At 45.8% G+C, this 142,885-nt stretch overlaps 3 protein-coding genes, 2 long non-coding RNA genes and 2 pseudogenes across 23 annotated transcripts; 3 read left to right on the top strand and 4 right to left on the bottom strand.

Annotated features, from left to right (window-relative positions):
• Positions 1-23,752: 23,752 nt before the first annotated feature.
• LOC118670649 lies at positions 23,753-33,075 on the bottom strand. 3 transcript variants are annotated; one of them, XR_004972417.1, is made up of 5 exons: positions 31,631-33,075; positions 29,643-29,679; positions 25,667-25,746; positions 24,605-24,863; positions 23,753-24,495 (listed from the first exon to the last, which is right to left on the bottom strand). It is a non-coding gene; the product is annotated as an uncharacterized LOC118670649 (long non-coding RNA). The 3 variants fall into 3 exon arrangements; XR_004972419.1 differs by lacking the exon at positions 31,631-33,075 and adding an exon at positions 30,425-30,803; XR_004972418.1 differs by lacking the exon at positions 31,631-33,075 and adding an exon at positions 30,429-30,803.
• Positions 33,076-37,408: 4,333 nt separating this feature from the next.
• PTDSS1 (phosphatidylserine synthase 1) lies at positions 37,409-86,245 on the bottom strand. 15 transcript variants are annotated; one of them, XM_036337787.1, is made up of 15 exons: positions 85,918-86,241; positions 77,578-77,669; positions 69,597-69,653; positions 68,196-68,273; positions 65,637-65,681; positions 62,333-62,457; positions 60,335-60,493; positions 57,778-57,929; positions 54,858-54,999; positions 53,947-54,059; positions 52,312-52,377; positions 46,043-46,142; positions 40,439-40,507; positions 39,678-39,747; positions 37,409-38,466 (listed from the first exon to the last, which is right to left on the bottom strand). In XM_036337787.1, the coding sequence occupies exons 1-15, from the start codon at positions 86,094-86,096 to the stop codon at positions 38,366-38,368; spliced, it is 1,548 nt and encodes a 515-aa protein (XP_036193680.1). In that variant the 5' UTR covers positions 86,097-86,241; the 3' UTR covers positions 37,409-38,365. The 15 variants fall into 15 exon arrangements, with proteins under 15 accessions (XP_036193680.1, XP_036193681.1, XP_036193682.1 ...); XM_036337788.1 differs by having other exon boundaries at positions 68,226-68,273; XM_036337789.1 differs by lacking the exon at positions 69,597-69,653.
• On the bottom strand, positions 78,807-82,688 carry LOC118670647 (annotated as a pseudogene).
• A 238-nt stretch (positions 86,246-86,483) lies between the features above and the next one.
• MTERF3 (mitochondrial transcription termination factor 3) lies at positions 86,484-104,303 on the top strand. Of its 2 annotated transcripts, XM_036337804.1 has the most exons (9): positions 86,485-86,627; positions 87,250-87,277; positions 88,356-88,698; positions 89,975-90,127; positions 94,388-94,577; positions 100,041-100,188; positions 100,744-100,815; positions 102,378-102,539; positions 104,035-104,303. In XM_036337804.1, the coding sequence occupies exons 3-9, from the start codon at positions 88,371-88,373 to the stop codon at positions 104,227-104,229; spliced, it is 1,248 nt and encodes a 415-aa protein (XP_036193697.1). In that variant the 5' UTR covers positions 86,485-86,627; positions 87,250-87,277; positions 88,356-88,370; the 3' UTR covers positions 104,230-104,303. The 2 variants fall into 2 exon arrangements, with proteins under 2 accessions (XP_036193698.1, XP_036193697.1); XM_036337805.1 differs by lacking the exon at positions 100,744-100,815 and having other exon boundaries at positions 86,484-86,627.
• LOC118670650 lies at positions 91,079-101,200 on the bottom strand. Its single transcript, XR_004972420.1, has 3 exons — positions 100,964-101,200; positions 95,616-95,839; positions 91,079-91,184 (listed from the first exon to the last, which is right to left on the bottom strand). It is a non-coding gene; the product is annotated as an uncharacterized LOC118670650 (long non-coding RNA).
• A 2,513-nt stretch (positions 104,304-106,816) lies between the features above and the next one.
• Positions 106,817-107,519, top strand: LOC118670648 (annotated as a pseudogene).
• Positions 107,520-108,094: 575 nt separating this feature from the next.
• LOC118670644 (cytochrome b-c1 complex subunit 7) lies at positions 108,095-112,697 on the top strand. 2 transcript variants are annotated; one of them, XM_036337785.1, is made up of 4 exons: positions 108,095-108,221; positions 110,976-111,047; positions 111,672-111,838; positions 112,497-112,697. In XM_036337785.1, the coding sequence occupies exons 1-4, from the start codon at positions 108,203-108,205 to the stop codon at positions 112,572-112,574; spliced, it is 336 nt and encodes a 111-aa protein (XP_036193678.1). In that variant the 5' UTR covers positions 108,095-108,202; the 3' UTR covers positions 112,575-112,697. The 2 variants fall into 2 exon arrangements, with proteins under 2 accessions (XP_036193678.1, XP_036193679.1); XM_036337786.1 differs by having other exon boundaries at positions 108,151-108,221; positions 110,933-111,047.
• Positions 112,698-142,885: the final 30,188 nt, after the last annotated feature.

The following is a 142,885-nucleotide window of genomic DNA, read 5'->3' as shown; positions in this document are numbered from 1 at the left end:
CTGGGATTGAAGATTATAAAATTACACTTGATGATAGATTCCCAGTTTGAGGGTTGGCTAGGAAGAGGACTAATATTTGTTGAGTGCCTGCTGTGTATTAGACACCAAGGTAAATTTCATTCATAAATCATATCACAGTGAGAATAAGTACTGTAAATTATGATGGCAAGAGCAAGGTTTTTGGAGTCCATTTGCGCTCTGATTCTTAATAGCTGTATGAACTTCAGCAAATTAAACTCTCTTAATCAAACTTTATTTATCTGAAAAGTGGGGAAGTGGCTCCTATCTTCCTGCCCTGTTTTTAGGATGAAAGTGGTCCTGTTGTAATTAACCCAGTTATTAATGAATGAACAGGAAGGGAAGAAAGGGAAGGCCAGATAATGTAGGCACGCCATTGGTGCCAGGAAGCCGAGTTTAACACTCTCCAGGTCTGTTCCCTGCAGATCCTGGCGGGAGGGACTGGACAAAGAAGAATAGACACATACCCAGTAAGGTCTGATGATGAAGGAAAGGTAATTGCCTGTCAGTCACACCTGGGAACAGGGCATTGACCAGAATGGGCGTGGCCACTGCAAGGGTGCGAAAGCTGAGATACAGAAACTCCTGAACAAGGGAGCTTCTCTCTTGCTGGCTTGGCCCTCTTCCTCTCTTGGGACTATTGTAGCAGGGGGCACGCTCAGCCATGTGGGCCCCACACACAATGGACTGATGGGTTAAAACTAGCCTGATGCTAGTCTCTGCCAGACTCACCTCCTCCAGGGAACACAGGCGCTGGACACTGGCTTTGCTTCGAGCTTCTAGCTGCACCTTTGCCAGGACTGGTTAAACAGAGACTTTGGAAACCAAGGGATAGAACTTCACGAAAATAAAAATAACTCATTCTCCCATGCAAGTCTTAGAAGAAAATTCTTTTTCTCAAGAGATGGTGAGAACCCCACTCCCACTAGCAACGGAGAAATTCCACCCGTGCAACTCTCTGATAACAAAAGGAGATCGTGTGTGCAGGAGCTGAGCATGGTGTCTGGCGCATAGAAAATCTCAACCAACAGTGACTGTGAGTGTAGCGTGGTGGTGGGCACAGAGGGAGGGCTGGAACCGGGAGCTGGCGCCCTCACCTGAGCACAGCAGGTGGAAGATGACCCCTTTCTAACACTTCAGCGAGCCGCTGCCCTGGGGGCCAGCTGAATCCTGCAGAGTCACACAGACCAGCCCTGGGACCAGCTGGGCTCTGCAGAAGGGGGCGTGGTTTAAGCTATCTTACCAGTATCCTCCCTTTGAAAGACACCCCCTAGGGAGGAGGGGCCCTCAGCAGCAAGGGGCTGTTGTGGGGGTTACTTCTGACAGAGCACTGAATTGGGGAGGGCCAACGGAAGTCTAATCTCCACATAAGGGACCAGGGAGAAGGGAAAACCTCAGAGGGTGCCCCAAAGGGCCAACAAATGCACTTCATATTTGAAGTGCTTACTAGTATAGTTGGACGCCTGCCATACCCTGGGAACAAATGGCAAGCCGGTGTCAAAGAGAGTAGCTGTGGTGATCAACAGTGAGGATTACTAGCTTACAACAAGCAGGCTGGTAAGAGGAGACCTGCTTTCCCTTTCTGCTCCCCCAACACCAACGCAGTGCATGCTGGGAGTGTTGGTAGAACCAGAGGAAGCCAGACCCACCCTCCAAAACCCTAGCATTAGACTCAACCCTGACTGCATATGAGAATCACTTGGGAACTTTAAAAATATGCTTCATATGCCCAGATGTTCTGATTGAACAGGCTGGCGTAGAACCCAGGCCTTAACATGTTCAATGGGCTGAGAAGCACTTCTCCAAAGCCGAAGTAGCCGCCTGTGCTGGGGAGAAGGAGCAGGGTTGCCAGGCTTCGCAAATAAAAATCAAAGTATTGGATGAGACCTACTTATAAGAAATGATTGGTCTCAAATTCTAATTATACTGGGCATTCTGTATTTCATCTGGCAATCTTCAGAGGGGAGAAAAAGTATTTGAAATGTACACCACTTTGAAATAAAGCAGAATCTTAAAGACCAAAAGTAACTGTTTAGTAATAAAAGGTGACTGAAACCTAAATAAATTGGGCCCATCTGCCCTTCAAAGGAGCTGCTACCGAGTGAGAAATGGGGGTGTGAGAGAGGCGGGAGCAGTCTCCTAAAAAATAAAGCCATTTCCTAGTACCATGTTACATGTTAATTATATCTCCACGTTTTAAAAAGCCATTGCATGCTGTGTGCCCAGCAAGTTGAGACCCCTCGTAAGCTGTTTAAATCATCTGACCGATAGCCTTGCCCCAGAGAAGAGCCAGCAGAAGCCTAAAGGATTGATGTGATTTGTGCCCACTCATCAATGCTGGCGACAGAGCCAGGATCTGGCCCAAGTTAATGAGACAAGAAGAAGGAGGAGGAGGAGGAGGAGGAGGAGGAGGAGGAGGAGGAGGAGGAGGAGGAGGAGGAGGAGAAGAAATACAAAGTCCTTTCTACTGTGCCAAAATGATGTTCAGAAGTTTTCTCTGATCCTAGTAACACTGGTAGATTGATTCCCTAAAACAGTTAAACTCTGGAACCAGCCCAGGGAAATGCACCCTCTTTAAGGGCAGAGGAGGGGAGCTGGGGCTGGAGCCCAGACCTGCAGGCTGGTCCCCTCCTGCCTTCCTGCCCTGCTGGGGGGGGGGGGGGGGACTGAGCCAGGGACACTGCTGTCCCCTTGTCCTCTCAGTTGCTGAGCAGCCAAATGGCAGCGGCTGCTTGAATGTTTATTTTGTGGCAATCTCTGTTGTTCCACCTCGATGTCTCCTGCTTATATTTCCGTCTTTTAATTAAATGCCATCTCACTGTGCCCGTACTTGCTGTGTTTGAGCCCCAGGGCTGTTTTAGGAAAAGGTACAATTTTGTAAATCAAATGGAGAAAAAAAAATAAACAAAACCGCCTGTTCTGCAAGATTGTGTGCTGCCAAGCACGGAGCTTCCCATCACTTCCACCCACTCCCCTTCTTCACCCCAGAGGGCGGGAGGCACCCCAGCCCCAGCCAGAGGAACTCAGATTGGGGGTTCCCAGCCACAGGGCCTTGATTTGGGTGGGAGGGGGATGAGAGCAGCTGTCGTGACAAGTGGGGGCAGTGTGTGGGCGAAGACAGGCTGCTGAAGGTGGCAGGTCCCCAAATTACCTTAGCTCACAGGTGAGAGGCGCAAATCTGACTCATGCCTACTATCAGCCTCCGCCTTGCCCATTCCCGCACCTGGTAGAGGACAACGCGTCTTTTCCCCTCAGCTTCCTCCTTTCCTCAGCCACCTAGAGAATCCCATGTTTGCCAGCCTGTCTCCTGGGGTTTTGAGAGTTGGGATAAAGAACATGGGTACAAAGACACAGAAATGGAAACATGGAAGGAAGAGAGAAGGGAAATAAACCCACTAGGCTCCTGGGTTGGGCTTTGAGGAACATTTTTTGGTGGAGTTGAGAGTAAGCTATAACAGCAGTTTTAGGTGGGGAGAGAGAGAGATTTGTTTTCCTAAATAATTTATCGAGACGAAATTTCCATAACATAAAATTAGCCACGTTTAAACGAATGCCATTCAGAGGCATTCGTTACAGTCACCATGTTGTATAACCACCACCTTCACCTCATTCCTAAACCGTCTCATCACTTCCAGAGCAATAAACACGAGAAAGGGTGGTTCAGGATGGGTTGATGTGGACTTTGAATTGGATCCATTCAATGTCGTACGGAGAAGTGATTCATTTTTGTATGCCTTTTTATAGATCTTGCCACCTTACCAAATGCTTCATTAATGTGAGTGGTTGTTTTTGTTTGTTTGTATTGTTGTTTTTAAGAAAAAAAACTACCATCGCTTCTCGGCCTTTTGGCTAAGATCAAGTGTAAGAAAAAAACTAGAGTTTGGGGGGTGTTAGAATACAATCATGCTATTAGTGGAAGAAAATATTTATGTCAGTTACTCAATTTTATGCTCTTATTGTGTTTCCTAAAACACCTCCAAGGCACTGTTAAATAGTAATGTTAATAGCGGGCATCAATCCGAAAGAGAAGAGCGAGAACCATGAGCAAAAAGAAAGATTCCAGTACTTGGGTTCCGTTTTCAAATGTTTGCACTAATCACTTTATTTTCTTAACGTGTTATAGTTGTTTAAATCTCTAAGTCTTTAAGAAAATACCAAATTAAAATGAAAATAGTGGGCATTCTTGCCTGGTTCTTGATTTTAATAAGAATGCTTTCCATCTTCTGCTGATTGGAATGATACTAGCTATTGGTTTTTGATAAAGAGACTTTATTATATCCAACAACTATTATTTTGTTCTTATTTTCCTTAAAGGTTAATAGGGGTAGCTGCTGAATTTTATGAAATGGCTTTTCAGGAACTATTAATAGGATGATATGATTTTTCACCTTTAATTTTTCAACAAAAGTATTATGTTAGATTTCTTGATGCTGTGTTTAATAATTCCAGAACAAACTCTTCTTAGCTACAGTTTCATATTTCTAGACTACATTTGTTACTATTTTATTTAGGATTTTTTTGCATCTATAACTGTAAGATAGGTCAATAGTGTCCTTTTTTATACTATCTTTATCAGAGTTAAATACTAAAATTATGCTTGCTTTATAAAATAAATTGAAAAACTTTCCATTTTTTTTTCCAGGGCCTAGAATAAATTAATTAGCATTGATATAATCTATTCTTTGAAGATTAGAAAACTGAGCTGTGGAACCATCTGTCTCATTTCCCTTTTTAGTGCTAGATCTTAATCTTTTCCTTCTCTTCCACTATAATTAGTTCTTCAGGACTTTACTTCTTAGATTAATTTTGGTAATTTCCTTTAGATACTCAAACGCATTGTTATAGAGTGAGCATATAATAAATTGTTATAATCATTTTCATCTCTCCTCTATCTGTGATGATGACTCTTTTTTTTTCATTCCCAATCTATTTTTTGTCCTCTCTTTTCTTTAATCAGACTGGAGAGGGGATTATTTGTTCTGTTGAATTTTTTAAGAACTAGCCTTGGGGTTTGTTTATAGTGTCTACGGTGTTCCTGTTCTCTGTTTAGTTCACTCAGCGTTCATGTTTACTGATGATCCTCCTTTCGGAGGCTTGTCTTCCTCTCTCCCTCTCCCTCTCCGAAGGAGCCATCATGGTTTTGCTTTTTGGCTCCATCCCTCTCCACTTCTAGGTTTAGCTGAAATGCACAAGGACTTCAAGAGTATAATTATTACCATTTCCTTGGAGCATTCCTTGCCTATTTCAAGAACCCTTATCTAGAACGTCTAGTCCACATTCTCAGGCAGCCTACCATATGGACTCGGTCTTCCACATGTGTATTACATGGCATCACAGCTCACTTCCATTTCCTGTCATCTTCTTCTCCCCTGAGCTTGAGTTCTCTCTTCTGATTCATTTGTTGTTTAATGAAAATCCTTTCTCTAGTAGTCTCCCCAGGTGGGTTATGGGAATAACACATACTCTGAATTCTTGCATTCCCCAACGGTCTTTCTTTCTCACGATAGGCTAGCGCAGGAATCTTAGGTTGCAGTCATTTTTTTTCCTCAAAAGTCCCTAAGTGTTATTCACCTAACTCCCAGTACTGCAAAGCTGACAGCCACTGTGCTTCTTTTAACTTGTTCTTTTTACCTGTGAACCTGAAAGATGTAATGCTTTACCTTTGGGATTCAGGAATTTACCAAGACATGCTTTGGTGTGAAATTTGGTGAACACGGCCTTTCTTCACCTGCAGGAAGTGTTCCTGCGTTGCTGTTGCGGGTTGCTGCTGCCCCGCCCGTCCACCCCTCCTTCGGGCATTGTGGTCTCCCTTGCAGTGGCCATCTCTTGGGGTTGGCTCTGTGGCTTTTTCTGTTTCTTCCACTTCATCCTCCAGGCCCTGAACTGAATCTCAGCACTGACTGTCCTACTCTTCACCTAATGCACATTGTTTTCATTTGAGAGTCATATTTGTTTGTTTAAATGCCAGGCTGCCTTTTTTCTTTTTAATCCTCACTAGAGGATATTTTTCCCATTGCTTTTTAGAGACAATGGGGTGGTGAGGGCCTTGGGGGCAGGGGGAGAATGGGAGCAGGCTGTAAGAGGTTATTGGGGGTGGGGGGAAGAGAAGGATAATTTCAACAACAAAGATTAAAAGAAAAAAATTACTTATATATATATATGTATATGTATACACACACACACACACACACACACACACACACACATACATACACACTAGAGGCCCAGTGCACGACATTCGTGCACTGGGAGGGGGGTCCCTCAGCCTGGCCTGCGCCCTTTCGCAGTCTGGGACCCCTTGAAGGATATCTGCCTGCCGACTTAGGCTCGCTCCCCTAAGCCGGCAGTCGGACATCCCCCGAGGGGTCCTTAGCGCTGCTGTGGAGGCAGGAGAGGCTCCCACCGCCACCACTGCACTTGCCAGCCGTGAGCCCTGCTTCTGGCTGAGCACACTCCCCCTGTGGGAGCGCACTGACTACCAGGGGCAGCTCCTGCATGGAGCGTCTGCCCTCTGGCGATATTGCACATCATAGCTACCTGTCGTTCTGCTGTTCAGTTGATTTGCATTTATTATATAGGATATAGTTATTATATAGGATATATTTGGAAAAAGAGGATGTGATACATTTACACAGTGGAATACCACACAACTATCAAAAGGAAGGAACTCTTGTCCTTTGAGACAGCATGGAGGGACCTGGAGAGCATTATGCTAAGCAAAATAATCCAGGCTGTCTTTTCAAGGCTTTTCTTAAATCTCCACAGCTTCTCTGTTATTTTTGTTGTATAGATTGTAGACTATCTTCCTCAGTAGTATAACTTTTTTAAGCATCTTTATTTGTTATATTCTGATTCCTTATTGTTTCTCTCTCTCTCAAGCTGTTGCCCTTCTCGGATGTATTCTTTTTCTTTGTCCACTTCTTGGGGCTCAGAAGTAGCTGCATAGAACCTCCCATGCAATCACTCCCATGTGGTCTCTGAGACCCCAGGGCTGGCAGGGGACCAAACGGTGGCGGTCAGACCCTGTGAGGACACACAGGAAGGAAGCCTTTAAGAGTCCCACCTTTCCATGGCCTCCCCACATCAAGACTGAAATGCCTCCACCTCCCTTTTCAGCTCTTGAGATGGGCTATGCCCGTGGATACAGACACTCTACCGGGGTGGGCAGTCCTCAGGCTATGCATTCAGAGCCTCCCTGAGTCCCCCAGACACTAGTCCCCAGACTCTCCGATGGCCCAGAGGAGAGAAAGCCCCTTAACTTCCCTGACACCCCTTTCCCGTGGCCAACATCTGCCTGGAGCAGGTAGGACAGACAGGCTGAACCCTGGGTTGGGAAGGAAAGGTGTTAGCACATCTTCTCCAATTCCTGCTCATTTCCACAACTCAAAACTCTTCCTTTTTAAAGGATGTTCACAAACCAGTTCCGTTATGAATCCCTGCCTGATCATCCGGTCCCAGTGGCTCTCACCTCTAGCTGAACATGGGAATCCGATGAGGAACTTTTTAAAGCACCAACGCCAGGGTCTCTCCCTAGACTCGATTTGACAGCCCGGGCTTTGGGATTTGGGGGGTTCTCCAGGTGACTGTACCACGTGGCCAGGTGGTCACTGACCTTACCTGCCGTGACCATCCCTCCCACCTGCTCTCAGCATTTAGTCCATCCGTATGACACCTTCTGTGGGCTTGGCCTCCTACCAGTTAGCTTTTTGAGCTCCATGCACTTATTCACTCAGTAATTTAGTCACATCAATGTTTCTCTCTCTCTCCCTCCCTCCCTCCCTCCCTCCCTTTCTCTCCCCTTCCCTATCACTCTATCTGAAAAGCAATGGAAAGAATATTCTCAGGTAAGGATATTTTTTAAAATGTTCTGCAAATGAAGAAAGACCAGAAACCATTCTGGAAGTTTTCACCGAATCCAAGACCCAATCTTGGTAAATTTCTGAATTCCAAAGGTAAAGCCATAAACCTTTGGGTTCGTGGGTAAAAAGGCTGAGAAGCAACGCAGAGTGGCACTCAGCTCCGCTGTACTTGAAACTGATTTTGGACTCTGGCTCCAGAACTGGGAGAAAATAATTTCTGTTCCTTTAAGACACCAGGCTGTGCTAATTTGTTACAGCAGCTATAGAAAATTAATACACTATTTATCTTAACTATTTGGTTGAATTATTGCAATAGCTGTGTTTATAATTTTTATTTTTGCTGTTTGCTTTTAAGGTCATTTTCCTAATTTTTTTATGTCTTTTCGGAAAAATGCATGCAAAGTTAATGGACCCAAGATTCATGTTACATGGAGCAAATTTCTATGCCTTCCTATTTGCATTTACTGAGCAGTAAAGAATTGTTCTGCCCAATATTCATCTTATAATGAGGTCTATAGAGCTTCAGTACAATTTACATTTTAGTACTGAATTTGTATTTTAATCTTTAATAAAGAATCTGAATTTAGAGTATTGTAGTTCTGAAAGTTAGGTAAGAAGTTATTTTGGTTTTTTTTCTCATAATAAGTTGTTTAAAAAAAACAATTGCTTGTGAAAGATATTGCTAATAAGGTTCGTGTTGAACACAACTGGCTTTTACCTTTTGTGAGGTGTAGATTTCCCACAGTAAAAGCAGAGGCTGGGACAGGATAAGACACCTGAAGGCTCCTTTCGCTTACCTGGGAAAGGGTCTCGGACAGTCGAGTGGAATGTTTTGAACTGTGTGCCCGGGGGAGGAGCATGAGCTCAGGGAGCCAGGACCGGCCACTCCTTCCACCTCGTTTGTCAACTGAAAAAAACACACACATTTGTTTGTGATGGTCAGAGGGATCCTGTAGAGAGACTTTGGCCTTTTCTCCTTGTAAAAATGCAAATACAGATTCTCCGTGTTCATAGCAGTGATGATCTTTCTGTGAAGTCTCCATGAAACACTGAATTCACAAATACAGAATGATGGCTCCTAGGGGAAATGCAGGGGTAGGTTCCTGCCAGCTTCAGATCACCACATTTCCATCGGCTGAGCAGTACGTGACCTTACCTCGTGTGTGTCTGTGCTTAAGCACATCTTATTGAGTACATGTTGTTGATTCCTCAACAATGAACTCACAGCCAACAGCACAAGAACTCGAGCCTGAATAAAGCTCATCTAAACACACACCTGTTCTTCCTAAGGCACATCACAGACCCCCACACACTGAGGAACCCCAGAGAGCAAGCACTTCGGCATGACACTTGAGCATCCTTTTATTTTTTAAAAACCTTTATCGTTGAAAGTTGTACAGAGGTCCCCCTGTTCCCCCCCTCCCCCCATTAACCTCTTCCAGCCCACTCCCATTCCCCCCCTAGGCCCTCACCACCACATGGTCTGTGTCTATGGGTCATGCATATAGGCATACAAGTTCATTGGTTGATCTCTACCCACCCACCCTCCCCTGCCTTCCCTCTGAGGTTCAACAGTCTGTTCCATGCTTCTATGTCTCTGGACCTATTTTGTTCATCAGTTTATTTGGTTCATTAGATTCCACAAATGAGTGAGATCACGTGATACTTGTCTTTCTCTGATTGGCTTATTTTTGCTTAGCATAATACTCTCCAGGTCCATCCATGCTGTTGCAAATGGTAAGATTCTTTTTTTTTATAGCCATGTAATATTCCATTGTGTAGATGTACCACAGTTGTTTTTTATCCACTCATCTGTTGAGCATCCCTTTAAACAGCAAAATTAGCAATAAAGCGCACAAAAAATGCAAAAAAAAACAAAAAACAAAAAACTAGTGGCGCCAAATATACTGCAAAAAAGACACGTTTACTATAGGAGAGCTGAAAGAAGAAGGCAGAGGCCGCGTGCTTTGTCCCAGCTGAGAGGGTGCTTCTGTGAGAGGACAGCCTCTCCCAACTGTGAGCTTCTGGAACCAGCGGGGACAGTCTCTGGTCAAGAGCTGCCTCATGCCCCCTCCTATTCTGTGATCCTGCATAAGATGCAGACACACTGGACGATTAAAGCCAGGGAGGCCTCGAACCTTCCCCTCTCGCACAGGTGGCGATGGCTGCAAACATGGGCTGACGAGGTGGAGGTGGTTGGTAGCCTGGCCCACCCACGTTTCTCTCTGCCCGGGGAGAGGGGGTGGAGCAGCCTGAAGGCTCCTGGCTGTTGGGCAGTTTTCCTGGGACTGGGCTGAGGCCAGATGAGTGGGGAGAGGATGGGGAATGGGGAATGTCATGATTTAAGTAAACAATGACATTGGATGTACTCTGCGCCAGTACTAGATACATAATTCATTGCACAGAACTCGTTTCACCCCCCTGCAGTAAGCGTGAGGCGGACCCTATCATTTCTAGGAACGCTCTTTTTGGGAAAGGAGGAAACTGAGGCTTAATAACTTGGCCAGAGTCATCAAGGCGATAGGTGGCATAGCCAGGACCCCAAATCTAGGCAGAGTGGTTCCAGAGGCTGTGCTCATATCCACCAGGCAATAGACGGGGGGTGTGAGTGTGTGTGTGTGTGTGTGAGAGAGAGAGAGAGAGAGAGAGAGAGAGAGAGAGAGAGAGAGAGAGAGATTTTTTGTGTTGTTTTTATCACTGATGCCACCAGTCTAACTAGAAACCATGCATTTGATTAAATTTTAGCCCCGGGAGTGCTTAGGTGGCTATGGATGAGGTGTACACAAAACCCACTGTAGTAGCCAAATACTCTTCACTATAACATCAATCCCAGACGCGAGTAATGAGCAATTCCCTTTTGCTGCATTTCCCAACATGCTGTCGTCACATCGGTAGATTTTGTGTGTGCTTTCCTTCTCCACTGGTAGCGTTATAGCATTTTCCTTTCCATGCGTTTAAGATTTAATAACTTCAAATGCAGTCAACGTGCCATTTCTGAGCGCCCAGGCTCCATTTCCTATGCCTCTGGCCTATTGAATAAGACTTCTTGGAGGAGATGCCACAACTGTGGGATGCCAACTCAGCTGAAATAAAACAAGCTGCCCAGAAAAAGGATTTTTGCATATGTCAGTCCTCTGGTCTTAGCAATTCTAGTTGCTAGCTGCTGCCTTTGAAATCGAGCTGGGCTGTGGTCAGTTACAGGCCTCGCCCCTTCATCTGCTTTGGGAAGTCCCATCAGACTGTGGGGTCACATCTACTTGGGCAACTCACGGGACACCCTGATATTTACCTGCAGTAAAGAGAACTCACAATGTGAAGATGGAAAGCGGGGAGGAAATAAACCTTATTGGGAGCCTGCTATCGCTGGCAATTGCGCTAAATGCTTTCCAAACCTACCCTCTTTCTACTCTCACAAGGGCCCCAGGAAGCAAGTCTCATGTCCGCGTGTTTATTTGGGAAGAGTTTGGCTACAAATTACAGGCAAACTAGCCAACAGAGGCTTAATAGGGACCTATTTGTCATGCAACGCATTGCAAGTCCGGAGGTGGGCAGCTCAGGGGTTTACTGGGGATCCTGTGAGGCCATCAGAGACCAGGTTTTCCACCGTCTGTTCAGCCCCCGTAGAGTATAGGCCTTGCTCCTCGTGGGTGTCACCCCATAGTTATGGGATGACTTGCTGTCCCTTCCAGCCTGAGGGAAGAAGACACATGGCAAAGAAAGTTCCTGCTAGCCCAGGCTGGCCTTTAAGAAGCTTCCTATCTGTGTACTCAGTGATTTCTCCTCAAATGGGACCGTGGGAAGATGAAGGCTTTTATCTGGGACATCTCAGCTCCAAACAAAATCAGAGTTTTATTGGTAAAGAACAATGGGCAATGGATATGGGATAAGGAACGACAGTCTGCCACTCAGTGCTACAAATGAAAAATCAAGACAAGAGACATGAAGTAACTAAGTCCACACAACCAAAGGCTGGCCGAGCTGAGCCTGGAAGCCGCGCCTACAGGGCTGAGCGCTTGCTCTCCTACCACGCTATGCGGCCCTGGGACACAGCCCCACCACGCCTCCTACTCACACTGCCAGGAGGCAGGCGTTTTCCTGCGCAAACTCATTTTACAGATGGGGAACTGGGGACACAGAGAGGGTGGGTGACAAGTAAGAGAGGATTTGAACCCAAGCTGGCACTATAAAGCAGTGGTGGCATTAGTCTGAAAATGTAATGTGTCTGGTGAGATGGAGAGAGAGAGAGAGAGAGAGAGAGAGAGAGAGAGAGAGAGAAGGAAGAAAAGAAGGAAGAGGAGGAGGAGGGAGGAGGAAGGAGGAGGAGGAGGAAGGAAAAGAAGAAGAGAGATATGAATGAGCTCAGCAGGGAGAGAGATCCTGAGACTTGGCTGGTACCAGGATAGGGTCTGCTATATAAAAATATACGTAGTCCGATATTAAAACCTCGTGACTGGCTTCAGAGTTCTTCAGATTGTGCATATCAAGTGATTCAGGAGAAACTCGTGTTGGCGTTGGTGTTTTCCATGGAATGACCCTTACAGGAACGGTTTGTATCAGAAATATTGGAAGCTGGCGGCGCCCACTGCTAATTGGCCCTCCAGGCTTTGGTTTAGTCAGGGCTTAGAAGGACCAGGCACTGAGATAAATGCTTCCCACTTGTCATCTCATTTCATCCGTACGCAGCTCTGGGGCAAGATTTCCCATTTTCCACACATCTCTGGTGAGATCTGGCCCCCAAACACACGCCTGTGGGAGGGGCAGGGCTGGGATGTAATCCAGGCCCATCACAGCCACCTGCACAGGCCCTGTCCTGGGCGGGGACAGCATGGAAGCCAGCCACGGCCCAGAGACTTGCCAGCGCTTACCCCCTCCCTGCCCTGGTGCCCCTGAACCCCTGAAGCCAAGCGAGGGATCCTGCATTCATCTTTTCTCACTTCCCTTTTGTTAAATCAGCCCAACATTTCAGCCTGGGGAGATATTTTTGGACCAGAAAACCAGCCGAATGCTGGGGATTAAACGACTTCAATGCTATTGCATTTCCCTACATCTGGCGGACAGAGCCTAACTGGATGTAAAATTAAAAGCCAATGAAAGTTTAACACCACGTTTTACTTGGGCAGTTGAGTTGCTTTCTTCCCGTGGCTCACAAGTGGAGCACGCGGGGCTGGTGTCTGAAAACCGAGCCGCCTGGAGAGACACCGATGGCTTCCAAACAACACGGAGAGGTGGAGGGATTGGGCATGAGCAGGGAGCCGGGCCTGTGCGGAAGGCTATTCGAAAGGCCGGCCTGAAGGGCCCCGGCTGCTCCAGAGGCTCCCCAGGAAGCCCTCAGGCACAGACAAGGTACCAACGGGAGAGTGCATCTTATTTTATTTCATTTTTTAAAAAATATATTTTATTGATTTTTTTACAGAGAGGAAGGGAGAGGGATAGAGAGTTAGAAACATCGATGAGAGAGAAACATCGATCAGCTGCCTCCTGTACACCCCCTACTGGGGATGTGCCCACAACCACAGTACATGCCCTTGACCGGAATCGAACCTGGGACCCTTCAGTCCGCAGGCCGATGCTCTATCCACTGAGCCAAACCGGTTAGGGCGAGAGCGCATTTAAAAGCATCTTCCCGCTGGGCGCGGGTGCTTGCGAGCCCCTGCGCTTTCCCACGAGTGTGTTCCGCCTCGGGGTAGACAGGCATTTCCTGTGGCCCTCGCAGGTTCTGTTATCCCTGCCCCCTGCCCAGGGAATTACTCAAGATGTAGCCCACAGCGTCGGCCACATCTTCCCTCAGCTCCTGTCACACCGCCATGTATGGAAACACATACCACAGAGCTAACTCCCCAGCTAGGACACCATCATGGGCTGTGTGCAGGGTACCGTGGTCTCTCTATGCCAAGAAATCCTAAGGGTGGGTTGGCAGCAGCAGGTATGAAGTGTGTGTGTGTGTGTGTGTGTGTGTGTGTGTGTGAGAGAGAGAGAGAGAGAGAGAGAGAGATTTTAAATAGCCTTTCTTGTTGCTAGAACAGAGTTGACAAATTTAAACCGAAGGCTTCATCGCCTTCAGCAGTTCTTGGATGGCAAAATGAATTTTAACTATTTAGAAAGGAATTTCCACTCAGTGCCTAGAAGTACAGTTGCAAGGCATGATGGGAGATATTTTTATTTTTTCCCCAAAATAAAGGATTTCAAATCCTCTCCACATTTGAACACGTTCTCAACGGAGGCAGCGAAAGCACAGGGGTAGGGAGGATGACTCAGCCACAGGGTTAGCCCTGCTGGGGAAAGCAGAACTCACAGAGCCGTCACAGAGCGGCCTCGCAGAGTCTCCCGCCTGTGAGGGCCAGGGGCCAAACAGGAAGCCCCCTGGCTACCAAGCCCTTTGGCTACCATGCATTAATGTAATGAATTATTCTCACACTTTTTTTTTTGCCACAAATGCAATGCCCTGTTCTTAAAGGGGAATTTTTTTAAAAAAGCAACGAATAAGAAAGTCATATGATTTTCATTATGAAAAGCCTTAGGCCTGGCCATGCCTACATGAAAGCAGACATGGGAGGCAGACGCGTATTCCTCCAGGGGAAATCATGGGAACGTGAGACCTCCATGCTCTTTCAGACAGGCGTGTGGTCTTCGTGACCAACGCGTCCTTCCCCACTTGACCGTGACCTTCCAACAGCGGCGCCGCTGCCACTCAGGTGAGCGTCTGAAATGGTGAGCGGCTCTTGGTAAAATTCTGAGCAAAGTGTAGCCCTCCCTTCATCCACGCAGCCGCTGCATCCGGGGAAGTACAGCCCCTTAGAACTCTGCAAAGACAGTGCTTTGCATTCACGTGTAAAATAAAAGTCTTCTCTAGGCTCAGATCATGATGAAGGGGTTTTTTAAATAGTGTGTCATGCTGTCCACTTGAAACTAATATCATCGTATATGTCAACTGTAATTGAAAATTTTTTTAATTAAAAACTAAAGCTCAGTTCTCCTTTATCATCGTCATTATTATCAAAGCTGTGATATCACAGTAACCGTGTATAAAAAGCTCACTCTGTTTCTAAAACCCTGCAAAACGGTTCACCTGCCGTCTACGTGCCGTTACAAAGTGCCAGGAGTCAGGCCGAATGGTGTGCAGTGTGGAATGGCAGCTTTTCCATTTGCTGGCAATCTGGCTCCAGTTCCTTAGGCGTTCGAAGCCTCCGTTTCCTCATCTATTCCAAAAAGGATGGTATCTCTTTTATAAAGTAGCCCTTCCTGGGGAACTCTTAGCACATGCTTGGTCCAGAGCAAGCATCCCATACATGTCCGCAATTTTATAGTCTCCTTTCATTCATTCTTCTGGCAACCCTGCTAGGAGGGTTTATAGCTGCATGAGCGGAGGTTCCGAGAGGCGAAGCAGCATCCCAGAACCCAACGCACAGCTAAAGAGTGCCCGAGGTAGGATTTAAACCAGGCTCCTTCTGCCACAGTCTGCGCCCCTGGCCATGACTTCGTCTTGTTTCACCACTGTGGCGGTCTCAGCGTGAGCGAGGGAGCCAACGCTGCCTTAAGCACAATGCAGAAAACTGAAAAACAGAAAACACAGACGGTCTTACCGTTTCTGGGAAGGAAATGCAGGTGGGAGGGAGTCACATGCAGGGTGCCAGGGCGCCAGGCCCGGCGCTGTGTGCTGGCTTCTATGGCTCCTGAAATGGGGCAGTGGAATTCTGAGTCTCTCTTCTCGAGAAAGCTGAGTTGGGCAAGAGCCTCCCTGGAAAATGTCACTATCGGCCCATGATCTCTTACTCAACATTTCTGATTCAGACAACCCCCCAACCAAAAGGCGGTCATCATTCCTTCCATGGCAGAACCTGACGTGACCTGAATTGACAGGTGCTCGTCACCATCTCTGTGGCCTCACCTGGGACAAACAGTCACATGTTCACGGCAGAAATATCCATGCGATGGCAGTGAGTCTGAAAAATTCTCAATTCTCCAACACAGCTGGCCCTCCAGGTATCCTGAATGAAGGCTGGGAGCCTTTTTATTTATTTTTTTTTAAATCTCTGGCCATTCTTACTGCTTACCAGAGCAAAGCTAACAACCCCTCCAGGTTCTGTGGCTTTCTTCACAGCATGACCTTCATCCAAGAGCCCTTCCGAGGACCCACAAGGCAGAATAAGAAGCCCCAGGCCATGCTGACCTGCCCAGCTCTACCTGGATACAGGCCCAGCCCCTCCCAGCACTGCGGCGGTCAACGCTGTAGCACAGAATTTCCCTGCCCAGAGTGCGGATTCTGTGACTGTGTGATGTCGGGGCTTGGGTAAAGGTGCAGAGAGAAACAGGAGCCCTGCCCCTCCCAGTCTCCAGTTTCTTTCTTGGCAAGTCTGGGACCAGGAATCGCTGGCTCACAGTATTTTCCTCCCACACAGTGTGAAAGCATATACTTTACGCCTAAATGCCCCCACATCACGCTCGGTCCTTCACAATTTATTTGAATGAGACAAAATGGGCCATAAGCTACAGGCCTTGTGCAGAGCTGCAAAGAAGAATAGCTCCGGATACATGACCCCTATCTCACCCTTTCCGGGAGTCCATTTTCTAACATTAAAAACCCCATTTAGCGCCTCTGATGTGGCGTGGAATAGGTGTCGCGTCATTTTACCTCCATTTGTTTAGCTCTCCTTTGGCAAATGTCAAGCCCAAGTCTGTGTATTTGGACTGCGGTGGATCGAGCGAGGCCAGCGGCTTCCCGACGGGCTTTCCGTCTGCTGACAGCACCTCGCCGACCTTCACTCCACCAGGAACCGTGACTCCTGGGAGCATCGACTCAATATGGCTTCTGGTTGCTTTCTTCTCTTCAAGATAAATATCAGAGGTCAGCCAACACAGACTCCTGCTCCAGAGCTCGCCCCGGGAGCAAACTCAGCTGAAGGTCTGGAGCATTTAAACTGAACACAGACTAAAAATACTTCCATGTTTGGTCACTTCAAACGCATGATCTTTCCAGGGCTGTGCCTCATTCATTCATTCCCTTCTCATCAATGACTTGCCTTTGGCCAAGAAATCATCATTGGTGATCCCTTTTCCAACACATGGGTGGGAGGCAGGGAGGAAGGAAAACAAAATTGGTTTCTTTTTTTTTTTCCAGTTACATTCCATTTTACAAACAAATTGAGCACCTGCTAACGGCCAGGTATTCTGCTTGGTACTAGGGATAAAGGGACTAGGAATGACAGTCAAGTGAAGGAGACAGACCAGTTGACTCTCAGTGATGAGAAGTGAGCAAGGACACAAAGCATCAGAGAGCCCTGATGTGCAAGTGGGAGAGTCAGGGAAGGCTTCCTGGAGGCGGTGACAGCACCTCACCGACCTTCACTCCACCAGGACTTACTCTAAGTCCTGAAGATTGAAAAGGAGTTCCCCAAGCAAATTGGTGAGAAGGAGATGAAGATGCGGGCAGAGAACAGCTTTTGCAAAGGTTCGGAGGCAAGTACATGGTGTGACTTATATTGCATGCAACTTATTTTTAAATATTTTAGCCTAGACAGTTCATTTTACATCCTAGGAGCAATTTGTTAACATCTGAAGCACTCTGATCAGGAATACACATTCCAGAGTGTTTTCTAAGCTTCTAATGAGAGCTTCAACAATCTTTTTTTTCAGCTTTATTACTATTATTGACTTATATATGTAAGTTTAAGGCGTACTGTGTGATCGCTTGATACATATATGTTGCAAAATGATTACCACAATAAAGTTAGGTAACACCTCGTCCCCTCACATCATTACTATTTTGTGTGTGCTGATAAAATTTAGTCTACTCTTTTAACAACTTTCAGGTTTTTGATGCAGTACTGTTGCAGTCACCATGCTGGACAGTGGACCCTCAGAACTTCATCTTATACTGGGGGTTTGTACCCTTTGAACAACAACTTCCCGTTTCCCTCACCCACCCACCTCCAGCCCCTGACAACCACTATTCTATGCTCTGTTTCTATGAGTTCTGCTTTCTTAGATTCCTCATATAACGGAGAGCATACAGTATTTGTCTTTCCCTAATTTATTACACTTAACATAATGCCCTTAAGGTACATCTATGTTGACACAAAGTTAGGCTTTCCTTTTTATGGTTAAACTAGAGGCCTGGTGCACAAAATTATTGCACTGGTGGGGGGGGATCCCTCAGCCTGGCCCACACCTTCTCACAGTCCAGGAGCCCTCTGGGGATGTCTAACTGATGGCTTAGGCCTGCTCCCCATGGGAAGTGGGCCTAAGCTGGCAGCTGGACATCCTTAGCGCTGCCACGGAGGCGGGAGAGGCTCTCACCACCGCTACTGCGCTCACCAGCCGTGAGCCCGGCTTCTGGCTGAGCAGCACTCCCCCTGTGGGAGCACACTGCCCACCAGGGAGCAGCTCTTACGTTGAGCATCTGCCCCCTGGTGGTCAGTGCACATCATAACGATCGGTCATTCATCGTTCAGTCAATTTGCATATTAGCCTTTTATTATATACATCACATTTTCCTTATCTATTCATCCACTGATGGTGGACAATTATGTTGTGTCCATGTCTTGACTACTGCAGTGAATGTGGAGGTACAACTATCTCTCTGAAATGGTGATTTCATTTTATTTGAATACCCAGAAGGGAGATTGCTGGATCATATGGTAGTTATAGTTTTAATTTTATGAGGAACTTACACACTGTTTTCCATATATTTGCTACACCCATCCACGGAGCATAAGGATATTTCCTTTTCCATACTTTCTTGCCAACATTTGTCTTTTGCCTTTTTTATAATAGCCATTCTCACAAGTCTGAGGTGCTAGTTCATCATGGTTTGATTTGCATTCCCCTGATGTTTAATGATGTTGGGCATCTTTTTGTGTATCTGTTGGCCATTTGTATGTCTTCACTGGAAAAATGTTTAAGTCCTTTGTCCGTTTTTAATTGGACTGTTTGTTTTTCTATTGCGTGATATGAGTTCCTTATATATTTTAGATATTAACACTTTATCAGATAGGTGGTTTTCAAATATTTCTCCCATTTCCCAGGTTGCTTTGTATTTTGCTGAGTGTTTCTTTTGTTGTGCAAAAACAAAAAAAACAAAAGGCTTTTTAGTTTGATATAGTTCCACTTGTTTAGTTTTGCTTGCACCATTGGTGTTATATCTAAAATATCTTTCCCAAGACCAATGTCAAAGAGCGTTTCCCTATGTTTTCTTCTAGTAGTTTTACAGGTGGGGCCTTACATGACAGTCTCTAATCCATTTTAAGTTAATTTTTGTGAGTGATGTAAGATTGGGGTCTAATTTTATTCTTCTGTGTATGGGCATCCAGTTTTCCTAATACCATTAATATATCTATTTGATTTCACAGAGGAAGGGAGAGTGGGAGAGAGAGATAGAAACATCAATGATGAGAGAGAATCATTGATCGGCTGCTTCCTGTACACCCCCTATTAGGGATTGAGCCCGCAACCCAGGCATGTGCCCCTGACTGGAATTGAACCCAGGACCTCTCAGTCTGCAGGCTGACGTGCTATCCACTGAGCCAAACCAGCTAGGGCCTAACACCATTTATTAAAGAGACTATCTTTTCCCCCATTGGATATTTTTAACTTCCTTGTCAAATATTAATTGACCATAGATGTGTGTGACCATATATATATTCTGGTAGAGCTTCAGCAATCTTTTTCTTTCATTGGCACTAGAGGGTTTGTTCATTGGTATAATGGGTTTAGAAATGATTTTTCATTTGTAAAATCAATGGTGCAAAAGATATGTGGATAGTCAGAAATATGATACAAGCCCTCTCTGCTTCCATAAACAGAGTGTAAGAATTCTGGAGGCTCAGTAGCTTGCACCCTTTATTGTAGCCCACCACTCCTGAGACTCCACCTGACCTCTGTGCCGCCCCGAGCCGAGGAGGCTGCGGCCTGATTCTGACTAGGGGCTCGGATGAATGCTGCCACTACAATATCCTCTGTCCCGTGATGCCAAGTGTGGGTCAGACAGAGAGCAAAGATGTCATCAGACAGAAAAAAAGACCGTGCCTTATTTACAGCGCCTGCTTATTCGTGTTTGTATGTGCAGCAGAATTGGTCCTGGGTCTCACTTTCAATGCAAAGGAACACCCCCTTAGTTGGACGGCTGTGGTAGATGAGACCGATAGTCCTCCCTCCCCTTAGCTGCGGAAGGCGGTAGCTACCCTGCACGAAGAACCGAATGATTCTAAGCCACCAGCTTGGCTCGGGTCCATTTGCCGCAGCATGGTGCCTTGGTTTGTTTTTAACAGTGCTAGCCATCCTTCCCCACCGCCCCAGGGAGGGAGTTAGTCAAGATGGTGCGACTCAACTGAGCAGCAGGAAGAATGAATCCCGTGGAAAGAAGCCCAAGTCCCACCAGGAAGACAATACCAGTTCTGACCAGTCAGGGTGATGCAATGACAACAGTGAGATGACCAGTTGGCAAGGGGGAGAGCTGAGAGCAGGATGGAAAGGGGAGTGAGGCACAGGTTAGGAGGAGTGAGTCAGGACGGAGCCTGTGACCAGCAGGGGATTGCCAGAGTTTATCTTTTTTTGCTCTTTTTGAAAATTCCAACTTGAAAATTCCTATTGAAGACCTTCTATTGGTCTGGATGAGATAACGATCCCATCCCTAATGAATATGGCTTCGATGGGGAAGGGAAATTATAATTACTGTCTGCCACGAGCATAAGGCACCATCAACATTGATGAAAATGGGTGTCCCTAGATAATCTACCAAAGTTCTAGCCATGAATACTAGTCCAAATAACGCCCTCCCCCTCTCCCAGCCAGCTAACCCTTAGCAGTATGGTACAGGAGTTAAGCCCCCAGGCTCTGGAGCCAGAGAGATGTAGCTTCAAATCCCCACTTCCCCAGTTACATTAGTTGTGAGGCCTTGGGCAATGTGCCTAACCCCAGTGACTCAGTTTCCTAATCTGTAAAATGGGGAGGAAAAGATAATAATACCTCCGTGAAACTTAAAGGAGACAGGCAGCGAGAGCACTTAGAACCCAGCCCGGCTCCGATGGGAGCTCTGCCAGCTCTTCCTGCTCCCAGCAGCCCCGCGGGAGTGGGCAGCCTTCAGGAGGCAGCAGGGCCTCGGGCCACTGCCTGTTGCCAACAGAATGAGATCAGGTTAATGAGAGGAACAGACTGACCTGATTCACAGAACTCCAGTGAAGTGACCCATCTGACACCCCGGAGGAGACGGTGCCAGGGAGAGGAATTGCTTGGCATGTGATGCTTTCCAAAAGCAGGGATGAGGGGTCCTTTCAAAGCACCAGGTCTCTCCGCCGTGGAGGGCTTCTGGGAGAGAGGCACTTCTCCAGCTCTACGGTGCTATTGCCCCCCGCCTTGTGGGTCACAGCCTGCAATCATCCCCTTTATGAAATAACTAGAGGCCTGGTGCACAACACTCATGCACTGTGGGGGAGGAGGGCTCCCTCAGCCCAGCCTGTGCCCTTTCGGGATAATTAAGGGGCCCCTGTAAAGAGAATCTGGGATAATTACCTGACTCTTTAAGCTGCCCGGTGGAAACCAGGAGGCCGATTCACTCCAGTGGCTGCATATTCAGGCTTCTGGAAGCAGCAAGTGGAGTCTCACTTTGTGGGGGCTCAGACTCACGTGGGGGGGGAGGGGGGAGGGTTTGAAGGCTCCAGCCAGGCCTCCTCCCCTTCCTGTGCGGCAGGAGTTCACTTGGTCTTTAACACGGAGCAGAAGAAAGGGCCAGGGACTAGCTGGGCCAGGAGTCAGCTCATCGGTAGCCTCGACGGAGGCGTTGAAATGAAGCGAGTTGAAAGCGTATTAGTTGAAATGAGACGTTGCATCGAGGAGGGGCGGTGTTGAGGGGGGAAGCAAATGTAGTCATTCTGTGATGGGGCCTAATTTGATAATGAATGAGGAAGTTGTCGGTAAAATCTTGAGCGAGTCCCAAAAAATGAAGAAATCCGTCTTGATGAAGGAGGACCCAGGAGGAAGAGGTACTGGAACCAGACAGCTCACCAGCAAGCTCCCCGTGGTAAGTTGGGGCCTTCTTTCTGCCCCAGCTGTTTTGTGTTGACTTGCCCAGACCCACTGCCTCTCCTAATGGAGATCCAGGGAAGGAGAGGGAGCCTTGCAGGGGGTTGTGAAGCACACGCGTGTTTCCTTCTGCTTCTCCGAAGGGCAGGCCATGCCTCTCCCAGGCTCCTCGGGAATAGGGGGGGAGACACAAGCCTACCCGGCTCCCTGGGGGCCAGCCAGGCTCCTGCTGTTGTCAGGCCCCAGGGCTGTGCCGACTCCCAGGGCCGGAAAGGGAGTCCTCGGGCCAGGTCCTGCAAGGGCGCCCGCAGCACAGTGGCTAAGGCGCAGCTGGGGAGCCAGATGCCGGGGTTCAGCGTTCCACCTGGGGACACACGGTGCACGACCTCAGGCAGGCCGCTCAAGCTCTCGGATCTCCGGGCCCTCACGTGTACTCGGGACAGTAATTGTGCCTGCCTCGCCGGCCCTTAGGAGGCTGCAATGAGCCACCAGGTGTGAGGAGTTCGCAGCGCGGCCTGGCTCTGAAAGTCTGTTAGCTCTTCCCTAGTCCTTCGCTGTCCAGTGTGGTCACCACCGGCCACATGTGGCTGCTGAGCACCAGGCATGTGGCTGGTTTGGGTTGATAGGTGCCAAATACACGCAGATGCCAAAAACTTTTACAAGAAGAAGCAAGGAGAATATCCCATTGGTAGTTTTTATATCGATTTTATGTTGAGAGTGCCGAACCCTAATGAGGGCACTTGGGATATACTGGGTTAAATAAATATATGTTATTGAAATTCCTTTTACCTGCTCCTCTTAATTCTTTATTTTGGCCAAAAGCACATAACACAGAATCTTCAGCATTTAAGGGTGCTGCTTAGTATGTGCGGGATGGTCACACGTGTGACACAGACCTCCCGCACGTTTTCGTCTTGCAAATCGGAAACTCTATCCCCAGGAAGTAACAACTCCCTTTTCCTCTTCAGGCAGAGCTTGGCAACCACCATCCTACTTTATGCTTCTAAGAACCTGACTGCTTTAGATGCCTCATGTTAAGTGAAATCATCCAGTATTGGTCTTTTTTTTTTTTTTTAAGGAACTCTTTTTAAAAATATATTTTATTGATTTTTTTTTTACAGAGAGGAAGGGAGAAGGATAGAGAGTTAGAAACATCGATGAGAGAGAAACATCGATCAGCTGCCTCCTGCACACCCCCTCCTGGGGATGTGCCTGCAACCAAGGTACATGCCCTTGACCGGAATCGAACCTGGGACCTTTCAGTCCACAGGCCAACGCTCTGTCCACGGAGCCAAACCAGTCAAGGCCAGTATTCGTCTTTTTGTAACTGACTTGTTTTACTTAGCATGAAGTCCTCAAGGTTCACCCATGTGGTAGCATGTAGCAGGATTTCCTTCCTTTTTAAGGCTACCGAATATTCTGTCCTTTTTATTTTGTTAAGATGGCTACTAGAAAACTTAACATTTTCTTTGTAGCTTGAATGCATTTCTACTGGACGGTGCTAGTACAGAATCGGTCCTCTCACCCACATCAGCTCCCATCCTTCCTTAGAACAATTAATTTGCAACACCCTCTCCCCTCTCCTGAAATAAACGTTATAGATAATATAACTCATCTATATGCATAATTGTTAAAAGTCAATATAATGGCCTACCTGTAATAAAAAGATAAAGGAAAAAAATCTATAGTTTAAAATGTATTTCAACTTATGACTAGACACGAGTGCTTGAAGACAAAATAATCAGATGCTTGAATACATTTGCAGAGTCACCATTAATGGGCTATTAATGCAGAGTAATAACTCAAATTCTACGAATACTATTGCTTTCAGAGATGTGATTTTCTGAAATGAAACAACTCAGTCAAGTTCCAACAAAACAAAAGTTGTACAACATTTTTGTTTATATGGTTACATTCTTGTGAAACTGAGTACTAAATGGAGAAAAACTATGTGTGTGTATATGGAAACGAGTTAGATTCTAGGTTCAGAGACTTACAGATTGTTCACTTAAATGAATATCCAGTGGGATAGTTAGAAATCGAGGAACCCAGAGTCATGGTTCATCGTTCAGAACTCTCCTGTGTGCTGCGGGACATCTTGTATTCCCATGTACCCTGGACGCCTGCTGAAGACCCGTGGTGTCCTCCAGTCACTGGGACAACCAAAAGCATCCATGTTCTGCCTCAGAGACAGCCGAGACCCCACTGAGAAGCAGCAATATTGTGTTGTGAGGACCACAGGGTGGGCCCATCCATGGCCTTCAGTACCTCAGCCTAAGGCTAGCCCATCAGTCCAGCACTGACCACTTTCCACGCAGACATGTCTGATTGAGCCAGCCCAGGGTACCTTGTGTCTTTGTCTGGGTACGGCTGTATCAGTACTCACACTGCGGTTCCGTCCCCAGGGCCCACTGGCTCTGGGAACTTTCCCTGCTCTGTCCATCCCTGACCATCCTTCCCTTTTTGGAGGTTCCGGAACAGCCATCGAGCACACAGCTGATGCGCTTCTCAGGTGGGAAGCTTTTCCCCTCGTGAAACGGTGAACCTTTCAGAGGCAGGGGCAGCGTCTTCTGCTTCTTCCCGCCCTCACAGGCCCATGACACCGCTATGCGAAGGGGTGCAAATAAAGGTGGCATGAATGAAGAATCAAGGGGAAAGTTAGCAGACAAGGGGAGAAATTTGGGATTGGGGGATAGAGAGGACTATGAACTCACTTTCTGAGCTGGCTTGGGCATGGTCCGGGTGGAAGGGCCCCAGGGAGGGGGCCCTACAGTTGCAGGGCGCCTCTTTCCTAAGGAGCTTTGTTCTCCTCAACGCACACGCTGGAATCACAGAAGGACGCATCATCCTCCCGGCAGATTTTGCCACAAATTATCAGAGAGAGATCAAAATTAGGTGCGGCCTCTTCCAACTGAAAAGTTGAAGACCACCTCCAAATGCCTTACAGAGATGGATTTTACCAGCCAGTGGTGCCTACCAAGAGCGGAGAGAAAATTGTTTGGCATAAAAATCCAAGTCCATTGGAGGCCCCTCCTAAAACATTTCTTTTTTTTTTTTTTTTTAAAGAAAAACAGCTCGTTCTGAAAGTTGTTTCTTCCAAATATAGAACCTACTTAAACAGAGTTTAACCTTTCTGAGGTTCAAGTTCATTTATTCTTTGCATATACAATTTCAGCAGCTCCTTTATGTCTAAGAACAAAGGTTTGTTAAAGAGAAACCATCTCAACGTCTCCTTGGACATCAAATAGTTCTTCAGAGGAAATGCTTTGATGAGTTAAGTGTAAATGAGTAAGAAACATACGGCTTGGGTTTCTCATCTAATGCACATAGTTTTGAGAATGAAGAGGGGAAAACCTTTTGGGGAAATATGGTTTGGATTTGGGTTCTGCCTACAACACAAACACTGATTAACTTAAAGAATATGGATTTTTTTTCCTTGGGTTGCATTCCCCACCTTCAGCCTGAAGCATTAGCAATCATTCTTTCTAAAGATTTAATGTCAGATTGTAAGGCGGGGGAGAATTTTTGATTAGGGAATTCACAGGTTACCAATGTTCAAGAACCAAATCATTTGGTGACAGACCCACTTCCCACCAGACTGGTTTTTAAGTGTTTTTCAGAAACATCTCTCTGTTGGCTAAAGCATCTCCCTAACCAGGAGGAGCCCGGAGCCCTGTGTCTGGGTGAACTGAAAACACGGCCTTCTGGTAACCAGGCTCAGTGGCTGGTCATCCCATTAAGAAGGTCTTTTCCTACCCGGGGGTAGATGACTTTACCGGCAGTGGCCTTGATGTGACAATAGGCATACACCAGGGAACCCAACTGAAGATCTTTTCTTTAGTCAGCACAAGCTTTCCTACAGCGGAGAGAAGGGATAAATGGCATTAGGGATGTGAAAGCAGTTGACAGTGGTAGTGGCACATGGAAGGTGCTCCCTATATGTTGGTTCTGTCTGAGAAAATCTAAAAATAGACCCCTATGACCTCTGAGGATGGGAACTGCTCATCCCACACAGCCCTGCTAAGGGCTGGGCCCGGCCAAAGGACCAGGCAGCCCTGATCCCCGGATGCGGTTTGCCAGGGCAGGAATGTCGGAGCAGGGATCTGAAGGCAGCCCAAACCCTGGCGCTGGTGCAGTCAGCTGTGTGACCCCGGCCAAGTTACTTCACCACTCTGGGCCTCATTGTCTTTATTTTCCCTATATTTTTTCTAGAACATAAAAATTACTATCTTGACCATTTTTAAGTGTAGGATTCAGTAGTTTTCAATACATTCGTATATACCCATAATGATGCACACCATCTATCTCCAATAACATTTTTCATCTTGTAAAACTGAAGCTACATATCCACTAAACTACAACTCCCCATTTCTCTCTCCTCCACCAGCTTCCGGCAATTCCCATTCTACTTTCCAGCTCTGTGATTTTGACTACGCTCCTCATGTAAGTAGATTCATACAGACTTATTTCACTTAGCATAATATTCTCAAGGTGCATCATGTTGTGTCATATTGCAGAACTTCATTCCTTTTTTTTTTTTTAAATATATTTTATTGATTTTTTACAGAGAGGAAGGGAGAGAGATAGAGAGTTAGAAACATCGATGAGAGAGAAACATCGATCAGCTGCCTCCTGCACATCTCCTACTGGGGATGTGCCCGCAACCCAGGTACATGCCCTTGGCCGGAATCGAACCTAGGACCTTTCAGTCCGCAGGCCGACGCTCTATCCACTGAGCCAAACCGGTTTCGGCTTCATTCCTTTTTAAGGCTGAATAATATTCTGTTGTATGTAGACACCACATTTTGTTTATCCACCCATCTACCGATGGACACACGTTGTTTCTACGTTTTAGCTATTGCAAATAACGTTGCTGTGAATATACAAATCTCTTTGAGACCCTGCTTTCACTTCTTGTGGGTATCTACCCTGAAGTGGAATTCCTGGATCATAGGGTAATTCTATTTTTAATTTTTTTTGAAGAATCACCATACTGTTTTCCACAGCAGCTGCACCATGTTACATTCTCACCAGGGGTCCAGTTTTACCACATCCTCGCAGGCCAACAATTGTTATTTTGTTTTGCTTTGTTTTGCTTGAACAATAGCCATCCTAATGGGTGTGAGGGGAATCTTGGTGTCTTGACCTATGAACTGTAGGGGTTCGACCATAGGCTGGCCCTGAGCCACCGCCTCCAAATGTCTCCTAATTTCCCCTGTCTGCATGTGTGTGTGTGTTACAAGGTGAAGGTTACGTCATGCAGGCTCTTTGCAATCCAGGCCACAACTTCCTGCTTGAAGAGCTTGCGAGTCAGAAGCTGGGCTGCAGAAACAGCATCTGGGAGCAACTCTCCTTGGATCAGAGAGGAGGTGAAAATGTGCTAGCCTTTGTCACGCCCTCAGCCTCTTTAAATACAGCCCAGCCTTCTGGTTCCGTCAGCGGAAGGCACTGGTGGTCTGACTACGGGCGGTGATCTCGCAGGAGGACTGTGCAGCCCATGACTCATCCTTTGGCCCAGGGAAGCCCCCGAGAAAGGTCGGGTTCACATCAGCACTTGCCTGGAAAAAGCGGAGGTTGCACAAGGGGGTGGCTTTCTTAAGGAAACGCCTTTTCAAAGAACACATCGCGCTTTGTTCCGGGGATAAGATATTTTCCTCGATGGTCTGCCACTGTTTGGGAAGCTGGTGGCGAGCAGATGCGAGAGGAAAGAACGTTTGCGTTCAAAGCAAACACAGTTCCCCAAGCAAAGCTGGTCCCGGCAGGATCCCGGGAGCAGGATGACAGGCAATTATTTCAGTTTGGGGAGACACCAGTGGAAGTGCTTGCTGGGGCTCCTTCCTTATGAAGAGCCGCTGGGCCTGCGTCCAGAGAAGGAAGAACATCTTCCCAAGACACGGGGCCCAGCCGCGTGGCCCAGCCAGAACCCCGTGAATGCTGCTGTCGCCACCTGAGAACCAGAGGGGCTGCGCTGCGTCTTGCCAGGAAGGAAGCAGCTGACACGGGACCAGGAACTCCTCTGTGAACTGTCACATCCGATGCAGCAGACCCGGCAGATCCTTCTGGGAGAGACCCCCAGGGCTGGAGCCAGGGGCCTGCCGAGCAGAGCTCCTGGGTGCTGCTCCTCTGGGACCTGGCTGAGCGCCCACTTGCAATGCCCGCTGGGGACAGGCTGTCCGGGCAGGAGGTGACAGAGTCACAGAGGCCAAAGAGCGGGGGGCGGGGGGCTGGGGACGGGGGGCTGAGAACACCACTCTTTCCCGTTGGTGCAGTTTCTGGGACTCTCCCTGATGAGTTAGCTGGACCTGGCAGTGATGGCTACGGAGGCCCCAGAGGAGGGAAGGAGGTGCCAGAGGTGAGCGGGGCTCCACTGGGGGCAAGAGCTGGGTGTGGAGGAGGCTGTTGGAGGCGTGAATGTCCAATAGGATCCCCCTTCCTGGCACAGTGCTGTGCTGTGGGAATGACTCTCAGACACGGTGCCCCCTGGCCTCCCACGCCGGCCACTGCTGCTGCGGGTTGGGAACTGACCAGACGTGCCAGGGCCGAGTGGCCAGCTGCTCACTGCCCTGAGGCAAGAACTGGAATCGTGGTGCCCGAGGGCTGATGGGACTCCAGTGTAGGCCAGATCCCTAAGTCCTTCGAGAGCGTGGACGGGGTGAAATGAGGCTCAAGGGGGCATCCTGCTGGCATTGGATCTCAGGGTCTGAGCAATTAATTGGAAGAATTTGAGATGTGGCTTATTTGATCCTCCAGGTGAAGGCAGAGGCAGATTTACCGTGCGGTTGGTGAAATTGATGCTTTGAGTCCCCCTTCACTAGCCGGGGCGTCTTCCAAGCCCACAGCTGCCTAGCGTTGGGGTCACGTGGCATTTACTTTGGTCAAGTTTGAGAGGTAAGCATTTTTATATTCTTTTTCTTAGAAAGAACCTCTAGAACAGGGGTGGGCAAACTTTTTGACTCGAGGGCCACAATGGGTTCTTAAACTGGACCAGAGGGCTGGAACAAAAGCATGGATGGAGTGTTTGTGTGAACTAATATAAATTCAAAGTAAACATCATTACATAAAAGGGTACGGTCTTTTTTTTTTTTTTTTAGTTTTATTCATTTCAAACGGGCCGGCCCGCGGGCCGTAGTTTGCCCACGGCTGCTCTAGAATGATGAACCAAATGGAGGGCTCCACAAAACCTGGAGTTTTGAGTTGCACCCATGAACCGGCATCCACAAGCAGAAGACGGGAGCGTTCTTGGGGCTCAGGCAGCACCAAAGCAGGCGCTGGGGGGAGGGGAGTGGGGGCCTCTGCGCCTGCCCCAGCCCTCGTGCTGGGAATGAAGAAGTGGTCTCAGTCCTCACCATCAAGGAATGGATGCTCTCAGAAACTTGGAAATAATTCCCTGACTAACACTCCAAAGGGGCGCGATCCATTTCCACTACTGATGGAGGTCTATTGACTCTCAGGCAGAGGGATCGAGATTAAATTGCACAAAATAGATGCAGAGACATAGAACCTGGAAGAGACGGACACATTTCAGAGGGAAGGCGGGGGTAGGGGGTCCGGGGGGGGAGAGATTAACCAGGGAATTTATATGCACACATGCATAGCCCATGGACACAGACAATAGTGTGGTCAAAGCCTGGGGGGGGGGGGGGAGGGGTCAATGAGGAAAAAAAACAACAACAGAAAACAAAGGGGACATCTGTAATACTTTCAACAATAAAGATAAATTTTAAAAAATATAGCAGTCTGGAATTAGATTACCTGAGTCTTTAACTTGTCAAACTTCTCATTTCCCCATCTGTAATATGAAACAACACCAGTGAACTTCTTTTGAGGAATAAATTGGATAATTTTCCAAAAGCATGGTGCTGGGCACATAATTAATCTACATTTAGTCTACCTAAATATGATTTTTCCTTCTTCTGGTCTGAGCAGCTGGATATTAAAGGATTTCTTAAACACAACTAATTGTAATAATTTTTTAAAAATCAAGGTTTGGCTCAGTGGATGGAGCGTCGGCCTGCGGACTGAAGGGTCCTGGGTTCCATTCTGGTCAAGGGTACATGCCCAGGTTGCCGGCTCAATCCCCAGTAGGGGACGTGCAGGAGGCAGCCGATCAATCTCTCTCATCATTGATGTTTCTATCTCTCTCTCCCTCTCCCTTCCTTTCTACAATCAATTTTATATATATATATATACATATATATATATATATATTTTTTTTTTTTTAAATCAAGGTTGGAGTAGGACAAATGGGAAAGGCCTCGGTGGCGAGTCCTGGTGTGAAATGAACCTTCGTCTCTGACCTGGGGGCAGCTTTGTTGCACCCACTGGGGGTGAGTGCATGACGCCGCGGCAGCCGCTGAGGGGCACTGTGCTGACTCCACTGTCCTAAGCTTAAAAGGCAACTCGGCTGTTCGCCGCGACGTTACCTGGAAACCCAGCGACGATGCAAGTTCCTTCACCTGCCAACTAGCACATTTCGGAGCAGCCGCTACCCAAGCACTCTGGTTTTGTCATTTCCTTTTATAAGTTAAATGTACAAACCTCAGTCCAATCCAAGGCTGGCTGTATGATTCAGGATTCTGCAGGGAAATAGAACCGATAGGATACACACGCATACAAAATGCAGGGGTTAGGGGTGCGCTGACGCCCTGCACAGTGGGAAAGCCACTGATAACTCCCCCAAAGCTTAACACCTAATAGCCTGCTGTTGACCAAAAGCCTTACTGATAAAAGAGTCAATTAACACATATGTTGTATTATATTCTGTATGTATTATATATGTATTATATTCTGTATTCTTACAGCAAAGAATAGAGAAAGATATTAGAAAAATCATAAGGAAATTACATTTACTGTATTTATTTTATTTACTCCTTTATTTTTGTTGTTGTTAATCCTCACCCAAGGATATTTTCCCATTGATTTTTTTTTTTTTTTTTTTTTAGGGAGAGTGAAAGAGAGAGGGAAAGACAGAGAGAAACATTGATGTAAGAGAAACACATCAATTGGTTGCCTCCTGCATGAGCCCTGACCAGGGCCCGGGCTGGGGAGCAGTCTGCAACCAAGGTACATGCCCTTGACCGGAATCGAACACAGGACCCTTTGGTCCACAGGCCTACGCTCCATCTACTGAGCCAAACTGACTAGGGCTACCGTATTTATTTTTTTTAAATCCTTGTGTAAGTGGACCTGTGCTGTTCAAACTCATGCTGTTCAAGGGCCAACTGTACACACACACACACACACACACACACACACACACACAGGGTCAGCTGTCCATACGTGCTCACACACAGTTCCTATATGGGTTTGTGACAGGAATTAGCTCACACAGTAACAGAGGCGGGGAGGGCCCAGTCTGCTGTCTTTGTGATGGCGAACTGGGGTGGCTGATGGTGAATTCAGTTTGAGTCAAAGGCCTGAGCACTGGGGGAGGGGGCGGTGGTGGGAAGCCCTAGCTGAGTTTGGAAGCCTGAGAACTGCGAGCTACCACGTCTGAGGGCAGGAGAAGGTAGATGCCTCAGCTCGACAGGACAAATCCACCTCCATCCTTTTGTTCTGTTCAGGCTGTCAATGCACTGGGTGATGCCCACCACATGGCATGCTTTAGCCTTCTGATTCAAATGCCAATCTCTTCCTGCGACACCCACAGAAACCCCCAGAGGGGATGCTGTTCTAGCTGATGGGCATCCTTGAGCCGGGCCCAGTGGACACACAAAACGAGACATCGCTCTGCGGTGTACCTGTCCCGTGGCCATCCCTTCTGGCTTATCTTTGCTGTTGACAGTATTCAGATGCGCATACACAGAACCTCTTGGCAGAGACTCCACACTGAAGAATGGACCTGCAGCTGACGTTCCACCTCCCCTCGACGTCTCCGAGCCTCTCCTCCACGCCCTCTGGGTGGCCTGGCTTCCAAAGAAAACATCAGGAAGACATGAGGGCGAGTGCAGGAGTGACTAGGTGCTTGGGAGCGTAGATATGTCTGTGGGTGGACACGTGTGTGATTGCAAGCATCATATTCGCACACACTGCTCCACGGTCAGCATACTTGCTAACCACACAAAGGAAAACACCTCGACTTTAATAGATGCTTGGTCCGTTCGAACAGCAGCTGGGGAAGTCTGAGACGCGGGGTGTTTTTTCAGCTTGCACCCATCATCGGGAACTGGGCGAGGCTGGGCCGAAAGGGGGAAATGCTGAGCAGCAGCACAGGGATCCCGGGCATTGGATTCCATGGTGGGAGAAGGCGGCCGGAATTCACGCGGCGACCAGCGGCCGCTTCTGCCCAGCTTGTGAAATCTAAGCCGGGCTGGCCCACCCCTGGAATACAGGCTCAAACCCATGCGGCTGCTTGGTCTCCGGAGACTCTGGCTGTCCTGCTTGCGGCAGCAGCAACAAGTCCCCGTTAGTGAGCAGAACCTTGCCTGGGAAAAGGGACAGGAAGGGGATTTCAAAAATAGACAGGAAAGCCTCCTCCTGGGAAGTTAAGGCTTTAGGGAGGGTCTAGCAGAGGGAGATCACCAGGGCCCGGCTTGCAGGGGAGCCAGACCACGTGGGCAGGCTGGGGAGGACGCAGACGTCACCGTCACCTGCTGTCCCATCCCTCCCGGCGAAGAGTGGCACTTCAAACTATTTGGCAGCGAGTCATCAGAAAAATGCTAATTTTCGTTTGGGAAAAAACGGCATCTCCGTGGGACGTTTCACCCCCGTTATCTGCTCTCCCTGGAACTACGGTGGTGGGAGAAGCCAGCCCCTTAGAAATGAAAGCCATATGCACACCATATTTAAAAGCCAACGACCGGGCCATTACAGTATTGCTGACCTTAGGAATTTGGTATTTATGATTTACATTCTTTCCCAGACTCCGCTGTTTTTCAGCAGTGAAGAGCGGAGGTTTATGGCCTCGCCAGATCGTAAAGCAGATTCCTGAGGGCAGGGGGAGCGCTCCAGGCAGGAGGCCTTGCCTTGGAGTTTGCAGGATGCATCAGGACACCAGGAAAGGAACCGCGTGGAGAGACAGGACCCTGCTTCTGGGAGCGAGAGGCACCGCCGCCTGACAGGCATCCCTCCCCCCAGCAGCAGCCATCGCACCCGGGCCCACATCTGGAGCTGGCTCGGAGGCGTGGCGTCCCTCACACGGCCAGCGCCGGGACCTGAGTCCTCTGGCCCCTTCCGAAGGCAGGGAGGCGGGACCTGAGTCCTCTGGCCCCTTCCGAAGGCAGGGAGGCGGGGGCATGCTTTGCTGAGGCCGAGGCGGCGCGACTCGATCCCACAGGAGGTGAGATGGGTGCGCAGGAGTCCAGGAGCCTGGAGTGAGCCTTAGGCTCCGGCTCCCCGACGCCCCCTGGTGGCTGCGTGCTCTCGTTCACCTGCTTAACCTCGAAGCCTCCAGGCCTTGGAAAAGGGGGTACCACAGCAAACTCGCAGGACTCAGGAACACACATGGGGCTGCCCGCGTGGCTCAGTGGTTCCCGGTGAGGGCACGTGCCCAGGCTGCCAGCTTGGTCCTCAGTGTGGAGCCTGCAGGAGGCAGGCATCACTGTTTCTCATCACGTGTTTCTACCTCTCCCTCTCTGAAATCAATAAAAATATTAAAAATATATTTTCTTAAAAAGGAGAGAAAAAAGAATACACATTCGGTGCTGGACACGCGGTGGGCGGGGCTGTGTGAGGGGCGCCCTTGCCCCTGGAAATGAAATGCTGCTTCGCTGTTGCCCTCCAGGGAAGCCAGTGCTAATGTGGCCACTGGGAAGATTCCGGGGAGGGTCCCAGAGCCCCCTCCGGTCTCTCAAAGGTTCCCGGTGCTGTGCAAGCTTTCATCTGGAAGATTCGCTTGCAGTGACCCTGGTGAACCCCTCCCCCCGCTTCTGGTCTGGATGTCATTCACTCAGAGGGTGGGGATCCTAAACATTTTTAAAGCAGGGCTTTCTTGCCCTGCCGGTTTGGCTCAGTGGATAGAGCACCGGCCCACGGACCCAAGGGTCCTGGGTTTGATTCGGGTCAAGGGCACATGCCCAGGTTGCGGGCTCGATCCCCAGTAGGGGGCGTGCAGGAGTCAGCCGATCAGTGATTCTCATCATTGTTTCTCTCTCTCCCTCTCTCAAATCAATAAAAATGTTAGAAAAAAAAGTGGAGCTTTCTTAAGCCTTCCCCAGGTCGCACTGTGAAATCCAGCACCTCGCCAGGCCGGGCCACGCTGTAGGCGGCTGGATTGCCGAGAACGGGCGGACACAGCTGTCGGTTGAGCAGGCGCAGGTCTGCCACCCAGGGCTGCCCATGTGGACTGACGAGCCCCCTGCCGGCGACTCCACACTGTCATTACGGCTATTGTGTGTCTGCTTCAGACATGAAAACGCACCATTTTGGTTCTTCAGTCTCAAAAGTTTCTATTTTCCATTTAATGGCAAACAAACCTCATCTCCTGTGGTTTGTAAAGCCACAGTTCCCTTTACTCAGCATCCGATGGAGACAGGGAACACGGTGTCTGAGGCGCTGGGGAGACTGCGTGGAGGGGCAGGAGGCCAGGCAGCTCAGAGGAACCCTTCCTGCCACCGCTGGGCATGAGGTGCCCGCCAGTGGCAGGCCTTGGGGCAGGGTGTTTTCAGAGCATTCCCGCAGCAAAGGCAACCGATTCACACCTATTCACACCAGCCACAGAGGTTCCAGTCTGAGCCCAGCAGGGCTGAGGCTGGCTGGGTGGTTACAGCAGCTGTGGCAGCAAACCTCTCAGGCAAACCCTGTTTTCTGAATGACGTTCCTGTCCCCATTGCGTTTATCAGAAGGGGGCGGATTTGCCAACGCCCGTCTCCCTGCTCCAAGAGATGATGCTGGGACTTGCGAGTCCCTTGTGCCAGCAGTGCGGGCGGGAAGCGTGCCTGTCACACCCTCCACCAGGCCAGTTTCACCCTGAGTATTAAGATGTATAAACTAAGCTCAGTCCTGAGCTGTGGGGCTACGTGGACCTGCTGCACATCCTTGAGTGTTAGATTCTGACGGCAAACATCTCAGGTCAGACAGCTTCCAAACCCGCCCAACTGAGGCACAGAGGGAAGTCCAGGCAGACCCAGTCACGGTGAGCCTCTGAAATGGATGACAGGCAGTCTTCAGGAAGCAGGAGGCAAGGGGGACTTTACCTCTTAGCATCCCTACAAACTAAAAAGTCACAGCCCACCTTTTGTAGACACTCATAATTCCTTTAAGTTCACAGAAGATGGCAAAATAAAAAAGCCGTATGTATTGCATCAAAGATAATTCCGAAGTTCAATTAAAATTTTACTTCATCTGCAATGGTTGTAGCATTGTCACCTGTGATTGTTGTGGCATCAGTTTTAGAATAAAATGTGACACGGGGAAGAGCTGTGAATATCTAATTATGGGCAAGCCGACTGCGGCAGAGTGGTCCTCGCCATGACTAAGGCTGACCCCGTGAGAACAAAATCCCACACCTAATTCTTTCAGTGAACACACCTGAAGGAGAGGTGGGTTTGCAATGAAATCCCGATGAACTTAGAAGTCTTGGCTGACCTTGATTTTAACCATATAAATGGGAGATATTCCAGACTGCAACAGGCTGCCTGTGGGATTCCCAGTCTTCCTAACAATCACAAGGCTCCACGGGAAGCCCGCCTGCCGAACTGTGTCAGCCAGGAGTTCCCCCAGCGGAACTCGAAGGGCACGCAAGTGAGATCCGCGATTGAAGTGCTCGCTTCAGTCTGGCTTTCAATGGGTTTCTTCCTTTCCACCTCGCGTCTGGCCTTCCTCTCTGTGTCCAACCTCCCGCGGCGAGGGCCTGCCTGCGTGCACTATTGTACACAGAACAGCGGGTCCATCCCAGAGGCGGAGTCTTGACAAGAGGCATCACTTAGAAGGGCCTCGAAGCGGCTTCGGCGGGAGATCCACAGGTGCAGAGAATCTTATTTTATTTCTCCTGGGTGGCTACTGCCCGCACAAGTCCTAGCGCAAATAAGACTGGCATTTACAGGATGTCTTTTATCATCGAAATGTTCAACGGGTCAATGAAACGTCCGGCTTCGCAGAGGGAGCAGTTTGGCTCCGGCTTTCACAAATGGGAAACAGACAGAAAAGCCGGGAGAGGCCACGGAAAGACCCACAATGACAAGAAGGGAAAAGCATCTAACGCTCAGGGCAATGCTACTTAAGGAGAAAAATACATACAACATTCTTCCTGAATTCCGTCTAAAATAGTGGGCTTTTGGGAGGACAGTTTGTAAATGACGAGCGTGTGCTGATTTGCAAATAATGTCCCATATTAAATGAGGTCTCTGAAACATGCATTCCATTTCCACCAGTGTGAGGCCCATTGCCATGGAAACGGGTGGGGAAAGCAGGCCAAACGCACAGTATGGCTTCCAGGAGGAAGGGGGCTGTGGGGCTGGCCGGTCATGGAGAGCACCGGCCTTGTGACCACTGGAGTCGGGAGTGCTTACGGAAAGGGGTTGGGAAAAGCTTAGACTCCAAGAAAAGGCGTGGAGAGCGTCTGAGGACTTCCCTGGCCGGTTCGTACAGGCCGCGGAGGGACAACGGTCCCGTGTGCACTGGCTTTCTGCACAGCCCACAGGAAAGGCAGGGTCACCCCCTGTGCCAACAGGTGCCTCTCCCTGGCTTCTCAGGTGGGGCCGAGCTATCCACCAGCTCACAACCAGCCAGGGCGTGAAGGCGCGGGGCCCGACTCCCCCGGAAACAGACTTGCAAACTCTGAAGTGGCCCCGGAGAGGAGGAGGGCGGAGGCAGGCATGTGCAGGAGACACAGAAGCACTCGGTGCCCGATGGCAAAGTGCGGGGCAAACAAATGCACTACATTCAACGGCCACACTGTTTCCTCCCCGCCCGTCTCCCAAAGGCCTGCTGGCTGGGTTCTAACAGTGCCGTGGGCGCATTTATTCTCTTTTCATGTTTTTAATTGATTTTTAGAGAAAGAGGAGGGGAGAGGGAGATTGAAACATTGACTAACATGAACCGGCTGCCTCCCGCACACCCCCTACTGGGGATGGAGCCCACAACTGGGCATGTGCCCTGAGGAACCCAACCAGAAACCCCCTTGGTTTATGGGCCAATGCTCAACCACCGAGCCACACCAGCCGGGCCGGTGGGCGCATTTCTGAGACAAGCAGCTCGCTGCCTCTCCTCGGTGCTCCCATGGCCGCTGCTCACACAGCGCACGCAGCCCGAGCGGCGGCCCTTCCTCACTGACCCTCAACCAAGCGGCCGCCAGAGGCCGGGTCACAGGCTGTGACCCGGCGTGCATGACTCACTGAACCCCTTCACCCTGGATTCTTCTGCAGAAAAAGAAAAACATGACACTTCCATGGGTAGAGATTGCCTTAAAGGGAGAAAAGACATCGAAACCTCGGTGCTCTGTGAAAGGAGGGAACCAAAGGCCTGCTTTCAGCGGCTTTCTGTACATCTACATAAAACACTGACAGTCACAACCTCCCAGAGTCCCCAGAAAACACACCGATTGCTGGGAAGCGGTGGGAAAGACCAGCGGGAGGCAGAGGAATGAGCACCTGGCAGACAGGTCTTGGACAGGCTTTAATGTGGGCTGTTTGACTGGGAACAGGAGCCGCCAGAGGCGCGGAGCTGTGGGGAGAGCACTCCGGAGCATGGCGTGGAGAAGGGCAACTCACCAGCACCTCACAGGGAGCAAAAGACAGTGTCACAACACGCCACGGAGGAAGGAAACGAAACGTAAAGGCACCTGGCTGTGGGGGGCGAGCGCGGCCCCTCCAGCAGGTCCACGGAGCGCACTGTGGTGAGTGTGGACAGTGAGGGTCCGACTGGGACAAACCGGTTCTGATCCGAAGCCCAGGCTCCTGCGCAGGCCGCTAACCTTTCCCCAGATTGGGTCACACCTGCTGGGTGGGTTCAGGCCACAAAGGGGGACGAGGCTGGCTGCACAATAACGCAAAAGCCCTCCTTTTCCTTTGTCTAGAAGAGAGGGGGCCTCCCCCGTTCAGCTCCAGCAGTGGCTTCTGAAGGTGGTTAAGCAGCGTGACTTAAAAACAAATAACAACAAAATAAAATACAGACAAGCGGCCTGAGTGTAAACCAATCGGATGGAGAGGCAGATTCCTAACACCTGGGGCCGTGCACCGCTCTACGGCCAACGCCCTGGCGAGCGAAGTTTCCCCAGTGCCCACAGGACTCGCCCGCGCACGCGGCTCTTGGCGGCTGTGAGGACAGCGACCTTTTCCTTCCAACACGTCCTGCTTGCTACTGGTGACCGCATGCCAAGTGCTGACCTTGAAGAGACCCGCCTTGGCAAAGGGCCCCAGGCAGTGCCTGCCTGCTGTGGCCGGTCTGTGGGAAAGACTGCACCCTCAGATGATGACACCCCCCGAGTCCCCTCTCCTCCTCCCGTCCGCACTGTCCGTGTCGCCCTCTCGCGGGAGGTGCAATGGCTCCGCTTCCCTCGGTCCTAGGCACGCTCCGGAACACGCGGATTAACCAGGTCTTCATTTCTTCCCAACGCCGTTGGTGACTTTTGACTTGGAATGCCGGTTCCTTCTTCTGGAAGAATGGCTCTCGTTGTTGCCTGGATGCCTGTCTTCAGAACCTGGTCAAAGGAACCGGTACAGGTCACTGTCACCGTGGGCGCTGGGGTCACCGTGGGCACTGGGGTTCCCGGGCTCACTCAGATTTGCAGCTGCCCAGCTGCCCTAGGCCTGTGGGTGAAGTGCAGGCTCTTCCACTGATCCTTGTGCGCCACCTAGTGGCCTCATTAATATACGAAGGCACAGCAGGGACACCCCAGAGCTGAGCCCACAGTGACCCTCACTGCTGGGTGGATTCAGGCCATAAAGGGGGATGAGGTTGGCTGCACAGTAACGCAAAAGCCCTCCTTTCCCTTTGTCTAGAAGAGAGGGGGCCTTTCCCAGTTCAGCTTCAGCTGGTGCCTGGGAAGGCAGGGCACACAGCCTGGGGGGAATGGGCTGGCATCCCCTAGAAGGATGTGCAGGGTGAATGGTGATGGGAACCAGAAGTGAGCGTACAAATGAAATCAAAGCACAAGGGAGGGGCAATGAGAATGGAAACCATGTCAATGGGGGTGCTGGCAATGCAGCAGCGGAGTGTATGCCAGTGTCTCCCCCAGGGAGAGCTCGGAGAGGCTTGACCCCAAAAGAACTCGGGGGGCAACCAGGATACTGCACCTTCCTCTCCCCGGCCCACTGCATTCTGGGCCATTCTCAGAGCTAAAACTCAGCCTCTGGCTTATTTCTCTCCTTCAGTCAGGCCTCCCAGTGGGCTCATAGTGGAGTGTCCTCAGTGTCATTACTTCATGTCCCTAATTCTTTAAAATAACCAGGTGGCCCCAAATCTTCCCCGAACGCTCCTTGGAGAGAGGCCAGCGGGAGATCCCTGACTTCACCACTGAAATCCCTCTCCCACTGGCCTGCCTCTGGGGTAAAGGGGTCCATCCATCTACCCCTTCGGCATACAGTCCTTCCTAACCCTCTCACTCAGGACAAAGCCGGGAGAAGAACACTCCTGGCAGGAAGCTGGAGCTATGCGGGCCTGGTGACGTCTGCCTGCCTCAGAAGAGGCAGAACTGGCGGTGCCTCTTCTTAAGCAAGTTTCCGGGGCAGATCCTACGAGCACGTGGCATGTTTTCTTAGAAGGCACGGAGGCACGCGATGAGTAAGCTTGAGACCCTTCAGGGCACATGCTTATCAACAGGCAGAAGCGAAATACTGACTCAGTTTCCTTACTGGGCCTTGGGAAGGGCAGGAGCCAGTAAAGTTTAAACAGTGAGCAAAGAAGAGATACCTTTTGTCCCTTTCCCGTGAGGCCAGGAAATATCTGGGCTGTAGCTGCCGTCTTCACACTCGGAGAAGGTCTGGGGAGAGAGGCGGGCAGGCTTAGTGAGGAATCTGCAGTCCTCCCTGGGAAGACATGGCGGGCAAGCAAGCGACAGGCTCTGCCCTCCCCCAGCGGCTCGGGTCACCCCACCCCACGCCAGGACCTCCTCGCGCTTCTATTTCTCAGCCAAGGTCCTCTCCCAGGTGATGCAGAATACGCTTCTAGAAAGTACCTTTAGTTCCTTAGACTCAAGGTATGAATAAAGGGCGAAGATGTTATTTTTTAAAAAATTACAGTTGACAAGACTGCTATAGCGCTTTAAGCCCGCACACATCCATTCTCTCGTTAATCCTCGTGTCTACTCGAGGTGGGCAGGCAGGCGTTTTGCAAGGAGAATCCCAGGCTGGGGCACGGAGAAGGCCGGGACAAAGTGGAAGGGCTGGGAATAAGAGGCAGCCTTCCCCAAAGCAATCCAGGCCCTTCCCACAACGCTTTAGCAAACAATTAAGTTCTAAACCTCTCACAAAAGGAGGATAAATACTCTGACTATGGAACAAGGAGTGACAAGCATAGACAGCCACCGATAGGGAGTGAATGCTGGGCTGGTTCAGTTTCTACAGGGTGGGGCCGCAGCGTGTTCCCCAGGAACCGGCGCTGGGCTCCGCTCAGCTGCCCTGACCACGGGGACCACGGTGACCACGGGGACCACAGCCTCTGCCCCGCCGTACCTTTCCCCGGTGACCACAGTGCTCCGCGTACCACACCATGCCGTACAGGCACAGGAAGGTGGTGAAAGCCTGCAAGGGAAACAGCACATTTCATCGACATTGTTGCACAAACCCCACGCCCCAGAACTCTGGGTGTCCACGGGAATTCACACAAGGCACTGGACGCGCTCCGGCCACCTCCCCTGGGATGGGGCGAGATGAGCCCGCAGAGGAGCTGGGAGCATCGCTGAGGCTTTTGCCAAGAAGTTTCGCGAGCAGCTCCGACTGGTGGCTGCACTAGCAGAACACAAGCCGTGTTTGGACGCGGGATAAGCGGGAGGCGGTTCTGAGCGACCGGGTTCTGCTCAAGAGGATGCAGGGTTCGCCACAGGCCACCCTGTCCCCTCCACCCCGGGGGGAGATGGAAGGATCCATCTGTCGCCGTCCAAGGGGAAGAGGACTTCTGCACAAAGGGCAGTTTCGTTGTCTGGGCCCCAGTCTGGAGGGCATTCGGGACAAACAGCCCCTGTGTTGGGGACGGAACACGCAGGACGCTGCTGCCCGGCTCTGCACAGCCTTCTGGTGCTGCTTAGCCTCAGTGGCCCACGCTGACCCCGGTTCTGGTGGCTGTTGATTTTGCTGTTTGGGTAGACAGGCAAGTCAAGGGGAACTAAAAATGCCCTGTACACTCCTCAGTGAGGCGAGAAGGGGAAAACTGACACCCTACTTCCCCAGCATCCCCACGCACCCTGCACCACACCCTGCATTATACCCTAACTGAAGGGAAGAGCAGCTTCTACAGGAACCCAGAGTCTAAAAATGGCCACAGAACAAAGCCAGGGAAGCCCCTGGCCGCCTAGCCTGAGTGATCCTGAGTGATGGCGGAGAGAGGGGAGAGAGGAGAGGGGCCGTGTGCCTGGAGAGTGAGGACAGGTGAGCCCGGCCAGATCCTTCAGCACCTGCAGGCGCCCCCTGATGGCAGGTGGATCAGCCTGCACCTCACGACTGCGCACTCCCACTACTTCTTCAGGCAGAAAGCCTAGCTTCAGGCACCGCTCTCACCGCCCGCCTCCTGCCTAACCTCACCTTCCTGCCCAGGACCTAGCACCTCGGCCCAACGTGGGAACAGGTGTGGCTTCATGGGGGAGCCTTCGCTTCTTGAGGAATGCTTTCCGTTCTTTCTAAGAATCACAACTTTAGGTCTATAAGGGTCACCCCACAGATCATTAATTTCAAGCCCCCTCCTTTCACACAAGAGGAATGAACGTGGCCCTGAGGAGGACACAGCTAGTGTGTGGTGGAACTGGGGCCGGAGCACAGGCCTACGGATACCCCCATCCCGGGGCAGGGATGGCTGTCGGGATAAAGAGGGCTTCATGCCACACATCTTCGCATCTCTCCCCACTCATCCCTCCACTCAGCCAGCCCCAGAGCGGAAAGCACCATAGGAACGCCAATAACCACAGCATCCGCCCTGCCCAGTCGGGAGGGAGGAGCCAGGGCGGGAGGCAGGGCTGGGAAATCTGCAGGCAGCTGGTGGCTTAGCCCCGCCCGGCTCCTGTAAGTTACCGACATTTACTAAGTGTCTGTGAGAGAAGAGCCCGACTGGCCTCTCCCCAGATCAGGGAAGTGGGAAGAGCAGCCTGGAGGAGAGGACATGACACACACAGGACGTCAGTCCATTTACACTAAATCCACATGCAAGCTGGCATCCACCTATAGATTTGAGGCATAAAAAAAAAAAGGCTCAGATTCCCCATCAAAAAATTAGGCAATGAATGAATGTATTAAAATTATAAAAGAAAAACTTCTTCTCATCTTTACCATATGCTAGCACACACTCAGATTTCTAACATACACCACCCACTGAATGGACCACCTTCAAGATTAGAAAAGAGTGGGTGAGACCAGAGGATTTGCAGTGTATTGGCCTATGTATGTGCGAGGTCCTTTCCAAGGAGCAAAACAGGCCGTCCTACGCTTCACGGGGTGGGGGGGGGGGGGCTTTGGGGAGGATGGGTCCCACCTCCCCAGACCAGTCGGTGGCTGTGCAGTGGGGGCGGGGAGGCGGGCCAGAGAAAGGTCACTCCACTAGGCCAATGGGAAGTGAGGGCTGCGCTGTCACTTCGAATTTTGTCCACCAGAGGGCAGGTGCGAGAGGCTCTTCTGCTTCAGTCCCCAGCCCCACCCCCACCTCTGGGAGGGCAGCTCAGCAGACAGCTCTGCAGGGGGCAGGCTGAGTGGGCGGGAGGTGAGCTTACCAGCACAGTCACCACACAAAGAGCCCACTGTGGCTGCCCAACTTACCACTTCACCTGGTACAAAAGGCCCGTTTCACACCTTCCCAGGAGACAAAAGCTTATAATTTGGGGTTTGCAATCACACCTGTGGAAATCTAGGCAAGTACCCACTTAAAATGTCAAGGCCTAAATTTAAAACAGCAATTGTACAGATTTTGTTTAAAGAAAGGAAATAAAATAAGAAAGAGAAGAAAAATATGCAGGATGAGAGCCAAGGCTGTGGTGGCGATGAGGGTGTCAAACCCGGCTGGCCTCCAGGTCAGGGCAAGGCAGGTCCCAGCTCCCCGACACTGATGAGACAGACACCCGCTGCGGGCGCTCTGAGCCAGCAGGCGATCTCCTCTCCCCCCTAATCGCTAACCTAAAGTCCAGGTATGTTCTTACCCAGCACGGGGAAGAGGAGGGGCTTCGCTCCTCGCACTCATGTGGGAGGCCTGGTGTGATAACTTCACATTCCTTTACTGAGTCATGTTCACCTCACTCCTCAGTTTGAGATCAATCTCCATCTTTAAAAAAGGCCCTGAGCCCAGCTGGTGGGTTCAGTGGTTTAGCGTTGACCTATGAACCAGGAGGTTACAGTTCAATCCCCGTCAGGGCACGGGCCCGGGTTTGTGGGCTTGATCCCCTGTTGGGGACGGGCAGGAGGCAGCTGATCAATGATGCTCCTCTGATCTGCAGATCCTCCTCCCGCTCTCTCCTCATCATTCTGGGGGGAGGATATATTGTATGATTGGGCCTCAGGCAACAGGGAACAACTCCGTGCAGGGAAAGGGACTGAGACCTGGATTCTGAAGATCGCTCGGTGTGGCGGTGTAGAGGATGGATCTGAAGGGCAGGATGGAGAGAGCATGGGTGTGTAGACGGCTACACAGGCAGAGGGAAGAGGGGGGGGAGCTGGGCCACATGGTTGAGTGACTAGAACCTGGTGACCTGCTGACTAGAGAGTGACAGAAAGGAGCGGGGCACCCAAGGGATGGGAGAGCCGTTCACGGGGACCCCTCACTCATTATCTCCTGGGAGCCTGGCCAACTCCCCACCTCGTACATGCTCTCCCCAGTGCTCCTTCAGCTCTGGGACTTAGCACACGTTACCATCACTCCTTTGTACATATAATTCCCGTCCAGATGTGGAGACCCTTGGAGGGCACCCTCTGCTGCTTACCCTCCGTGTGACTGGGCAAGTGACGAACCTCCCTGTGCCTTTATTCATTCATCAACAACAGAGGGCCAATAGAGTGCCTCCCCTCAATGTGTGGAGCTGTGCAACTCACGAGAAGGGCTGAGAATGGTGTCTGCACAGGGTAAGCACTAATGTCTCACCCCATCATCTATCTGTGGGCGTCCTGCACCAGGTGCAGCGTTGCAGAGCACTCGAGGTGTGAAGGAATCACGAACACGCAGGGACCCTGCTAAGTGAGGGAGATCGATGGGAGGACCAGAGTGCTCCATGTCCTTAATAAGGTCACAATCACAGACACCAATGCAAATCCCAAATCACCAACATAAGGAGGCCTATGGGAAGTGTCAAATAAGTAAAACAGAGAGCAAGTCTCTACAACTTAAAGAGAGACGGATGGGGTCCCTGAAGGTGGGGTGACCAGAGCGGGCTTCCTGGGCACCATCGTGAGGCCACTGATGCAGTGGGGGCCGAGGAGGTGGGGGAGCTGTGCCCGGTTGGCTGGACACCTGCCCCTGCCTCCACTTCTCTGTGTCCCCTCTGGCACCAGGTGAGGTCGGTCAGTCACACCGCAGTTCACACACCGGAGGTCACAGCACTTGTTACAATCTCCACGCACATCTGCACGCTCTCCTAACCAACCCCTGCACCGAGGCTCAATGGGACAGAGTGCGAACTCTGGAGTTTCAGTACAAAGGAAACCATTGTTGTTCAAGTTAAAACAGGACAGAACCAGCTCCAGAAACCCTGGCACAGTTAGAATTTCTCACAAGTAACCCTAAAAATAGAAACCGTGAAAGGCAACAAAAAACACATAAAAATACAAAGTTTAGTCTTGTAAAAAAAAAAAAACAACAAACAAAAAAAAACCTGAATCTGATTAAGCCTCTAGATTCAGCTACCAATTTACAGAAAATATAGAGGACAAAGAAATCTGTTCAATTACATACAGGATGAAATCAGGAAAATCCAGACCGTGGGAAAACCTACAGGACAAAAGAACTGATTTCTTCAACAAGGAAACTGCAAAGGTGAGAGAGCTAGAGATAGAAGGGAATTATAAATTGAAAGAGACTTAAGAGGCATGCCAACAATTGTAAAGGGTGGGTACTGATTCAAATACATTTTCCTAATACAAAATTTAAGAATATGCTAGTAATCCGAACTTTGATTAGATATTTGATAATGTTAAGGAATTATTGTTAATGCTTTTTCAAATGTGATAATGATATGGTGGTTGCATTAAACAAAAACAAAACAAAAAAAGCAATTTTTTCTTCTTTTAGAGATACACCCCAAAATATTATAGGTGGATCTGCTTCAAAATAATTTGGGGTGGACATGAGTAGGAAATAGAAGGACACAAACTGGCTGTGAGTTGATAATTGTTGGAACTGAATAAATAATGGGTACATGAGGGGTCATCTACTCTACTTCCAAATATATTAGAAATTTTCAATGATTATAAAGAAAGTGCAAATTAATCTTCTAGACCAAGTAAATAAAGAATCCTATGCTTAAATGTAAAATGAAACTTTTCTCCAAAATAGTAAAACACCTAAGTTAAGAAGGACAGTCACAATGTGTCAGCGAGGTAAGCTCTCACTTCCCATTAGAGGCGAGGGAAGAGTCCGAGGACGATGGAGCTGCAGGCCCAGCGCGCTGCCCGTCAAGAGAGGGCGCTCACCCCACCCAGGCGTGGCCTAGAGAGCCGGACGGTGGGGCAGAAACTGCAGTCAGATTACCTTCAAACCATCTCCCATGGCCTATGAACTACATCTGGTACATAAATGGTTGCATGGATGTGTTTGCTATGGGCACTGTAACTGCCCTTGTCGCTTGTGGCAGCCTGGGATGCTCAGCGTGTGTAGATGATGCCTGTTATAAGTAAAATGAATGCATGTATGAGGCACCTGCAGAGAAGTGGGATCCGACCAGGACCCCTGAAGGGGACCCTTCTGCATGCCATGTGGTTCTGTGTGCTTATTCTTGAATTTCGGACCGGTGACCATTCCTAGGTTATTACAAATAGAATATCCTGTCTATGAATTTCTAAGAAACCTTGGTACACAAGAGAGGTGTTTTTTCCCCCAGAGAGACACCATGGGGAGTTTAACTAACCCTTTGGGTAAAAAAAGTAATGACTTACCACGCAAAGAAGCCAAAGCACAACATAGAGTATCTGTGTCTTAGAGAAGAGATCTTGTCCAAATTTTATGCAAACAATAGCTTCCAGGAAAGCAATGACCCTAGTTAAATAAAGAACAAGAGGTTAAATACTAATTCACATTATCAGTGCATATACCTTCCCAGAAATATGCATTATTCCATTAAAAAGTTCACAGAATTTGGTCATAAGATTTCCACCCCAAACAGTGGTAGCAGGTCCCCCACAAAATGACACCGCTCTACCCCACTCACTTCCTTCAAACATAAAATACATTTGACCCCTGAACAATACGGGTTTAAACTGTGTGTGTCCACTTATATGTGGACTTTTTTCTATAAATACTGTAAATGTGTTTTCCTTATGATTTTCTTAATAACACTTCCTTTTCTCTAGCTTACTTTAGTGTAAGAATGCATATACAATACATAGAACATACAGATATGTGTTAACTGTTTATGTCATCGGAAAGCCTTCTGTTCAACAGCAGGCGACTAGTAGTTAAGTTTAGGGGGAGTTAAGAGTTATATGCAAATTGTCAACTTCAGGGGTTGATGCCCCTGATCTCCATGTTGCTCAAGGGTCAATTGTGTGTGTGTGTGTGTGTGTGTGTGTGTGTGTGTGTGTATTATATATAAACATACACATAAAGTTTATTTTACTATTATTCCACTTTTCTTTTTGTAGACTTTTTTTAGAGTGGTTTTGGGTTCACAGGAAAATTGAGAAGGTAGAGATTTCTCTTACACCGCCTGCCCCCCCACACGCACAGCCCCCACCCCACTGTCAACAGCCTGCCCCAAAGTGGTACACGGTTACAACTGCTGCGCCTACATTGACACGTCAGTGTCACCTCCTGTCCACAGCTGCCATTGGGGCTCACTCCTGATGTTGTACCTTCTAGGGATCTGGACAAATGCGCAACGACATACCCACCCCTACAGAATCATGCAGCGTAGTTTCCCGGCCCTAAACGTCCTTTGCACTCTGCCTATTCATCCCTCCGCCCCTCCCCAGACACAATAAAATACGTTTTACTTCTTCCTTCGCTCTAAGACTAAAATCTCAGCTCATCCATTTCCAGAGCTGGAGGCACCTGGTCTCATCCAGCTCGGGGCCTGGTACCCCAGGGTGGACAGCCACCACCTGCTGGAACATCAAAGGACAGGGAACCCCCTACCTTTGCAGGAGGCCCACACTGCCGCCCAGTCTCTGGGTGCTGGGAAGCCTTCCCTTGTGTCAGGCTGGTATCTGCCTACTTCTACCCGTGGGTCCTAACTCTGCCCTCCATGGCACAAGGCTGAGTCTGAGCCAGCAAGTGAGTCTTCCAATAACTTGATGCAATCACAGTCCCTCCAGCCTTCTAAGAATTCCCAGATTCACTATCCCCTATGTTTGCTGACAATATAAACTTTTTATCCTCTCTTGATCTGTAAGCAATTTTGCTAAATACAAAAATGTTTAAAAAAACACTTCATGTTTTATTCTTTTAATGAAAACATCAAAGAAAAAAAGCCACTCATATGTTCTAATCTTCACTTACAAATATAAAGATCAAACATGTATTAAGGTTCAGAGCTCAAGGTAAGCACGGATGAGGTGAGGGTGACACAGCTGCCCGTGATCCCAAAGACTGCTCAACACATACTGGTTTCAGACACATCCGGGTGAGTGCTCCCCTCGAGGGGGGATCTGCAGTCGGGGCCTGGGCAGCTGCACAGACACCCTCAAAGGGAAAGGACCCAGAGGCCCTGGGTCCCCCTACCACCGGCTGACCGGGGGGTCAATGCAATCATCAAATGTGCGGGCGCTCCAAACAGCCGGGAGCCTGGAGCCAGAGACACCTCAGCAAAACAGGGAATCTCCGGAATGTATCTGTAGAGTGTGGGGCTGTCTTTTCCCCTCATCCTTACCAAACAAGGTTTGGGAGTGGTTGGCCTGAGTCTGTGGAGACTACCCCAACCCCAACCCCAACGAAGCATCGTTTTAGCTGAGGTACCGGGAGGCTTTAGGGGTAGGTCTGAGGTTTAGAGCGTGAGCTGACACTAGAGGGCAGCGAAGCTTTGCTTACTTCCAGGCTGCAGTGAGGGCAGGGTGCCCGTGAGTGAACATACAAAGAACAGTTAACCTTTAGCGGGGACCTGAACTACAAGGGAAATGTTCAGCCCAGGAAAGAGGTGCCCGTCTGCCCTTAGGTCCGGCAGAGGCCCTGAGCTTACTGTGCGGGATTTCCGGGTATTTTCTCACGAGTCACCTTTCAAAAGCACCGTGACCAGCAGACCAGATCTGTGTTTCTCCAACTTCTGTGATCTGAGTCCCACGGCAGAAACACACTCTTTATTGTGGCCCAGTCCACACACACACACACACACACACACACACTGAAACAAGTTTCACAAAGTACTCCGTCCCCTTACGCTAACATTTTTCTTCCTATTTCGCTTTAAGATGCAGGTCAGGACCTCACAGCTGACTTCATAGGGATCTCAAGTTTGTTCTGAAGACCTGAACTTCTCAGTCACCAACTTTAGGATGTGCTTTGCTCCTACGCTAAGGACTCTTGGCTAAGCCACTGTCCATGCCTGTGGCCTTCTCAGTGGGGTGACCGCTGAGCAAAGACTGGCTGGGAAGGGGGCCAGTGGGGCGGCCTACAGTGAGGGGAAGGGGCAGTGTTGAGTCTTAGAGTAACATGGTCTGTAGGGCCTCCCTAGGACTTACCATGATTCAATTTACATTTTAATATGACCCACCTGGTGGCTGAACTCTGCGCTGCTGCGGGGGCAGGAGTGGGAAAGGGCGGTTGGGGCTGTGGAGCTGTGAGAGGCGCTACCCCAACAATCACGTGGCCTCTCCAGTCACAGCACTGCCCCAGGGGGACTCCAATAAAGAACATCCTTTCGGAAGGTTAACGTTACTTTTGTGCAAGACTCAAATGGCTGCTACTTTGGGGCCTGGGCCGGGTGGGAGCCTGTACTGGGCCTGTCAGCGGGGACAGCACACCCTCTGGCCCACCTGTGTGTGTGGGGGGCAGGGGGGGGATGCTGGGGGGGGGGCGGCGGGGATGCTGGGGGGGGGCTCCCTGAACTCGGTGCAAATTGAAATCTCTCTGATCTTTACCAAACTGACCTACTGTGGTTTGATGAAATTCCGTCAGGGCTCCCTCCCTTCGGTGCCATTTGTATCTCAATTACAAGGGGGAAGCACATAAACTCTGGGCGGAGGCTGGTCAGCACTCACACTCTCAGCTCCCGTCTTTGGAGCCTGCTCTTCACAGACAGGCCGGGGAGGAAGCCGGGGGTGCGGAGGCGGTAAAGAGCTCCTCGGTGCACGGAACAAGAAAGCAAGCAGGCGACTGCAGACTGGAAGCTCGGGGCTCAGAGTGTGTAAGCTGGGGGCGGGGGTGGGGGGGGCCCTGAGGCTGCCACCGCCTCCTGCACCGCACAGCACTGCCCACTGCTGCCCCGGAAGCTCTAGTGGGGCTCCAGGCCGGGGCGACCCTCCCCTCCCCTCCCCCAGTGGAAGTGAGGCATGGATAAGGTGACCCAGCTATCACACCATCGCACAAAGCCAGGAAGCGTACCACAGTGAGTCCGTTCTGATTAGGGGGAACACACTGCCTTTTTGGAGGAAGTGGTAGCCGGCGGGTGGGGGCCTTACCAGAAAGCACACTTCACTGCGCTCCTGGAACTCTGACCTCCTGGGAACCCGGGGGGGGGGGGGGGGGGGGGGGGAGGGCCAAGTGGGGATACCCAGCACAGGTCCGCTCACTTGTTCTGATGTGTATTAGGGGTTGGGGCAGGCTGTCATTTGAGGAAAGGGATTCAGCTGCTAAAAAACATAACTAAAAAATAGCCCATTCCTGCCAGGAGCGTGGGGCTGTCGTGGAGGTGCCTCTGAGTGAGGGGGCAGGGAGGCAGGAGGAAGGGGCACCATCCCAGGAGGATGGGATGAGGGAGGGTGCTGGGAGAGGGAAGCTGCCCTAGCAGCGTGAGCACCGTGAGCACCGAGAGCCTGAAAGAGGGTGGACTGGAGGAAGGCAAGATGAGGGTGGGAGGAGGCTGTGAAACTCAGTCACCAGAATCTGTGGAAAGTAGTAATTTTTCGCTACTATAGGTTTTCATCAAATATATACTTTCACACTCAATTTAGAAGTTAGCATTTTGAATCTAAGTGACCTAAGGGACTGAAAATCACGTGCCGATTTGCTGGATGTCTCTAGAACTTCAAATGCTAAATGGCACGTGAACCGTTCATGGTGTTTAAGAACCACTGGCCTGGCATATTGAAGATGGTCTCACATTTCACATGGGGGGGGCACTGTAAATTAGATAACCCGTGGTTTCTTTCATCACTTAAATAACAGTAAATTCAGACACAGCATTTGTAGCCATAACAAGACAATAAATTGTGACCATGTGACTAAGTGTTAATTATCTTGGGGATAATGAACTTACACCTTGGAATATATCAAGTAGCTGTTTTGCAGGGTCTTTTTTTTAAAATATATTTTATTGATCTTTTACAGAGAGGAAGGGAGAGGGATAGAGAGTTAGAAACATTGATGAACGAGAAACATCGACCAGCCGCCTCCTGCACACCCCCCACTGGGGATGTGCCCGCAGCCAAGGTACATGCCCTTGACCGGAATCGAACCTGGGACCCTTCAGTCCGCAGGCTGACGCTCTATCCACTGAGCCAAACCGGTTAGGGCTGCAGGGTCTTTTTAAAAAAAATATATTTTTATTGATTTCAGAGAGGAAGGGAAAGGGAGAGAGAGAAACATCAATGAGCAAGAATATGATGAGAGAGAATCATTGATTGGCTGCCTCCTGCATGCCCCCCACTGGGATTAAGCCCTCAACCCAGGTATGTGCCCTTGACTGGAATCGAACTGGAACCTCCAGTCTGCAGGCACTCTATCCACTGAGCCAAACCAGTTAGGGCTTTACAGGGTCTTTTTGATGTGAAATAACATAAAAAGTATAGATAATGTCATCACAAAATGATGTCCCAAACTTATCACCAAATTCAGATGATATTGGAAAAATTCATTTTGTATCTAATTTATTTAATAAAATAAGGCATCTGAGTTCTAGGTGGGAGATACCTTTGATTTCCTAATATTTCTTTAAAAGCAGTTTCTATACCCTCTTCCTATAATTTGCCAATTAACTATTCTAATCTTAAGTCAGAAAAGGTAATGTTAATAAAGGAAACCATATGCTAACACCAATAAATCAACAAACAAGTGCTGGCGAGGATGTGGAGAAAAGGGAACCCTCATGCACTGTTGGCAGATCGCAAACTGGTGCATCCACTATGGAAAGGAGTATGGAGGTTCCTTAAAGATTAAAAACAGAACTGCCACATGACCCAGTAATCCTACTTCTGAGTATGTATCTGAAGAAACCCAAAACACTAACTGGAAAAAATATGTGCACCTCTATGTTCACTGCAGCATTGTTTACAATAACCAAGATACCGGAGCAACCCAAGTGTCTATCAATAGACAAGTAGGTAAAGATGATGTGACACATAGACACAATGAAATACCACTTGGCCATAAAGAATGAAATCTTAACATTTGTGACAATACGGATGGACCTCCTAGAAGGTATTAATTTTGCTGAGTGAAATAAGTCAGAGAAAGGCAAATAGCAAACGATTTCACTTATACGTGGAATCTACATGAACAAACAAACAGACTCACAGGTGCAGAGAACAAACTGATGGTTCCCAGAGGGGGAGGTTGGGGACTGGGCGAAAACGGTGAAGGGATCGAGAAGTACAGATTGACAGTTACAAAACAGTCAGGAGGATAACAAGTACAGCATAGGGAATATAGTTAATATTGGGAAAACTACATATGGTGCCAGGTGAGTACTAGACTTACCAAGGGGGATCACTTCGTAAATTATATAAATGTCTAACCACTATGCTATACAGCTGAAACTAATATAAAATAATATCGAATGTCAACTCTAATTGAAAAATAAATGTAAAAAAATAAAAACAAGCAAAAATATCTACTAACATTTGGAAAAGTCAAATCTGAAGCTTTTAATCTAATTCACTATATTTATACTTTATCTTCTGAGAATAAAAAGAACTAAGGTAAAAAACCTCCACAAATGAAAGCCATCTAAAAACATCAGCAAGCCTTCCTAGGAAACCTGCATTGAAAGGCATTCAACACAGCGTCAGGAAAGAGCAAAAGCGATTTTTAAGCCTCCACAGTGGTAGGGACTTACCCAAACACCCAGCACTGAGTCCCCACGCGCTTGCACTGCGTGTCGGTGAGGTAAGCGTAGTACTGTCTGAAAGGACAAAGGGGGAATTCACTGAGCTTCTGTAAGACCAGCCAGTCAACATGGAGTTGAATTACTGTGACAGATGAATAGACAGATGTCCTGCCCTGTTCCACGCACTGCAGCCGCCTGGTCTAGTTCTTTAAGGAACTAGGAAGCTGGTGACTGCTGAGATGTTCCTGCGAGAGGTTAGGAGTTCGGGCTGGGCTGCAAGGAAGGGAGCCTGGTTATTGGCAAAGATGGTCTTGGTTCAGGGACAGGCTCCCAGAGCCCTGAGCCAAGGCAGCCCCAGTGGGCGCGATTCTGAGAGTCACCGGTGCTGTCATTAACTGTCTCCTCTGGCTCCCTCCACGCCAAGGTGGCTGATGGTAACCAGGCAAAAAACATAGATGTTTCCTGGCTCTCAGAGACCAGAATGGACCTCGCGGTCACTAAATGCCAACGATTTTGAATGTTACTGACAAAATAAAATAAAAAATTTTTAAAAAGTGGGTGGGCAATGATATAGAGTTGAAAGACTTAGAGCAGCACCTACCCAACAGAAATACAATATAAGCCGCAAATGCAATTTAAAATTTTCCAATAACCACATAAGAAATGCAAAAATGAACAGATGAAATTTTCATAATCTTTGTTATTTACCCCAATCTATTGGAAACATTATAAAGAAGTGCTCTATATTGTTTTTGTACTAAGTCTCCACAGTCCGGGGTGTTTTACATTATAGCACATTTCGATGTGCACTAGCCACACGCTAGTGCTCAACCCGTCCCTTCAGAAGCTGCATCTGAGCCAGGAGCTCATCATCGTTTGGGGATAACAAACTTTGAGGATTTTATGAAAGCCATCTATAAAGGCATATAAAACACACAGAATTTTGCATTAAACTTCAGGGGATTCACTTATACCTAAAGCTCATCCAGAACTATCATCTCTTCACCCCAAAGACCCCGCTGAAGAATTCTAGTAATAAAGAATTCAGGTCTTTGCCCAGCTGATGTGTCTCAGTGGTTGAGCATCGACCTATGAACCAGGAGGTCATGGTTCAAGTCCCAGTCAGGGTACATGCCCAGGTTGTGAGCTCAATCCCCAGTGTAGGGCATGCAGGAGGCAGCCGATCAATGATTCTCTCTCATCACTGATGTTTCTGTCTCTCTCTCCCTCTCCCTTCCTCTCTGAAATCAATAAAAATATATCACAAAAATATGTTAAAAATATTGAATGTCAACTGTTATTAAAAAAATAAATATTATTTATGACTTCAGATCTACCATAAAAACATTTGTATTTTTCAATAATCTCACTAAAAAGGGAACCTCAACATCACTGCTACTCATGTTTTTTTAATAAGCACTGGAGATTATAAGGGGTTTGAAAATAATGTTGTGATTTTGATTATTCACTTCTATTACTGAGGTCTGAGCAAAACATTTTCTTCATATTATGAACATATAATTCTTTACAATGATAGTTTCATCAAAATCTGCTAGTTTATGTGAATTCCCTCATGCTAACTAACCAGGAGAATACAAAGCAGGTTAACATGCTCAAGTGACAGTCAGACTTATACAGCATTACCTCACTGTGGGCGCCGTGATGCCACCAATAAAGAGAATCCTACACCAACTCAGTGGATGACCGGCTTGGAACACAAAGATATGTTTCAAGAAGAAGGTGTTCAACTCAGTCAGCTGAAAAAGAAGGAGGCAGCAGTCAACCTGGTACTTCATTCTAAGTCATAATCATATATTCCCTTATGGGAATTCTACAACTAAAAATAACTGGTCTGTTCAAAGCATTTTCAGAGGACACCTGGGGTCTTCCAACGGTTGCTACTGAGACTTGTAATAGCCAGTACAACATGGGCATCAGCCAACAGGGGTCAAGAGGGAGGTACTGGGGTGCTGGGAGAAGCACATGGGGGCACCAGCTACTTGTCATGCTTCCTGTTTCACACAGGTGTCACTTGGGTCAGGTGTGTGATCTGCTGGGATAGTCACAGTTCAATTCCTGGTCAGGTCACACGCCTCAGTTTCGGGTTTGATCCCCAGTAGGGGGCATACAAGGAAGCAGCCGATCAATGATTCTCTCATCATTAATGTTTCTATCTCTCACTCTCTCTTTCCCTAAAATCAATGAAAACATATTTTAAAAAATAAAATAAATTACCTAAAGTGGCAACAGCCTAGACACAATTTTAAAAATCACACATTGAATTTGAAACATAAAAAAAAAAAGCCTTGCATTTGTTCCTTTGGTCCTGAAAATGATCTTTCTAAAAAGCAATCCAATGCCTAACTCATTGGGTGATGGATGCTTACTATGAGCTCCTTTAGAATTTTAATTTGTTCCTTGTCATTCAAAGATTCCTATTTTAAAATGCCTTCATGATGAAACAGCTAGCTGGTAAGCAATGTCAACTAGCATCACCTCTAAATTCTTGGATAGCTTTATTTTTTCCCCTAGCTCTGGGCATCTGAAAAGAATACCTGCCAGATGATCATGAAAAGGTATATTCCAGCCACTCTCTGAAATGAAGACTTGGGGTCGAACCATCGAACGTAGGTCCAGCTGGCAGGAGTGAACTGCAGCACGGCTCTTTTGATTTTCCCAGTGGTGGTGTGGATGTCCCTGTAAGAAGAAAACAGCTCCCGTGAGAATCCGAAGAGATAAGAAAGGGGAAGAACAAAATCCCCAAAACAAGAAAAAACAAACAAAAAACCCCTCTGCGTTGACTGTTTACAACCAATGCTCCGTACAAGAAGATGCCTTTCCGTGTGAACTGTCTCTGCAACAAGGGCCTCTCTCTGCACAGGGGACACTCTGGGCAAGTCGGGCTGACAGGCACAGCGCAGAGCCCAGGTCCCGCAGAGCCAGGAGAGGCCTTACTCTGTGACTGGCTGACGGAAGAAGCTGAGAGGCACTGGAGACCACCTTCTGGAGCCAGGCAGGAAGGAGGAGGGTGCCAGCAAGAATCCGACTCCCTCCACTGTTTGCCTCCCAGATCGGGGCGATTTAGTAAGAGAACATGCTCCATATTCTCGCGGTCTCCCACATCTGCACTCACCCTGTTTCTCCCTCAGATAAGTGAGCCGTGATTTTTAACCTTCTTTTTGATCCCAGGATTGACTCAATTAAAAATGTCATATGCCCATGACAGAAAGTCACATGTTACAGATGAGAGCATTTAGGCTCAGAGAGAGCAACTGGAGGGCGCAGGCCCACTCCGCCAGCCTGGGCGCGGGGGTGCATGCCAGCCCTGCCCGGCTAGTGCAGGAGCCGAAGCCCAGGGCACACAGCAGTGAGCAGTGCTGACTTACATCAGATCTTTAAGTCTCAGACTGTGCTAAGTGCTGAAGGCACAAGTGCAAACAAGTCAGGCCTTTATTCCTTTGGAGGGAGGTGGGGGAAGTAGAAGGAAACCAGGTTTGTTCCTCATTCACTCACCTACCCATCGACAAGCATGTAGTGAGAAAACCTTGCAGCAAGCACATTCGCGGCAAAAAAGCAATGGCAAAATAGAACTATCCAAAGTAAACGGGAACTATGAAGGACCTGTATTTTTAAAAAATGGCCAAACTTCGTCAAAAGATGTAGGGATAGTTGGGAATAAATAGAGAAATTCGGCATAATTGGGATCTGGAATACTTCATATAGTAAAGAAGTTAATTCAACTTAAGTGACTCTATAGTCATTTGTACATTTCATAAAATTTTTAAAAAAGCACCAATGGGATTTTCTGTTGATTAGTTTGTTGACCTGACAAAACAATTCTCAAGTCCAATTTGAAGCATAAATATATGAAAGTAGGGAAGCATTATGTCAGGGTTTAAGAAGCCAGACAGTCTGACACAAATTCAGACTCAACAGTTCGCTGGTTATATGTCCTTCAGCGAATTACTAAACCCACGTCTCTGTATGGTCATCCCTAAAATGAGAAGAATGTAGTGTCTACCCCTCGGATTGATAGATAGCTCGAATGCCATACTGCTTATAGAGCTTGCCTGGAGCAGTATCCAGCACAACGACGGGCGGTTACATTATATATGTGCTGCCTTAAATATATTAACAAGCAACCTTTCCAGTCATTGGCTAAATAAAGAATTCTAAAATTTCTTATAATAAAAAGCCTAACCATTAAAGAATTAGAAGAAAATATGGGTCAACATTAACCTAAACAAAAAGATTTAAAGCTTTTGAAGTTTAAATGACAAAACTACCACAAAAAAAATTAAAAGAGATGACAAAATAGAAACATTTATGACAAATGTTAAAATCCTTAATCCAGAAAAAGCGCTAATGAAAGAGAAAAATCTAATAGAAATTTAATATGACACAATTTTATGTGTAATAAAATTGACAAAGCTTAAAAATAAAATTCAAAGCAATAATGAAATGAACAAATATTCACTGGTGTATACAGGTGAGAACATAAATTGGTATATTCTAGTTGTAAGAATTTATGTTAAAAAAATCAGATATGCACACAAAGACACATATTCAAGATGTCCACTTTTTTATAAAAGTGAAAAGTTTGAAATAACTAAATGCTCATAAAAGGGAATTGTTTAAATACATTATGGTTTACCCATATGTTGGAATATGAAGAAACCCTTTAAAATTATATTGTTAAAAAATTTAAATGCTGGAAAAATGCTCATATTTTGTTATATAAATAAAGTTTTAAACACAATAAAAACGACTATTTTCATTATCTCTACCGGGTTCTTTTCCTCCTTATCAATGGCATGGTTCCTGCCAGTCAAACTGAGGAGCAAGTTCAGAGAAGCAGGATGAAGAATGACGGGGTGTGCACTGTTCCGCATGGAGGAGAGGAGGAACATGCAACTAGACAGTCAGAGACAACTACCTGACGACGTAACAAGTGAGCCAGGTCAGGAAAGTGAAGGACCTTGGCCCCTGGGAACACAGGTCAGACCCAGGCAGGCAGGAGTATATACATGGGCTCAGGGCGCTCGGTTCCCTGGAGGGTGTGGAGAAAGGTACCCTGCTGAGTCCACAGAAGTACACTTTGTCCTAAAGACCACGAGAAGCTATCATCGGGGAATTGACATGGTGAATGGACATTCTTTAAAAAATCAGTCCAGCAATGTGTGAGGAGGCTTTGAGGGGTTACCTTGGAGAGAGGGGGCGAATTAATCCAGCGATGGCAGTCTGAATGCAGGCTGAGGCACACAGGTGGAAAGGAGACAGTTTTGAGAAAATCATAAATGACTTAGTACTTTCTAGGTGAATGCCTGAAATTAGGCTTCTAATCATGTATGAGTTTCAATTCCTAATGTGTAACTTCCTTCTCGTCATCAAAGACTGTGCCGTAGGCTGCACCGCCGACAGCAGTTGGGTGCTCGCGGGGAAAGCTGTGGCGCTGTCCAGAGGGGCGCGGCTCACCTGAAGCTGGCCCAGTGGTAGGTCCGCATCTCTAGGAACCGGCAGACGACCATGCCCAGCCAGATGCCGCCACCGTTACACAGCAGGATGTCCAGGACCACCTGGTCCCACCAGCACTCGGCGAAGTTGGGCAGGAGATGCATGAAGAAAAGCTGAGGACAACAGACGATGGTGGTAACATAAAAATAAAACATGGAGCACCGCACGTAAAGATAAATTTCCTTTTTTAAAAAAAATATATTTTTAATTGATTTCAGAGAGGAAGGGAGAGGGAGAGATAGAAATATTGATGACAGAGAATCATGAATTAGCTGCCTCCTGCATGCCCCCTACTGGGGATCGAACCCGCAACCCAGGCATGTGCCCTGACCAGGAATTCAACTGTGACCTCCTAGTTCCGTGGTCAGCAAACTGCAGCTCGCGAGTCACATGCGGCTCTTTGGCCCCTTGAGTGTGGCTCTTCCTAAGCCTTAGGAGTACCCTAATTAAGTTAATAACAATGTACCTACCTATATAGTTTAAGTTTAAAAAATTTGGCTCTCAAAAGAAATTTCAATCGTTGTACTGTTGATATTTGTCTCTGTTGACTAATGAGTTTGCAGACCACTATACTAGTTCATAAGTCAATGCTCAACCACTGAGCCACACCAGCCGAGCCAATTTCCTTTTAATAATACATGTTTTAGGAAAAATTGTTGATATGTCAGTTTTTCCTGATGTATTAAAGCGCTGGCATAATCCTCAAAATTAGCAGCTTGGTAATTGAAGCTGTGCATTTTAGAAATATTCCACTCCCTGTTTATTTGGGTAAAACAGGAGAAAGTTGTAAACATAAAGTAAAAAAGCTAGACCTTGATGACATGATATATGGAACTGATAGCTTAATGGGAAATCTCACATGAACCGATTCCCAAAAATGATCATCTTTTATGAAGCACCAATGATGAGCAGGTGGTAAGACAAAATGAAATCAAGGTGTTTGATCTCCAGGGCAGGAGTCAGATGCTCATCTGGAACCACACAATAGGGCAGGCTGTGGAAATGTTACCATGGTGACATAAAAGGAGCACAGAGGGGACAGGAGTCATCCTGAGAGATGGCAATTGCACAGGCTTCTGCACGGAAGGTATCCTGAAGTGGGATCATTAAGGCCAGAAGTGACTGGCTTTGGGCGACAGAGATGGAGACGAGGCATTTCAGAAAGGGGAACAGTGATGTCCAGGGTGGAACAGAAGTCTACTGCACAATGTTGTTCAAAAGAAGGGCAGAACAGCTGTGTCTGGGACAGAACACCCTGCCGTGTGAAGGCCCAAGTCTGAAATTACAGAGAAACTGCCTGGGGTTCTCTAAGGAGGCAACCCCATAATTACAAAGTAATGTAATTAAAAAGTAATAAAAGAGAAGAGAATTACTCTGGAGTAATATAATAAATACTACAAAATAAAACTACTCATGAGAGCATTTCATGGACTGTGAAACATTACAAGTATACGTGTATGAAGCGCCTGCCTCCTCAGCGTGCCTGCTGCCGAGAGGTACAAAGCAGCTCCTGCAGGTGACGGTGGGGCCTGCGCTCTGACCAGGTGGGTCACTACCCTGAGCCACATTCCCAGGCTTCCAGCCAGGAGGCAGAGGGAGCATCAGCTCTAACTCAGCAGCCGATGATGACACAGTTGCTGAAACGAAGTGGCCAGGGGGTGGCATGGAGAACACCGCAGCCTGGGGGAAGGAACCCTGCTCCTCTAGGTTAGGGTCAGGATGATGACTGGCTTGGAGAGGCTGTGCACACGGCCGAAATGTGTTCCTTGTGAATGAATAAGAGTAATATAATAACTAAACAATAAATGAGTTCGTTCCCCAAGTTTCATTTTGCTAATGGTTTTTCAAGAATATCTCTCTTTTCATTCATTACATGAGACAATACGTTTGATTACTGAGATGTAACGCTGTACCGGTAATTCATTCTGCAGCTACAAAACATCATCTATGCCCTAGTAATTCCTAAACACACAATCCTATTTATTTCAAGCTGGAAACTCCTTACTGAGTAAACTACCTATGTACTTCTAAGCAGATCTCATTATCCTTTATTTGTCTCACTTGGGATTTCAATTTCATTCTTTAGCTTTATTTCATTTGTGTGTTTTTAAAATTTTTTATTTATTGATTTTAGAGAGAAAGGGAGAGAAACACTGACTTGTTCCACTTCCTTATCCACTTATTATGAAGCATTCATTGGTTGCTTCTTGTATGTGCCCTGACCAGTGATCGAACCTGCAACCTTGGAGAATGGGGATGATGTTCTAAGCAACTGAGCTACCCGGCCAGGGCTCATTTGTTTCTCTAAGATTTGTGACACAGAGGCACAGTTTAAGTTAGCAAGAAGCTAGTTTCTTTCTCACAAAGCTGTAAAATATTCCTAAGGGGGTGTTTTCAATGCAGTTTTGTTCCCGATGCTGGGGAACGGATACTTGACTGTGAACTGACAGACCAGCTTCTTCCTCCATATAAACTATCCACACTGCAGGGTCCAGATGACCGCCCGCCCCCTTCTTACCTCAGTTAGCTCCCAGGTGATGCTGATGGTCCAGCAGAGACCATAACTGCGGATCAGTAAGGCCTTCATGGCCCAGCCCCAGAAATGTCCAAATGCAAATATATCGAAATGGCTGATAATCCTCTCCCAGGTGATAACATGGCAGTTCACAGCATACTCCTGTTTGAAGTAAAAATGGGAATAATTAATGATACTCTAGAAATCAACTGGCTTCCAGGATTCTGAAAATAAACAGGAACTGATGTGACCTTAATAACTAATATATGTCCTGCCCAACAAAAATGTTTTCATAACTGAAGATTCTTGAGGAAATAAGGATAAGCATTAATTAGAGTTTATGAATTAAATTGCTTTACTCTGAACTGCAAAAACTGGGTTAAAATGAGAAGTAAAATAATTTTACAAAGGCTTACACATCTCAAAGGGGTATCACATATGCTCTGTCACCTGACCACAGGGCAACTGTGTTAGGTCAGTAACAAAACATAAATAAAGCCCTAGCCGGTTTGGCTCAGTGGATAGAGCGTCAGCCTGCAGACTGAAGGTTCCTGGGTTCAATTCCAGGCAAGGGCACATGCCTGGGTGCAGGCTCGATCCCCAGTAGGAGACGTGCAGGAGGCATCCGATTAATGATTCTCTCTCATCACTGATGTTTGTATCTCTCTCTCCCTCTCCATTCCTATCTAAAATCAATAAAAATATATATTTTTAAAAGTCCAAGAAAATTGTGGGGGAAATATATCTGAGACATCTTTCTCCTAATCTCTAAGATTTCATAGACTTCAGTGAGCATGAAAGCACTTCTTCTTCTTCTTATTATTATTATAACTGTATAACTGAAGACTAGCCCAAAAGGCAAGTACAGATTTTAGAGCCGAAAGGATCTTAACCAATTTGTGCTCTTAGCAAAATACTTATCTATTTTAAGTTTCTATTTTCTCCTTGGTAAGATGGGGATAAGATGTCTGCCATGCATGCGTGAGGCTTGTATAGATTCAATATAAAGCGCCCAGCCCAGTGCCTGGCAGAGTAGACAACCCCAATCAGCCCCTGCTATCACCCTCACCCCAACTGTCACAATCATTATCATTAGAAGCTGTAAGTCACCCTGCACCATCCTCTTCCTTAGAGTCCGAACCCCCAAGAGACTGTTCTCCCCAAGACTTCGAAGTCATTTCTGGCATTCTTATTCCTGCCTTTAGCATGTCCTTTATAAACGTTAAAGATAAAGTCTGGAAACACCATTCCGAAGGGTCTGACCAATCTCAACTGCAGTAGAAGGATGACTTCCCGGACCTTTTATTAAGTCCTTTCCTACTGTATCTTGCTTGTTAAACAGGGTCTGTCTCTGGCCCACATGCCTGACCTCCCATTGTGAGCATCACCAGCTCTTTCTCCAAACTGTACCAAGTGTTAGGCACTGAAGGGAGGGGTGCGGAGCAAATGCATTACCGTATAAAATAGCCTCTGACACCAAAGCACAGAGCAGCTTCAGCCAAGAATAAAGTTATGTTTTGTGATTTAGTAAAGCTAATGAATGCAATGGCCTAAATCATGACAAGTGGCTCCTCATGGCAGCAGTGGGAAGGATCGTGGTGTAAGCTGGAGGTGACGGAGCGGATGCAGCTCCACCACTGAGGACCTGTGTGTGCAAGGCGCTGTGCTAGGCCTCGTGGATAATGTTACTTCCTTAGTTCGCAGTCAACTCCCCAAATAGAGTGTGTTACCCGAAGTCCTACAGCTACCAAGTGACGGAGGCAGACACACACCCAAGGCCGTCTCCCGATCATGCTCACAGGCTCCCTGCCAGCCCTTGGCTCCGAGAAGACTTCGCTTCCCTGACTATCCCTCAGGGAAGCCACGCCCTCACCAACCTGCCCAGAGACCTTGTTTAGCTCTCTACTCAGGAGACACGGAGCAGGAGCCATTGGAATGTGCACGGACTCCCTCCAACACCCAGGAGCCCAGCAATGCCCAGAACCACTGACCAGTACATACCATGATGTCCGCTTCCCTCGTGGCGTAGCGGAGATTTGGGTCTAGCCAGTACATTATGGATTTCACCTGCTCGAAGTTCAGGAAGAGGAGGAAGACCAGGAAGAGGAAGTAGAGCACACTGAGTCCTGAGGGAAACAGAAACAGTGTCACTGTGACACAGTGTGTTGGACCCCCGGTACAATCTGGGCTTCCTGTGAGAGTCTCATGCACAGTCCTAGTTCAGACTGAGAGGGTCAGCAACATTGTTGAGAAAAGGATGCTGAGGCCGAGACCTGAAGGACTGGCAGACAGAGGGGTGGGGTGGGGTGGGGGTGGAGGAGTGAGTGCAGCTTTCAAGCCGAGTGCAGATAGGTCCCCTGGAGAGAGAAGTGTCTGGAAGCCGGCATGTGGCTGAGGTGCCATCAGCACGGGAAAGGGGTGCGGTGGCCCTGAAGTGACAGTCAGCTGGGGGCCACGGCAAAGGTTTCAGATTTTATCGTATGTGAAACAAGGAGCACTTGCCAGGGTTTCAGTGGGGAATAAGATATCTAGGAACATTTTACGAGGCCGACGCTGGCCACTGTGTGGAGAGGGGGTGCAGGTGGCGAGGCCGGTGTAGATAGTTGGGGGGCCAGCTCAGCAGTGACAGATCTGGAGTGCGGGAGGTGGCCCACATCAGCCCTTGCAGGCGTTACCTTACTGTCACATCCTATAATAATTGGTTTCCTCATAAGCTTCCCACATCATTGAAAAATAATGTTAATCTACTCTAAGAAGGCAAAAGCCTGCTAATACACTTTAGAAAGGTCTGAAAACCTACCACAGGGGCTTTGTCACTTCTGTTTCTGTCGAGCCTGCTAGAATTTATGCGTTAATATAGGACATCTAGACACTGATACAAATGACCTTGGACCACAGCACCCCGTCCAAACGTGGCTCAGCACCCATCTGCAGGGAGCCACTCCAGAGGAGAGGGCGTCGCGCTGGAATGCAATGGACCGGCTCCAGCGCCGGGCTTTCCAACAGGGAGCTGCCAGTCCCGGCCTGGGGCAGGCGTACGGGGGGTTGGGGGGTGGGAGGCTGCAGAGGAGCATTCCCACCAGGTCGTGCATCCCTGGGCCTAGGCACATAGGTGTGAGGACCTCCTCAGGTTTGCACTTATGCACCAGCTATTTTCACACAAATTTTCAACTCAAATGCTCCCCCCCTTCCCCAGACCTTTTTATTATAATCCTTTCAAAATAATTACTTCATGGCTGGGCTTCGAGGTCCACGAAGAACATGAGAACTGTGTGTGTGAAGCAAACATGCATGAACACATGTGTGTCTGTGTGTCTGTTAGGGGAGGAAAGGATCCATAGTTCTCATCGGATTAGCAAAGGGCTCCAAGATCCTAAAAAGATCTCAGGTAAGAAACAAAACTGCTCATTCCCTATAATGGACCATTTGAAATAGGAAAAGTTCAGGTGTACCCAACTAGCTAAAAATAACTTTTAACTTCAAGCAGATACATTAAGTCCATGAGGTGAAAGTATGATGCAACCAGGACTGTCTTTTTAAAAATGTAAATGAACCGCCGAACCAGTTTGGCTCAGTGGATAGAGCATCGGCCTGTGGACTGAAGGGTCCCAGGCTCGATTCCGGTCAAGGGCATGTACCTTGGTTGCGGGCGCATCCCCAGTGGGGGCGCGTGCAAGAGGCAGCTGATGGATCTTTCTCTCTCATCAATGTTTCTAACTCTCTATCCCTCTCCCTTCCTCTCTGTAAAAAAACCAATAAAATATATTTTTTAAAAAAATGTAAATGGACCATCTCACTTCTCTGCAAAAAATCCTCCCGTGACCTCCGACAGCCCTTTGCACCCACAATCCTGAGTGGCTTACAAGCCCTGCAGGCTTCCATCTGTGCCTAACTCTGACCACTCACCACCTCCCCAGGCCTGCTAAGCGCCAGCCCCCCGGCCTGGAACACGCCGAACGTTTCCTAGCTGCGGACCACTGAGCTCATTCTCTGTCTGGCTCCCAGCCCGCCGTGGCACGCTCAGGTCCTCCTCTGCACGCAGGTTTTGGCTGAAGCACCCTGCCTCCAGCCTCCCCTCACGCACAAGCAGAAGCAGCCACCCAGTCACTGTCACCTCCCATGGTCCTAACCCTTAAGCCACATCGGACGTTTCTGATGAGTGGTTTAACAGTGCATTTGCTGCAGATGTCCTCCCTCTGCAGGGCCCCCCTGACTGGCAGAGCGGCTCCTGGGCTGTCTGCCCACCACAGACAGCCTCGGGCAAGGCAGCGCCTGCCCACAGGGCACTGAACGAAGGTCCGGAATGACCACTAAGTTCAAAGGGATTTACCTTTGATCCCTGAACATTGAAAGAAAAACAGGCAACCTTGAGCAAAAGGTCCATCGTTAGGGTCCTTATGCAGAAGATTACATTTTCTGAAGTTAAAGTAATTTATTTGATGTCTTATTTAGGCAAGATAAAGCAATGTCTATAGTTCGGAAGATCTGTGTTAAATCCATTCAGGTGATATTTGGACTAGAAATCAAATAAAAATAAGACAGCCAATATTTATATAAAATACTGATCACTAAACTGTAGTTCAAATCAGGGCTCTTTGTCTAAAGACTCCCTTGCCCAAGTTCTTTCCCACTCATAACACTGAGATCGCTGGACTTTTCAGTCCTCCTCGATGCCTAGGAGACCAACGTGCCCCTAGGATACACCTGAGCTGCACCAGCAAGAGAAACAGGAAGATGCTTAACCCATTGTCCACCATAAGCGTCTGTAGACGAAGCGGCGGGCGGACCTTCCCCACACGCCACACGCGTCTATAAAAAAAAAACGTTTTCCCTAAGTGGCAGCCCTGACCAACTTCAAAATCATTTTTTTGTGAGGATTTTCAGCTGAAAATATTCAAGAACACCCGAATTGTAATATATTTATTTTTGTAATATTCATTGCAAATTGATGTTTTAAATTCAAAATATCGTGGCGGGTGGAGATGGTTTCCGTTTTGTACGTGTGGTAGTTAACTGGTTAGAGAAAAGCAAGCCACAGTCCCTGTCAAGTCCTGTGTACAGTAGAGACACAGCATAAGAAGGGGCAAGTGGAACTAAAACAGTTCACATGTACCAGGATGTTGATTGTCACCAGTACTTGATTTTGTGGCAAAGACTTTAATAAAAAATTTATATTAGGAACACCAAGAAGTAAAAAGCTATACCTTTTTTCCTATAGAGTGGTAAGCAAAACTGCTAGGATAATATGCAGGGGGAAAAAACCTTTTTAAGTAGCATATATTTTAAAATCCAATGGGTAACTCACCAAAAACCATTCTCCATAAGGCTGGATGAGGTCGAGTAAATGGACCTGCAGAGGTAACATTACCGGGTTAGAACGAACTCATTTCAGAGACAAGACTAACGACAGTAAAAGGCCCTTTATTTAAATTGTTTTTCTGGCAGATACTTTGAGGTCCAAGTCTAGGTTGACATGATTCATCCACATTGTTACAACTATTGCCATACAGGTAACAGGCACCAAGTCTCCTCGCGTTGTGTGTGTTTTGATTTTTTCTTTGGAACTCAGGTCATCATTTCCCAGGGAAACAATGTTATAACAGTAAGCAGGTTACCTGTAAGAGTAAGTCATACAGATTGTACCTTAACAAGTGAAAGCTCCCTGCTCACAGGAGAGTGTGTGTGTGTGTGTGTGTGTGTGTGTGTGTGTGAGAGAGTCAGGGTGGGGGCGCACTGACTTATTCTGAAAATGAAAGAGAAAAGACAAATACTATGCTTTGAAAGTAAGTGAGGTGAGTAGTGAAACTGAAAATAAACTCTGAGCACTGGACTGTGCAGGCTTTTAAGATCATGAACTGGGGTAACAATAGCTTTTACCTGGCAACTCAGTTTCCATACACCAATGCAGATCGTGTTCAATGAAAAGTTTCACAAGATGAAACTTACTATAAGTGATACACAACACTTTTCTATTTTATTTCATTAAAAAAAAAAAAAAAGGTAGAAGAAGGCAAGCAAGCTGGTTTCACCAGAGTGATTTACGACCAACTGAAGGGTTACAACTCGCAAATGTTGAACACTGTTCTAATGGGCACCCGACCTGCCCGGAGCTGCCCGCGCCTTTGGACAGCCTTCCTACACTTGGAGAGTTTCCAGCGTTATGCGTCCCGCGTCTCCCGGGGAGATGCCAGAACTTGCTGCCCAGGATTCTTTATAACTAGGGCCTGGTTCTTCAGTCGCACCCATGCCAGACTTGGCCTCAGAGCTGGCGGTAGAAGAGGTGCCTATGCACAGCCCTCCTCTCCTCCCTCCGGTGCTGGCTAGAGTGGTGGCATGCCTCACACTGCTGACTGTGGCATGAGGTTCCATTACAGTTCACTGCAGAAGTGACAGTGGGATAGACTACAGCCTAAGCTCACTGGGGTTTCCTCATTAGACCAGCTCTGCGTGACATGCCAGTTCTAGAAGCTTCCCTGGGAACTTGTTTCCCAGCCTTCTACAATTCCTCCTCAAGCCAGCCAATATCCGTTAACAGGCTTTTAAATCAGCACAGTCAGCTTCTGTGGCTTGCAACCGGGATCCTGTCTGAGGCAAATATTTATACTATAGTTTTTATTCTGGAACTCATTCTAAAATCCCTCTCTTCTTACACAGGCTAAATTAAAACATATATGAACTGCTTTCTTCTGATGTATCAAGTTCACATGAGGAAAATCTGTTACAAGTATCCCCACTATCCAATTCTCAGTTCCTGAGTATAGATGGTGAGAATTCAGAAAGTACATTAGCTTTGTGAGAGTCTTTGCTTTCTCCAAATTAATCTGGTGCCCGAGTTTTGGATGGCAAATAGTGAGAGCTCAGAGAGGGAGAGATACCTATAGTCTTTTTAATCATCTGCTCCTCTCTCAGAAAAGCACAATGAAGCAGAGAAGCCTGAATCCCCTTTTAGGTAACATAACGTGGTTAACTTTCTTCACATGCTATTGGAAAACCGACAGCTAATATTGCCACCTTTTAAGTAATTTTCTCTTCACTCTTCACTGATTTTGAGTTGATGTCTCTTGACTTGTCACCATGAATGAATGATCTCCGTATTATGATGGCTATCTGGCTTGAAATATTACCAGTACTTCATCCATGCCAATGAATTAACCTCTCATAACAGGGGACCCAGCTTTCTCTATGGTTTCTTCTCACAAGGTCCAACTCTATACTCTACTTGGTTTGCAATAGAATTCCATGCCCAATCAATACTCCAAATCATTATGTTGTTGTTTTTCCTCAAGAGCAATCACAATGTTAATTTAGAATAGTCAGCAGTACTTTCTGAGCACTCACTGAGTACCAGGCTGAAGCCTGAGACACCCCCACGTTTTCTCTTAGTTCTCCTAACAGCTGGGTACCATCAACCCCATTTTACAGATAAGACAGTGAGCCCCAAAGAACTTGTCCAGGGTCACACAGCTCACAGGACTCCTCTTGGTCTGAGAGCACAGAGTACTTCCCTATCAACTCTATCAGGAGGAGTGGAGAGCCTGAGCCAGGACTGTCTCAGGGTCAGGAGAGCAAGGCGGGAGAAGCAAGCTGCTGGGAGCTGTGGAGGCCCTGCAGTGTGGAACTGATGCGCAAGGTCAAGAAGAGCTGCAAGGATGGGGCAATGCCAGGCAGCTGATGGGAGTTCCCTCACATCAACTAGTAGAAAGGCCCCGAAGTCCTCTTCCACCTGCCACTACTGTAAGAGAAGCCTCTGGAAAGCAGACACAGCCCCGGCTTATCTGACCCTAAGCAGCTGTTCCAAAGTGAGAGGACAGACAGGTGCTTGAGAACCTGGGAGCCGAGGGGCCTTCCAGCTCGCTTAACCTACACACAACTGCTTCAGCCCCAGGGTACTTCCCTCTGTTACTCTGTGCTTCCCTGTGACAGGCCCACGCTGTTCCAGGACCTGGAAAGAGAATTTTCATTTTATTGCAGTGCTGTTTGTTTGTTTTTAAGCCTTGACTTATCCCTAATTGATCTGTTTCCTCTTTTTTCTAGGTTTCCCACTTACACATCATCATATCACATCACAACGTTTCTCAAAAAAGACAACTTTTAAAAATGACCTATCAGCTTTGCAAACTGACATGCACTGGATCTGAAAAGGCTTAGGAAGGTAGGTTTTGGAAGAGACAGTACAAGGTGCTCTGTCCCGAACCAGGCTGGAGGGAACCACCTGTGTCATTTACCGCACACCGGTGGGATGAAGCCCTAGAGCAGGTGAGTCTCAGCAGCCAACTTCAGAGCGGCCCCCTTCTGACAAGTGCAGTTCAGTAACATTATTCACGGAGGGAACCGCCTTCACCATCAGACAGTAATTACTAAAATACCATTATTCTTTTTAAAAACTAAAAATGAGGCTGGCATTTTTCTATACCACAAGCCTTGGTATTTAGGCTCACTGGGTCACCCGCGCTTGGCTACTCCATGCAAGCCAAGCCGCCTTCCTAAAGCTGTGCTTTCCGCAGCATGGTCTGCCTAGGAGGACTAGTACCACCGCAGCCTCCTCTGAACATGTGCTTTCCTCAAGGCTTCTGCACAGACCTCATCTCCCAACAAGCTATGCACAAGTGTGCCTGGAGGAGCCTGGAGCCCCAGCAGGTCTCTCCTCCGTGCCCAGGCGGCGGAAACCGGGAAGGCACTGAGTATGGGAAGAAAGAGGCCTGTTTTGCTCTGGATTCTGGTTTCTTACCAGGCTCATCTCAAACCACATGTTTTCTCTTCTTCAGCAGGCCCTGCATCCCGAGGACATACTTGTAATCAGATGTTCAGAGCAAGTTGAATTTCAAAAGACATAGAAACACAATGTCTTCATCACGCGAAGAGAAGCCTTTCAAAAACGACCTTAGAAATTAGAAAGAAGGCCACTGCTTGTCTTGCCAGCAACCCTTATACCTACTACTAAGTTTAAGGGACCAAACCCTCAGGAGGTATAATTCTTTAAACAAAAACTAGAAGTTGCACTTTTGTCCTCAGGCCCTTTTAGTCTGCTTCTTCCCTTGTTATTTTTTTCAGCTTTATTGAGGTATAGTTGATAAAACTGGAAGATATTTGCTTAAGATTAAAGTTTAAATGTCTCTAAGAAACAAGAAAAGTAAATAAAAGTGTCCCTATGCATATTTTAAACCTAAGGGAAAAAACTTATGAGAAAAAAGGGTGAGCAGTGGGCAGAGAATGAGGAGATAAGAATTTGGGGGGAAAATTAGAAGCTGGGAACCTTCTGGATCACCTTCAAATCTCAGGGATGTAATTGGCACCACGCTGAGCTCAGAGAAGCCAAATGAGCCTGAAGGACAAACAGAATGATAAAATCAGGAAAATCAGGAAATACTACTTCACTCTAATCAGAATACCTTACTGAAGTGCTGAGGGCTGTTTGTCTCGCAGATAAGTCAAGGGGAAAGGAGGGCTAATGATGTGAATCTTTTTGCTGACAGATTTTTTACTTAATTCAACATCGATCCTCTGAGAGGCCGCTGAGGGCCAGGCACTGGGGTGCAGAGCAGGCTTGGGTGCTTTGGGAGGGGGTGGAAGAGGAACAGTTCAAGGAAGTCTTCAGAAGCCAGAAAAGTCCACCAGACAGTTATCTGCTGAAAGACATCTCAAAGCCAACTGGAGACTGAAATAGGTTTCTAAATTTCACTCCCCTGATAGTGATATGATTACACTCAATTATAAAATTACACTTATATTTGAGTGTCAGTTGCTGTAATGAGATGATGGAAGTAGCATTTAAAAAAACAAACGAACCAGATTTAAGGGAACCAAAGGAGAACGGGAGGAGACCAGACCATCCTTCCCGTCAACCCGGGTCTGTCCCTCCGGCCTGTGGACAGGGCTGAAGGAAGGAACCGGAGAGCCTCGCCTCTTACTCATCCTATTGACTGACAAAGGATTTGTTGAGGATCATTCCTCTCCCATGTGCCTCTGCTGAACTCCAAGCCGAAGGAGGTAATCCTTTCTTTTATTCTTTCCGTCAATGAGAGCTACTGAAGATCTGTGAGCTACTCCTCTGGGCACCACAAGTTCCTGTCCTCAGGTCTCTTTGGAAAGAGGCTCGTCGCCCAACCCTAGGCAAGGAGGACTGAGGGCGAGTGTGCTGGAGGGTTTCTAAGAAGGAAAGGTTTCTTCACTCTAAAAACACAGGAAGCGAGGACGTCTTCTTCCGCTGGACCCTGTCAGGACCTGCGCTGAGCAGCTCCCTCAAGATCATCAGGGCGAAAGCACAGGCTGGGCCCAGCGTGCTGGAGATGGTGGGAAACAGGGTGAGGTCCCCGAGCCACTGAAATAGCCAACCCTGGAACCACTCTACCGGGGAACTGCTGGCGATGTACGGAAGGCAACATTTTTCTTATTCTTTAAGCCATTTTGAAATGGGTTTCCTATTACCTGCGGCCCAAAACACTCTGTTATAAAACCCTATGGAGAAAGTCAAGGGCTTCTTTGTTATTCAGAGTCTGCACAAAAAATCACCGGGCTCCCTGCCCGTAGGAGTGGCCCGATTCTACCACACAGATAGTAGCGTGTATAACTCACACACATGAGCCACATGGATGCAATCATATGTAGGCCTCTACTCAAGCATGCAGGGCAGCCTTTACTGGGTCAAGGAAAAATGCATTTGAAGTTGCCAAAACAGAACCATTCTGTGAATGCCTCCACTGCAGGCACTGCCCGAAAGCGTCTTTCAAGGAGAAGACAAATGTTGGGCTTTGTCTCTCCATTCATTTCATTACTTAATTTGAGAATGCGTGCCCAGGGTGGGGAGAATGGAGAATAGGTGACAAGACTGGAGTAAGAAGGGGCACAAACATTCCACTCAGAGGAGCAGCTGTCTGGCACGTGGCTCCTGGGCGGCCTGAAGTCGGCTGGCTCTGGGAGGGGACAGCCACACAGCTCAGGAGCACCCTTCCCAGTGGCCTGGCTTCCCCGTCAACTCCAAGCCACCTCCCAAAGCCACCCCTAACTTAAACAGAGTCGATTACATTCCTTAGTTGAGTATCCATTCCTCTCTCATGTGCCTAACACCCCATCCTGCATATGAAGATTACTGAACTGCCTTTGTCCTTTCCCTGGTCTATCTGAGACCTTGTTTGGGGATGTTCTACCTCCAGGTGAGTGTTGTGTGTGAGCATGCGCCCAGAGGTGGAGGGGGAAGGAAAGGCAGGAAAAGAGTAGGAGAGGGAGAAAGTATGCAGGTTTGGATCAATCCGCTGGCCTCTGCTGGTCTTGGAGGATGTTGCCAACACAGGAGTATGGCCACATCCGCCTTCTGCAGGACCCAGGGCACACTGCCTAAGACCACACTCCTGGGAAAAGAAAGCCAGAGACTGATAGAGAGGAAGAGAAGCAGAGGGAGACAGGAACATAGGGGAAGACAGAGAGAAAACGCCTCACAGAGAACCTGATAGGAGAAATGACCAGAGCAATGCTGAATACAGGGAAACACGTGAGCCGGCTGGATCACCAGGCTGACATCAAGTAGCCCCGGGCCAGATCACCAGGCTGACATCAAGTAGCCCCGGGCCAGATCACCAGGCTGACATCTTGGGGGAATGACATGACGACTATGGGTGCAGCCTTCTAAGCTGTGAACCGAGCAGGCTGAACTAGGAGAGCCATAGGGGATCTCCCCTCGTTGTATGTGTATGTACCACAAAGTCCCCACATCCAGGATAAGAAAAGCATAAAACAAACTTAACTTTTATCTTTCCATAAAGAAAACAGAAGCACAGCTCCACATGGGAGACTGGGCAGGTTGAGTGGGCTCTGAATATCAGAAGACTTCATTAGCAAATAGAGGAAAAACCAGCAGAAACACAAAATGTTACCTCCAATAGATTTTAGCCCCCAACCTTCAGGGCCTTTGATACCTTAAGAAAAACATCTGCTGGTGAAGCCCCAAACCCAGCTCCCACTGAAGCTTCGTGGATGGGTGGCTGTAACGTCACGGCTATTGAGTTGGCAGACTTCCAAAACGGCTCTGAGATCTTAGATCAAAAAGCCGTAAGAAATAGCAATTCAAAAAAAGAAAGAAAAAAAGAAAGAAAGAAACCTTCAAAGTGTGAAGAAGTAACCCTTAAGAACTAAGCAACAAATTAACACAGAGCCAAAGAAAACAGGAGACTTGAAGAACAGACCTGACACTTTCGGACGGATCGGTTTCCTGAGCATGTACTCTGCTGATTGACTTAGAAGGAGTGGGACTGGGGACAGGTGAGATAAGAAACAGAAACAGAGGACACAGGCCAGTAAGGGTCCTGGCATCCACTGATGACAAGCAAGCAGCAGGCCTTCACAGGACACAGAAGATAAGAGTGGCTTCGGGGAGGAGTGGCAGTCACCACCACCACCTGAACTGTCACCTACTCGCCTTCCCTTGGGGCTTTGGTGGCAGCTGGCCATGTTGGTTTCCCACCTGAGACGAGTCTTATAATCTTCTTGCACTGGGCTGTGTTCTTAAGCTGCCTTTGTATGAAAAGGCCAGGTTCCTGAGCACAGGGGGACTACCTGGTGGTTCCAGTGTGTGTGAAATGATGCATATTGCAGGTGGCCACTTAGCTGGCACTACAACATGGCACTCTTGAAAGAGGCCAGGCTACACAATGTCCAAACGATCTAACCCTAAAATTCTGAGACTTTGTGCGTTGGAGGTGAGAAGGAAAAGAAGCTGGCAAATAGCGAAGCAGCTGACTGACATCAGGGTCTTTTCCTAGAAAGTGAATCCCACAGCAAGGTCAATTCATTCCATATCATGGACGTCTTGTCATCCTGCCCCAATAACTATGCACATCAGAACCCCCGGTGCTCATAGAAAGGCCCAACTATGTTTCCAATGTGCACAAGACATGCAGGTGTTAATGTGTGTGTTCCTCCAGATTCTGATGTTGAAATCCCAACTCCGAAGACTGCTGGACTTCCTAGAGACTGAACCAGAGTTACCTGACGGGAACGCTGGCTCCTCTTTAAGACAAGAAGGACCCCAAAGGCGACTCAGAGATTATTCAGGCTGGGCTGTCACTTCCATCACAGGCTCAGAGTGCAAAGGTCATGGAGAGAAAGGGAGAGGGGGGCAGCCTTCACCTTGGTTTCCAAGGGCAAGCACTGAGGCAGAGAATTATTCTTAAACCTTAAGCCTTCTTGATCTAAGATCTCACAGGATTGGCCTTCCTAGGTGCTGGACTAGCTTCACACCCATCACTCCTCCCTTCTCTCTCATTCTCCTTTGGAACAGGAATGTCTATCCTCTGCCTGTCCCACTATAGTGTTATAGAACAGCAAGAAGCTAGGGAAATCCCAGGACAAAGGAATAGGGCAACTGATACAGATAGTTCAACAGCAGTTTGCAGCCACCTAGTAAATCCTATCTTCCCTAAACCAGGGACACTTAAGAGTAAATGGTTTGCACTTCTCCTCCCCAACCAGCGGGTAAGTAGCTTAAATCATCCTACTCAGGGAGACAGTTACAGAAATCCAACTAGTGCCATTTGCCAACCACACCAAGGACAGACAAATTAAGAGAATAAATCCCATTTTGGTCCATCAGCATAAAGCTGATGAATATTCTATTGAGCTGCCCCTAAGATCTCCCCTAAATGCCCAGCCTTTAAAATCCCTGAAAGTGAAGGCCCCAGTGCACTCTTCTTTCAAGGAGCATGTCCATGCCATCCCCTCCCCCCTCTTCTTCCCCCACAGGCACGTACCCCCTAACCTCTAAGGGATCCCATGAGACTTGCAACCAGGGGAGCAATGGGCAGCTCGTCCAGGGCTCACCCCCTGAACCTGTCTCCAAGGCCCCCTTTTCTCTGAGTTCCCCGTGAGCCAAGGCAGCCCAGCCTAGGCTCTCCTGTGGTTTCCTCTATGCCCTTCCTTGTGTCACTGCCCTAAGTATGTTTTTGCTGCTGTCAATAAATTCTTGCTTGCTTTTCTATACTTTGTCACTTGATTGAAATATTTCCTTCAAGAAGACAAAAACCTATGTCTCCTCGTCTCGGAAGCACATAACGTATCCGGTTTCAGGTTCACAGCCAGAGAGAAACTGTGCTTCAGGATAAATCCTCTGAGAAGCCCCCTAGTCCAGTAATGGCGAACCTTTTGAGCTCCGCGTGTCAGCATTTTGAAAAACCCTAACTTAACTCTGGTGCCATGTCACATATAGAAATGTTTTGATATTTGCAACCATAGTAAAACAAAGACTTATATTTTTGATATTTATTTTATATATTTAAATGCCATTTAACAAAGAAAAATAAACCAAAAAAATGAGTTCGCGTGTCACCTCTGACACACGTGTCATAGGTTCGCCGTCACTGCGCTAGTCTGTAGTATTCTGTTAGCACAGTCTGCACTGAGTAGGCCAGCAGAATCTCACTGAAAAAAATATTTAATCTAAAAGCTTGAGCCGTTGGAGTTCAACTCCACAATGACTTTGCTATCTACAACAGTGCATTCCCTAAAGGATTCAGTCATGGCTTAATGGCTGGATTATCATGCTGCCGGCAAAAAACCTCGAGTGCTGCACAAAATAAGCAAAAATACAGAACAAAATTCCACTGCGACCCTCCTGAAAAGCCTGAAGGCTTTGCCATGGGTGATATTGTTTGCCGGGGTCCAACCCCAGCAGGTCCAGGGGTCCCCAAAGGTGTGGACGGAGTCGGCGAAGAAGGAATGACACGGGGACAGTGTTCAGTTGATCAGCAGCCTAGCCAGGATCTCCAGCCAGGATCTCCAGCCAAGTTCTGGTCTGGATCTCCAGAGAGGTTCTGCTCTGGATCTCCAGCGAAGTTCTGGTTAGGATCTCCAGCCAGGTTCTGTGTCCATGTTCTCTTGCTAGGTTCTCCAGGTTCTCCAGCCAGGTTCTGTAGCCATGTTCCCTTGCTAGGTTCTCCAGCCAGGTTCTGTCCAGGTTCTCCAGCCAGGTTCAGTCACCAGGTTCTAGTCAGGTTCTCTTGCCAATTTCTGTAGTCAGGTTCAGTCCAGGATCTTTTGCCATGTTCTCTCCAGCGAAGTTCTTCTGTCTCTAGAGAACGTTCTGTGTAGGTTCTGTGCCTCCTGGTTCTGTCTTCTTCTTAGTTCTGTATTCTAAGTTCTGAGTCTTGCTGTCTTGTTACAACTGTATTTATACCAGTTGATTCAATCCTATCAATCTCTATTACAAAGGTTAGGGCGTTTCTTATCTCTATTCCAGGGAGTAAAGATTATGTAGCTTAAGCATGATTGTTCATAGTTAAAGTGATTAATTACCCACCTGGCACTTAGTTGAGGGGTTTTATTCCCTCCCTAACTTCAGGGGAAAATCCCTACCTGGGGAAACAACCTTTCTCAGAGAGGAGACCTTGGTTAAAACACAGTGCCAAGAAGGTGAGCAAACATATTAAGAACAGTATGCCATATATGCCAGGTCCCTTGAAACAGCAAGCATGGACCGGCTCCCGGCAATTGTTTTTTATAATAAATATATATTTGGAACAGGATCTGTGTCCCTGTTTTTGACACAGAGCTCCTAAAACCCTTGGAATTTCCAAAGTGATGAGGGCAATAAAGTGTCTCTTGTTCTGTTAATGAGGTGAAAGCACCAGAGGGTGGGGGCTGGTTGCCAGTGGAGCCAACCAGGTGATTAGAGGGTTGGAACTTTCAGTCCCACTCCCAGACCTAGTCCAGGGGAGAGGAGCTGGAGATGAACTCCGATCACCAATGTCAACGATTTGATCAATCCGATCAGCAATGTCAATGTTTTGATCAATCGTGCCTACGTGATAGAACCTCCAGAAAACCCCGCGAGGATGGGGCTGGAGAGCTTTTGGGCCATGACCTTGCATAGAGGCCAGGAAAGCGGTGCTCCTGGAGAAAGCACGGAAGCTCCTGGCCCTCCCCACGTACTCTGACCACATGCTTCACACATCTTCATCTGGCTGCTCATGAACAGCCTTTTTAATAAACTGACAGGTTCACTGAGTGAGTAAACTGGCTTCCTGAGTCCTGTGAGCCTCTCGAGCAAATCAGTGGAACCCAAGGAGGAGGTTATGGGAACCTCTGATTTACAGCCATTCTAGGAAGAAGTGCAGGTAGCAACCTAGACTTGCAACTGGCCTCTGAAGTGGGGTCTGAGCCCTTAACCTGTGGAACCTGACACTCGCTGGGTAGACAGTATCAGAATGGAGGTGAATGGAGGACATCCATCTGGTGTCAGAGCACCGCTTGTTGGCGGAGGCACGCTACCACCCAGCACATACACACTGGGATGGGTACTAGACTCCTATTACCGTGGTGCATTTCCATGCAGCAATCAGTAACATTCATAACAAGCTTCTCATATCACGCATTACATTCTACTGGATAAATAGAATAGAGACGAAACACAATTTAAATATTTAAAACATGAATGAGGCTTATGGAGCATAACTCATAAGAAAGACCGAATTTCAAAATACCATAACTGTAAAAGAAGTAGGAAATAGAAAGTGAGCATTTAAAAATGGTTACAGAGAAAAATATCCTAGAAAGAAGGTGCTGAAGGGAAATAAGAAAAATGAAAGTGATTTGTAAGGGACAGTTCAGAGGAAAGAATGAATCTTAAGGATGGCAGAATACCAAACTAGTTCTTTCAACAAAGTTTTTGCCTCACTCTATAAACATGATAGGGAGTAAAATTCATGGTAATAATGTCTTTTTTACCTGCTGATGAAAATTCATATCCAAACATATAATCAGCAAAGTTTAGTGTGATAAAAGATCACTATGACAACAAATTAAGTAATACTCATTACAGCACTGACCCTGTCCTGAGCAAAAAGGAGTAACTGAATAATTGAGCATTTACGATTGGGCTGATAATAACAAAAACAGAAACAAGAACAGCAGCTGAAATTCACTGAGAGGTTGCAATCTGTCATTCACTCTTCAGAGAGCTTAACAGGCACTGACTGAATTAATTCTTACAACAGTACCTACCTGTTACCTCCATTTTGTAGAGTAATAAACTGACAGGTTCATTTAGTGAGTAATCTGGTTTCCTGAGTCCTTAATGTGGCTACAGAGCTAGGAAGTAGCAGAACGGGCAGTCTGCCTCCAGAGCCTGTGCCTCAGTCATTACACAAAACTCTGATTATTTTTTATTCCACCTTTAAGTTTCATCTTCTAGATGGCTTACAGCTAAAAAATACCCAAAAGGCACACGGCACAGGAGAAATGTGATAAGTAGAATCACTTACCGTTGGGGAAAGCTAATACACTGATGATAAGAAAGAAGAAAATAACAGAGAGGATACCCCGCCAGATGTTGTCTTCTGGGACAGAGTCATCCCTGAAAACAGAAAAAGAACACTGAGTATTCATTTTCAGATCTAAACCTAGAGGAAGTCAGAGTTCCATGCTATAACAACCGGGGGATTGCTAAAATTTATTTTACTGAGCAAAGTCATTATGCACACTACATACTACTCATTATCATTTCCTAAAATAATTCAATCTCATAATAAAGTCCAGTTCTTGTAAGAAAGGCACCTGGCAACCTTACACACCAACACACATTCTGTTCAGGCAAATAGTTGAGAATCACTCCTCTTTAAAAAAAACAACAACACACACACAAAATACCCAGGATGTCGAAAGGTAAGGTTTATTTTGAAGAAATGCCTTTTGGTTTCAAGAATAACTAAAGATGACCTTCATGATATAGACTGTGGCAAAGAAACTTTCCAGGAATCGGAAAGAAAGCAGAAGATTATAAGGAGGAAGGCATAATGCAGTGAATTATATACTCAATCCTTGTAAGTGAGCAATTACCTATCTAAGGGATGAATGAAAAGGGGGGGGGGGGGGGGGTGTGGAATAAAAAGAAGGCACCAGTAAAAAAACTTTAAAAGAGAAAACAAAACACAAGATTTAAAATCACACCAGACAACAAAAAATTATAATGAAAAGAGATGAGCTTCCTCCATGTCATGCCTGGCCATTTCTAGTTTATTCCTGTATTCATCGCCTCTATAACTCCAGTAGCTGAAATGACTCCATTTGTTGGTTTATACGTTGTCTGCCTTCCCTGTATAAAGTAACCTCCTAAAGGCAGGGAATTATTCATTTGTTGTATCCTTGGAGTCTGGCACATAGAAGGCCCTCAAGCAGATATTAATGGACTAATTATTGACAGAGAGAAAACATTGTGTAAAACAAAGTAAAAATTCTCAAATGAAAATTTTCTTAATATCGACGGAGTAGAAGAATTAGGTTTTCACAGTTTACATTTAAAAAAAGAAGAAGAAGAGGAAGAGCCCAACCAGCCGGTGTGGCTCAGTGACTGAGCGTCAACCTATGAAGCAGGAGGGCACGGTTTGGTGCTGGTCAGGGCACATGCCCGGGTTGCCGGCTCAAGCCCCAGTAGAGGGTGTGCAGCCAGTCAATAATTCTCTCTCATCATTGATGTTTCTATCTCTCTCTCCCTCTTGCCTCCTCTCTGAAATCAATAATATATATATTATATGTATATAATACACACACACACACACACACAGAGAAGAGTCTAGTAACATATTTGGGGCTCAAGAGAAGCAAACAAAAGAGGAGAGGGAAAAGAGAACTATAAGATAGTAAGGTTTTCTGAATTATTGGTAATTACTGAGAAGCTTGGGAAAGGGAAGTTCAGCGATTCGATTTAAAAATATACAGGATGAGTAGACAGAGAATGAGAGAAAAAGAGTGGAAAGAGATATTTTAGAGATAATGAGATATAGCAATAAATTTAAAAATGATTATAAAAAATTGAGTTTACTAGTATATGGGGAAGGACTGCAGGGAAAAAACTTTCAAAAGACAAATATTAAATTAAGATTAAACATCACTAAAGGGAAAAAAATGTCAAAAATATCTTAGAAGAAAACAAAATTAGCGTAAAAAATTTAGAACATCAGAATACATGAAGAGGTATGGAATGAAACAATATTACTTAATTACCTAATTAAAGACAGGTCCTGGGATGTTGTCTTATAAACAGAAGTTAATGCAGATATCAACTTCTGTTTATAATAAGTTTCTGCACTCTATTTAATAATTTCCAGACTTACAACAGGACTGAACATAAGGTACTAAAATAAAGAGATCATACAGGTAATAATGTCTCTTAGATCGTCATATGGCCAAACAGCACTAACACTGATGCTGGACAAACAAGGCTTGACTGTTAAATTCATATAGACCTGATTACAAAACCAAACTGGCGAATCAGACAGACTCCTCCTGCAGAGAAATGCAGTCCTACACTAACGGGCACTCTAAGGACTTAACAACTGTTCAGAAGTTATGAGCGCAGGCCCCAGAATGCCAGCCTGATGAGAATGCCAGCCAGAAGATGACGAGGTTACTTGTGAGGCCCTCTGGCTTAAGGAGGGAAGCCAAATCCAATTCCCAGGTACATCAGCTTGTACTGAAGAATGGCTACACACAGGGAGCGGGGAGACACAGCGTCCTCCTTCAGACCAGCATCACACTACTGATACTGGTAATGATGAAGACAATAGTAACAGCTCTTCTTTATCAAGCATCTCCTGTGTGCCAGGCACTGAACAGCAACTTATAAACATTATCTCCAACTGTCAAACTCATTTGCAAAATGGGGTATGAACCAAAATTTTCTATAGTTAATTATGAAAAGCAACTTAGCTGCAAAGGCCACAAGACCACATCGGTAACTCCAGAAAACCCAATTAGGGGATAAGAACTAGTTAGCTCTGAACATCCGCCATATCTCCACCGCACTCAGAATGCTAGCTGTGCATGATAGCTCTCTTAATCTTCCTATCAGCCGAAAAGGGGAAATAATCACAATCTGCATTTTACGGATGGGACCTGGCTCCAAAGTTCAAGTTTTCTCCCCTGTAGGAGGCTTGCGGCCAGAATGCCTGGGCCAGAATTCTGGCTTCAACACTCACCAGCCTGTGTGACCTTGGGCAGATTACCCAACCTCCCTGTGCCCTGGTGTCCTCCCTTGTATATCAAGGATAATAGTCCCACCTCACAGGGTTGTTGTAAGGATGAAATAACTGACCACATGCACAGCATTTAGAGCCCAGCACAGAGGAAGTGCCAGCTGTTAGTTCACAATGTCTGAATGCTCTTCATTTATGTCTGCTTCCTCCCTCACGTGGCTAATGCCTAGCTGTGGGGTAGGTATTATTCTGGGGGCTAAGAAGACAAAAATGAACAGACACTGTCCTTATTCTTGAGAGAATCACAAACAAAAGGGACAATGAGACATAAAACTAAATGCTTATCTTAGCCAGCTTTAACCCTGTCCATCTCCTTAGTCCCATGTCAAGGAGAAACCTAGCTTGGACAAGTTGAAATCCCTTGGACACAGCAAGCTGCAGGGAGGCAACCTCTCCCGGGTGAGTGACAGCGCCTGTTGGGCCAGGGCTGACTCCACCGTTCTACTGCCAGGTGCCGCTTGAGGAGAGGTGGGCTGCTGTGAATGGGAGTTAGTCGATTCTGTGTTTTCAAATCTAAAGTTGGAGTTTTTGAAACCAAGGCTATCCAACATTTTCAAGGTTACCAGCCTCTGTAAGCAGAGTAATTACTATACTCTGAGCTTGAGACAAAGGTTCTCCTTGCCCCGCTTTGGCAGAACAAACTTTTTGACACATGCTCAAGCATTTAATTTATAGAAATACTCTAAAAGGTAGCAGAATGAGCTTTTGTAAACCTTGGGGAGAATGATTCAATAGCATCTGGCTTTATTTTTAATGACAGCGATAGGGACAGGACATTTAAATGCTATGATTTAACAGTGAGTTGGCCTAGTTGCTATTTAACAAAAGTACTTGACAAATCCAAACTTGTCTCAGACTTCTGCATGGCGTGTCTAATCCGTCCCAATCCCAAATTCTTGCTGTGCCTCTGGAGCATGTGACGTGCCCCAGGTACTGTGGTTCACACTGGTAATATGACACACCGAAATGTTCTCTGATAACATGACAGCCCGAACGTGTTCTCTCTCCTATTCTCTTACACTACTAGTCTTTGAAAAATAAACTTGAAGACATTTTTAAAGTTTTACAGAACTGCAGTGAACAGTCATCCAACTAAAATCTGGTACAAAAAGAATCTGGTATCAGATAATCATCACAAAAGAGAACAGAATAAGTAATTTTCATTTAAGAAGTCACAACTTTCCATCTTTTTTAAAAATATATTTGTATTGATTTCAGAGAGGAAAGGAGAGGGAGACAGAGAGACAGAAACATCTATGATGAGAGAGAATCATTGATAGGCTGCCTCCTGCACACCCCCGACTGGGGATGAAGCCAGCAACCTGGGCATGTGCCCTTGACCAGAACTGAACCCGGGACCCTTCATTCCACAGGCCCATGCTCCATTCGCTGAGCCAAACTGGCTAAGACTCAATCTTTTTCTGACCAATATAAAAGTGTATCTAACAAAAGCGTAATGTGAAAATGTACGCGACTCGATTTTTATACTGCAGGAAAACAGGTGCTGTGCACAGGGGACTGGAAGCAGCTGATTTCTCTGGTGAGCAAGCCATTCTTCCTCCCGTTCCAAGCTGCCTAACATGCTGATACGACTTCCTCGTATTACCACCATTCCAACCCTCTGCTGCCCACTAGCTGCCATCTCTACACACCGATCTAGCGCAAGTTTCGTAAAGGGATCCAATCTCCGCAATATTCCTTGATATTTCTGCCACCACTTAATTTCAAGGGTAACTGCTTGTCCATAAATTTATTAACTAGGGAGCCTGAGCTTTGCTCGTGGTGTCCACTCAGCGAGCTCAAAGACACCTCCAAACGAGTGCTTTCCCTTTTTATGGAGGAAGACAGAGCTATCACTGTAATGTCCCACCTTAACGGCTGACGAATCATTACGAAACATGAGTAAGGTATAGTAATTACTAATTGTATTAGCGGTGCTTATGGTTTCACATAAGGAAAGATCTGTTATTAGTTAGTTCTTCAGTGTGTGATCTCTGTCTCTTTATGAAATTAGTGAAAGAGATAAAATTATCATTTTTAGAAAAGGCCATAGTTTGAGATTTAAATTATGCCTTTACTTTTGACAAGCTGTTAAAATTCATATTTATTTCTTATATATTCACTGCTGCAATTTATCAACTGTTTTTGGCAGAATATGTTGTAAAAGGAAAATTCCAGAAGAATGTGACTTCCTGTATCAGAAAAGATGAAGGGAGACCTATTCTGAAGGGTCTAGAATAATCCTATCTAATAAAGAGGGAATTTGCTAATTGACTGCCTCGCCCTCAAAGACGGCAGCACCCACAGCCACAAGATGGCGGAGCCCAGTCCCCTCAGCCCTGCCTGGGGGCTGGCCAGAGTCCCCCAAGTCCCCTCATCCCCGCCCCCCCTCCCCCCCCAGCTGCCCAGTGCCGGCCGGAGGTGCAGTGAGGCCTTGGGTGGCAGCTGCCCAGCCGCCCAGGGCCTCCTGAGGCTCAGGTAACCAGGCCTGGCCGAGGCTGGTGCTGCCGGCAGTGGCAGCAGCAGAGGTGTGATGGGGCGGTCGCCTTGCCCCGATCACCGGGTCGCCTACCACCCCTGAGGGCTCCCAGACTGTGAGATGGGGCAGGCCGGGCTGAGGGACCGCCCCCCGCCCCTCCAGTGCATGAATTTTCATGCACCGGGCCTCTAGTATTAAAGATAAAAGGTTGAAGCAAACTAGTCATTCTTGTTTCTATTTAAAAAATATATATAATTGCCAACCCACATATGAGATGAAGTTAAAATGAAACAGGCAGGTGTATTATCTAAGCAAAGCAATGTCCATTTTTCCAATGCCTTTATCCTTTTTCTCAACCGGAGAGGATACTACATCCTCAGTCACCGAAAAAAAAAAATTAGAAGGTATTAGCATACAATAAAATGATTTAATGATAACAGCAGCTAATATTGGGCACTTACTATTTGCACTGTGCTAAACACAGATTACCTAAAAATAAAATAAAATAAAAAATAATTGAACCCTCATGACAGACAATCCTGAAGTATTACTAGGTTTTTGTTTTTTTTGGTTTTTACACACAGATAAGGAAACTGAAGCTGGCAAAATTAAGTGGCCACGAAGCTATTCAGTTGTAAAATCAGTTAACAAGATGAAATATTTGAGGGTAACCATAATTAGGACAAGACTGATTTCTCTCCAAAGCTAGAAATGTGCTCCTGGACACTTACTGATTTTAGAGAGGCAGGGACAGGGAGAGATTGGACACTGTGGGAAGGTCTGGTCTTACCCCACAGCACAGCATTAGCAGAAGATATTACAATAACAGTAGCTGCATCTTCAATCATATGCTTTAAAGCTTTTGGTAGATTCATGCAAAGAAACACTTCACAAAATAAAAACCAAGAGTCAAAAGAATGATGGCGGTAAAGCACAAGTATAATGTGGAAAGAGAGTATTAGTTTTATGAAAATCTGCAATGATTCCCAAGGGAGGTACCATTGGTGCTTGTGTTGCATATACACACACGTACACACATGGGTGTGTGTAGAGGACAATTAATTCTTTGTTGTTCAATGCTGTCCCATGTCGTAATACATTCAGCATTCTCCTTTTTTTAAATTGAATTTAGAGAGAGAAAGGGAGGAGTGGGGAGAAAGAGAGGAGAGAGACAGAGAGGGAGACAGAGAGAAATGTGGCTATGAGAGAGAAACACCCATCAGTTGCCTCCTGTACATGCCCCAACGGGATATGGAACCCGAAACCTGGGTGTGTGCCCTGACCAGAAATCAAACCCGCCACCTTTCAGCGCCCAGGAGAATGCTCCAATCACCTGAGCCACACCAGCCAGGCAGTGAGCATTCTTACAAAATACCCCATGCCCACAAAATACCAGTTCTCCCGAAGCTTGTGACCACTGCACATTTTCTGCTGACCTAGACTGAGAACCATCGATTGTTGGATTCAAATGTTGGAAGAGAAGTAACTGACATGAACTGTGCATCCTGCACCAGATACTCTGCTAAGCACATTCACACATATTCATTCAGCCTTGATAACCCCGTATGAGGTGTGAATTTTATCCCCATTTTACAGGTGTGAATCCTGGGGCTTAGAGAAAGGTTAAGTAAATTAAGAACACATAGTTTTTGCCCGGCCCGTGTGGCTCAGTGGTTGAGTAACGCCCTAAGAACCAGGAGGTCATGGTTCCATTCCCACCCAGTGTAGGGTGTGCAGGAGCCAGCTGATCAAAGATCCTCTCTCATCACTGATGTTTCTATCTCTCTCTCCTGCTCCCTTCCTCTCTAAAATCAATTTATATATATATATACACACACACACACACACACACACACATATATATAAAAACCATCTCTCTCCAAAACCACATTTCTTTGGGTTGGTCTTGTAAGTCACAATGGTGTGTGGTAAGTATGCCTTGCCTTTCTTTAAAGAGGTTTGTTTAGAAGATATAAATTTTGGTAAGTTGGACCCATGGGTTGTGTGTCCTTATGAACTACGGATGCATCAGTTCCCTGGGTTGGGGCTGAGGGGCCATATGTTCCTGACAAAATGTCAAGAATTGGGCTGAGCAGCCACTATGCATAGGTGTGGCTACTGGAAGTGCCGAGTGAGAGTGTGTGTGTGTGTGTGTGTGTGTGTGTTCAGGGAGATAAGAGTTGTGCTATACTGTGTGAGGCTTATGTGTTTTAACATTTCCACAGCATTTACTGTGCCCCGGGGTCGTTACCACTGCTTGACAATATCTAATTCAGCAAGCATGTTAGGTGATTAACGGTGCATTGTGTCTGTGCAGCCTCGGACACCAGCGGTGATGGGGACTGGCTGTGCTAGGAGGAGAAGGTCCACAGTGATCTGTGCCGACAGGCTGTGTTGTAGCGATAGACGGTCGTGCTTGGGGCTGCAGACGGGCTGTGCTAGCTGATGTGTGTACCGTGCACACGGGAGGTGCGGCGCACCTCGCATGTGCATTTTTTTTTTTTTTGCAGGGCGGGGAGTGCCCAACCCCGAGGAGCTCCGCGGGAAGGGGGCCGGTTGGGGCCTGGGCCTGGTACGTGGAGACGCGGTGGGCCGCGGTGTTTTCGGGGTGCAGTGCCATGTCCTGGAAGTGGTGCATCGAGATGATTCATGCGATTGCGCTGGTGGAGGCGCGGGCTGGAGAGGAGGGGGCCGGTGTCGTGATGGGAGTGGGGAGCGATGCCGAGCGCGGCAGGAGACGGGCAGCGTGCGAACCCCGCGAGGGTTCCGGGGTCGCCCGAGGCGCCGTCCGAGGAGGTGGGAGGGACAGGGCTGGGGTGGGGGCCGGGGTCGCGGAGCGCGCCGGTGCCGGGGCTGCAAGGGGAGGGTGTGCGGCCCGACACCCGGCCGGTGCCGGGGCTGCAAGGGGAGGGTGTGCGGCCCGACACCCGGCCGGTGGAGGAGCTGCGTGGGCGGCGAGCGCGCGAGGAGCAGCCGGCCCGCTTCCCTCCGCTTCCCCTCCCGGCGCCCCCCCGGGCCGCGCTCCCGCCGCCGCCTCCCGCCCCTTCCCTCCGCCCCAGGGCGCGCCCCCCGCGCGGCCGGGCCCGCCGCACCTGGTGAAGGCGAAGTACATGAGGCTGACGATGGTGAAGCTGAGCAGGGTGATGGTGTGCGGCCGGTAGAAGAAGTCGATGGTGATGTCCTCCACTTGCTGCTCGTTGATCATCCGGAAATGCATCTTGTAGTTCACATCGTCCTTGCTCAGGGTCCTGCTCCCCACGCAGGACGCCATGGCCCGCCTCCCCGTCCTGCCGCGGCGGCGGCGGCCCCGGCCCTGGAGGCTGGGACCCCGGAGGTGACGAGCCGCAGCGCGAGGGAGGCCGGACGGCGCGGCCGGGTCTGGCGCCGAGGGCCCGCCGAGAGCGGAGGAAGGACGGGCGCCGGAGGGCGGGGTCGGCGCCGCCAACGCGGCCGCGGGCGGGGGGCGCCGCCGATCGTGTCCCGGCTGGCGCCGCGGGCCCGGCACCTCCGTGCACGGTCGGTGTCCTCGCCTTCCGGGGGCCGAGGCCGAGGGGGTGGCGAGCGGGAGACGGGGCGCTGTGGGCTCCGGCCCGCCCTCTGCGCCGCGAGCCGCGCCCTCCCCCCCCGCGCTCCCGCCCGGATGGTCTCGCCCACTCCCGCGCAGCCCACGTGGGCGCGGCGGCGCCGGTGCGGGTGCTGCGCCGGCCGAGCTGGGCTCGGGGTGGTGGGACCCGAACGCTCGCCCGGCCGCCGGGACCGCCTCCGCGAACCGAACCGCCGGGCTGGCCAGGCCTCGCCGCAGGTAAAGCGAAGCCGGTGGGGCGCGAGGGCGCTGCCCCGGCCGGGGTTGGAGTCCGCACTCGTCCTGGTCCTGACCTCGGGGCCTTTTGGGGTCTTCGCGGCCCAATCGAGGGGGTTTGTTTTGTTTCTGCCCGTGGCTGTTGGGACCCGAACCACGCTCATTAGCCCGCTTTGCGGAGGGCGGGGAAGTGTAGTGGCTGTCTGGCTGTCTGTCTGTCTGCGGAAGCTCAACCACTGAGCCACACTGGCTGGGAGTTTTGACTTTTTTTTTAGGCTTTTTCCCCCCCCTACAAACAGAATTTGACAAAACTGATTTTGTTCAATTCCCTTTTAAGTAACAGCTGTGTCTGAAATAAGCAACTGTGTTTAGTCCTGAGGATGAAGCAAGAAGCAACCTTCTAGATAGTAATGATTCATTTAAGACAAAGTATTCATCGTGTAGATAGAACATCATTTGTGAGACTTGTAGGGAAGTGAATAGCCTAGCCTTACATAGCCATAAGGTGGATGATATTTAATTTAAAATTAATAATGTGTTAGTTTTCTTACTGTTTTATAACATTGCTTTCAAAGAATTACATTACCATTAAGTCTCTCTGTCTCCCCCTCCCCTTCCCCTCCAGTACTTGTAGAAACTGCATACTATCATAGGTAAGTGGTTATTTTCAACAATGTTTTCAACACTATATTATGAATATGAATCATATTGTATGCCCTGAAAATTTTATAACCATTTCTTATTAGTGTATAGGTTATATCAAAACAATCATATCAATTACACGAGGCATCTCGATAACCATGAAGCAATTATAATGGTGCTTCTTTATTGTTAATGCATGAATCGTTATACCTGTTAATACAAATTTCTTTTTCACGTTATCTTTTTATCTTTCGTGTCTAGTGTTAGTAATACGTATAACATCTACAGTGTTTCGTATCATATAAGACAGTGTTGATATGTAGGTACTGTCAGTTTATCAAGTACACTTACAATATTGGTAAATACAGTCCTGTAGATATTTTTTCTTCCTTATGATTTTCTTAATATTTTCATTTGTCTAGTTTACTTTATTGTAAGAATACAGTACATAGTACATATAGCATACTAAATGTTTGTTTATCAACTCATTATGTTATTGATAAGGCTTCTTCTGTTCAATAGTCGGCTATTAGTAGTTAAATTTTGAAGAAGTCAAAGCAATACCTGGATTTTTGACTACAGGTGGTGGGGCATGGTACCGTTAACTCCCATGGTGTTCAAGGGTCAGCTGTATATACATAAAATACATTTGAATAATTCATTGTTGTTTTGATGAGCAATCTGTTTCTTAAATGTCCTACAAACCAAATTTCAAGAACACTTAAATTGCATCGCTGTACTTCCTTTAAATTATTAAATTAACAGGGATTGTTGGGTTCAGCTGTGATTTGAATGTTTACACATTTTTGTTTTAAATATTTTTCTTACACCAGTCATTTTGTTTTTTTGTTTTTAAATTGTAAAGCATAACTTTATTAGATCCTGTCTTTTGGTTTGGAAATGAGACTGCCTTGTTTTTTACTTGTCTTTAAGAAACATCTGACTACTTTATTCATCTAAAGTTATTAAAGACCCTTTAATTTGAAAAAGTAGTTTTCAGTTTATCTTTTGGTTGTTTGAATGTTGTTTTAAACATTTAAATAAAGTACATTTCTATTTTTTTAATGGTTATTCATATATCCTTTGCAGGCCACTTTAAGAAAAATGGCCCTGTCGGCCCAACAGATACCCAGATGGTTCAACTCAATTAAACGGAGCAGCTTAATTACTGCTGCACAACTCAGAAACCATTTTCAGAGACCAGGACAAACATGGTTGCATGGACTTTCTGCTCAGCCTCAGGTGTCCTCTGACAATTGCTTTCTCCAGTGGGGATTTAAGATTTACAGGACTTCCTCCAAATGGAATAATAGTTCCCAGTTTACCAAATCAAGTGGGCAAGAGATTAATTCTGCCCAAAGCACTATGCTTCCTTCCATGAATGAGCAGTCACAAGAGATACCCACCTTTGATTCTGAGCTGTCTCTAGAAGGTAATTCTGAACTTTCAGAAAAGTCCCTTTTGCCCCACTAGTAGATTGAATAAGCTACCTGTTTATAGTCTTAGCCTATTGCAAGTTATATTTCGTACCAGGCAAGAAAAATAACATGGCCAGTTCTATTTACTTCTACTTTGCCTCTATTTTACTAAGATAAAATGTTTGTAGGGTGATATGTATAAAATTACTTTATAGCTCTATATACAGCATTTGCTTTCTACATACTTTATTTAGATCCGAAAATTTTTTTCAGGTAATTAGGTTTATTAGAGTATGATTTATATCAATAAAAATGTATCCTTTTTTGGGTATATAGTTCTATGATTTTTTTAATATACATTTTTTTAATATATTTTATTTATTTTTTTACAGAGAAGAAGGGAGAGGGATAGAGAGTTAGAAACATCAATGGGAGAGAAACATCAATCAGCTGCCTCCTGCACGCCCCCTACTGGGGATGTGCCTGCAACCAAGGTACATGCCCTTGACCGGAATTGAACCTGGGACCCTTCAGTCCACAGGCCGACGCTCTATCCACTGAGCCAAACCAGTTAGGGCTAGTTCTATGAATTTTAACATATGCATTTAGTTATGTAATGACTACCACACTCAACCAATACAAGTTATATCATCCCCAAAAGCTCCCTTGTGTCACTCTTTAGTCTTCTCCCTCCTGCTATTCCTAGTCTAGGAATGTTTCTATGCAAGAATATTTCACTGCAAATGAGATATTAGGTTAAGTAGAATTTGAAAGACAAGAAGGGGAGGAGATTTGGGAGGCCAGGAGGAGAGACTGGCTATAAGAAATTAGAAAGTGGTGGTTAGAGGCAAAAAGGAAAAAAAAATCAGTCCTTATTTCTTAGGTAGGTTATAGTTTCCAGTATCTTCCATAATCGTTTAAGACTAAAACCTCAGAATCAACAGTGTACTAGAGAGAGTCACTTAACTGTTGATTAAAAGTAAAGGAAAGGGGAAGGACCCATCTTTATGGAATAGAAATTTACCAAGAAATTTCTTATCTTGGAGGAAGAGTAATTGATTTCTAAATGATCTTAACCTTTCCTATCAGAAGATAGAAAATATTTGTACTTCTTAGATGTTTAATCTTGCAATGATCCCAAGATTTATAAATAAGCCAACTAGGGAAGCCAGGCATTTAAATACACACATAAGAATAGCTAGAATGCAGGTGGTTGTTGTAGAAACAGTTTGAAGTGTACAGATTGGAGAGCTGACTTGCTTCTCTCTTTCCATATGGCTGGCTTCACAGGCCTGGACGATGTGCCTCCATTCTCTCCTTTGCAGCCAATTTCTGAGCAGGAGGCTGTTCGGATTATTGCAGACCCTCCTTTGCCCCCCGATTCATTCACACTTCGAGACTATGTGGATCATTCGGAGACTCTGCAGAAGTTAGTGCTTCTAGGTAAGTCTCGAGTGTACTCCTCATTTCTTTTTACTTGGTTTAAATCCAGCATTTATAATCTATCACAGTAGTACATACACATGAGCAGAAGTCAAACTGTGTGGATGGCTTCTAGTGAAAACTACCCCTGCTTCATCCTTCCTGACATGGCATCCCCTTCCCCAGAGGGTCCACTTCTGTAGCTCTTTCTGTGGGTATTAACCCTAAATGTTTTTGTAGTTACTTACTGGTACAGTGCTGCTGGTTGGCTCATTCGCTTCAGACATCAGTTGATCTCATATTCCCCCTGTTCCCGTCAGTTCTCCCAATATAGTTATAGTAACAAGTTTTAGATGAGTCTTTAGTCAGTGCTTACATAATGACCATAAATATTCCTCACTGCTCTCCAGGAAGTGTATTATGATTATTTTCCTTCCTGTGAAACTTTTCATTTTTCCATGAGTAATAATTGTCTTGTTTTTTATTAGTTTTCTTTGTTCCTCGGGCCACATTTTCCCACACCTTCCAGTGGCCTCTCAGGACAGTTTTTCCTACAGTTAACCCTACAGATGATGTACTTGTTCCATTTCCGCACTACCCCGACCTTCCCCCTGCAGCCGACTGTCCCCCTGGATGTGATGGGTTCTCTCTAGGACTGCTCCATAAGTATCTGAGCTCTTGACATAGGATGCGCTTGGATTTGGGTAGTTGAAGGCACCCCAGGGATCTGCGAGCTCTTACCTAGTCCTCTTGTTTTCAGTCTAGCACAGGGGTGGGCAAACTTTTTGACTCGAGGGCCACAATGGGTTCTTAAACTGGACCGGAGGGCCGGAACAAAAGCATGGATGGAGTGTTTGTGTGAACTAATATAAATTCAAAGTAAACATCATTACATAAAAGGGTACGGTCTTTTTTTTTTTTTTTTTTTTTAGTTTTATTCATTTCAAATGGGCCAGATCCGGGCCGTAGTTTGCCCACGGCTGGTCTAGCACCTTACTGCAGCCTTCTGCTTTTTCCATCATCTATGGGTCTGGCACTTCTCTTACTTGATTTTCCCAGATGATGAACCTTCTTTCTCCTGGAGGATTGAGAGGAAGGTAAGGGATTATCTCAGATCCATCTAGTTTAAGTCCTCACTTTTCATTGAAAAGTTAGGAGCTTCCTAACTTGATAGTCTTCTCATCAGCAGTATTGCCCTGATAATCTCTCTAAGGTTAGTGCTCTGTCTAAAATGCAAATCCGACTGTCAGTAACCTGTCTGAAATCCTTTGAAGCTTTCCCATGGCTTTGAATTCTTCCTGGTCCCCCACTGATCTTTTAGCTTCGCTGCTTGCCACCCTTCCTTTGGTTGGTCATCTTGGGCAACTGGAGAACTTAATTCAAGTTCATGTAACTTTTGAAATATCTTCTATGACCTTCCAAACAGAGTGGCCTTTCTCTGGGCTCACCCCCTCCTTGCTTCGATCCCAGCACTAATAACGTTGCGATTGTTGACTCATGTCCTTGGGCAAGTGCCTAAATGTTTAGGGAATGGCCATGTTCTCAAGAAGCTTCAAGAATTCACAAGCACCTAAATACACACATACGAATAGCTAGAATGAAGGATGAAAGTGGTAAGTCCCATATGAGAGGCACAAATAAAGCGATGTGTGGGTTCAAAGGGGAGAGGAAGATGACTTCTGCTGCAAGCAGGGGAGCCAGTGTCCTTCCTCTTAGAACAGCTTTCCCAGCCTTGTGATCGGTGCTCTGGGTAACACAAGATAAAATAACAGGGTCCCTACCTTCAGATAACTACAGTACACCTAGAGCTGTGGAATATGTCAGGCATTCCTTCATCTGTATGCTGATATGTACTTGAGATGCACACCTAAGAGGTAACTTAAATGGCAGTACTGTAGAGGAACCATGACTGCCTTGTCAGGCAGTATTTCTGAGGACCTAGTGATCTACTTCTCTGTTTGCTTCCCAGATCTGTTTTCTGCCTTTCTCTGCCTGTTCTCCATCCCAGGAGGCTAACGTCTGTGCACTAGGGCTCCTTTGCCAGCTGGCTTCTGGGCTTCTTGAGCCCAGAGGGAGGCACCTGGAGGCGGAGAGGGAGGCAGGTAGGAGTATTTTTTTCCTGTTGCCTCCCTGCTCTGCGTCATGTAACTGTCTCCTCCATGACAACAGCTCCTACTGAGAAACCCTCTCTTAATTGCTTCCAGCTCCCTTTGCATTTGGGTAATACTTTTTCTCCCTGTGTCTTTAGCTCTAGGGTGCCCTCATTTGTTCTCTTAATTCTGCTCACACCACTGTCTAGAGCAGGGGTCCTCAAACTTTTTAAACAGGGGGCCAGTTCACTGTCCCTCAGACCGTTGGAGGGCCGGACTATAGTTTAAAAAAAACACTATCAACAAATTCCTATGCACACTGCACATATCTTATTTTGAAGTAAAAAAACAAAACAGGAACAAATACAATATTTGTATTTGAATGTGACCCGCGGGCCGTAGTTTGAGGACCCCTGGTCTAGAGTCTCTCCATTAAAGTTGTTGTCATTTGAACTTTCTAGGGCAATTTCTTTTGCCTGCCAGACCCTGATGGATACAGTAAATAAATATGTGTAACACTAACCAAACACAGCCGTAATGTTTGTAGTTACTGAAATGATGGGATAAAGCCAGCTTAGACTGTGGTCACCTAGAAGTTAGAATCATTCTTTATTATTCATTTTATATATCCCCAGAACCTACCGGAAGGGCCTGGTCCATAGTAGGCATTCATGACTATTTTTCAAGTTAATGAAATTGTAAGCCCATGATTTGTGCTGACAGCAGTGTGCCCTCCTGATGAGATTCAGTTCTCCGTTTGCTGGGAAAAAGCAGCTTTTCAGGATTTTTGTTTCAGCACAGTCAGGATGTGACAGCTCATGCTGAGCAAGGCACTTTAGCACATGTAAGCTGTAATATTTAGTTAACTTTGAAGTCTGAACCCTTTATGTTATTTTTAAAGCATCCCTCCCCCCATTTTGCACAGATTTTTGAAACTGGTTTCTAATTTATTTATCTGTCCATTCAAAAATTTCATTTTTTAACTTAATATTTTAAATTGCAAAAAAATTGTATCGAGTTGTTAAAAGTGCAAATGTTACAAAAGAGCTCTTAACCCCTCTACATTGTCAGTTCCACTTTTCCAAAGGTAACCCTCATTATCAACCTTTTTCTATGCAAATATTACCATACAGAAAGCTATACATAGGTTTTGTACTTTTATGTAGTCAAACTTAATACTATTTTTTAAATTCTGTGTTTTCTTCTAGTAGTTTTAAAGTTGGTATACTTTAGGTTTATATCTATATGAAATTAATTTCAAATCAGATACAGAAGGAATTCTTAATTTTTTCCAAGTGGTCCCATTTGTATTCTACTGAATAGTTTTCCCCTTTTGATTTGAATGCCACTGTTACTGTAGGCCAGATTTTTAATTCATCCTGGCTCTTTTTCTGGTCTTCATTCTGTGTGTGTGTGTCTATAGTCTTTTTCTGCTTTCAACCATCTTATGTCAATACCTGATTAATACCCAGAAATTTGAGTTTAGAATATGGATCTAAAAACATCAAATAATAATTTTTCTATTTGTAGATACCATTAAAGAAAGAATGTTCTTATTTCATTGCTTTTGTATTTTAGATTGCAAAGTTGCATCTATAAATCAGTTTGAGTTATTTTTAACCTGATGAAATATGTTAATGAATATGACATTTGAATCTAAAATTAGGGTTTTACATTATCCTTAAATGTTTATTCTAAAGTAAGGAATAGGCCTTTCCTATTCATGTTTATTTTTTAAAATCACATAAAAGGAAAAAAATGAGAGAATCAAGTGCTCGGTTTTAATGAGAATTTTGAATTACAGGTTACTTTGATTCTCTGCCTAATTAATGCTGACACCTAATTATATCCATAACCAAAGAATGATATGAAATAATATCTTGATATTGCTTTTTTTTACTCTTTCTCTCCTGTCCTTGTGTGCTTTACTTAGATCACCTCGGAGTGGTAATTTAGCTCCAAATACAGTTTTCCTCTACATATGACTTTGAAATAAATACTGTGTTTTCATTTTTATTTATTTTTATTTCTGCAACCAATTTAGTTGAAAATACTTTGAAGTTTCTGTTGGCCTTTGTCAGTTCTCCTTTGGATAGGTTGTTCATTTCCCATCACTAATTTCCTAAACGTCTGTGTCTGAAGTTTAATGGCTGAGTTAAGCAGTTCTCTTCAATGTGTGTATTTATTGCAGGAGTGGACTTATCCAAGATAGAGAAACACCCAGAAGCTGCCAATCTCCTTCTGAGACTGGATTTCGAAAAAGACATTAACCAAGTACTCCTGTTCCTTAAAGATCTGGGGATAGAGGACAGCCAACTGGGAGCATTCCTGACGAAAAATTATGCTATTTTCTCAGAAGACCTTGAAAATCTTAAGACCAGGTAGGGTTTTTAGAATGATTCCCACATAACCCACGAAGTGATTCTAAAGGAAATATATGTGTTGTTTTTTTAAGTCTCAGCTGCACAAGAATCAACCGAGATAATGAACATGAATGTTATTGTTTTGTTTGGACTTTGATCAAAATTAAGAATCTAAAACAGTTTTTTTTTTTTTAATTCAACAGCCCATTCTTATTTTTATCTGAAAACAAAAACATCAAACATAAAAACTTCTTGCTGAGTCAGTACTTAACTGTTTCTCTTTGGAAACTGGAATAAGTTTTCTTTTAAATCCATTAACAAATGTCAGGATTATCTGAGAGTACATTTAAAGTTAAGAAAGCCTGCATTTGTGTGTTCTTTACTAGCTAGTTTTTGAAGGTAAACATTTGACATTCTCTCGGCAGATTGTTATATCATTTGCTTAATCGTTCTCATAAGTTAGCTATTTTAGTTCCTTTTTTTGTCTTTCATTACCACTTCCATAAACACCTTTGTGCATCCTTCAACATCCAAAGAATTTACTGAATCTGTGATATGAATACAGTGAGGTAGTATTGATCTAGAGCAGTGATGGCGAACCTTTTGAGCTCGGCCTGTCAGCATTTTGAAAAACCCTAACTTAACTCTGGTGCCGTGTCACATATAGAAATTTTTTGATATTTGCAACCATAGTAAAACAAAGACTTACATTTTTGATATTTATTTTATATATTGAAATGCCATTTAACAAAGAAAAATCAACCAAAAAAATGAGTTCGGTGTCACCTCTGACACGCATGTCATAGGTTCGCCATCACTGGTCTATGGGATCAGGATTCTGCTAGGCATTGGGGGCACCATAGAGAACAAAGCCCCTGTTGTAATTCACACGTTGAATTCATCAGCACCCCCACCTCTCACCTCAGTGACCCCCTGTACTCCCCGGTTCGCTGAATGGAGCGCTGTTACCTGCTGCCCCAGTCAGAAATGCTGGTATTAACTTGGGCCACTCTTAGCTTCCACATCCAGTAAGTCACCTCGTTCTGTCGATTTTACCTGTTTATATCTCTCCAGTCAGTCACTGCGTTTCTCGTAATCTTCACTGCGAATGCTTTAACTCAGGTCTTCATCATTTTGCACCACGATTACTGCAGCAGTCTCCTCGCTGGTCTGCCTCCAGTCTTCTCCCCCAGACTCTTCTCACTCTGGTGTTGGTCTCACCACATTTCAGAGAGCTTTGCAGTTCCTTAACCTTCATAGTTTGACAGTCTTTTTTTGCACTAGGAAAAAACAGAACAGCACATTCCTTATATTGAACAACTTGAGCCCTTATTATAAAGCAAAGCACTGGGCTAGACTTCAGTCATGTAAGACAGTCACACTCTCTCCCTTCATGGGATTTCATTACAGTACAGAGGAGGGAAAGAATGACTCTAGGAAACTCAGTCTGACATACCCACATCTCCTGGCTGTCTGGAACACTATTTTCTTTCCATTCAAAAACCTACTTGCCCTTCTTGTTCAAGATTAATTCCGAGGAATCGTGCATACCAGGAAGTGGGGATCATTGGGAGCCCTTACAGTACTTCCTACTGTAGTACTAGTATAAAGGCCTCATTTTATAGGGGAGGCACAGAGAGGTTAAATAATCTGCTCAAGGTTATGTAGCTAGTGGCAGGCCTTGGGTTCAAACTCAGTCTAACTCCAGAGTCCTGGCTACTACACCTGGCTGTACTGTCTCTTCTAATTCTATGGAAGAAACTTAAGTGTAAAAGGGGTTTGTTACACATGCGCCTAACAACTAAGGAGTATTCTCATACAGGTGGTAGTTGAGTGGTTCCTAAAACCTGGCTGATAAATTAAACTGTGGAGCATTTTTTACATTAATTTGAGTATTTTAATCGGTAATTTATCCACATGTACTCAAAGGGTGTACAATGAAAAAGAAACTGTATTTAATTGAACTTAGCTTCTGGCTTTGGTTTATGTACAGGATTCTTATTTTCTAGAATTTCTAAAAGCACTGATTTCATATACTTGTTTTCTTTTTAATGAAGAAAATTTTAAATATGTAAAATGTTATTTGATACTTTATAAGAATTTTCAAGTGAATCTGCATTTAATTATTTTTTTCTATTTGTGCCTTATATGTATAATATTTTATTGATAAAATTATCACAATGTAGACAACAGTTTTGATGTTTTAATCAGATATTGATTCTTTTACTGCCACACAAACAAAGAGTAATCCTCCTTGGTGACCAAACTGAAAGGCTACACATCCTGGGCCCTTGGACTATTTGTGGCAGATCTGGCTGCAAGGATAGTGAAGAATCTTAGGCAGGTGCGTCCAACTTCCACCATGATTAAGGATCTGTGTGGAATAAAAGCAAACGTCTTCTACGGTGTTCCTTGCATCTTGGGACAGAGTGGCACCTCAGATGTTGTGAAGGTGACCCTGACGCCTGAGGAAGGGCCGTTTGAAGAAGAGTGCAGACACATGGGGGACCCAGGGGAGCTGCAGTCAAAGTCTCCTAATGTCCTACCACCTCACTGTCCAGGCTGCAGCAGGATTTTAGTCGGAGATTGTACCTATTGTCCTTTTTATCTGATCTCTGACTAAAAACATTGGTTTCCTAAATACAGAAATAGGAGTGGTTTGTAAAACCCAACATCTGTATCCTGATGCGGATGGTGCTTGTCTTTTGTCATCCTACACTGGTTAGTGCGAAACAGTCCCACTTCCTCAAAGCGCCAGTGTTGCACACACTACAGTTGCCTTGCAAAGTAGATGTGTGTTCACTGTGTTATATAACTGTGGTTCCTTTACCCAGCATGCCTCAGCCAACATTTTTTTCTCTGATCCACCACATCCTGGGATCCAATGTACAGACTGAATATTAAATGTCCTGTGCATAACTATCCTAAAGGATCTTATTTTGTGTACTAGATGGATCAGATCAGTATACATTGCCATATAATGTGTAAAGAAAAGTCTACATATGAATAATGCAGCCAAGTGTCATACCAACTAAAGCACCAAATGAACGGTGAAAAAAAAAGTAACCCTCCTTTCTGCCTACTTACTCCTGTCCCTCATCGTCCTTCTAAAAGCCATCCATGGAGGCAGCTACTGTTATCAAGTTTGTTGTTCAACCTGCTAAGAATGTTCTGTACACAAGCATATATGCATTTCTTTGTACATGCATACACATGAGCACACATACATACAACTGGTAACATTTATACATACTACTAGAGGCCTGATGCACGAAATTCGTGCAAGAGTAGGCCTTTGCAGCCCCAGTTGCCTCTGCCCTCCCAGCCCTGGCTTCATCTGGAAGGTCGTCTGGGTCTGGACGGTCGTTCCGCTGTTCAGCCGTTCGGTTGATTTGCATATTACGCTTTTATTAGTATAGATTCTGCACCCCACTTTCTTACGTTAGCTATACTAGTATGTTGTAGATAGTTTGATATTGGTGCTTCCTATTCTTTTTTTATCCCTCGTGTAGTTCATACTTTGAGTCTATGTAGTCCCTTATTTGTAAACATGGTGGTTGTTTGTGGTCTTTACTATTTCAATGAGGCTGCAGTGACTCTCCTTGTATAGACATCGTTCCACACGTATTGGTGCGCATCTGTAGGAAAGATCTCTAGAAATGGGTGGGGGGATTATAGGTCAAAGGATGTGTGGGTTTGTCATTTTAATAGGCGTTGACAAATTGTCCCTTGTGTAGGTGGTGGTTGTCCAATTTATACTCCCACCAACATTGTACAGAGTGCCAATTGCCCTATTATCCTCACTAAAATGGTGTTACCAAACTTTATGATTTCAGTTCATTTTATAGATAAAAATAATGCCTTATTGTTTTTGAAATGATGTTTTGAACATCAAATATTTGGAGCATTTTTCATATGTCTATATTTCATCTTTTTTTGGTAAGCATTCTTTTATATAAGAAAATGTGTTCTTCCTTGTGACATGTAAATGTTTTCCGAAGTAACAGTCATTTGAATATCTATAATAAAAGCGTAATATGCAAATCGACCGAACGGCCAACCACGCTATGAAACGCACTGGTGCCAGGCCAGCCAAGGCCAGTGCAATGAGATTGTTCCAGGGGCCTCGCCATCACCCCACGATCACCCTGCAGATGGAGGCCCAGGCCACTGGCTGGCGGGGCAATCAGTCAGGGCGGGGGGGGGGGGGGGGGGAGGTCCGCGGTCGCCCAAAAGAGGGAGGCCCAGGCCACCTTCTGCGGGGCGATTGATTGGGGTGCTCTGCAGAACTGGGGACCTGGGAGTGTGTGGATGCGGACATGGGCAGCACCAGGCCAAGGCAGGTGCGGGCGGGGGGCGGGGCCATGAAGCTGGGCCACAAAACGGGGGCTGCGAAGCCGGCAGCCGGGGAAAGGAAGGCCTACCCTTGCATGAATTTCGTGCATCGGGCCTCTAGTAAAATATAATGTCTGATACATGGTACAGAAATATTGTAAGTGTTAAAGGGAGGCATAGAACTTAGTTGAAATCTCAATTTGCCATTAAGTAACTGGTAGTTTTGTAAGTTATTTAATTTCTCTGGATCTATGTGTTTTCAAATGTAATATGGACATTTTATCTGGTTCCCAAGGTTTGTGTGGGGGTTTTTTTGTTGTTGTTTTTTTTTTCCTGGTAAGAATTAAACAAGATAATGTCCTGATATATTTTAGACATTTACTATAGTAATAACACTGACTTTTACTCTGTTTATAGATTTTTAAAAATCAATACTGTTATTTTATAGTCAGACTTTCTATATTTCACTACCTTATTTTGGTTTCCAGAAATTTAGCAGGAAATGTCTTCATTGTTAACAAAATACATATTGAAAAACTACAGTAAAAATTAATTATGAAAATACATACTTAGTAAATGCACTAAAATTCCTTTCAGTTTCTCTGAGATACTAAAATAAATTTCATCTCATACTTAAGAGTCTTTCTTTCTAAAAAGAATTCTGAATCTATTTTCTTAATTTGTGTATTTTCTATTCTTAGACCCCCAAAAAATTCTTAAACAGAATCCATTTCTTTTTTTTTTTCTACTAACAAAATAAGTTAGATTAACTAAAATGGTAATTATTTCCTGCTTTTAACTGTAAATGGGGACCATTCTAGAGTTGGATGGATGCTTAATTTAACCATATTTGGGCCATTATTGTAGACTTAGAGGCCCAATGCACGAAATTCGTGCAAGGAACTCAGCCCTCACAGCCCTGGCTTTATCCGGAAGGACATCCAGAAGGTCATCTGGAAGGACGTCCAGAAGGTCATTCAGCTGTCCGGTCTAATTAGCATATTACACTTTTGTTATTATAGATGGGATTTTTTTATTATTTTATTTTATTTTGGGGGGTATGGAAGTCTTTAAAAAGAGTAATTATTTTAGAAAGTAGCATCGCTAGTAGATGTTTATCATGTATGTATATTTGTGTTTCTTTAGGGTGGCTTATCTACAGTCAAAAAGTTTCAGTAAGGCAGACATCGCACAGATGGTCAGGAAGGCGCCATTTTTGCTGAATTTTTCAGTGGAAAGACTGGATAACAGACTGGGATTTTTTCAGAAAGAACTTGAACTTAGTGTGAAAAAGGTAAAGCAAAGGGGAGAGCCCTAGCTGGTTTGGTTCAGTGGATAGAGCATCGGCCTGCGGACTGAAGGGTCCCAGTTTCAATTCCGGTCAAGGGCACGTGCCCGGTTGCGGGCTCGATCCCCAGTAGGGGGCATGCAGGAGGCAGCTGATCAATGATTATCTCTTATCATTGATGTTTCTATCTCACTCTCCCTCTCCCTGCCTATCTGAAATCAATAAAAATATATTTTTAAAAAGGGGGGGGAGAATTTTTATATTTCCATGTCAGCTATATTTAGTAATTGTTAAATCTCATATTTCTAACAGCTGTGAATGAAGAAACCTGCTAGCTTAAACATGTAGCTGTATTATTTTATAATATTCCATCAAATTGTTACCTTAAGTTTTGTTTTTAGTATGTTTTTTCCTCAAACAGTTTTACATTTATGTATTTATTCGGTTCTTAGCCCTTTTCTGAGGGTCATTTTAGAATTTTTAGTTTTGTATTTTCTTGATTGCTTTGGTTTCCCAAACTAGTTGCACGTATAGTAATGATAGACTGTTTTATAACTGCAGACTAGAGATCTGGTAGTTCGTCTCCCAAGGCTACTAACTGGAAGTCTGGAGCCCGTGAAAGAAAACATGAAGGTAGGGTGATTTGAAGCTTTTGCAAAGTCAGCTTCTGTCTTGAAGTGTTTGTCCTCTGAAGAGGCTAGATTTTCCTGTTGTCACCTTAAAGAAAACTGTGATAAATGAGGTTCTTTCTAAAAAGATGGAAATCGGAAATGAGAAATACCTAGCAAGCCGTTTGTTTTAGGTGATGCTATTTTCACATGTTCACCAGGTGGTACATGAGTACGTCACCTTGCAGACACAGATGCCTGTAATCCTAGGTATGTGGGTGGTCCCTGGAAACTGCTTCCATTGCCAGTACGAGAGTCTTTGTCTGTGTGGCGCAGGTGGGAGATGAGTTTTGGAGACTGGATCCAGAAGGCTTCTGTGGCGAGAGCAGTGGCCAGCACATGGCTCTCCTTACACCTGTGCCAATGAGATTTTTTCAGAACTTGAACTTACATGGAACATACCAGACATTCTTCACCGTTTTTCTCCCAGCGAATAGCATAGAGCCAAGGGCAGCTGACTAGTTAGTATACAAAGCTGTAGTAATATTTGAAACTAGTAGCCCATCGTGCGATATTGCACCCAGTAGGCCTCCCACCGCTTCTGTGGGAGCCAGGGGGAGCCGCGCTGCTTCCAGGGGAGGCAAAAGCAAGCTGCCGATGCCCACGGGAGCCGGGAGGGAGCTGCATCGCTTCCGCGGGGGGCGGGAGGGACCTGCACTGCAGAGGCTGCGGGCCAGCCCCCTTGTCCCTGTCTGTGTTGCTCTGGCTCTGGGGGTCCGGCCCGAGCTGGGCGCAGCGACAAAGTAAGCATTCCGCCAGGTCGCTCACACTGCCCACTCTCAGCAGCCGCCGCCCCCTCCCCCCACCCCCCCTCCTGGGACTGGGGGACTCTGGTGTGGCTGAGAGGACTGGGCGCTGCCGTCTTTGTGATGGAGTGATGGTTAATTTGCATATTACCCTTTTATTATATAGGATTATTAACCTAAGGCCTCACAGTGTTTTCTGAGGTGCTCACAGTGTTTTATATTCAGTTGTAAAAGTTGTTGAGCACCTGCCCCCACACTGTGCTGGGGGGAGGCCCTGCTCTCATGGAGCTTCCAGTCTAGTGGGGAGAGTGTGCGGAGTGATACAAGCCGGGGACTGGTGGGGGCGCTCAGGCTGCACATAGAAGACCGAACCCACGTTTGGGTGTGTAGGTTTTTCATCTCTGTCTGGAAGTTTGACATGTAATGTTTCAGATAACACTTGGGAGCAGAGGCTCAAAAAGCACTTTGAAAATCTTACTGCTGTATGGTAGGGCCCAAAACGACAACCTGACCGGGTCTCCCAAGCCACCATCATTCTGTCGCATAATTATGAGAGCTCCTTTGAGATCCACCCATGCTGTGAGTAGTTCATTCTCAGGAGGGGGATTTGAAATTCAAGTTACCCCAGAAGTAGGAGGCTACGATCTCATGAGGGCATTGGCATAGCTGTCCTCAGAACTTACTGTCCTTATTTTAAATATTAAAAGAATCAATGTGTCCTCTAGCATAGTACCAAGATAACTTTCTATTCATGATTTATAGCAACTCTACTTTCTTTTAGGTTTATCGTCTTGAACTAGGTTTTAAACGTAACGAAATTCAACATATGATCACCAAAACCCCAAAGATGTTAACTGCGAATAAAAGGAAACTTACGGAGACGTTTGATTTTGTGCACAATGTGATGAGCATTCCCCACCACATCATTGTCAGGTTCCCGCAGGTAATGCGCACAGCTCCGGAGAGCCGTCCTTGCCCTCCGTCTGCCGCCGCTCTCCAGCACTCCAGCACTCCAGCATCACGCTGCTCGCTGTGACAATGCCTTGCTGTTTGTGAAGGAACTGGACCAAATGCAGTCTGGTGCTGAGGGTTGTGTGAAAGTCATATTTCTTTTGCCCATCTTTTTATCAAGATAACACTTTGGAGCAAAGGCTCAAAAAGCACTTTGAGCCCTAGCTGATTGGGCTCAGTGGATAGAATATAAGCCTGGGGACTGAAGGGTCCTGGGTTCAATTCCAGTCAAGGGCACACACCCAGGTTTCGGGCTCCATCCCCAGTGTGGGACGTGCAGGAGGCAGCCAATCAGTGATTCTCTCTCATCACTGATGTTTCTTTTTCTCTCTCCCTCTCACTTTCTCTCTGAAATCAATAAAAATACATTTAAAAATAAAAACATACACACATAGATTTGAGTCTCCCCAAACTCTAGATTCTTGAAACCCCAGTCGTAGAACTGTTGCCACCGTATTGGGACTCTTAGACTCCTAGTGGTCTGGGTGGTAGTGCTGGGAAAACAAAACAAAACTTATCAATGGAAAAATACATTAACTGAAAATAGGCTGTGAGGAAACTGATATAGACTCGATTTTTGACAGATACATTTATAATTCTGGTGTGAAACTAATTGTCTCAAGCAAATAACAGTTGTTGGCACAGCAGTTTTATGATTAAGTAACATGGGAAACAATTATAACTTAATAGGTATGGTTAATTTGTCATTTCAGAGCAGGATGGTGGATGGTAAAGGATAATGACATGAGGAAATATCTCGCTAAGGAAAGATTGGTACACTTCTGGTTATATTCAGGATTCCATAAAACTTTCTCTCCCCACTCCCTCTGCGCTTCTATGAGGCAGAGCTGGAGTCCACATCAGGGAACAGGGAATCAGTAATTCTCAGGCCAGGTTTTTTTTTTTTTTACTCCCTGATATTTTAATGGATCATTAACAGAATGAAATTTTCCTGTCTCTGGATTGATTAGTCAGTGTTTCTTGACTACAATGTAGCCCTTAATTTTTTTTATAATTGTTCTGTTTGTAAGTTTTGAGCAGGGGTCCTCAAACTTTTTAAACAGGGGGCCAGTTCACTGTCCTCAGACCGTTGGAGGGCCGGACTATAGTTTAAAAAAAAACACTATCAAAAAATTCCTATGCACACTGCACATATCTTATTTTGAAGTAAAAAAACAAAACGGGAACAAATACAATATTTGTATTTGCATGTGGCCCAAGGGCCGTAGTTTGAGGACCCCTGGTTTTGAGTCCCTTTTTAATCATAATTCCTTAGTGGGAGCTATAAACCTTGGGCATTTATCAGGTTTACTGAGCATGTGGTCAATACTTTACATTTGTTAGCCTATTAACATTTTTAGCCATATAAACATTTTAATAGTTCATCTTTCAGTGCATAATTTTTTAAAACTCTTTTTCTTTTGTAGGTATTTAATGCAAGGTTGTTTAAAGTCCAAGAAAGACATTCATTTCTGGCCTATTTAGGAAGAGCACAGTATGATCCAGCAAAAGCTAACTACATCTCTTTGGACAAATTGGTATCAGTACCTGATGAAATATTTTGTGAAGATCTTGCCAAAGCCTCAGTACAGGACTTTGAAAAATTCTTAAAAACTCTTTAGTTTTTGATGAATGTTAAAATGTAATCATGTAAAATAAAAGTATGTATTAATAAATTAATATACTTCAAAAGAAATGCCTTGAACCTTAATTGATATTGGACACAATTTCTTGATGTTATAAATTTGAGTACACGTCTGGTAGATCTTAAAAGTTCCTAGTGACTTAATTCTTTGACTCAACCATTTCCTTCCTTCTGGGGAAGGAGAAAACTCAGAATATAGCAAGCTTAGAGAAACAGCCGGTTTTGCTATATATAGGCTGGCGTTGCCATTTCTGGTGAAGATGAGAAGTGGAGGATTTTCCTCTTAAAGTCACAGGGCTTTTATTTTATTTTTTTAATCTTTTTTTTTTTCTTTTCCAGAGATGAGAGGGAGCGAGAGAAACATCAAAGATGAGAGAGAATCATTGATCACCTGCCTCCTGCACACTCCCTACTGGGGAATGAGCCCCCAACTCAGGCATGTGCCCTGACCTGGAATCAAACCGTGACCTCCTGGTTCATAGGTCGAAGCTCAGCCACTGAGCCACGCTGGCTGGGCAGTCATAGAGGTTTTAAAGTGGCTTTATCACAAAACATCTGTATTTTCTTTGAAATGTTAAATGAATTTCTGGAGCATACTATATTATCTATCTAATATCTACTACTCACCTAATGCTACAAAACATGCAATTTTGGACTATTTACAGTGTTGTCTTCCCAAACACAGATACTTAGAGTTGCCCACAGGTGGCTACTGATAATCAGGAAAAGGAAAAAGCATAGGGAGGAAAGCAGTTTGAAGGAAAGTAGATGTCAATGAGACAGTAAAAGGTCAGAACAAACTTTTGACTTACTGTCTGTATACAAAGATTTATAACAAATTGAGACTTTTTTTACATTTATCATTGAGATGTGTAATCCTGGGCAAATGATTTAACCTGTGAGTGTGAGTCTTTGGAAAATGAGGCACATGACTTTAGTTATCTGCCTTATGCTTTCAAGACTGAACAGAATGTTAACACTGGGGACCCCGAGGGAATCACACCTGGTGTTTGCACTCACATCGTTTCCTCCAGGATGGAACTGAGCCAGTGCGATTTGGTCCATGGGGCATTATGAAGTTTCTGAAGTGGAGGACTGATAAGCCCTTGCAGATTGGGTCTTATCCTCTTGGTGTACAGTGATTCCTGGCCAACTCTCAGCCGTTCCAGCCATGCCAACTGCGTGCCAGACATGTGAGTGCAGAAGCTATCTGAATATTCCAGCCTCAGCTGATACATAGAGCAAAACTACCGGCTCAGTTCAGAATTGGGAGAAACAATAGTGTTTTACGCCAGTGTCTGTTGGGCACCAGTATTTTGCGGTGTGTTAGATGTCCTGAGACCGCCGGAGAAATTAAATTTGTAATGGGTCAGGGCCAAGTATAGCGGCCTTCCTGTTACTGGTGATGTACTGAATAGTCCCAAAACTTCAAATGATTTAAAACCACCAGCTTCTGCCCTTGGACTGCAGAGTCCTGGGTTTGATTCTGGTCAAGGGCACATACCTTGGTTGCAGGCTCAATCTCTGGCCCTGGCAACCAATTGATGTGACTCTCTCACATTGATGTTTCTCTATCTCTACCTCTTCCCTTCCATTCTCTAAAAATCAATGGAACGATGTCCCCTGGTGAGGATTAACAACAACAAAAAACCCTAATGAATCCCAGCAAACATCCAGGCACTGGAGATTTAATGCCTGCAGGAGCTGGATTCTGTGACAGTCCTGGGTATCAGATCCCCTCACAAGATCTTCCTTCTCTTGCCACTGAAGCTTACGAGGTAAGGAGGAAGGGACAGGAGTTGCTGAGTACTTGTAAGGCAATGTGCCAATGTACACATGTACTGCATGTCTTCACATCTCTCTGACCATTTAGGTATGTGTTTATTATGCGTAGAAGGTGAGAAACTGCAGTGGCACAAGGAAAAAGAGAGAAGGCAACAGAATTTTAGAACTGGAATGGACTAAGCCGATTAGGTCTAACCTTTTGAACTTATGAGATGGATTCTACTGTCCTGGGTCTCAAGACCAAAGAAAACAAGAATAGGTGTTCTTGGGTAGTTGCTGTGAACTGAATTGTGTCCCCCTCACAATTCACATGTTGAGACTCTAACCCCCAACGTGATGGCATTTGGAGATGGGACTTCTTGGAAGTAATTAGGTTTAGATGAGGTCATGAGGGCATTAGTGCCCTTACAGAGAAGAAACACCAGAGGTGGCTCTCTCCCTGCCACGTGAGGACTCAGTGAGAAGACAGCCCACTACAAGCCACAGAAAGAGCTCTCACCTGAAACTGACATGCGGACACCGTAATGGGTCTCCATCTTCCAGAACTGTGAGAAAAATGCTTTTTAAATTACCCAGTCTACAATATTTTATGGCAGCCTTAGCTGACTGAGAAGTAATAATGGGCCCTGGCCTGTTTGGCTTAGTGGATAGAGCATGGGCCCGTGGACTGAAGGGTCCTGGATTCAATTCCAGTCAGGGGCACATGCCCGGGTTGTGGGCTTGATCCCCAGTGGGGGGCGTGCGGGAGACAGCCTATCGATGATTCTCATCATTGATGTTTCTATCTCTCTCCCTCTCCCTTCCTCTCTGAAATCAATAAAAATATATGTTTTAAAAAAGAAAAAAAGCTTTCTCACTCCCCAGCCATCTTGGCAGCTGCATTTGGTTGAGGGACGTCCAACACTTGAGGCAAGAAGATGGTGGCTGCAAAGAAGACGAAAAAGTCGTTGGAGTCGATCAACTCTAGGCTCCACAACTCGTTATGAAAAGTTGAAAGTAAAAAGTACGGGCTGGGGTACAAGCAGACACTGAAGATAATCCGACAAGGCAAAGAGAAGCTGGTCGTCCTCGCCAACAACAGCTGGGGCCTTGAGGAAATCTAAAATAGAGTACTATGCCATGTTGGCCAAGATTGGTGTCCATCACCAGTGGCAATAATATTGAATCGGGCGCAGCGTGTGGAAAATGCTATGGTATGCACACTGGCTATCATTGACCCAGGTGGTTCTGATATCATTAGACTCATGCCAAAACAGACTGGTGAAAAGTAAATCATAGTAAATTTTTCTTTAATAAAACTGGCCAGAGCATGGTCAAAAAGAAAAAAAAAGTAGTAATGGTAGTTCACCATAACTGAATAAGCACCAGTCATACTAACTCCCTTGATTTGTTTCTGCCCCTAGATTTTTATGCCCTAAACTGATTATGTTGGAGCTGAGCCTTAAAAGTGTGCTTGCTTTTACCTTAGTTGCATGCAAATTCTGCGATACGGCTTAGATTTGACATTAAATCCGCCCCGCCCCCCCATCCCCTGAACCAAACTTTAACCTTGTACTAAAATGGTTTGATGCAGATCTTCAGCTGGAGAAGCTGAAGGCCAGAGAGGGTTAGTGTCTTCTGGATTAGAAGTGTGGCAGATGGCCCTGGCATGAAGGCGTCCCGAAGTTGTATCTGGATTCTTCCTAGCTGTGTGTCCTTGGACAATTTATCCAACTCTTCTGAGCCTGCTTTTTTCCTCTCTCCAATAGGGATAATCATAGTACTTAAGAATTAGAATGAAATGAGAGAATTGAACGAGAATATGCCCAGACCATGCTTAGCGCGTTGCTTGGCCCAAGGGCGCGATTAATATCGCCCAAAGCCTCACAGCTCGTCACTAACAGGACCCAGGATACAGCCCCGGTGCCCTCATTGCTTCCCTGGGGTTTTCCCATCACGTCACGCGGAATGCTTCTCGGAACCGGGCGCGTCATACACCCGGCTTACTCCGTTGCTAAGGACGCCGACGAAATGTCCCGCACGACAGCTACCGTACGTCGCCGCGGGAACTGCGCCTGCGCGGGCGTCCTCCCGAGCCTCGCGCCCAGAGCTGAGGCGCCTGCGCACTGGACCCCGCGCGCCCTCTGGGACTTACCCAGTAGGCAACGCTTCAGTCTCGGGTCAAAATGGCGAGCCGGCCTGCCGGTAGGTAATTGGTGTCCTAACTGCTGGGCATCGCTGCGCCCAGCCTTTCATTCTCGCAGCAGCTTGCGTCTCTTCCTCTGCTCTCTCTCCGTGGCCGGTTCCGCGGCAGAAGGGAAGGGGCGGCTCCGGTCCAGCGCGAAGGCCGCTTTCCGCCTGCCCCCCGGCGACCCCAGCCAGGCTTGCCGAGGGGCTTGGGGGGCGGACCGGCTGGTGGTGAAGGTGCCCGCGGCGGCTCGGGCACCGCTGGGTCCCATCTGCCTGCGCTGGGCATTCCCTCCGCTTGGCCTTAGAACTAGAGTTCAAGGGCACAAGGACGTCACTGGGTGACTTTCAGCCGACAGGACCCGAGTGCTGTCTGTGAGCCAGGTGCCCGCAGTGCCTGAGCGCGGGGCACGCTCCCGCCGGGGGTGAGCGACAAGAACGGCAACAGAAAGGCACAGTTCTATCTGATGCTCACGCTCTGTTTTACATATTCCGGTCATTTCAGCTTTCTGTCCAATAACAGATCTGTTGGTCCCGAGAAGGGTGTTAGTTTGCCCTTGACCCGGGTAACCGAGGCAGAGTGGCCGGAGGAAAGGGGGCTGGAGGCGGCATTGCACCCCTCGCGCTTCCCGAACCGGGAGTTGGAGGAGGGAGGGCAGCCGAGGGGACGGGAAGCTTCGAGTCCACCTTGTCGGCACCGTCGGCGTGGTCTGTGGATTCGAAGACATCTGGATGCGTGGTAGGCACCGAGGCAGACACATCTGTTACTGAATAGGAAACCGAAGTTGCCGGAATGTTTAAAACAGAACGTGAACGCCAAATAGAATTTCATTTGCTTTTTTGTTGTTGTTCTTGTTGCTCATCTCTGCCCTCTGACGGTTTCTGTGGTTCTCAGCCTTCCTAATGCCGCGACCCTTTAGTACAGTTCCTCATGTTGTGGTGACCCCCAACCATAAAATTATTTTCGTTGTTACTTCCTAACTGTAATGTTGCTACTGTTATGAATCGTCATGTAAATATCTGATATGCAGGATGTCTTTTCATTGTTACAAATTGGACATCACTAAAGCATAGTGATTCATCACAAAAACAATATGTAATTATATATGTGTTTTCCGATGGTCTGAGGCGACCCCTGTGAAAGGGTCGTTCGGCCCCCAAAGGGGTCGCGACCCACAGGTTGAGAACCGCGAGAAATTGCCGTCGCTGTTGAAAAAAATATTGGTCCCTCTCCCTGCCCTCAGTCATCGTGAAGCTGTTCATCAACCTAAGCGACATTGAGCTTTTTGTGGGGGGTTGGGGGAGACCCTTGAGAATTCATTATTTAACTGAACTTTGCGAATGTTGAAGGCGCTCTGCCCCGGCGCAGTGTTTGGAGCTCAGTCGACCTGGCTGGCTTCCATCTCGGGCGGGGTGACTTCTGTGAGACCTGTTCCCCCTTTTCAGGGACAGGCGTGGGAATCTGGGTCAAGCAGATGGGACGGTGCTGGGCACACAATAAGTGCTGGATGCATGGTAATCATTCTCACCGTCACCGGTAGTACGCTCACAAGTCAGTGATTTTCTACAGTAGGTGTGCTTGTAGATTGTTGGCTCTGGTACTTGTTTTGCTAGAAGCCACGTTATCCCTGGTGCTTGGTTTCCACGGAGAGTTACCGAAGCCTTGTGCTCTGATGTTCTGAGGAGAGGGGCAAGCGGGGTTGGAGGAAGAGGAGTTTGCTTGGCAAGGGGCTAACCCTAGACAAGATTTTCAAGGCGATCGTAAGCTTTCTCCACCTCCCCTTCTGGACCACATTTCTCCTGTAAACCTCAGGCACTATCGTGTTATTCCTCAGGGAGTTTTAGCATGACCTGTTCTCATCCGTTTTCAAATATCCATTCCCTTGGTGGAAAGCTTGGGGAGTGGAAAATGGGCTTCTTTTGCTGGTCCTTTTGAATATTAAGGGACTAAGTCAGTGATGGCGAACCTATGACACGCGTGTCAGAGGTGACACCGAACTCATTTTTTTGGTTGATTTTCCTTTGTTAAATGGCATTTCAATATATAAAATAAATATCAAAAATAGAAGTCTTTGTTTTACTATGGTTGCAAATATCAAAAAATTTCTATATGTGACACGGCACCAGAGTTAAGTTAGGGTTTTTCAAAATGCTGACACGCCGAGCTCAAAAGGTTCGCCGTCACTGGACTAAGTAATGGTATCAGAACCCTCCCAGAAATACATGTGGTTCTAAAGAGGGTAGCCAAGTAATAAAAAGGTAATGTAGAATACAAATTTTGGAGGATGAGGGTCATGTAGACCGCCACCCTATCCTGAAATGTCGCCTTCTTTTCTTACAACAACTCCCTTTAAAAGGGAAGTTTAAATTTGTTACCTGTCATCTATTTCTGAAACTACAAATAATTGAGTTCTGAGTTTCTCTCCCATCCCCCACCCCTTTAATTCCGATAGTTGCAGGGGGACATACAGGAATGGCACGCTTGCCTTTGAGTGGCAATAATTGTACTCGTAAATCTTGTACATTAAGTGTCTGAGTTTACCTTTTTTCCCATGATTTGCCCGACTTGTTTTTACCCGCAGTTTCTTTTGCTCATAGATAAAATAAGGAGTTTTTATCTACAGTGTATAGGGTATACACTGTTGAAAGGAAATACCTTCCTATGCTTGCACGCTCTAACAGGTTAGCGATCAGAAAGCGGTTGCTTACCTATCGGCATTTTCATATAGTACAGCAAGTGAATTGCAGCAGCTAACAGTGTGACAATGTCAGTTGCAGCATCAAGCCGGTGGCTGGAGGGCATTCGAAAATGGTATTACAATGCTGCAGGATTCAATAAACTGGGTGAGTGTCTGCACTTCTTCTTCTGTTTTTTCTTTTTTTTTTCTGAGAGTAGTATTTTTGCAAGAGTCATTATGGGTCCCAAAAAGTAGCCAATTATGCTTGTGTACATTAGAAGATGTTAAAGTTAGGTCCCATTTTATTGTTATGTTAAATCACACCAATTATTTTGAGAAGAGAGGGATGGAATTGTCTTAAATGTTTGAGGTGGAAATAATTTATGTTCTTGAAATATAGTAGCTGGACATTTTCCTTCGTATGCGCTCCCTCTCCCAGCTCCTTCACTTAGCATTTAAAATTTAAGTTCTATGAACTTTGAAAGTAGAGATTTTTCCAATTTGGTATGTGTTTAAAAACAAGGTAGACATTTTAAAATCTGTTTTAGATAAAATGTGAATTCTGTGGCAATAGATTTTAAAAGGCTTGTATATTGTTTCCAAAGTACCATTTTAGAAATAATCCACTAAATAACCCATGATTATGTATGGAATACATTGAGCTTGATCATATGTAACTCTTGCTATTTCACCTAAGTCTTAAGTTTATAAGTCATAAAGATATTTTACTCGTTTTTTAAAAATTCCTGATTTTTGAGACATATTCAATCTCCCTTGTTTCCTATCATAGGGTTAATGCGAGACGATACAATACATGTGAATGAAGATGTAGAAGAAGCCATCAGAAGGCTTCCTGAGAACCTGTACAACGACAGGGTGTTTCGCATTAAGAGAGCCCTGGACCTGTCCATGAGGCAGCAGATCTTGCCTAAAGAGCAGTGGACAAAATATGAGGAGGTAGAACAGCTTCTGTGTATCTGACAGTATTGGCCACTAAGGTTTGAGTATTACAGACAGAGAAACATTCATTTGCATGTTTAGGGTTCTTAATGTTGTCACAAATAAATGTCCTTAAGACAGTACGGTGAGGTTATAGAGCAAATGTTAACTTCATTTTAGAGACAAACATTGAGACGTAAAGGTGAAGTGACTGTTCCAAAGTCACTAAGCAAGTTTCTAATATATAATATCCAGGTTTTTTCTTTCCCAGGCTGTGTTCTCCCTCTACACTCTGCTTCCTGCTCAGATGAAAAAATGCTGTTCATGTGATCAGCCCATTGAGTGGCGCTCTAGCTCCCAGGAAGGACTCTGGGAAGCCAACCCTTGCCCCTAAGTGCATTGAAACTAGGCAAAAGCTTTCAGGCTCTCATTTCCTTTGCTTTTCTGTCAGACTTTCCTCTCATAACCTATCAAAGCAATTGATTACAATATCTTCATGGGTTTTACATTTTAGAAAAGCAGACAGTTCTTAGTTTGCTAGAAAATACTTTTTTAAGTTGGAAATAAAATTTTCAATGACTTTCTTTTGTTGTTTAAGACCTGTTGAGTGTTTGAAGTATACCAGTATGCGATGGTGATAGTAGCATATGATATTTTTCTTTTATTTGTTCTTTAGGATAAATTCTACCTTGAACCGTATCTGAAAGAGGTTATTCGGGAAAGAAAAGAAAGAGAAGAATGGGCAAAGAAATAATCATGGAATCAATCTGTGGATGCATCTGTCCTCAGTATTTTAATTATGTTGGTTAAACTTGAAATGCACAATTTGAAACCATCTTGGTTTCAAATATATAAATAAATATCTATTATAACTTTTGTTGGAGTTTTTGAATTCTAAACTTTATTCTTAATAACTACTGAATTTACTTATCTGTTAAATTCTTTTTAAACTTACAAGGTATTCTTCAATTAGTGTTTAATGGCCTCCTGAAGCTAAGAGAAGCCATTTTTTAAAAATTTCATTTTTATTCCTCAGCTGAGGGTATGTTTATTGATATGAGAGAGAGGAGAAAAAAAAAAATCGATGTGAGAAACATCAGTCGGTTGCCCTCCACATGCACCCTGACAGGATTGAACCTGCAACCTATGTGCATGCCCTGACCAGGAATCGAACCCGCAGCCTATTTGGTGCATGGGACAACACTCCAACCAACTGAGCCATGTGGCCAGGGCTGCTAAGCCATTTTAATCAGTTTCCTTCACTGGTTGGATAACTTCTTGATTTACTGAGAGAGATAATATTCTTCCAAATAGAATAGTCACCTTGGTATTGCATTTGCAGATCAGCAAGATACCTAATCGCCTTGGGGCCTAACTTGCAGGAATGGAGTGGAGCGAGAAACAAGTGCCATCACTTCATTTTATCTGAAGCAACTGCACTGGAGCAGAATGGCTCTCAGACATCAAAAGTTACTGAATGCAGGGGAGAGGATCCACCCCCTGGTGTGCCGGGATGGAGACCACTGTTGTGCCCTCTGCAGACACTGCTCTCAAAATATAATTGCGTTCGCATCCTATCTTTTAAAATTGTGTACACAGCCCCAGGATGGGTCTGTATAAGGTATCTGTGTTCCTGTGTATTAGAAAACAAAAATCAGACAAAAATATAAAGACATTGTATTTTCTCCCCATATCCCAGAGACTTTCTACTTTCGAAATGATTGTTAGAAAGTATATTGTAAGGGTAGATACTAATAATAGTTTGAAATTTTAAGGTTATGGTAATTTTAAGAAATACATATTAATAAAACCATTCAATGATGTCATTGCCACCCCTAAACTGTAAAATGGTTTCTGTGATGGAAGCCTGCCTAGAAGCCCAGCAAGTAGGAAAGGAACTCTGGAACCTGCAGGCTGCACAGGGTTCTACAAGCCCCTGTGTGGATGGTAGGATCTTCCCTCGAAGAACAAAACCGCAAAGTTTTGTGTCAGGCAAACTTCCTAAAACAAAAGCATGTGTGTACATATTTTATGTTTGTTTTCCACGAAAATTAGGTATGTTGACACATTTATTTATGTTTGACTTTTGCAACATGAACATAATTGTCTTAAAAATTTGCTAAAATATTAGATCAAATTTCCTAAGAGCCTCCCTTCTCTTTGATATTCAGATTATTTTCTGAAACACCTATTCTGAATCATGTCAATTTTTTTCATTTGGTCTGAGTTGCCTAAATTTTCCTTTGATGTACAGGTTTTGGTTATGGTAAACACAGGTTTTTTTGTTTTGTTAATCCTCACCTGAGGATATTTTTTTCATTGATTTTTAGAAAGTAGAAGGGAGGGAGACAGACACATCGATTGCCACACGCACCCTGATCGGATCAGGGATCAAGCCTGCAACCGAGGTATGTGGCCTTGACTGGAATTGAATCTGAGACTCTAGTCTGCGGCCAATGCTCTAACCACTGAGCAGTCAGCTTGGGGCATCAGTTCTTTAATATGCTCAATATTTTGTATGATTTGTGATTTGACTGCAATACATTTGAATTTCATGTTTGGAACAGTATTATAAACCACATAGAAACTGATAAAGATAGTAGTCGATAACAATGTTAAGGGACATCTTAGTGAGGGACTATTTGCATAAGGGTCAGTTGAAGAATAAATATTTTTGAGTCAGGATGCTTTCCTGTTAGACCTAAGTAGGTAACTGAAATAAGTTCTCAGACAACCAAGCACCGCCCAGTATTTCAGTGCTCCAGTTTCTTCCTGCAGACTTTTTCAAGTAAACCTGAATCTCCTACATGGTTGGTTAGTATTATATTCATATAACCTATTTGGCTCATCACCCTGTAGATAGAATAATAGAGTGATTCATAGCCAATTCTAGGTACGACTACCCAGATCTGAATCCATTCACTTATCGGGTAACTTATTAGTATGGTTTGACTTCTGTGCCTCAGTTTCCTCAGCTCTAAAACGGGGCTCATGATAGAACCTGCTTCAGAGGGTTGTTTTGAAATTAACCAATTTCATTATATATCAGGTACTCAGAACAGTTCCTGGCACATGGTAAGCACTGTTCTGACTGCTACAGGATTCAGTAATAAGAATGAAAACAGGGCCAAAGCTTAAAGTTACTATAGTCATAATAATCCTATGTTCACAAACAGGATGATGCTAACATAGACCTGTGTATGGCTTTGAAATTAACCAAAGAATTTAGAATTTAAAAGCCAGGTGAAGCTCAGCTAGAGTGGCTCAGTTGGTTGAGCATCGTCCCATGAGCCCAAGGGTTACCAGTTTGATTCCTGGTCAGGGCACATGCCTGAGCATCGTCCCATGAATCCAAGGGTTACCAGTTTGATTCCTGGTCAGGGCACATGCCTGGGTTTCGGGCTCGATTCCCCTTGGGGTGGGAGGTGGTGCAGGAGGCAGCCAATCGATGTTTCTCCCTCTCCCTTCTCTAAAATAAAAACATTTTTGAAAAAATAATAAAAGCTAGGTGAATATAAAAACTACACTACTTGAAAGTCTGGTGGGTGAAGTGCAAATGGGTTTACCCTTTTGGGTGACATAAGTTTTAGGAACTAAAGTATCAGGTATGAATATACTTAAAGGGTGAATGAGAGACATAACTGGAAAATATAGGAGAAAGGTCTCTTTATTAGAATAAGGTACTAAATTCTGCCACTAGGTGGCGATGCACTACAACTTTACAACTTAAGAGTACACCACACCACACTGTTGAAGATTTACCATTCTGTACCCTCACCAACTCCTCCCCTTCATTTTTCAGAATGACAACACCTTAGAGGTTTATGGCCATCAGGAGAATTTACTACTAAGCTATATACTGATGTAATGAAATCTAATATATGCTGTGCAATGAATTATGAGATGTTATTTAGTTTTTTAGGATTTTATTACTTCAATCAGTTATGACCATATTTCCTCTTATATGATTGCTCACTCTTTAAACATACCAGATGACTGTATAAGGAACACCTAATAAAGTCTATAGATGTTAAAATCTAAATGTTTTAATTTATTTGCCATAATTTGTTTAAATTCTGGTTATACCGGTGTTCATATTAAAAGCCATAACATATTAGAATTTGAGATGTCAGGTCGGATGGTGCCTCTGAATTATATTTTGTTAAGAAATTTTATTGTATGTATTAGCCATTGAGCAGAGAAGACGAACTGAATCATTCATTACAAGATAATTTTCAGCATAGATTCCAGAAAGCCTGTTAGTATTTGAGGGACTTAGGTATTTTGTATTAAGACAAACTATTTAAGTTATTCTGGATTCTGACTATATCTCTCATACAATTGAAAAATGTATTTGTTTAACTTTGTATTTTAATACATTTGCCCATTTCTGCAAAAATGCCAAAAAGTAATTTAAAAATAAATCCCTATGAAACTTCTGGTAACATTATTCAACTGAATCATTGCTCTGTTAGTATTCTATTTTAAAGAACATTTTATAAATATACATGAAAATTGTATTTACAAGCCAAACCCTCCAAAATAATTATTTCTGTTACAAAAGAGTCAGTTTCTAATTCCTTTCTTATGCATGCACTTAAAATGTGGTTTGCCACTAAACTGGAAACTAAAATGTGATACCAATGATCTAGGCAAATCATTAGCCTTTATAGATTGGTGCTCCTCAGCTATAAAAAGAAAGGTTTTGACTACAAAATCTTTAAGATTCATTTCAACACCAAAAGATCCTGTGTCTGTAATTTTATTTATGCACTTTATTGTTAATATGAACTAATATTGATGGGAGTATCAGGTTCTGTTCATATCTTCCCTGCAAACTTCTGGCATAGCTTTTACACCTATTCTATAGAAGTAGAAATTGGGCTTAAAAATACCATTTTACCCTTATTCATGGTTTTGGTTTTGGGGGGGGGGGGCGTGCTTTTTATGTGCCAAGCTAGGCAGAAGTCAGGTGTGGGACAAGGTTTCTCAGCATTGGCACTATTGACATTTGGGGCTGGATAATTCTTTATTGGGGGGGCTTACCTGTACATTATAGGATGCTTAGCAGCATCTCTAGTTTCCCCCATGTTGTGGCAACCAAAAATGTCTCCACACATTGCCAAACGCCCCTTGGGGACAGAATTGCCGCCAGTTGAAAACCACCAAGAGAGAAATCAAGATGGTGGACACATCTGTATGTAAATAGATATGTAAATAAATATGTAAATTAACTAAAAATATGCACCAGGTGTTATAGAAACATGGAGACGGGAAACTAACTCAGCCCTCAGCCTGGAGGGTGATCAGAGAAGACCCTTTGACAACCTGGATGAGTCTATAGAGTAAGCAAAGCCAGTCAAACCAAGAAGGTGGTGAAGTGCTTTACAAGAAGAAAACAAACGGGACATGCTCAGAAGCATAGAAGTACAGGCATATGGAAGAACAGGCATTGCATTGATTGAGTGGCAAATATCTGCGAGATTAAACTTGGAAAAGTATATGCCATATTGAGATGTTTGGATGCTGTGAGCAGGAAAGTGTTTGGGTAGATTCTAGGAAGTGAAAGTTCCCAGAATTTTCATAAAGGGGTTAAAGGGGGTGAATTTTAGTTTCTCATTACTGAACTGCCAATTTGCTTTTCAAAGTTTTGTAATAAGATACTTTTCTAAAGAATTCCTGAGGCCGAAACCAGTTTGGCTCAGTGGATAGAGCGTTGGCCTGCAGACTGAAGGGTCCCAGGTTCGATTCCGGTCAAGGGCATGTACCTGGGTTGCGGGCACATCCCCAGTGGGGGATGTGCAGGAGGCAGCTGATCGATGTTTCTCTCTCATCGATGTTTCTAACTCTCTATCTCTCTCCCTTCCTCTCTGTGGAGAATCAATAAAATATATTAAAAAAAAAAAAGAAGAATTTCCTGAGGGCCTTTTTCTCTACACCCCTGCCTGCATTGAATGCTCTCATCCTATATAATAAAAAGCTAATATGCAAATCGACCGAACAGCAAAATGACTGGTCGCTATGACGCACATTGATCACCAGGGGCAGCTGCTCAATGCAGGAGCTGCCCCCTGGTGGTCAGTGTGCACCCACAGGGGGAGCACCGCTTAGCCAGAAGCCGGGCTCGCCAGCAGGCTCATGGCTGGTGAGCGCAACGACGGTGGTGGGAGCCTCTTCTGCCTCCGCGGCAGCGCTAAGGACCCCTTGGAGTCCTGGACTGTGAGGGGGTGCAGGCCGGGCTGAGGGGACCCCCATCCAGTGCACAAATGTTATGCACTGGGCCTCTACTTTCTATATATAAAAGCCTAAGCAACCGTTATGACCCAATGACCGGAGCAGCCAGTCGACCAGTCACTATGAGAGGGAAGGAGGTGGCGGGGGGCGGGGAACCGCGCTGTGTTGGCGTCCAGTGTTCGTTTCTTTTGCGCCCAACCTGGCTACTGTTGCCTCCTCTCCCGACCCCACCAGAACCTTCGGGCCTCAGGCTGGGATGGGGAACTAGGAGTGGGTGGTGGTGGACTCAGCCCCTTTCCCTCCTCTCCCAACCCCACCAGGGCCTTCGAGCCCCAGAGGGACAGGGAATTGGAGCAGGGGGGGGGGGGGGCGTGCAACGGATGCGGCCCCTTTCCATGGGCGCCAAGGGCCGGCTTCCTCCTTGGGGGCCAGTGGCCAACCTCCCGCACCCCATCCCTCCCCCCAGCCGGCCAACCTCCTGCAGTTCCTCGCCTCCCCACCCCCCCCCCGTCCTGTTTTTCCCTCCAGCCTGCCGGTAGGCCCCAATCAACCCTGATCACTGGCCAAGCCTAGAGACCCTACCCATGCAGGAATTCATGCATTGGGCCTCTAGTTAAAATTAATCTCTGTGGCCCTGGCCAGTGTAACTAAATTGGGCATCCTCCTGTGCATGAGGAGGAGATTGCTAGTTTGATTCCTGGTCAAGGGCACATGCTAGGTAGCGGGCTGGATCCCCGATCCCCAGTCAGGCGTGGAAAAGGTAGCCTATTGATGTTGCCCTCTCACATCAATGTTTCTCTCTCTTTTCCTCAATCTCTAAAAATAGGTAAACTATTTTTTTAAAGGATAATCTTTGTGAGTTTAGTTGGAGAGTTTTTTGTTTAAATTTGCATTTCTTAGATTGAGTAAACATTTTTCCATATGCTGTTATCAAGTTGCTTTTCCTCATTAATCAATCCTGTTCATGTCCTTTGCCTATGCATCTATTTTTACTTTCATAGCTTTTTCCTTATTTGTTTAGTTTTCTTCCTAATACCCCCCCACCCCAAATTTGGGTCAATTCTTATCTATTTGTATGAGAACTTTATATATTTAGACAGTACTTTTTTTACTTAAATTAGCTAACAATATATTTTCTTATTTTATTGTTTTAAATTTGTTTTGATTATTTTTTGGCAACTTTTCAAATTTATTCATGGTGGTTCTTGTCAAATGGAAGTTTCCATTTTTTATGTAGTGCAATCAGTCCTCTTTCCTGTGGTTTTGCATTTGAGGTCATACTTTGAGAAGTCCTCCCTTTCCTCCAAGGTTATATAAATATCCAGTGAGGTTTTCATTTAGTACTTTTAGTTATAAGAAATAAAATCATAATCTTTAATCCCAATGGAATTTAGGTATATGGTGTGAGCAGAGTGTGTGTATGTGTATACATATAATTTTAATCCTTGCCCGAGGATATGTTTTTATTGATTTGAGAGAGAGGGAGAGAGAGAGAAACATAAATGAGAGAGAGAAACACCAATTGGTTGCCTTCCTATATGCCCCAACCAGGGACCGAATCCCCCACGTAGGTATGTGCCCTGACCGGAAATCGAATCTGCAACCTTTTGGTGTACTGGACCACACTCCAATCAACTGAGCCGCCCTCCTAGGGCTGGGTTATATTCTTTTAGAGATACTAGAAGGTCCAGTTGTCAGTTTCTTTAGAGATATTAGAAGGTCCAACAACATGTGCAAGGGTGGGGTTGGTGGGTAGAGAGGGAGGTATGGAGGGAACCCACTAAGGGAGACCTCCTAAGGGGGATGCAGGCTGGTAACCAGCCCCTTCTGTGTAAGATTGTTTGCTGTGCTGCGTATTCCAGATGCACTCTACACTTCTTCACTCTGCTCTGCACCCCCAGATGCTGACCTGTATGAATTGCATATAAATAACACCCTTGCCATCTGGCTTCTGGCTTGGACTTGGCCAATGGGAAGTCACCTGCAGGAGACGTCAGACACAAAGAGAAAAATGGTGGAATTTATTCCCCAGCCCTCCCCCTACTGGATCAGAGGTTGGCCGTTGGCTGTGTTCCTCTGGAGAAGGCCACTCTCTGTCAATCAGCTCCTCTCAGGATTCCTACAGCTCTCTCCCTCCCCACCCTCATCCCTGTTGGTTCCACAGCCAGTCCTTTATCAGTAGTCCCTTCATTGGAAGTTTCTCAGTTGAGTCGCACAGAGCTGGGCTCGCCCCAAGGTTCTCCCAGTGGGAGCCCTGAGTACTGCCACCAGAAGCTGGTTTGTGGTCTGTCCCCAGGAAACCTTACAAGCTTTCTTCTTTGAGGTTGGCCAACTCACGGCTCAGAGTCAGCCTCCAAGAGACCACACACGTTCCTGTTGAAGAGAATGGCTTTCCAAAAGCCCATCTCCTAGCCCCCTCCCCCTGACCCCTCACCCCCCAACCTCTTTGCCTGATGAATCTGCTTCCAATCAGAGACTTACTCTTCTACACAATTTAATTCAGGGAAATGCCAGTGCCAAAAAGATGCTGCATGACAGAAAACAGAAGGCTCGCCCATCCTGACATACCACTGCTGTACTGTCTGACTGGGCAAGCTCTTTTTTCCTGTTTAACTCCCTCTTTCCCACACACACTCTAACGCTTGTCCTTCCTGTTCCTGTATCCTGGGATGCCGCTCACAACCCTCATTATTCTCTCTACTGGCCCAAGTTCTAGCTACTCGAGAAACTCTCTCTGATCCCCAGACACTTGACATTTCTATTTTCTTTGAATTTACGAAGCATTTACTGCTTTAACCAGCCATTTGTTAATTAACAATCACGAATACTATTTACCTAGTGTTCATTTCGTGCCATCGGTGGTCTCATTATCCCTTAAAAATGTAAGGCGGGTACAACTATCCACTTTTCATAGAGGCTCAGAGATGTTAGGTAACTGGTACAACATCACAGCAGGTGAGCAAACTGAAATTTAAATTTTGTCCCCCTTGAAATTGCTATGCTGTCTTTTCAATGTATGCTGTCACATAATAACCATCTTTACATGTACAATTTCATTCTGTGCTCATCTTTACTTACTGGAGGCCCCGTGCATGAAATTTGTGCATGGGTAGGGTCCCTAGCAGCTGCCGGCTGCCAGCTGGGGCCTCCCTTCCCCGGCTGCTGGCTGCTGGCCGCTGGCCAGGGCCTTCCTTCATTCCACGCTGCCCCCTGGTGGTCAGCACACGTCATAGCGAGCAATCGAACGCCAGGTCGGTCGAACTCCCGAGGGGACACTTTGCATATTAGGCTTTTATATATATAGATACTTTTCTTTTTTAACTCGTTCAACTAAACAAAATATTTAGTTTTAAAATCATGTAATCATACTTTTTCTGAGGAGGTGACATTTAATTATACCCTAAATGTTCGAGAGGAGCCACCATAGGAAACCATCCTGATTCTCAAGCTGGCCTGCACAGAAAATCACCTGAGAAGCTTAAAAACAAGCAGGCAAACCAAAACAGCCTGATGCTTAGGAACTGCTGGAGACTTGGAATTGATTGATTTGGGATGCAGCCTGGGATGCAGATGGATTTAATGTATAACTAAGGCTGAAAAAGACTGGTCCAGGGAAGATTATTCATGGCAAAGAGAACAGCAAGTGCAAAGGACGTGTGGTGGCAACAAGCTGGTAGCGGCCAAGGAGAAGCTGATGGAGAAAGCCATCGTGTTGAATCTGAACAGAGGAGGGGTGAGTGCAATCCCTGGGGTCAGAACAGCAGGCATAGCCAGCTGGCGGAGGGCATTTTAGACCAGGGGAAGGGGTTTGAATTTTACATGAATACAACGGGAAACCCTGTAGGGTTTTAAGCAGAGCAGTGAGTGGAATGTATAAAACTCATTCTTTTTAAGGAAAGCGTAACCCTCCAGGTTATGGATGTCCCATAATTTATTCAACCACTTTCCTGCTGATTGACACTTGGTTTGCTTCCAATGGAATGCTGTAACAAATGGAGCTGCAGTGGGACTCCTTGTGCACTTGTGTGTTTGCATTTTTATAGGACAGAGTCCAAAGGCTTAAAGAATTTAGACAGGGAACATGGTTGGTGAGGAGGGGAGAAAATCCTTTAAAACTCTCTGTCATGCAAGGGAGAGAGATCTCTTAAACCCAAGTGTCTCCAATGTGTGTTCCACACAAGCCTGGACAAAGCCAGGTTTAGCAGACCATCAGGATCTTGCAATCAGCCACTGGAATGTCCACAATAACACTTGAGGTGTGAGAAACACAGACACACCCAGCGGTACCAAAACGGACATTTCATCTCCCCTTAGGTTTTAATAATATCACAAATTGATTACATTTGCTCCACTTTCAATTCTGTTCGAGAGATTTAGCTAACATATTGTATGTTTTGTATTTTACGTTCACATAAAAGTCAGCTTGTTCAAATCTGTCATAGACGTGAATTTCTCTTTTAGATACTATTTAAAATGTCCATTGTCTAAAGGCAAGGAGCCTAATATGTTTCTCTATCTATTCAAAAGTTTTTTATTTCTTAAGGCATTTCTACCGTTTTGCACAAACCAAGACACATCAAAATTAAAATGGTTCCCTACAAGGGAGCTCACATTAGGCTGTAAGCTGATTTCTCAACAGAAACACTTTAAACCAGGAGGGATTGCCATGAAATATTTAAAGTGATGAAAAGTAAAGACCTACAATCAAGACTACTCTACCTAGCAAGGCTAGTATTTAAAATTAAAGGAGAAATAAAGAGCTTCCCAGAAAAAAATAAACAAAATGCTAAAGGAGTTAATTACCACTAAACCAGTATTGCAAAAAATGTTAAAGAGTCTCCTTTAAGAAGAAGAAAGAAAAAAAGTAGGAAAAGAAAGGAACACAGGTATAAAAAGTGAACTGGCAACAAATAAGTACCCATCAATAATAACTTTAAATGTAAATGGCTTAAATGCTCCAATATAAAGACAGAGGGTAGCTGAATGGATACAAAAACATGACCATATATATGCTCTCTACAAGAGACCCTCCTCTTGACTTTGAATTCTTCCTTAGTCAGAACTCAAGTACTGAGGTTGATGAATCCAGCTCCAATGCCAGCAACAACTGGTGACATTTTCACTGCCAACAGAAAGAGACTTGACTTTGGGTGGTGAGTGCATGATGCAGTATGCAGATGATGTGTTATAGAAATGTACACTTGAAACCTGTATGGTTTTCTTAACCAATATAACCCCGATAAATTCAATTTTAAAAGTATGGCTAGACATATAAACACTAAAATAATAAAAACACTAATGAGATTAGAGGTGATTTTAATACTTTAATGTGTGCTTTTCCATATTTTCAAAGAATTGTTTTTATAGTCAGAACATTAAAAAATTAAAGGCGTTGGAAAAAATTATGGTATTAGGAAAAAGTAAAGAATAGAAAATAAGTATACAGTACAAATTTTCTTAACCAGGGGTATGTATACATGAGAACCGTCTGGATGCTTTTTCTGCAGTACATATACCCAGAGGTTCTAACTCAGTATGCAAATATATATATATAATCAGAATCATCTAGTTTAAGGATCACTGATACAGTATGTATTCCCCTTACATAAAAAAAAAAAGCAAACTCCAAACCTTTCTCAGTGCCAGTGCCTTATCTCTTTTCATTTCTTCATGAAGTAAGATATTTAATGTGCCTTCAGTTCTCTTCATTTTTTTTTCACTTTCTTTTACTTTTTAATAGCATGCATGTTACCAGAAAGCGCTATTCTGTCTGAAGTGTATTTTGGAAATCTCTCACTCGTTAATATGTGTTGTGTCACTGTTGTCATCTATAAAGTATTTTGGATTGAACTTGCTGGCAGAGCACTCCTGGGCAGCAGCCATTGCTGCTTTCCCGCCATTTGCATAACATTAAGTACCCAACTATCGAAAAGTTGCTTTCATGGCCCCTTCTTGGAATTCTGGGAGCAGTTTGTCCACTGCAGAAGGAATAAGTCCTAAATTGCCCTCCAGAGCAAGGGTCAAATCTTAAAGCCCTTAAACTAGAAAACTGCAAGACTAGGTTACATAACTTCATGAGCTAAACTTGGTAGAAAAGCAACACACTCACATGCCTTTTCTTGGGTGTGGGAAGAGCTTCCTACTGGAAATTGATTGAGAAGCCAAAGCACATGCTAACCATTGGCTGGACCTTGTCTCTGGGGTTAGAGAGAGTGCCTTGTGTCTATACCTTACTCAGATACTTACAGCACAGATGGGTGAGCCAAAAGAAGGAACAGTCCTTTGGGGGCAATGGTTCACTTGTCTTTTTTCTCCCCAAGTTTCTTTTCTTTCCAACACACACTGAAATTTTGGTTTTAAGATTTGAGGCCTAAAAACATGGCTTAGTTCACTGACCTATATTTTCATCTTTTAACTGTTGAGACTGTTATCTGAAGATCAGGGAAAAGTAAGAAAAGCAATTTGCCAATGAACAGCTGTTTCAAATTATGACTTGATTAATCTAAAAAGCAAAATATCAACATTAGACCTTAACACTTCAACTTGGCGCCTGGTCTTGGGGCTTGACTGGATTTATAATTTTGATTCCATAGCTTCATCATTCCTAGGAGAAAAGGGCCTATGGACTTTAGTTCAGAGATTTAAGATGGGGATCTGAGAGTAGAGGGACTGATGAAGACAGCTGTTTTAATATCTAAAGAGATTCTTTCATTGGACAAAAAGAAAAAATCTGGATTTCAATTGTAGAGGCTGTGCCTGAGTTAAACAAAAGTAGAAATCTAGTATTTTTGGTTTTCTCTCTGATAGTTTGGAAAATCTTTAAGTTAAGCTTGACCCACCCTATATTATCCTTACACTGGAATGTTGACTTCCTTTCAATTATGAAAATATCGGTAATAACTTATAAATTATAGCTTTTCTGCTGTGAGTCAACAAAAGTAGCTTAGTCTAGTTGGAATCTTGAGACTTTGTGTGAGGTTTGAATGCACTGGAAATTTCAGAAAGATGAGGAATGGGATAGTCTGAGTAATGGAATTCAACACTTCTAGCTAAGTACTTCTATGGCCAGGCAATGAAACATTGGGTGTACAGTGGTGAACAAAACAGATAAGCTGTCTGCCCTAGTGACACAGTGACATGAAATAAAGCCTTTTGGGAATAGTGAAGGAATTAAACGCTTTGTGAGTGGAGTCCTGGCCTTCACAGTTTCTCTCTCTCTCTCTTTCTCTCCTTCTCACTCCTCTCTCCCTTCTTTCTCTCGGTCTCTCTCTCTCTCCTCTCTCTCCTGTAGTTTTGTTTTTTGTGTGTGTGTTTTTTTGGTGCTGATGAAGCCTTATAGAATGGCACCTGCTATAAACTGAATGTTTGAGTCCCCCCAGATTAATCTGTTGAGCCCTAATCCCCAGTGTGATGGTTTGGAGATAGGGCTTTTGGAAGGTAATTAGGCCGTAAGGGTGGAGCTGTCACGATGGGAGAAGAGACAGGAGAGAACTTGCTTCCTCTCTCTCTACTCTCACCAGACACCAACCTGCTGGTACCTTGATCTTGGACTTCCCAGCCTCCTAAACTGTGAGAGATAAATATTTATTATTTAAGCCACACAGTCTTATAGTATTTGCTATAGCAGCCTGACAACTTCTAATAGATCTTTCGGTTGTGTTAGACCACACACTGAATCCTACCTACATATCTTTGGTAGGTCACTGGGGAGAGAGAGATGTTTCTCACAGCTCAGGCGGCTGGGAGGTCCAAAGTCAAGGCCCAAGCAGGTCAGTGTCTTGTGATGGCCCACTCCCTGGTTTGTAGATGGCCGTCTTCTTATATCTTCACAGGGAGGAAACAGAAAGGGGAAGCAAGTTCTCTCACGTCTCTTCTTATAAGGGCACTAATCTCATTATGCATACTGATGCCCAGCATCAACACCTCAACCTTATCCACATTGGAGGGCACTTGCTGTCTTTGCATTCTCTCCCATTAACAATGCAATGTCAAGGCACCTCTCAGGCCTTTCTGATTGGTTGGTTGACATGCTGGCATGTAGGGGCCCCGTGTCCGGCTCATCACAGAGACGTGTACTCTTGGCAGCACCTGGCCCAAGGAATGAATGCTGCTGCTGCTCTCCCCTTGTGTGGTTCTCTCTGCTCTTCTAGGTAGCCCTCATCTACAGCCCTTCACCCATGGGAATAAGGGTGGGGAGAAGTGTTGCCCAATTACTTGGCTGTTGGTCACATACTTTTACTTAGGGGCAGGCCAGATCTGTCTGGAATTGTTTAAGAGCATGGTCACGGAAGTCAGATTGTCTGGGTTCAAATTCCAGCTCTGCCATTTACTAGCTGCTTAGTTTCTCATCTCTAAAAAAAGAAGATGATGAGAACACTATTAGTTTCATAAGACTGTGTGATAGGTTGGTAAGCACATGGAACGGTGCATGACACTTAGTAAGCACCTAATACATGCTGGCCATTATAATGTCACAAGTTGTGACACAGAACTAAACATTAACCTTGGCCTTCAGATTTCTAACACTAAAACAGATTCGTTTTTACGTTTAGACTCCTTTGTCTTTAATGCCAGGAGGGAGGGATAGAGTATATTTTACTGACCTGGAGAAAATCAGCCGCAGGGTCACGCGATCTGGAAGGCAATACCAGGAAAGGGGATCTGGGTACCAAGAAGTCAGTATCAGCTCTTTCAGACTGACCAACTGGCCTGCAGAATACCTAGGACCCTGCTCCCTCCCATGTTCCCTTACTGGCTCGCCCTTTTAGGAGTGTGATTGCCTGTGAGTAGCGAAGGATAAGGAAAACTGAGGGAAGAGGCAAGGCTCAGTTTTGGTGCTTATTAGCAACTAAAGAACAGACTTTGGCCTATGAATGGATCTTACTTTTTCATCCACCCTGCTTTCTCCTCCCCCACCTGGTGCTGAACTATCAACAAAGGATTGTTTGTCTGTTGGGCTTTAAGGGGGAAAAGTCCTAGATTTGTACATTTGTAAAGAAAAAATTATCTGGCTCACATCTTTGCCTCCTGTTGTCAATGGCAGATCAGCAGCTTCCAAAGTTCCCTGACCACAGAAAGCTGAACTTCCCAGCTCTAGCTTTCCGAGTAAGGTGAGACTGACCTCAGAGATTTGTATTTATCACTGGATTTTGCCAAACAAACCAGTTTAATGAAAAACATGGAATTGAGACTGTTTTCACAGGGCCAAAACCTGAACAGTAACAAGAACAGAAACTTGGCATTTGGGCCTCCATTTGTTTCTGAAATGCTTCTCTTGTCTACCCCCTCCCTTCCCCCAGGAGTGTTTAAACAGTTGAATAAAGATTTCATTCAAAGGGAACTGATTGGCCCCCCACAACCCGGGTGGAAGATGCGTCATCGGGCGTCATTGGGAGGAAGGTGGTATTGCTGGCACCTTTTATGTCTGGAGATCAGCTTTCTCTTTTGGCTGAAAGTGTTTTGTTATTAGAGTTTGTTTAAAACTGGAATCCTTAGATTCCCCTTCTGAACCATCAGCATCTTTTTAAGCAGCAACGATGTTTCTTTTCTACATCAGATCTGGCCTTAAAAAACCAGACCATGTCTGTTGGCCTGTTTTCGTTTTCTAGACAATAAAGTTTTCAGACCTTTTGAAGTCTTAGAAAGTTAACCTTAACAATAATGAGAACCTTGATTTGGAGATATGTTTCAAAGATATAAGCCAAATGTTAACGCGCAAAGTACAAGTCCTTGTAGACAATAATCTCTGTTAAAGGGGACCTTAAGAATGATAACTTGATAAAATATTAGGGTGCTAAGTTTGGAGATGGAAGTTAAGGGGCTCTAATAAAATTTGGCTCAAGCCAGCAAACCTTTATTGGTATTATATTGTTAAATATCTTGCTTAGCAACTGGTAACTTAACCAGATCAAGGATGGAAAGATAATGGAATTGAGGGGATGGTGGAGAGAGAGGGGAAATAAGTATGACTTTGGAGTTGTAAATTTTAGCAGGTGGTGGGATGGTGATGGAATTGATTTGGGGATAGAAGATGGTAATGTACTGGATGTGTTGAGATTGTGCGCCTGCATGACCATAAACTCCATGAAGACAGTAAGACTTCTCATGTATTTTTGTACCTAGAACACTTACTACCCAATAAATGTGTGATAAATAGTTGAACTAATGCACTAATGGCACCATGTGAAAATGTCCACCATACAGGTGAGAAAGTGCTTCAGAGAAGGCCAGGCTCTGTGATTACGGGAAAACCCACACAGAGATGATAATTGATGCCCTGTGAGCAAATACATTGGTGAGTGAAAATGAGTCAGAAGAGTAAGGCCTTGAAAAAACCAATTTGGGAGATTACTCATGTTCCCTAGTGTCAGATCCCACGGGATCCCCGTCTTCCAGACCCCTGGGGCAGGGACCCTGTTGGCCTTTCACAGTTGGTAGACTGATTTGATTAGAAGTCTGAGAATTATAGACACGTGCTGTGGGAAGACCATCTGAAGACACAATGAGAGGATGGTCATCTGTAAGCAAGGAGAGAGGCCTCAGAGGAAACCAGCCCTGCCAACACCTGGACTTCAGACTTCTGGCCTCCAGCACTGCGAGAGAATACATTTCCTTTGTTTTAAGCCATGAAGGGTGCAGTAATTTGTTACAGAGGCCCCAGGCAAGTAATAAGGCCCCAGAGGTTATATTAAGGAATTTGACTTACCTTATGAATGATATGGAGAAACATTGGAGGGCTTGAGTAGTGGAACCACATGATCTGACTTTTGTTTACAAATCACTATGGGAACTACATTGGGGTGTGGGGTAGAGGGGCAGAAGCAAGGGGACCAATTTAGGAGACAATTGTTAGAGTTCAAGTGAGCAATGACGGTGGCCAGGATCAGGGGAGCAGAGTGAAGGTGGTGAGAAGGGGCCGGATTCTGAATATATTTCATGGTAAACCTGGCAAGAGCTCTATAGACCAGGCACGTGCTGTGAGAGAAGGAACACTCCAAGATTTTTGACTTCGGCCACTGGAAAAAGAGAGTTGCCACTCCTGAGATGGGGCAGAGGGCAGTTGGAGCTGGTTTGGGTAGTTGAGGTGAAGGGCCAGTTAAGTGCTCAGTTTGGCTGTGTTGTCGCTGAGATGCCCTATTACACATCCAAATGGAGATACAGAGTAGCAGCTGGTGTGTGGACAACTAGAGTCCATGGAAGGGGTTCGGACTGACAAGTAATTTGAGGAGGCAACAGCACAGAGGTTGTATTTAAAGCCGAGGACCAAGTAGTTAGTGCCTTTCTTTTATTTATTTTTGTTAATCCTCACCTGAGGACATTTTTCCATCGATTTTAAGAGAGAGTGGAAGGGAAAGACAGAGAGAAGCATCGATGTGAGAGAAACGCATCAATCGGTTGCCTCCTGCACGAGGCCCTGACCAGGGTCCAGCCAGAAAGGAGCCTACAACCAAGGTACGTGCCCTTGGCTGGAATTGAACCCGGGACCCTTTGGTCTGCAGGCTGACGCTCTATCCACTGAGCCAAACCAGCCAGGGCACGAGTAGTTAGCTCTTAAATAGCAGGGCCAAGTGGCGGTTTTATTTTGTGTTGTTTTCTTTTATTTTGTGGAGCACCACATGGCAAAGCCTTTATTGAGTCAAAGCAGCACAGACACCTGCCTCTAAGATGTTTCGGCTCCTGATGTGTCCTTAGCTGACTCTGAGTGCATGGACCACAACCACCAGGCAAGAGCATCATCTGGCAATGGTATTGACTTCAGACTTAGGAAAATGTAAAATATTTAAAGGTCAGTCACTTTATCAAATCAGTCTAAGGTTCACTCCTCTCGCAACTCCCCCCCCCCCCCCCCCCGCCCGCCCAAGTCTCCAAACAGCCCTCACTGCACACAGTTTGAGGAAGAGCTGTTATCTGCTGCATCATCCTCACACTGGCAACAGTGCACCTCTAAGCAAAGAAAGTCTTTCAGTGAGACCTGAGGGTTGCAGTGTATTTTCAAAGCCCTTGTTTTTTTTAAAAAAATAATAAAGTTGTGAATGCTTTAGGTTAAGTCGAAAGAGTTGCAAGAACAAGTTAACTTCTGAGAGAAGCATGTGGCTAATTTAAAAATAACAACAATGACTTTATCCTCACAATCGCTGCTTTATATAGCACTTTACATTCACAATTGGTTCCAATAGCTGTCATGTTTATCATCAAAATGACTTCCACCTTATTCCTCTTTACAGGGAACCTGAAAATATCCGTGACCAGGAGTAAAACAAAGTAAAAAAAAATCAGGGAACATAAAATAGCTTACTTAGAACACAGTTTTCTAATTTTTCTTCATTAATTACAGGACTTTATATGGGTCAAGTATCCATTTGTTTAAACGTAGCTGGGGCCTTAGGGGAAGCAACGAAGTGGAAGAAAGAATATAGACATTGATGTGAGAACTGGGTTCAAATCCCAAGTCTGCCCTTCACCAGCGGCGTGACCCTGGGCAAGTCACATCAGTAATCTGACACTGAGTCTCCGCCCCTCAAGTGGGGGCCATTGCAACAACCTCATAAAGTTGTGAGGATGAACAAAGCCTAAGTCACACAGCAGAGACCGGTCACAGGGCAGACACTCAGTAAAGGTCAGTTGCTTTGCTGCACACACTGCCACTTTGCATCATCACGTTTTGCCCCAGGCCTACTGTTACCTGGCTCTAGAGCAGTGGTCCTCAACCTTCTGGCCCTTTAAATACAGTTCCTCATGTTGTGACCCAACCATAAAATGATTTTCGTTGCTACTTCATAACTGCAATGTTGCTACTGTTATGAATCATAATGTAAATATCTGATATGCAGGATGGTCTTAGGCAACCCCTGTGAAAGGGTCGTTCGACCGCCAAAGGGGTCGCGACCCACAGGTTGAGAACCACTGCTCTAGAGGCTCTCACAATCTCTTAGAGAATTCATTCATTCATTCATTCATTCATTCAACAAATATTTATTAAGTGCTTATTATGTGTCAGGCGCTGCTCTAAGAATACACAAAATCCTTGTACTCCAGGAGCTCACCTTTTACTGTAGATGACACATCACAAAGAAGTGGATAGTTCCAGGCAGGTAGGGATCGGTGCTCTAAAGAGAACAGGAGCTAGAAAGCGATGACAGGGTTGCTATTCTGATAGGAGGTTTGAGGTAGCCGGAGTGAGCCACTTGGATCTGGGGAAGAGAGTTCCCAGAAAGCGAAAAGCTCTGTGGTGGGAATGGCGGAGAAGGCGAGCTGAAGAGGAGACAAAGTGGGGTGAAAATACTGGCAGGCAACGTGGGTTTCTGTTTCAAGACATTCGGTTGCAAACTGGGTGGTTATTTGAGGGGAGTTTTTAGGATAGGTTTTAGGCAAGGTTGCAAACATAGGCTGGTACAGCTTATGTGATATGCCTCCTCATAGATACCAATTACTCCCAAGAAGTCGGGTTCGGTTCTTTAATCTGTTCAAGGGTTAGTAGAAAAAAAGGGTAAAATTGTGGCCATCCCGAGAGGGTAGACTAGGGACAGAGCCTCTGCTTAGACTACCTTTGGGCACCTATAAAACACCTTTGTTAGCACCTATCGCCATGGAAACTACTTCACCCATGAAGTAGAAATCATGACTTATATTCTTTGGTTAGCTCCTTGCCACCACTGAGGAAAGAAAACCAAACAACCAACACTCTCACCACCCTCATCACTCTAGGCACATAATACATACCCGATAATTATTTCTTGGCTGCACAAATCAATCTATTTTTTCCTCTAATCAGAAATGAAATCAACCCTGTCCAGCGTGGCTCAGTTGATAGAGCATCTTCCTGTGGTCACAGCTTTTTGATTCCTGGTCGGGGCACATGCCCGAGTTGTGGGCTCATCCCCAGTGGGGGCCATGCAGGAGGCAGCAGATCAAGGTTTCTCTCTCATTGCTGTTTCTCTCTTCCTCTCCCTTCCGCTCTCTAAAATCAATAAAAACATATTTTAAAAAGTTAAATCATAATCTATTATTGGATGAAGCTCAAACTAATTCTGGTGGCTAAAGTCTGATGATGAGATTACTTGGCCAACGCATAGTCAATTCAAGTTCAAGGTCATAAACTAGAAATGCCTTGCAAAAAACTACTAAAAATTTTCTAGGTCATATGCATTTATTAGCCCACGTTTGCAACAGAAGTGACACAGGTGGGACCATAATTTAAGTCAGCCTTTTAAATTTGGCTGTGGAAAGTCATTACTCACTCTGGGCAAAGAAATGGTAGGAAGGCAATGGAGCAGAACCCTTGGCAGTTGAGAAACTAGAGGTACTAAGACTTATCAGCTGAATTTAACAGCTGAAAAATTGATAGTATAGTGGCTTGGTCAGTGTGCCAGATTTAAGGACACGCATTAGGGATTAATAGTGATAACTTTCTTAAGAATTTGTCCAAATACTGCAAAGCAAAAATTATTCAATTTTTTTTTTCAACAAAGAACTCAGTAGAAGGCAGAGGTAGCAAAGGAAGATGACTAAGCAGTAGAACTCTTTTTAGAGAAAAGTGAAAATGTGTCCAAAGTACATAGACAAGGAGCAATATTAGAGTCAGCCCGAAGAGACCCAAGGAGTTACAACTGTTTAAATAAAATTGCCATTTTATATTCACAATGGGCCAGCTTTTATCCCAGTATAGCTCTGCAGGAATTCTTTGGAAAGGTTCCTAACTCTAGAATTACTTGGTGAGAGTGAATTGGGGCCCTATGAAAATGATACTTGGTGATGATTTTATGCAACTGCTTTTTAACCACCTAATAGACATAGAATTACTTTCCTACTAGTCCCAACATTGGCACGACCCTGGGACAAACATTCAGCAAATCCCATTATATGTGGATTCAGCTTTTCTTTCCGTTTGAGAGCTTTTGTGGAAAGAAATTCCAACGAGTTGTGTATTTGTCCAACTATCCCAGCATAAATATTCATTTCTACAGAATATGTGCACTATGCAAAGTTGGCCCAGCCATGTAAGCTGATAAAACTCCAGCTCATGCTCTAAGACTCACTTGAGTAATGAGAATAAAACCAAGCCAGCCATGTCTATACAGCTAGAGAATCAGACCGCTTCTACCGTCGCCTGTTTTCTCGCTATGGGCAGCAAATACCAGGGAAGCTTATCTGTTCCCTCCTGCTTCTTCCATCTGTTGGTCCTATTGTAATTACATCCTTTCCTTTAATATTTTTAAATGTTCCAATTTAGTCTTTTGGTTTTTGTTTTTTAAAATATATTTTTATTGATTTCAGAGAGGAAGGAAGAGGGAGAGAGAGAGAAACATCAATGATGAGAGAGGATCATTGATTGGCTGCCTCCTGCACACCCACTACTGGGGATTGAGCCCACAACCCAGGCATGTGCCCTTGGCCAGAGTCGAACCCAGGACCCTTCAGTCTGCAGGCCGACGCTCCATCCACTGGTCCAAACCGGCTAGGGCTAGTCTTTTGTTTTTTAAAAAATATATTTTTATTGATTTCAGAGAGAAAGGGAGAGGGAGAGAGAGAGAGACAGAAACACCAATAATGAGAGAGAATCATCCATCGGCCACTTCCTGATGCCCCCCCCCTCACTGGGAAGATAAACCTACAGAGGGACCCCCTCTGAAACCCCCCTCTCCCTCTGCCCTGCTTAGAACAAATCTGTAATAAAATTTCCCGGGCATGCAGCCTTTGGAGGGGCTTTCTTCACCCGGTTGCAAAGGGAGAGACACGCATCCCTTGGTCTCATATCTGGGATGACCGTGGCCTCTCGCCTGGCCCTGCCTACCAGGTCCTGTTGTCAGGTGTGAGTTACTGTGTACTCGCAGGGCTCCTCTGAGCGTGATGACAGTCTCCTTCAGGGAGGTCACACGAGACATTCCTCCTGGAATATATTGCTCTAATTAACTTCAGACGTTGCCTTAGAAATCCTTGAAGCTCACCAGGAACCATCTGCACGTTCACTCCCACAAAATTGTGACCCAGGACACCAGGGCACTTTGAAACGAAACAGCCTGTGAGTTTAGACATCGCTATTACATATTTCTGGGGCTATCGAAATGCCATGTACTTTCTGTTGTAGGATGAGCTTGTATTTGTCTATCGCGTGAAATGGCAGGAAAGAAAACACATATTGATTTTTGCACATGTATACTTTTTTATGGTCTCTAAAGAAACGAAAGAAATCAGAGCCTCCCCTTGCTATTGCCATATGGAATATAGTGCGAGAAAAATTTACCAGTCTGCAGTTTCTGGTCTTAAATCTTATCTATGAATTGTGTTTTTCCTCATACAAATGGAAACCCCTGACCATTTTTTTAAAAATATATTTTATTGATTTTTTACAGAGAGGAAAGGAGAGGGATAGAGAGTTAGAAACATCGATGAGAGAAACATCGATCAGCTGCCTCTTGCACACCCCCTACTGGGGATGTGCCCGCAACCAAGGTACATGCTCTTGACCGGAATCGAACCTGGGACCTTTCAATCCGCAGGCCGACGCTCTATCCACTGAGCCAAACTGGTTAGGGCCCCTGACCATTTAAATGGGGGACTCGCTTTTCCCTTGAATTGTAGTTCCATGCAGTGACATCTTTCGCTGGATTAGATTGTTTCCATTTCTCTAGCCAGGAATACTTTTCCCCGGCCATTCAGGTTTCTTGCAGGAAACCGAGTAGGCCAGGAGGAGAGATAGCAACCTGACTTTGTGTGGATGACGGAAAGTGCGGCATATTAGTTCCAGTTTGCCAGTTTGGGAGATGGGCGGCCGTGGAAGGGAATCTTGTATTCTCCTCTTCACCAGCTCTATAATTAGGGCAAGTCATGGAGGGAGGCGGTGTTAACGATGGTGAGGAAGGTGGGGCTCTGGGTCTGACAGCAGGAGTTGAAATCCTGGTTCTGCTACTTATTCTATAACCTTGGATAAGGGGCCAAGCCTTTGTGAACCTCAGTTACTTCTTCTGTAAACTAACGCTTGCTTCACGGGTGGTTGTGAGGATTCAGTGAAATAAAATATGTAAAGCTCTGAGCACCGTTTCTGGCACATAGTAAGAATGCAATAAATGTGAGCTTCATCAGCATCTGTAGCGTTAGTCATTGGGGTATGAAGATCACACAGCTAGTTACCGATAGAATGTAAAAAACTCTTAGTTGCCTTATTCCCAGCCAAGTGATTTTCCTGTTACGTCAAAATATGCAGCTCTGGGAGAAGATGGGGCAAGATGTTAAATAAATAAGGGTAGAGATGATGATGACGATGATGATGATGATGGTAGTGATGACAGTGATCATTTGAACCACAGCTTTCTTTAAAGCAGTGGTTCTCATCTTTGGCTACATATTAAAATCATCTGCATAATTTCAAAAGTACTGAAGGCTGGATTTTACCCCAACACTTCTGATTTCAATGGTTTGGGATGCAGCCTAGGGGATGAGATTTTAAACTACATTGCCCTGGTAATTCTATAACGTGCAGCCAGGGTTGAGAACCACTGGTTTAGAGGCACTTCTTGTGGCTTGCTTAACATCACTTATCATCAGAGAGATGTAAATTAAAACTACAATGAGATAGCACCTCACACCTGCCAGAATGGCTGCCATCAATAAATCAATATCCAAATACTGCTGGCGAGAATGTGGAGAAAAGGGAACGCTAGTGCACTGCTGGTGGGGATGCAGACTGGAGAAGTCATTATGGAAAAGAGTCTGGAGTTTCCTCAAAAATTAAAAATGAAACTGCCATTTGACCCAGCGATCCCACTTCTAGGAATATATACTAAGAAATCAGAAACACTAATCAGAAAGAATGTATGCACCCCTATGTTCATAGCAGCACAATTTACAATAGTTAAGATCTAGAAACAGCCCAAGTGCCCATCAGTAGATGAGTGTATAAAAACCTGTGGTACATCTACACCATGGAATTCTAAGTAGGCTGTAAAAGAGAAGGCACGCTTACCCCTTGAGACAGCATGGAGGGACCTGGAGATTATTATGCTAAGCGAAATGAGCCAGTCAGAGAAAGACAAATATCACATGATCTCACTTATATGTGGAATCTAATGAACAAAATAAACTGATGAACAGAATAGATCCAGAGACACGGAAACATGGAACAGACTGACAGATCTTAGAGGGAAGTGGGGAGAGAGGGGCCGGAAATGATTAACCAAAGAACTTACGTGCATATATGCATAACCCATGGACACAGACAATAGTGCAGTGAAGGCCTGGGGCAGGGTGGAAGGATGGAAATGAGGGGGGGTGGGGGGGGGGATGGTGGAAATAGAGGACATCTGTAATAATGTCAACAATAAAAATAAATTTAAAAAATTAATATATTAAAAGCACCTATATATTCAACACCTAAAATTCAATTCTCCTATTGTTATCATTATTTTCCCAGGAAAGAATGTTAGTTTTACCACTCTCTTGTTTTATTTCTAACAATTCAGAATTCCCAGGCTTTTATCATAGGCAATAACGTCAAACTCTGACCTATTAAATTCATAAAAACACAACTTTCGTGAAAAATGCCATTCCTTTATTTTTCTAAATATTTCTGATGCTACCCCATCAAAATAAATAAATAAATAAATAAATAAATAAATAAATAAACTTGCCCCTTTCAAAAAGTGGCTTAATTTACCTGAGTTACATTTTGTGCTCTGACCTGTGCTCTCACTGTAGAATTCTATCTTAAGAAGCGTTTGCTGTTTGAATAATACTAGAGAGATGGTATTTACAGTCCCAGGAGCCACTGTGAGAAACCCCATGATACGAAATTCCTTTTACAGTCCAACTCTTAGAAAACCTTCTACTTCCTTTGAGGAAGATAGTATATGTTATTGTCTTCAAGAGTTTGAGTAACAGACCACGTTCCCCCTTTCACCTAAGCGGCCAGGAAGCCAGGACCAAATATTTAACTCAGAGAGAGCAGCTACAATGGTCTGCATACTCGCATTAGTCTTTTCCCTTAGTCTACGCTTCATTCTCTTTATTCATCCTCACTATGATTAATCTCTAGGAAAATAAAAAGTTTCATTTAGGGCCCGATTGGCGTAGCTCAGTGACTGAGCAGCGACCTATGAACCAGGAGGTCACGGTTCGATTCCCAGTCAGGCCACACGCCTAGGTTGTGGGCCGGATCCCCAGTAGGGGGAGTGTAGGCGGCAGCCAATCAGTGATTCTCTGTCATCATTGATGTTTCTCTCTCTCTTTTCCTCTCCCTTCTTCTCTCAAATCAACAAAAAAAAAATCTATATTTTAAAAAGTTTTATTGTCTTACTTAGGAAAGGGCAGACCCAATGGAGGCTGGAGGAGACGGGGTGCCTGGAGGCATCTGGAGGAGATGGCCCTGCCCCCCACCCGGACTCCAGCGAGGAGGAATTCCTCCAACGTGGGAAAAGGTTCAGGTATCAGACAAGCCCCGCCCCCAATGAACTGTTCATTCGTTTGTTTTTTTATCTGGGTACTTTTTAAATATAGATACCTCAAAGCCTTTATGAAATGAAGTGGGAAACTGACAAATATATATAACAGATGTGAATGGCTCCAGCCCACAAGGTGAAAAAAAACACCTTCCATTTCCTTATTTTTCTAAGTAAAAATCTGCTCTGGGCTCTGCTCTCTCAGGCGGTGAGACATGCATTGCAGTAAGTTAGTTACTGTGGCTCCTTCCTCCGTCCTTGGACCATTGGCTGTCAGGACATTGGAGGGGGCAGGATTCATCCTCTGCTGAGCGCCCCCCCCCCGCGGTTGCCATGGAGATGCCCATTTCCCAGGTGCCAGGGCCCACCCTGCCACGAGCAAGTCCTCTGGGAGCACCCGCTCCCTCTGGGCCAGGACCTTGTGCTGCACTGGCTGTTCCCGGGCCACCCTGAGAAGCGGGCGGACGTAGGTTCACGGTGACCTTTGATGGGGAGGAGGTCGGGCTGTGCGGTGGGTGGTCCAGGGCGCAGACCCTGGAGGCCGAGCTCAGGGGGGCACCTGTCCTGTGCGTTCTTCTCTCCGCAGCCCGTCCCTGCCCCAGACCCCTGCTGGCGTGTTTAACCCTCTTACATCCAACAGAGTGACACACACCCAGCCGCACAGTCCCCCAGCTTCGTCTCAGCTGGGATGTGGGGGAGACGCTGAGTGGGGGTCCCTGGGGCACTGCTCTCCCCAGTAGGTGGAGGACAGTGACGTTCCATATTTTTATCATCAAAGGAGGCTGGTTTGACCAGAAAGTCCCCCGGATGATTTTGGTCTACGAGGCTGAGTTTCCAGGGTAGGACCTGCCCCACCGCAGAAAAAACCACACAGGACCATCCAGGCGCGTGGAGACGGGCCCTCACCTGGCGGCATTACAGAGGCGCACGCTGCCGTCTGGACACCAGGGGGCGCCCTCAGCCTGGTTTCTGGATTCCTGCCGCCGCTCTCATCAACAAGAACCTGACAGATGTGACACGGTGGAGTAAAACCCAGCATTTTAGATCCATTTTAGGGCCAGTAAAACGGGGCACACACTCCTTGATTCCTTTCTGCCCGATTTCACGAGGAGTAAATACGCATACGTCTGTTTTAAATGGTTCCCGAGGAATAGTAATTCCAGGCACAGGGGGGAATAGTGATTCTAGGGAGAAGCACAGAGCCTTCTGTGGAGGATGAGGAAGTCTTTGACCTCATTTCAGTGAGAAGCGGACCCAGGCGCTGCCACTGCACTCATCTCAAAACCAAAAGGCAGATCCTCTTCCTTGCTCTGTGGACCCACAATTCCCACCAGCACCCCCCCCCCTTGCCCTCCCCCAATAGTGTTTCCAAAGCTCCCTTTGTAAGTAGCCCACCATAGAGACAAACAGCAGCCAGCAGGGCCCTTCCATTGAACCCTGCCTCGTCCGGAACAGGCTCAAGGAGAAAACACTGGTTTGAGCAAATGAAAACCTCAAAGAAGGTCTCAGGGACCACAGCTTTTTAGTTGTGTGTAAACAGGTTGAACTTCTAAATGAGTCTCCCAGGGCCACCAACGCTGGTGCCAGCAGGGCATTCGCTTGGACAGACAGACTGGCAGCAGTCAAGGTTTTGACAATGATAAAAACACATTTTTCAAAAAACGTGTCATTCAGACTCTGTTCATTCATTCACCATCCAATGGATAGCCTATTGAACACTGGCTTTGCCACCGTGTCTCCTAGTGCCCCGCAGGAAGATGAGCTTGTGGTTCATTGTCCTGTGGGAGAAAACTACACGGAGAGGAGGGCAGAGGGTAAGGGCTGGAATGCAAGCAGTGCTCCTGGGACGTAGGAAGAGAACAACTCAGAGTGGAGGGATACGTGCCTTTCTCCTTCAATGATGCTGTGGCCCTGGTCAGTTTGGCTCAGTGGGTAGAGCATCATCTTGTGGACTGAAGGGTTCTGGGTTCCATTCTGGTCCAGGGCACATGCCCGGGTTGCAGGCTCAAGGCAGCCAATCCATGATTCTCATCATTGATGTTTCTATCTCTCTCTCCCTCTCCCTTCCTCTCTGAAATCAATAAAAATATATTAAAAATAAGAATGATGCCATGCCTAGTCATGCACTCATTCATTCCACACTACAGGGCCTCTGGTACCAGGTACTGGGAGGCGGGGAGCACACCCCAAAAGTAGGCAAGTGCAAAGGATCTGTTATCAGGTCAGAATAGCCGGGAGCAATGAGGCCGCCATAAGCTCTCAACACTAACCAGCCAAGTCTCACCCTGAGGAGAAGCTTCTGGGAGACTCTCCCATCTTTTCTCTTTCTCTCCTGGACAGTCTTCATGGGACCCAATGTGCTCTGTGTCTCCAGAGGAGGAGCAGAAACACATTTTCTTCCTAGAGGTCACTGAGGGAAGAGGAGCTGAATCCAGAAAAGCCCAATGCAATTTTCAGAAATCCAGCTTGAACAGTCTTAAACTGAAGTTGGGATTTATTGGAATGACATTGGCATGGCTCACAGAATCAAAAGAGCACCTGACCATGCTGGCTTTAGGATTAGATGTGGGGACGTCAGTGACTGGAAGCAACTTTTCTGTATTAGTCAAGATTCTTGGTTGCAAGTGACAGAAACCCAACTGAAACCAGCTTAGGCCAAGCAGGGCAGGGAGGGACCATAGATGGAGGGAACTAGAGACTCCACGCCATCTTCCTTTCTCTTCCTCCCACCTTAGCCTCTCTGGGATATGCTCTCCATTCTTTTCTATGAACTTCCCGTTGTCTCCAAGGGGGCTTGCACCAAGGTTGCTGGCAGTTAGTTCTCTTAGCCAGGAGAGTGGAAAAGGGTCATCTTCCCCAACCCATTTAGAAAAATCTTGGTGAAGGATCCTGATTGGCTGAGCATCTGTCTTTCTCCAATGCTAAACCAATCACAGGGGCTGGGGGTGTGCAGCTGGAGTGCTACCACTGGAGTGTCCCAACCCGGGCCTACGCCCCCTCCTTGCGGCTGGTGTAAGAGATTGTTGGAGTGGGGAAACACAGATTCCCCAAAAGGATGTTCTGAAGAAAGGGTAAAGGGCACCTGGTCAATAAAAACAAACAAACAAACAAACAAACGAACAAAACAGAGCTCTGGTACTAAGGAAATAGATTGGGGAAGAAACTTACAAAATATACAGAGTTTTATTAAGTGCTAGGCACATGTGTTATATGTCACACATGTTGATATTTGTATTTGAATCCAAGTTTACTTTATGGAGAATTTATCCTCCAAAGCTCTAATGAGGGCTTTAGTTGGTCCCCCAGAAAGAACAACAATAAAGACTTTAATGGGGAAATCGATTTACAAGTACATGTGTGTTTTTTAAGCACAGCATCCTAAGTGGGAATTTAACTTTTAACTTTTCTTATGACCGTGCCTCGGACAGCCAGGGAACTTGCTTATTTCTTCTCGAAGACTGTGACTCAGGCGTGTCTCTTCTTTGGCAGGGAAAAGTCGCCTGCTTGTCCTTCTCAGAGACATAAACGTGAGGAGGCCCTCACTGGGCTCAGGCAGAAGGGTAGGTATAATAGGATTTTTTTGTGGCAAAGCAAAGATATTCTTCCCAATACTCCTTAATATATCCACCTGACCAAGTTGTGGTTCTTCGGGAAAGTTCTGTGATATATGGCCCCAGCGGATGATGGCTTCTATAAGGCAATCCTCAAGCAGTGGAAGAGGTGTGTGTAGGTGTAGGTGGTCAGAGAACAGGGAAGACGGGAAGGCTGATAAAATAACCCATGAGGTTTTAAAAATGATCCTTCATGTCCACAAATAACCCCCCCACCTTCCTTGCAAGACATCAAGAGCTACGGTAGAGGCCAGCACTAAAATGCACCACTACCGTTAAGAACAGGTGTAGAGAGGATAAGAACAGGTGTAGAGAGGACACAGGTGGGCCAGCCAGCCTTCTAGCTGAGGCACATACAGGCATGTGCAGGAAGTACCTAGTGAGAAAACACGGGCAGGTTCAGAAGGATCCGGGCACCAAGTACAACACAACTGCCAGGTGTGTACTCAGGAGTGATGGGAGACAACATTCGGGCTAGACTGTACCAGGCCTTGAATGCCATGAGTAGCCAAAATGCCTATTGAAGAGACCTTTAGCATTATAATTTCAGGTATTGTTGTGTTGGGAGATTGGGCATTGCCAGTCATTGCTAAAATATAAGCTAACTTCTAAGAGAGCGTCAAACAATCCATGGCAGCCATGTGAACCTTCAAAAAAAATACAGCAAGGGTATCGTAGGGGTGGCTCCAATCATAAAAATGCACTGTACAGGGGAGGAATCCACATTTATTTGCTGCTGCATTTAAACAAGTATCAAATCATAAAAGCCCTATGGGAAGACAGCCCCGCCCCCTTCCAGGGCCACTGTGAGAAAATAAATGTATCAAGGGACACATTTAAATAAAAGCAAAAGTAGATTAGTTTCAAGTGTAGGGTTTGGTTTGTTTTAAAAGAAAAAAACATAAGATTCATTTCATCTGTGCTTAAATGAGGATCAATATGGAAGGAACATTTTAAAATGTGCTTCAGTCCCAAATGTTAGCTAGTTAGAGGAGAGAAGTAGAAAAAGTGAAGGAATGAGGAAGAGAAAAAGGAAAGGCAGGGAGAGAGAGGAGGTGGGGGAATGGAAAGAGAGGATAACAGACCAAGAGTGTGGACAATGAGATCCAAAAACCCAACTGAAACCACTTAGGCCAAACAGGGCAGGGATGACTCATATAGAAAGAGCTCACAGTGGAAGAGGCTATGATCCAAAAGTGTCAAGGAGTCAGGAAAGTGGGAATAACGGAAAGAAAACTAAAAAGATCTTATCTCAGGAAAAAAAAATAAGAAGAGGAATTGAGGACGGCTCACATGGTATAGTTGAAGAAGCGCGGGGTGGGGGGGGGGGGGCGCGCTGGGGGGTTGTTTTTTAATCCCAAAAGGGCTAACATGGATTTTCCACTTGACATTTGTGTAGATCGGTATAAATTTACCCTCAGTCATTATTCTTATTAACAGAGTCTGTGCAAAGAGGTTAAAAAGCCAAAATTTTCAACAAAGCTGTCTAGAAAGTTGTCTTGAAGCATATTAATTTACAAATGGGCATTTCTTAAATTGCTCTGTGAAATCTTTGTACTTTTCATTGTGATAAAATATGCAGGGCATAAAATTGACCATTTTAGCCATTTTTAAATGCACAGTTCAGTGGCATTCAGTACCTTCGCATTGCTGTGCAATCATCACCACCATCCAACTCCAGAGCACTTTCATCATCCCAAACTGAAACTCTGTGTTCATTAAATGCTAATTCCTCATTCCCTCCTCCCCACAGCATCTGGCAACCACTATTCTACTTGCTGTCTCTACTT

This window comes from Myotis myotis, unplaced genomic scaffold (genome assembly GCF_014108235.1).
Source record: "Myotis myotis isolate mMyoMyo1 unplaced genomic scaffold, mMyoMyo1.p scaffold_m19_p_16, whole genome shotgun sequence".
Taxonomy (NCBI): Eukaryota; Metazoa; Chordata; class Mammalia; order Chiroptera; family Vespertilionidae; genus Myotis; species Myotis myotis.
Note: the sequence above shows the minus strand (reverse complement) of the source record. Positions and strands in the feature narration are given on the sequence as shown.

Coding starts and splice junctions, on each gene's coding strand:
- MTERF3 (XM_036337804.1), top strand. CDS start 88,371: ATGGCCCTGTCGGCCCAACAGATACCCAGATGGTTCAACTCAATTAAA. Junction 88,699..89,974: donor TTCTGAGCTGTCTCTAGAAG/GTAATTCTGAAC, acceptor CTGGCTTCACAG/GCCTGGACGATGTGCCTCCA. Junction 94,578..100,040: donor CTTGAAAATCTTAAGACCAG/GTAGGGTTTTTA, acceptor GTGTTTCTTTAG/GGTGGCTTATCTACAGTCAA.
- LOC118670644 (XM_036337785.1), top strand. Junction 111,048..111,671: donor TGCAGGATTCAATAAACTGG/GTGAGTGTCTGC, acceptor TTCCTATCATAG/GGTTAATGCGAGACGATACA. Junction 111,839..112,496: donor AGTGGACAAAATATGAGGAG/GTAGAACAGCTT, acceptor TTTGTTCTTTAG/GATAAATTCTACCTTGAACC.
- PTDSS1 (XM_036337787.1), bottom strand. CDS start 86,096: ATGGCGTCCTGCGTGGGGAGCAGGACCCTGAGCAAGGACGATGTGAAC. Junction 69,654..77,577: donor TGTATTAGCTTTCCCCAACG/GTAAGTGATTCT, acceptor TTTGTCCTTCAG/GCTCATTTGGCTTCTCTGAG. Junction 62,458..65,636: donor CTTATGGAGAATGGTTTTTG/GTGAGTTACCCA, acceptor TGTTTCCCTCAG/GACTCAGTGTGCTCTACTTC.